The 144,179-nt window shown below is 43.9% G+C and overlaps 2 protein-coding genes across 6 annotated transcripts in view; one reads left to right on the plus strand and one right to left on the minus strand.

Annotated features, from left to right (window-relative positions):
* Window positions 1-8,412: 8,412 nt before the first annotated feature.
* On the plus strand, window positions 8,413-75,588 carry Tsc22d3 (TSC22 domain family member 3). Of its 5 annotated transcripts, none has more exons than XM_070039955.1 (4): window positions 8,413-8,430; window positions 9,390-9,809; window positions 72,920-72,971; window positions 74,063-75,588. In XM_070039955.1, exons 2-4 carry the CDS (start codon window positions 9,496-9,498, stop codon window positions 74,291-74,293), a joined length of 597 nt encoding a protein of 198 aa, XP_069896056.1. In that variant the 5' UTR covers window positions 8,413-8,430; window positions 9,390-9,495; the 3' UTR covers window positions 74,294-75,588. The 5 variants fall into 5 exon arrangements, with proteins under 5 accessions (XP_069896056.1, XP_069896055.1, XP_069896058.1 ...); XM_070039954.1 differs by lacking the exon at window positions 8,413-8,430 and adding an exon at window positions 8,896-9,095; XM_070039957.1 differs by lacking the exons at window positions 8,413-8,430; window positions 9,390-9,809 and adding an exon at window positions 67,124-67,221.
* Window positions 75,589-132,352: 56,764 nt separating this feature from the next.
* The window catches only part of Prps1 (phosphoribosyl pyrophosphate synthetase 1), a 21,488-nt gene continuing 9,661 nt past the window's right edge, over window positions 132,353-144,179 (minus strand). Inside the window, exons 3-7 of the mRNA XM_070039959.1 lie at window positions 142,066-142,164; window positions 140,291-140,415; window positions 136,414-136,587; window positions 133,993-134,152; window positions 132,353-133,432 (exon numbers count right to left, since the gene is read on the minus strand). Of these exons, the coding sequence (XP_069896060.1) occupies window positions 133,340-133,432; window positions 133,993-134,152; window positions 136,414-136,587; window positions 140,291-140,415; window positions 142,066-142,164 (651 nt within the window). The 3' untranslated portion in view covers window positions 132,353-133,339. The remainder of the gene's footprint in view (window positions 133,433-133,992; window positions 134,153-136,413; window positions 136,588-140,290; window positions 140,416-142,065; window positions 142,165-144,179) is intronic.

Consider the following 144,179-nt stretch of genomic DNA (forward strand, 5'->3'; position numbering starts at 1 on the left):
ACCCAGCCATGTGGTAACATAAATAGGGGGTTGAAATCCAGACTGGCACTATTACAAAAATAACCAGAAGAGAAAAGGCCAGAGGTATGGTTCAAATGGTAGAGTATCTGCCTAGCAAGAGCATGATCTTGTATTCAAATCCCAATAATTTCAAAAAACTCACAAGCTTGTGGCTGGGGACGTTATAGCTCACAGTCTGGTAATTTGGAAGCATCACCAGGGAGAATTTGTTTTTAAATACAATTCCTTGGTTCCCACCTGAAACACACAGACTGAATCCTGTGGCTGGGTCTTTTATGAACCAAATTTTGTGTCTCTTACCCCAAAATTCCTATTGGAAGTCTTAAGGGCCCAGACCTCAGAATGTGGTTGTGTAAGAGTCTTTTTATCTTCTGTGGGTCGCAGAGCTTGAACTTTGGACCTGGGCACTGTCCCTCAGCTCTTCAGCTCAAGGTGAGTGCTCTACTACTTAAGCCACAGCACCACTTCTGGTTTTCTGGTGGTTAATTGGAGATGAGTTTCACGACCTTTCCTGCCCAGACTGGCTTTGAACCAGAATCCTCAGATCTCAGTTATCTGAGTAGCTAGGATTACAGGTGTGAGGCACCCAACTTAAAGATAGTGTTTTTTTATTATTAATAAGTTTTTTATTGTGAAAATACCGTACAGAGGTGTTACAATTACATGTGCAAAGTAATGAGTACATTTCTTATCAAGCATTGTTGCTTCCTCCTTTGTTTCCCCTTACCATCCATGCCCTCCCATCCTCCCCCCCCCTCCAAAGTTTAAAGTTCATTTTTCGACATAACATCTTGTACATCTCATTGTTGCAATGGGTCCACCAGTATCTCTATTTAAACAATTTGTTTTTTCCCTTCCCCTCCAAAGTTAAACCAACATCAACACAGTGAAAACAGGGGTTATACCGTGGGGGAGGGACATACAAAGCAACAAAGAAATCATCTTATAAATATGTTAAAAACAATAGCAATAAAGAAAAACCATTTGAGTCCCTGAAAACATTACAGGATGGAACAGGAGGAACCCTAGGTCTCCTTGGCACAGGCCGAAATTTTCTTAATAGAGACCCAGAAACACAACAAATCAAAGAAAGGTTGGACAAATGGGATTGCATGAAATTGCAGAGCTTCTGCATGGCAAAGGACATGGCTAGCAAGATCAATAGAAAGCCCACAGATTGGGAGATCTTCACTAACCATACAACGGACAAGGGTCTCATATCTAAAATATACCTGGAACTCAAAAGATAGTCTTTGAAGAAGTAATTCAGTTAAAATAAGGGCATTCTGGTAAATCCCTAATGGCCAATGTACTTTTAAGAAGAGAAATGGACACAGACACATACAAAGGAAGACTATGTGAAAACTCAAAAAGACAACCAAGAGGTTAGGGAGGAAGCTGAATGACAGTAATTCCAGATACTCAGTATGCTGAGATCTGAGAATCATGGTTTGAAACTAGCCCAAACAAGAAAGTCTGTGACACATTTATCTCCAATTAACTACCAAAAAGCCAGAAGTGGAGCCATGGTACAAGTGGTAGAGTGCCAACTTTGAGTGAAAAAGCTGATGGACAGCATCTAGGCCCTGAGTTCAAGCCCCAGTATTGGTGCTCGCACGCGCGTGCACACTCGCACGTGCGGGTACACACACACACACACACACACACAAATGTTGGGGCAGAGAGTGATAGAAGGAATGATACTGATCAAGACAAATTGTATATATGTTAAATTGAAACTCTTGTGTATGACTATTTGAAGTTTTTTTTAAGTCTCCAATCCAAAGACAGACATATACTGTAGATACCTTGATTTTGGACTTTTAACCTCTAGAACTGTGAGAAAAGAAATTTCTCTTGCTTCATTCACTCTGTCTGTCGGAGTTTATTGTGGTAGCCCTAAGTAACACAGGCTCCCAAATTCCTGGGTTCTCAAATAAGCTTCTAATGTAGCTATCCTGCCAACCCAAAGGCATAGAGTTTGGTTGAGAGCAAGGGTGGGGCTTACAATCACATTGACTTAGGGGCAAGTCCCATCTCTTCCACTTGCCAGCTGTATAACTTGGAGAATATTCCCTATCTATCAGAGCTATAAAACAAGACTGCCTCCACTGCTTACTAGAAGATGTAAATGGAAAAAAGCTCTGAAAGCCTACAGCACAGTACTTAGCATAGCAAAGGTTTATTCATGTGAGCTGTTACTATTACTATTATAAAAGGTTGGTCTAGAACAGGGAGTGCTAAGAATTCAGTAAATAACGACTAAAATGGAAAAATATTCCATCTCATTTTCACCAGCTTGAAATTTAAAATTGTGTTTCCTTTCATTATGAATGAAGAAAACAGACTGCATTAGCGTTTGCTGTACCTGGAATCTGGTCATCAGTAGACATCACTAATAGTCTTATATCATGTTACCGTATTACAGGTGCCTTTAGATATATTTATGCACTATTTTGAAGTTACCATGGTTAAAAAAGCTGCATCTTGATCTTGTTATTTACTACATTAATAAGCACTTATGTAAGTACACCATATTTTTCTATTTTAAAAACTGTACTTCAGGGGCTGGGAAGGTGGCTCAGTGGTAGAGCGCTTGCCTTGCATGCCTGAGGCCCTGGGTTCAATTCCTCAGCACCACATAAGCAAAAAGAAAAAGCCAGAAGTGGCACTGTGGCTCAAGTGGTAGAGCGCTAGCCTTGAGCTGAAGAGCTGTGAGGGACAGCGCCCAGGCCCAGAGTTCAGGCCCCATGACTGGACCCCCTCCAAAAAAAACTGTACTTCACTATAAGGGTTTCTCACTATAATCCATAAGTGATGCATGTCCTCCTGTTCTCCAGTGCTGGCACTTAATCAACTAATCACTTTAAAAGGTACCTAGTGATAGCGTCAGTTCTAAATTTGGAAAGTTGTAAGTTCGAATCTAGACTCCACCATTGACAACTTACATGAGTCAAAAACTTCTTTTACTTTCCCAAGGCTGTAACATCACTAAAGTCAGACCTATTTTGTGTGGCTGTTCTCAGTAAAAAAAAAAATGAGATAATATGTATGTATGTATATGTGTGTGTGTGTGTGTGTGTGTGTGTGTGTGTGTGTGTGTGTGTGTGTGTGTGTGTGATTATGTTATATATAGTGAAGACTCAATGAATGGTTGGGGTTGGGTTTCTTTTTGTTGCAGTACTGAACCTAGGGCTTTGCATATGCTATACAAGTACCTTTACCACTTGAACCACATCCCCAGTGTCATAGACACTTTTGAGAGTATAGAACAACCTACAGAATTCCTACCTTCTCAGAATAATGTCCATAGATAACAAAATATTTTGTGTTTTGTATTTTTTTTTTGAGATTAAGATATCACAAGCATTGCCTATGCTGGCTTCCAACTCTAGACTCTCCTTCCTCTGCCTTCCAAGTAGCTTAGTGCATTACCAACCTTGGGGTCTATTTGTGTGTGTGTGTGTGTGTGTGTGTGTGTGTGTGTGTGTGTGTGTGTGTGTGTGTGTGTGTGTGTGTGTGTGTGTGTGTGTGTGTGTGTGTGTGTGTGTGTATACTGGGACTTAAACTGAGGGCCTGGGTGCTGTCCTTTAGTTTTTTTTGCTCAAGGCTGTGTGTCTACCACTTGAGCCACAGCTCCACTTCAGGTTATTGCTGGTTAATTGAAGGTATGAGTCTCAAGCACTTTCCTCTTGGGCTAGCTTTGAAACACGATCATCAGATCTAGTCTCCTGAATAGCTAAGATGAAAGGCATGAGGCACCAGTGCCTTCGAATTCTTTTCCTAAATAATTACCAAATGGAAGGGAGACTTGTTAAGCTGGGAGATTTCTTTTCTTTCCTTTTATTCTCTCCCTCACTTTTCTTTATTCTAAATAAGGTTTTACTATACAGCCCACAAGTGACCCTGACCTTGTGATTCTCCTACTTTCACTGCAAGAGCCCTCATCCACATTTTCACAGCATAGTCTGGCGTGCACCACCATTCCTGGCTCAGGAGAAATTTTCTTTCTTTTTACTTTTAATTCCTTCACAGAAATGGAAGATCAAAGGGTGAACAAATGCAGCAATGGTACTCACTAGACACTATGCTGAAAATGAACTATACAACTTTAGGTAGGGATGGGAGGGATAAACTGGGAGAGAGCCAGGGAAGGGGTGACAATATCCAAAAAGAAATGTACTCTTTACCTAACTTATGTAACTCTCACCCTGCTGTACATTACTTTTATAATAACAATTTAAAATTTTGCAAAAATCCTTTTTATTCGTGTATATTAATTATTCAAATGGGTTTCATTGTGATATTTCCCTACACACATATAATACACTTTGATCAAATTCACCTCCTCCATTACTCTTTCATATCCCCTTTCTTCTTTCTTTTAACAATTTAAATGGGTTTCATTATTATATTTTTATACATGCATGTAAAGTACTTCGATCATATTGAGAGTTTTTGAATGTTTTATGCTGGGTCCCCTGAGCCACGGTCCCCAAGTCCCTTTCCAGCCTCAACTGTGAATATTTTATCTCTCACATTTGAGTCTTCAAAAACACAAACATGAATCCACACTGGCCCCAAACACATACACTATTCTCACCCCAAGACTCCTGCCCACTAGTCTATCTACAAATAGCCCTTGACTTATGATGACTCACCTTCATGATAGTGCAAAAGCAATATGCATTCACTGAAAACTAATTCAAAATTGAATTAGAATCTTGTCTTAGGCTCTATACCCTCTTACAATACTGGGCAGCTCCAGTAAGCCATGAGTAGGAGGGTAAAAGATTGGTACTCTATGGGATAATACGTTGCTAAATGGTGGTGTTCAGTAGATTAGACATAGTGAATGCATTTTTGGGGTAGGTCAAGGGACTTGAACTCTGGGCCTAGCCACTGTCCCTGAGCTCTTCAGCAAGGCTAGTGCTCTACCATTTGAGCCACAGCACCACTTCTGGTTTTCTGGTGGTTAATTGGAGAAAAGAGTCTCACAGACATTCCTGCCCAGGCTGGCTTTGATCCACGATCATCAGATCTCAGCCTCCTGAGTAGCTAGGATTACAGGCGTGAGCCACTGGTACTCGGCTTGTGAATGCATTTCTGACATGGTATTTTCAACCTACAGTGGGCTCACTGGAATGATTGTACATCAATCAAGGAGTATCTACTATAGGTTGTTCTATCAATCTTTTAGAGTAATGCCACCAAACCTTTATCATCCCGTACCATGTATAGTCTATGTATTTGTTTTTCTAGTTAGGCCATGTGTTCTTTGGGGGCTTGAGCTGTGTCAGCCTTACCTCAAAATCTCACTAATACTACACCAGGCACTGCACCATAAGTGACCAGTGAATAAATTCATATGAGAAGGTGCTCTTTCTGTCCTACATATCTTGTACCTAAAAAGCCACCACCAGCTCTTTTTGGAAGTGAGCCCTCCCATCTGCTCTCTGCGTTTATGCAGGGACATTTTGCTGCATGGTGTCTCTACATCCAACACAATATATAGGAGCACAGCAAGGCTTCACAGTAGAGAGCCAAGGTGGCCCTGACCAGTCAGTCACAGATGTTATGCAGTATGTCAATACAAGTTGGACCTGTGTGTAAACATATGGCAGCTCTCTGAACTCTTTTTCTTAACTATCTAGATTTTTCTATATCTCAATTATATTTGCTCTTGATCAGCCTGGACATGGAATGCAAAGCAGTATTGAATTATTAACATTGCTTGAGAGCAAGGACTACAAGGAAAATGTCAAGGGGACAAAATCTTGAATTTAATGGTGCCAAATGCCAAGAAGAAAAGACTTCCACCAGGACCTCATCCCAAGGTTATGCACAAAGATAAGAGGACTTAAATAAATATTGGAGCAAAAGGCCTAGCAGTTCTCAAAACACCACTTAAGCAAACATTTATGGATCTAATACATTGCACTATAACATTTAACCTAAAATAATTATAAACGAGGGGGAAAACAATGTAATTAAAAAACAATTCAGCAGGCTATAAGTCTACACAACGCAGATGAATTTTCATATTCTACATTCTCAATGGCTTTTCCCCTGGAACATTTCTAAATAAGGAAGAAGAAAAGGGAAAAATAACACACATACAGAATTGACTCTTTTATCCCCTAGTACTGGAGATGAACTTAGGAACCCAAACTTTGTTAGGTAAGACCTCTATCGCGTGTGTTACACTACCAGATCCTCTTTTCTTGGGGGGTGGGGGAAGGGAAGGCAGAGAAAGTCTTGGACTTGGACTCAGGGTATGGCCCCTGTCTCTCAGCCTCCATGGGCTCAAAGCTAGTGCTCTACCACTTAAGCCACGGCACCACTTTGGTTTTTTCTTAGTAGTTTATTGGAGATAATGGTCTCACGGACTTTTCTGTCAGGGCCGGCTTTGAACCGTCTTCCTCACATCTCAGCCTCCTGAATAGCTAGGATTACAGGCGTGAGCCACCGGTGCCGGCTCTGTTTTCCCTTTTTTTAAGCTTCATTTCAAACAAGGCCTTACACTCCCTCCCCCTCCTACGTCCTCGAACCTCCTCTTTCTACCCAACTTCCATTTGGATATCAGGCCTTTCCCCTTCTGGCCTCAAGTCTCCTCCCTCTACTCTACTTCCAATAGGGTGTCAAGCTATTTCTGGTCTGGTCTATGAGCCCCCTACCCCACTTTCCTACTTCCGGAGGGGACTCTGCCTTGTTTCCGTCTGGCCTTGAGTTTCTTCCTCCACCCTACTTCCCGTGGGTTGTTGACCTTTTTCCGGTGTCGCTTTGAGCCCCCTATCCTACTCCCCTTCTTCCGGTATGCTGTCAGGCTTTTTCCGGAACCCCTCCCCCATCCTCTAGGGATTCTAGGATTGAGCCAATGAAGCCTGACTGGAAATGATTGGCTTTTGAGAAAAGAAACATAGTTTCAGCACTCTGTGAGAAAACGGGGCTCATTCTCTCACCTGTTCCCTCCCAATCGCCATGATAGCCATTTGTGACGCTTACGTTGGGACCTTGTCAGGAGCCAAGGATGCTGCTTGGTTTTCCTTTTTGGGTTTTTTTTCCTGGTTACTCTTAACAGAGAATGTACCGTTTTCCCCCATTTCCCTCACGACTTGGGGGTTCCATACAGCATTCACAAGGCTTTGGAAACAAGAATTTGTTAGTCCCCTCCCCCCTTTTCTCTAAGTCATCACTGGAGTCTGAAGGAAAATTAAATGAAAGTGCATTCTTCATGGACATAGACAAATGAAGCTGCATTAAAACATAGAGCAGCTTGAGGGCAGACCTCAGCAATGGGCCTCTGTTAGAGTTTTGCCTCCACTCCTCTGCTGTCCCCTCTTTTATGCTCAGAATCCATGCACTGTGGGCTCCACCAGGAGGCCTGTCTGGTGTCTTCCAAGCGCCTTGGCACGCTGTGAAACAGGCAGCGCATATGTCAAGTTAACACCAGTAGATGGCAGTATATACTGCTTTTTCAACTACTGTGGGCTTGTGACTAAAGTAAAGGAGCGGAGGGGGTGGGGAAAAGGAATGAATTGAAATCCCGAGTTTAATATGAAAACGGATTAATAGATATTTTGACTTTTTTTCCAGAAAGCAACAACGTTCAAATATCATGCGTTCCCATTCCAAATACCTAAGTTTTAAAACACTCTAGATATCTGTCATTTGTCCACTCTGCAACTCTTCCTCCCCCACCATAACCTCTCAGGTTGGGATATAACCTAGGGCACTAGACAGCTCCCCCAACATGTCTGCCACTTCACTTCCCTTTTAACCCCGCATTTTGTCACGCAAGTCCCTCCCCTACGCGGAGGGTCTCTCGAGCAGGTACTCGTTTTCTGCTGTTGCTTAGGCGGGAACAGACACTCCACAACTGTTTTCTCTAGAAGGGTAAGGAGGCCTGACATCACCTGAAGTTATCAGAAAAAAGGGAGCAGAGCAAGTTTAGAAAAACAGAAGATAAATCAAGTAGAAGAGTGGGAATACTGCCCGGTAGAAGTAAGAGGAAAATAAATGAGCAGAGTGAAGGGAGACGAACAAGGGAGGGGGGTTTAGGGGTGAAAAAGAATAATTAAGTCAAGGAAAGGTGAAGAAAAGAAATTAATAAAGGGGGAAGAGGATATGAGGGGGGAATTACAGGGGATGTGCAAAGTACGTTTTTTTATTTAAGGAAAACATGAGGGGGGGGAGGACCGAAAAATGACAGAAATTGTGGCCAAGCAAGAGAAAGGGGAGAGAAAGACGGAGCGGGTGAGACCGAGAAGGGGGTGAACTGAGGACGCGGAGGGACACTGTGGGTTCAGGAAAGTGAAGAGCGAACAAGTGGTGGTGGTGGTGAGAACAGCTTTGCTCTGGAAGGGAGGAGACGGGGGTAGACGTGGAGCGAGCTTCTAGGACTTTTGAGTAAGACGATTCTTGGGAACTTCTGATGTAAAACTCGATACCCTCTGACTGCTTTTTGTCGACACCCCCTGACAAACGAGGCGCGCCCCCCCCCGGCGGTGGGGCTGTACGTTCCTCCTGCAGGGGGCTGCTTGGCAGTGGGACTAGCACCATTTGCCCGGCAGCGGAGATTCAAACACACTGGGCCGGGCGCCCTAGGGAGGCGCGGTGCTGCCGCCAGACTATCCGCACATTTGTGGCGGAAGATGCGCTGTGGGCACTGGGGCGCCGACCGCAGGAGTCTCCGGCGGGACTTGGTAGGAGCTGGGCGGCGAGGGTGCACGAGACTGTGCGGGCGTTGGGTGCCAGCGGGCAGGAGGCGGGCGGGGCGGGGCGAAGACCTGGTCCGCGGCGGCCCGAGAAGCGGCGGAGGGCTGGCCTTCACCGGCCCCCGGGAGTCATTTACATGCTGTCATAGCGGAGAGCAGACTCCTGGGCAAGGCGGGCCACTCTCACGCCCCCTATTCGCTCCACTCTCTCAGATCCAGTCACCTCACTGCTGGCTGAGCCCTAGGGAGCCCTTAACGCCTGCCATCAGGGAGTGAGGGAGGAAGCCAAGGAGGGAGGGAGCAAAGGCTCGCCGGTTTCTCCGTCTGCCCTGCTGCCTGCCTTTCCTGCCGCCACAGGTCCGCCTGGAGCTTCCCCCACACTTGAGAAACTTGGGATTGAACTAGGGCTGCGGGTGGCGCCTCGTGTTGGGGGGCGAGAGGGAGAGAAGGCCTCAGTCACAAGAGAAGAGGGAGGAGGAGGAGGACGAGGACGAGGGCGAGGAGAGGAGGAGGAGGAAGTGAGCCCGAAGGATCCGCTCAGAGCTGTTTGTCCAGCTGTTTCTATTCGCACCCTGAGCTGTGCAACCAGAAGGGGGCCGAGCCGAGGGGTGGCTGGCTTTAGGCGCTAATTTCCAACTCTTCTTCGTCCAGCTTGTCTTTTCTAGGCACCCTGGAGTCCGCTGAGGACAACCCGGCAGGCGCGCACCTGCCAACCACCCCTGAACACGCAGACCAGGGGGCCCCCAAGACTGAAAAGATGGCTCAGTCTAAAGTCGACTGTCGCTCACCTGTCGGCCTCGACTGCTGCAACTGCTGCCTGGACCTGGCCCACCGCAGTGGGCTCCAGGGAGACAGCAGTGGGAACAACAACTCCAGCCCCACCGTGAGCAACTTTCGGCAGCTGCAGGAGAAGCTGGTCTTCGAGAATCTCAACACCGACAAGCTCAACAACATAATGCGGCAGGATTCGCTGGAGCCTGTGCTGCGGGACCCCTGCTACCTAATCAATGAGGGCATCTGCAACCGCAACATCGACCAGACCATGCTCTCCATCCTGCTCTTCTTCCACAGGTGGGTGGCTGCACACACGGGGTGGACGGGAGACTTCTCTGCTCCCACTGGCCTCGGCTGGATCCCCACCTCTGCTAAAAAGGGGCAGCCAGGAAGTTCACGAGGGGGCACTGGGAAGGTCTGGCTCACAAGCTGCCATGACTGGAACTTGAGGCCAGCTGGAGTGCTGCAGAGCTCAGGGGAGGCCTGGCAGGTGCAAACCTATTTTGAAGAGTGCCTGCAAAGTCTTCAAGGAAACACGAGGACGCAGAGGGTGGGCAGACTTAATTATGGGTTTGAAGGACATGGACAGTATCCCCTTCTCAAATGCATACATTTCCACAGCCTTTTAGGAGATTCTGTCATGAGGACTTCTATGAAGCCCAGCCCCTGCCCCCTCCCCCCCCCCCCACAAGCCTCTTTCTAAATGTGCAAATTCCAATTGAAAGTGCAAAGGCTTTGAAATTACGGAGTAGCTATAACTGCCTGTGAAGACAAACAAAATGTCAAGATAAAGTAGGCTGCTTGCAGGGGGAGGGGGAGGGTTGTGAAAAGGGGAAAAAGTCAGAGACTGGTGAGAATTTCAGACGCTACTTACTTTTTTTTTTTTTTTTGTCATGGGGCTTGAACTCTGGGCCTGGGCACTTCATTGAGCTCTTCAGCTCAAGGCTAGCACTCTACCACTTGAGCCACAGCACCACTTCTGGTTTTCAGGTGGTTAATTGGAGATAAGAGTCAAGGACTTTCTTGCTCGGGCTTTGAACAGTGATTCTCAGATCTCAGCCTCCTCAGTAGCTACGATTACAGGCGTGAGCCATCTGCGTCAGCTTATGATTTTTGTTTGTTTGTTTTGTTGATCATGAGGTTTGAATTCTGGGCCTGGCACTGTCCCTTATATCTTCAGCTCAAGGCAAGTTCTCTACCACATGAGCCACAGCACCACTTCCAGTTTTCTGGACAGATACCACATCCTTTATGGATGACAGTCTTTGAATCCATGTAGGTAAAAAGCAGCTCCAGAGAGCATCTTAGGACACATCTCCCAAGTGCCTAAAGAACATTGTGTGACAGGAGTATGGGGAGTAGATAAATCCCTGTTAATGCAAGCATGTGTTGGAGTGCAAGTCCAATTTTCTAAAAGGCCTGCTGGGGAGGTAAGAATGTGAGAGTGGAGGGGCTGGGAAGGTGGCTCAGTGGTAGAATGCTTGCCTTGCATGCCTGAGGCCCTAGGTTCGATTCCTAAGCACCATATAAGTAAAAAGAAAAAATCCGGAAGTGGCTCAAGTGGTAGAGCGCTAGCCTTGAGCTGAAGAGCTGAGGGACAGCACCCAGGCCCTGAGTTCAGGCCCCATGACCAGACCCCCCCAAAAATTAATTAATTTAAAAAAAAGTGAGAGTGAAGGGGGAAAAAAACACAATGGGAATGCCCACAGACGGTTGCTGTCCTCCAGGCTGAGCCACTCTAGTGTGAACAGTTTACAAGAATTGAGGCATAATAGGTTTGGTGTGTTTGTGTGTGTACATGTGTACACAAGGGTGGATTTACTCTTGCTCAATGGCATAGGTTATGTAAGTAAGACATCCCTGCTGTGCTTCTGGAGGCCTAGGTGGTAGCAAAAGTATGGCTTTACCTTTTTCTAAGTCACCTGATCTTTGTGGTCTTTCTAAGCCTTCTTCTAGCTCAAATTCTAGGTCATGGGCAAGTGGTTAGTCCAAAGTGATAAGATATTCTGAAGTACTTGTAAAATAGTTGTAAATTAGTTGGTGGCTGTGGGACTCTAATAGGAAGATTTTTAAACAATACAAAAATGAAGGAGCCTGCCCTCACTACCTGCTAAGATAAGGTCTGCCTCCCTTCGCTCTACATCATCACCTCCCCCTCACTCCAGTGGTTCCAGGCAGAGACAAGCAAGGTTGCAGACTTCATTAATGTCCTTATAACAAATTGTATTTCTTCAGTCATTTTCAGTACCATTGAAGTGCTTTCCCATCTATTACTCTACTTTAGTTGTCAAATTATTATCTAAAATAAACCAGGTTGTGGACAGAACAGGTTTCGAGAGATCTACATTTCGAGTAAAAGATTACTACAAGTGCATTCAGCCCACAGATGCTGAAACCCCGCAGAGCAAAATGTGTAACAGGTTCCTAACGATCTGGAAACTTGCTGGGCTCTGTTGGGAGCTGAGCAGAGAGAAGAAACCTGGAACTGTAGCGTTTGTGTCCAACTGGGAGAGAAACTACCCTACCATGGTTTTAGTGTAATTTTTCTTTTAGGTTTTCTTCCTACTTCTGAAACTAGGAAGATCAAGCCTTAGTGAGTTAGGAATAAGGCTATGAGCTGGTGATGGAAGTATTCACTTGTGCCACACCTCAGGAGCATCCTGCCTGTTTGAGTTTCTTGAATGGGAAGATTTCCTTTTTCATCCACTCCAGATAGAGGTTTGTTGATGCTCAGTTTGGGGCAAAGCCTAGAACTGCTGCATTGTATGTGTAGGGAAGATGTTGAGGCACTGGTAGAGGGAGGGGGTACACTGTTGGACATCATGCCTCCTGGGATGAGAGCAATCTCTTGTCCTAAACTGTTCCTGTGAAGCAAGCAGGTATGCTGCCAAGATTCCCTGGGGCTAAGGAGACAGTGGCAAGGTCCTACAAGGTAATAACCTTATAGTTCTAGTGGGATAAATAATTCCCTTACTTTCCTTGACAACTGGGATTGGAGATTCTGAATTCAGTTTTAGCTTTACACAGAATGACATGCTCCTTAGCAAACTAGGAAACCATTACTTCTGGTCAAGGGGCTTCTCCAGGGTCTGGGATGAATAGTCTTCTAAGTGAACTTTGTTTTCCCTTACTTCATTTAATTTCCTGGGTTTCTATCTTCATACTTCAGCCATCATTTTTATTCCTAGTTCATTTCATGAGTAGACGTTTCAGATTCCTGTTTGGGAGTCTTTTCCTTTGTTGACTTTCAAGGCTGCCTCGAGAATCTATCCTACCCATTCCTCCTCCTGTCCCCCATCCCCCCTACTGTGAGGGCTCCCGTATTTTTGGAAGAGGGCAGGGCACATTCTTGATTTTTATCGAGTTTGTCTACTTTGACCTCTCCCTGGCTTCCAGCTTAGCTCTCTGTTTCCTTGGAGCGCAAGAGTATAAGCAGTTTGAGGGTAGAACTGTGTGTTCACTTGCTTGGTTTCCCTTGGCTTTTTAGAAAATCACTATTCCATAAAGTTTTTTTCTTTTGCTATGATGTTGTAGTGGTCCCATGTAAAGATTGTTACAACTTTAATCTTATCCTGGAAAATCCTTATTAAAGTTTAAATGTGTTTTTCTTAATTTTTCAGTTTTAAGCACATGTAGTTCTGTTAGACAGTTCTCTGTACACACGGGAATCAGTGGAGATGGGTATGCAGCCTGCTTATATGTAAAGGGTGCCTCTAAACTATTATGGGGACAAGTGTATTTTATTTATTTTGTGCAGGTTCTGGGACTTGAACTCAGGGCCAGGGTGTTGTCCCTGAGCTTTTCTTCTCACTCTGCCACTTGAGCCACACCTCTAGTTCTGGCCTTTTGCTGATTAATTGGAGATAAGAGTCTCATGGATTTTTCCTGCCTGGGCTGGCTTGAAACGTCATCATCACAGTAGCTAGGCATGGGCACCTGGCTTTATTTATTTTTTTTTTTTGAGAAAGAGCTTTATTATCTTGGCACAATAGTAAAATTATGCAATTAGCATATTTCACACCACCATGACATATCATCTGCAAAAAGTAATTTTATCAAATTTTTTTAAAACCTAAAAGTGGTTTTATATCTTAAAAGAGATTTTTGGAGTGGAGACATATGTAATTCATCAATTAGTTATATTTTCTGAGAGATGGATTTTAAACACCCTCCCTTCAATTTTATGTTATATAACAGCTATAGGTTAATAGCTAATATTTATTGAACATTTATAATGATACTAAACATTATATTTGCATATTCTCATTTAGTATTTACACAAACCAATTAAATGGATACTATCATCACCATTTTCATTTTATAAAGAAGGAAATTGGGGCTTGGAAAAAATAAGTAACTTCTTAGTTCTCACAGTGAAAGATCAGAGATTATGGATTCTCGGGTATATTGAATATTTGTAAAGAAAAAATTGTTAACACTAAAGAACTATAACAATAAGGAAATTATTAGAAAATGAGAGAGGAAAATGTGAGCCAAAAACCTTTCTAAATGTCCTTATTAGGTAGGGAGACCAACCATCCTGGTCTTGTGACACAGGACTTTCAGTGATCAAATTGGGATTGTCCTAGGAAAACTAGGGTGGTCACCCTCTCATTAGTGGATCCTGCTTTGTACTTTCAATTTGCTTCTAATACTGGAATATTTAGATGGGAGATAGAATGTGCTGGACAAGCAGCTGAAGTTTCCAATTCAAGTGTAAAATGCTTAAACTTGTTAAACTGAAATCAGAAGCCATTTAATACTCTGTAGCAAGTGGAGGAGATAGCAGCTTTGGCAATATTCCAGTCTTGTGAGTGTGGCTGTCATAATCTAAAATTTATGTATTTCTAAGATTGTCCCCAAATATTTTTTCTTATTTTCTTCCTTTTTCTTTATTTTTTTTCCTTTTTTAAACCTTTTTTTTTTTTTTTTGCAGGGGGGAATGTTGGTAAGGGGCTTGAACAGAGTCTTGACCTTGTGAAGCAGTCATGCTTCCACTTAAGTCATACCCCCCTAAATCTTTTTGTTTTAGCTATTTTTAAAATTAGATATGGAGTTTATGCTGGCCTGGACCACAGTTCTCCTACTTATACTTTCTGCATAGCTGAGATGAGAGACATAAACCAGTATACCTATCTATTATTGGTTGAGATGGGGTTTTTGTGAACATTTTGCCCAGGCTGGCTTCAAACTTCAAGCCTTCCAAGCAGCTGAGATTACAGATTTGAGCCATTGCACCTGGTTTTATCTTTTAGGCTGGCACTCTATCATTTGAGCCATACCTCCACTTCTAGATTTTTTTCTGATTAATTAGAGATAATCCCATAGACTTTTCTGCCCACTCTAGCTTCAAAACACAATCCTTTGGTCTGAGCCACCTCCTGAGTAGCTAGAATTATAGGCATGAGATACAGGTGCCTAGTCCAAAAACATCTTCTTTGGTGCCGGTCCTGGGGCTTGAACTCAGGGCCTGGGTGCTATCCCTGACTCAAGGCTAATGCTGTACTATTTGAGCCACAAAAGCTCCACTTCTAGTTTTTGAGGAGTTTATTGGAAATAGGAGCCTCACAGATTTTCCTGCCTGGGCTGCATTTGAGTGGAGATCTTCAAATCAGCCTCCTGAGTAGTTAGGATTACAGGAATGAGCCACTGGTGCCTGACGAGCTCAAAAACTTTTAAATCAACTCTATTGTACCTTTGGCCTCAACACATACCTTCCCAGTGGTCTGAAATACTCTGAATCTGAATTCCTTTCAGCTCCAAATTTCTTAGGACTCTACTTTTGATTTATTTTATTTTATTATTGTAAAGATACTGTACAGAGGGGTTACAGTTACATGAGTAAGGTAATGAATATATATCCTATCAAGCACTGTTACCCTCTTCTTTGTTTTTCCCCTACTATCCCCTCCCTCCCTCCCTCCTTGACTCCTCCCTCCCACCCCCTCCAGGACTCTGCTGTTAAGCTTCTGATTGGCATCAACTAGTTCTCACATACAGGTGCTCAGTAAATAATAGCAAATAATTTTGATTGCTTTATGTGAGCTAATTCATTTAATATTGTATATCAAGCTGATATAAAGTAGCATAGGGAAAGAATATAAATTTTGAAATTGAGTCTTCAAAGAAAAAAATTATATGTTCTTCAACTGAGTTCTAACACAAGTGCTGTCATAAAATTTATATTTATAAATTTGTAATTTGTGTTCTTGGATATTGAACCTACCTCTTCAGAGAAGAGATTGCCACTGCATGGAGAAATGCATGGGTAGCCTGCTAAATTCATACTATTTAGAATCTTAAACTCCTCTCTCATAGCACCAGTGGGAAGTGGATTACACTGTGAGAAAACTTGAATTAGAGATTGCAACCCTTTGTCAACTAATTTACCATTTTATTTCGAGGATGAAATTCTTTGCTGTAGAAATATTTTGAGTTTCTATAGTAAGCTTGTTATTCTTTGCCTTTGTGTGTTTTGCTTTGGTATCCAGCTTCAAAAATCCTTCCTTAGCCCAACATAATTTAAAATAACTATAGCCTCAGTGTCTCGAAGTCTTGACAAAAAATAAGCACTCTTAAATTAAGGGGTCGTTTCTGTTGAAAGCACAAATGCATGTGCAAACAACATTCATGATTTGGATATCTCATGAGAACCTCAACATATAAGAAATGGTCATTTTGTTGAGGCACAGATGTAAATCACATATGCTAGGAGGCTAGCATATGGAAGCCAGTCCATTACCAGATGAGGTGAGCCTTGTGTCTTCCTAGTGCCTACTATGGGTATGTATATGTATGTTACATATTAAGATATGTATAAATATAAAATATGTATACAATATAGAAATAGTGGTCAAATGTATGTCATGTAAAGTTTAGCATTTTTTGTGCTGCTACTGGGACTTGCACTCTGGGCCTAGGTGTTGTCTCTGAGCTTTGTTGTTCAAGGCTAGCACTCTACCACTAGAACCACTTCTAGCTTTTTTGGTAATTAATTGGAGATGAGTCTCATGGACTTTCTTGCCTGGAATTGTTTTGAACCACAGTCCTCAGATTTCAACCTCTGAAGTAGCTAGGATTACAGGTGTGAGCCACCAGCCCCTGGCTAAGTTTATCGTTTTAGTGCAATTCAGTGTCATTAGGTACATTCACAATAGGTTGTACGAACACTATTATTTTCTTAATTCTGTCATCATCTCCCAAAGAAACTGTATAATGATTAAACAATAACATCTTGTCTTCCTCTCCCCAGTCCCTAAAACTTTGTTTTATGGATTTGTCCATTCTAGATGTTGCATATAAGTAGAATCATTTAGTAAATAGCTTCTGTCACTCAGAATAATGTTTTTCATCTGTGTTTTAAAGCATGAAACTGTGCTTTACTCTTTTATGACTGAATAATACTTCATTATGTGTAAACAATACAGTTTGGCTGTGTACTTGTGTCTCACAGCCTGCAATCCTAGCTATTCAGGAGGATGGGATCTGAGGATCTCAGTTCAAAGCCAGCCTAGGCAGGACTCTTATCTCCCAATTAACCACAAGAAAGACTGATGTGGATCTGTGTCTCAAATGGTAGAACGCCAACTTCGAACAAAAAAAGCTGAGATAGCATCCAGACCCTGAGTATAAGCCTCAGTATACATGCGCGCGCGCGCACACACACACACACACACACACACACACACACACACAGAGATTCACATTTTTTCTATCCATTCATCAGTATATATATGAATTGTTTCTACCTTTTATTCTTTTTTTGGCCCTTTGTAATGTCTTTTTAGAATTTTATTGTAAAGATACTGTACAGAGGGATTACAGTTACATAAGTAAGGTAATGAGTACATTTCTTGTTGAGCATCATTACCCACTCCTTTGTTTTTCTCCCACTATCCCTTCCCTTCCCCTCTACCTTCTATTCTGTGTGAAGGATGCTGATAAGAGAACTGATGTACAAATATCTGCTCCAGTCACTGTTTTCAAATCTTCTAGGTATATACTTGGGAGTGGCATTACCCAAACCTCTATTTTTCAAAATAATTTGTGGTAACACTCATGAAATGAAGACATATGTATTTCTTTAAGGAGAATGCTGCCCCCTTCAGCTGCTGGTGCTAATGTTTACAATGGCAAGAAATGTAAGAAATTTTACAAGTGATGGTGCCAGATGGGGATATATTATGCTTTTTTTCATGAGTTGAAGTCTAGCAAAAATTATAATGGGTATCTCACCAATGGCCAGAATCTAGTAAACATTTTTTAAAAAAAGTTATTAACATAAATTAACTGTATAAAAAGTTTCACGGGATGTTTACATATATGCATTCAATTTACTTTGCTGAAATTCACCCCTTCTTTAACCCCCTCTATACTCTCCTCCCTTTTAACCAGTTTTAATTGGTTCCAATATGCTGTTGTTGTACACAGATACAATATACTTTGGTCCTACTCATCCTCTCTTTTCTTTAATTCTATTTACCCCCGTTACCCTCTCCTTTCAATACTTTGCTTTGCTTTTACTGGGGATTGCACCTGCCAGGCTTGCTTGCTCAGCTACCACTCTATCACTTGAGTCATGTTACTGTTCAGACTTTTTGCTGGTTTATTGGACATGGAGTCTCTCCAACTTTTTGACCCTGGCTGACTTCACACTATAATCCTCCAGATCTCAGCCTCCTGAGAAGATAGATTAAAAATGTGAGCTACCCCTATATATTTTTTTGCGTGAGTAAAATGTGAACTATTGGTCATTCACTGCTTTGTGTGAATTTGTTTCTTAGACCTTCAGCCAAGGTAATACCTTAATAAGAGTAAGGTTCTATAGAAAAAGGATATGAGAAGGCTAAGTTTAGAGAAGAGGAGTGAGACAGGACCTACTCCCATAAAAGGCCCAGGTTGTGTGGGCTACTGCATGAACAGCACGAGAACTCAAAAGAGGTCTGCTTCCAAGCTTCAGCTCTTAAAGAAGGGAGATTAGAACAGAGCATAAATTTCATCTACTCCTTAGTTTAACCCTGAGTGGAACCATGTGAGCCCGTATCTTAGAATACAACTACTTTCAGGGTAACCTTATTTTCCCTCATTGCCTGAAGAGAAGGTTAACACTCTTACTTATATTTGTACTTCTAGATAAACTGACAAGCTCCATTCCAGGTAGCATGTTGGCTTCTTTCCATACCTGGTCCTGAAGGCCAGGAGTCTGGGTAAATGGGGTCTTTCAGCTCCCTGAATGATGGAGCCCATCATAGTACTTGCCCCTATCAACAGATTGGTTGGGAGGAATGAGGTCAGCCATGTCTGCACTGAGGGTCGCCATTGTACTGTTTGCTTGTCATGGTTCTGCTCCTACTTGACCTTTCTCCTCTTACGTAAGGCATCCCTCAGGATAACAGCAAAGCTCTAATCTGCCATGGCTAGCTGGGTTTACATAACAAATTGGTTGGTGTCGCGAAATAGCCTCTTGAGCCCTGGAGAAACTAAATATTGGGCTCATTTGGAGGGGCACTTGTTGTGCTCAGTGTACTCAAGGGAGAGCATCCCATGACCACAGGGGTCAGGAAGATGAATAGAATTTTCTCTTTTAGATGAAGAGAAAAATATGGCTTAGGACATATTGTACTGTCTTAATGCCTGCCATAATGGGACAAGGGTTAAGGACTAGCCTGTAATGCCCCAGCTTTGGCAGACAAGGTACTTCATGGAACTCTATTTGCTAATGGGAGCCCAGTGAGAACTAGAAGGCTAGATTCCAGTCTTGGCAACCTCAGTTTAATGAAGAGTCAACTCAGGAAAAATGGCTCCCAGAAGTTAGTGTCCTCCACACTGAAACGTAGCTCATATTGGAGATGAAGTGGGGATAAAATAGGAACCAAAAGCAAAAGTTTTCCACATGCTATCCAGAAAGAAGGGAATCTTACTTGCAGATAATGTGAGTTCAAACCTTCTAGATAGAAGTCACTACCCCAAAATAGCTGTAGCTTTCTGGAGATAGTCTAATCAGTGTAAGATCTCAGGACAGGAGACTGAATGAGAAGCTTCCCATTGTGTAGATATATACTAGCCCAAGGAAAAGTGAATTGGAAGCAGTCTTGGTCAGTGATGACCTAGGCACACTACTTGGGATCCATGCTGCTCAGATAGGTCCAGCCTGAAATTAGGCCCCTGCATATAGATAGAGCATCTTAATCCTTTCTCCAAGGAACAATTTACTCACAAAAATAACCTTGCATTTTCAACTTACTCCCTTTTGTCTTCTCTTCAAGGGAGATGGAGAACAGGTGTTCACAGCTTAAGGGTCTGGCCAGGTTTCTCACTGCCCAAGCTCTGTGGGCCGTTGATTAGCTCCAGATATTCTTGAGGAAAAGGGGAGTGAGAAGTAAGAGGAAAGAAAAGAAGTGGATCCAGTGACTCCTTTTTGGCTTACTCTTTCACCACACCTAGACACCCCTTCTTCAGCACTGACATTCAGCCTCACTTTGCAGACAAGGCTGGGCCTAGGCCACCCCGAGGGCCCTGACTCACCTCTCATGTAGTACCTTATGTAACAGTGCCAGGTTACTGAGGCATCAAGCTTCTGCTTGCTCAGTGGCGGGCTTCCCTGGGGCAAGGCATTTGGAAGCTTGCTGGGGGTCTAAGTGGAGCTCATTTTTTTAAGGAAAAGCCTACTCTACCCCGTGTAAGGCAGTCTTCACTCAGGGTTAAGTGCCAGGCTTTAAAGGAATCCCCCTTGATCCTCATATTTAGCAGCAAACAGGGAGTTGGAGTGGCATGAGTTTGGCTTTTTGAAGGGGACCCTGCTTTCACCTAACTATACTTGTAGGAGATGACCTAATATCTGAAGAGGCCCCCAGAGAAGGTCTCAGAAGTCACTCTTCCTTTTGTATCTATTGGCTTAAGAACTATTCTGGAGACCCCAGCATGTCTGACATTAGGTGGAATGATGTGCAAGAAGTTGTAGGTGCTGTTTGAAGGAGATCTTTCAAGAGCCCATTTCCAGTGCTTTCTCCACGAAGCCTCTATGTTCCAGGCTGCCTTGAATTCACAATGCTTCTTAGTTATCTTCCAAACCTATTCAGAAAATTACATAACCATGTTGGTACAACTGAGGCCAAGCAAAGTCAAGATTTTAGGTCTCTATGACATTCTTCTCTATTTAATCTATCTACAACATACTAATTCCCCATCAACCTAATATTTCATGGGCTCAGAGTTTGTGACTAAGCCAATAACTTTTCCTCTTCTCCTTTCTTGTCTTTGCCCCAGCCTGTCCCACTGTGCTGCCACCAGGCAAGTGGCTTACAGAATGAGGGGGAGGTAGGGATATGGCTCTCTAGTCCATGAAAAAGAGGGAAAAAACAGGAAAACAAAGTTTATTTTCCTTAAAAGTGGCTTAGGAATTACTATCAGGCAGAGTTCATATCTAGAATTCAGACTTCTGACAAATTCCCAGCAAAAGAGCTGGGCATCCCAAGGCCCCCAGCCCACAGCCAGAATAAATCAAAGTTGTAAGGCCTGAGAAGGTGCCGAATTTCTGTTTTAGGGGAACCCCTCCAAGGCTTCTAGCACCTCACTTCTGTCTGTTCCCTTTTCATACTTGGAACAAAAAGAAACACAGGAAAAGAAAAGAAGAAAAAAGGACAAAGAAAAAGCACTGCTCAGTGTTAAGGCAATTTAATCTGCCTGCCCAGGTGTATAGAGAAACGAGTGATGGTATTCAACCTTGTACTGAGTGAGCAAACACTTCAATTAATCAATCCATCATTTATTGACCAAGGGCCTGCTATTTATTGAACACACGACTGCAGATTTATTGAATTGCCTACCTCCCCTGCTAAGCATTGTAGAGGACACAGAGGACGTCAGAGGCTAGGTCTTGGTTATGGGGAACTGAGGGTATAGCTGGGTTGAAGGGCACAGATGCACCTGCAGCCTGTGGAAAACAAAGCACTGGGACACCGCAGGTTTCAAAGCTGAGATGGAGCTTCTGCTCTGAGCAGGAGCAAAGCAGAAGGCCTTAAGCTTAGTGGAGTTAGGGCTGTGCCAAAGCAAACGAGGAAAGGAGTTTCTTTATGGCGGCAGCTTCCAGCAGAGCCTTAAAGAATGGGTTGGCTTTGGCAGGTGGGAAGCGGCTGGCTGGTTTCAAGGCTTTCTGATGGGGAAAGGGGAGGAGAACTTGACCAGTCAGGCCAGCAGAGCTCCTGCTGAGAAGGATCTGGCCTGGGTGAGAACTCTTCATTCTTCCTCAGTTGGAACCAGACTCACCAAGCTTCAAGGGGGGGAAAAAAAAACAAAAAGGCTCATTGTGCCCCTCTCCTTTATCACTCCTCTATCTCCTCTCTGCCCCTTGGTGCCCTCTTCTCTAAAACATGGATGCTCCCTGGAGAGGTAGAGATCTCTAGGGCCTGGGAGCAGGGAAGTATCTGTCCCTTATGCCTGGTGCAAGCTCACTGGAACCAGGAGGGTTAGTCTTGGGGGAGCTGTGGATAGTGGGCACCAAAAGAGCTTGGTGATGTGGCTTCTTATCTGTGGCTCTCTGGCCTCCAAATCCAAGGCTGCTTTGGATATGAGTAGAAGAAGTAAGAGTAATGTCAAGGTGCTGCCATAAGAATGCAGGGCACTGGGAGCCCTGTAGTGTCACTTTACCCTTGTTGGCTACTTGGTCAAGCCCTTCTTTCCCAGATGATCTCTTTATAAAGCTCTCAGGGGAGGGCTGAACGAAGTGGGAGGAAAGGAGAGAGCTGGGCTAGCAAAAGCAAGCAGCCTAAGCTAAGCTGGGGAAAAGGAAGGTGTTTCCTCCCTTTTAGTACTTTTCTCTCAGTTAGTGGATTGGACACCTGTGCTTATGATCACTTCCTCCAAGTTGTCTGGAGAATTTAAACTCAAGTTCATGAGCAGAAATTAGTCAATGAGAAATATTCATTGCACATCTCCCATGTGCCATGCTGGGACATGGAGGAAGCATCAAAAAGGCATGGTCTCAGCTGTTATGGAATAGTCAATGGACTGGGGAGACAGACATTAACCAAATAAATCACACTAATTAGTGTATAAATTACGAAATAATTGACAAGAGGGTAAAAAGAATAGGCTCTGTCAGAGTATAACAAAGAAGCTTCCTGAGGAAGAGATATCTAACCTAAGGAATGAATCTAGTGCTGAAATTCTAACCATCAGATCCTGGCCAGTGGAGACATTAACTGGGATTTCCATGAGCAGACGTTAGTAATTCAAGGGGGTTTCTTCGTCATTTTTACATATGTATATGTTATAGTCCATTGACCTCAACCTCCTACATCTTTCTCCCCCCCCCCCAACAGATTTCATTGTTTTGGTTTCACACTAGAAAATAAAAGTAATTTGACCATATTTATCATCACTTATCCTCTGTTAGCCTTCTTCCCCTCTCTCTGCTCCCCAATAGCATGTTTCACTTTCCTGATATTCACTTTTTTCTTTGTATATTAAGTGTACAAAGGAGTTTCATCCTGGTAATTCACGAGCATATATTATAATTTAGTCAGACTAACCTCATCTAAGGCTCCCTCGTTCTCCCTTATTGTTCAGCAGCTTTGAGTAAAATTTCCTTACACCATCTTTATACATAGATTCCACGGATTTTGAGATTATTTGTCCTCTGCCATTGTCCCCCCAACAGACAACTTTCTAGGGAATCCTTCAAGTAGGTAGTTCTCACACCCCTAGAAATACTTCTAGGCCACAAGTACCCTACAGATCCAAAGAGAGAGGACTAATAACATTTTGACAAGTGAAAGAGATAAGTTTGAAGTCTGTGGGGCAACTAGTATTTAATGTCATTCAGTGTTAAAAATAGTCCATGACAATATGGAAATGTGCAAAGCCAGCGTTGAGGGACCAGTGATAAAGTGGGGATATAGCCTAAGGGGAGGAAAATTTATTTTTGTTTCTTTTTGTGAATTATTTACTGCGTAGAGAAAAAGAAGGTGTGGGCAGTCAAATGGAGACTTTTCGCCGTTGTTGACTTCCTACTGAGCTACGGATTTTCATTGTACTGAGCTTCAGGATGTAAGGCTTTCAGAGCCCAAGGTGGTAGGTAGTTCTCTGGGTTACAAAGGTCAGGCTGAAAACATCGTGAATGCAGAAAGGAAGGGGAGAGCGCAGCTCTAAAGAAGGGCAAATAAATTGAGTAAAGGACTCCAAGGAGCTTTCTGTTGAGAGAAGTGGCCCCACCAATGTGGCAAGGCATGTGACAGCTGAGCTCAACATGATCCAAAGCAATCAGATTGTGAAGGGTCAGGATTAGGGGAGCAGGCACCTGTTGGGTAAAGCTAAAAGATCCAAGATTATTGATCTAAAAGAAGTTTAAACACAGGCAGTGGAAGATAATAAAGTGAGAGAAGAGAGTTTGACTTTCAAATGTAACAGAAATCATAGGTTGTATATATTGGCACATACTTGCAATCTCAGCTACTTGAGAGGCAGGTATCAAGAGAATCATGATTAGAAATCATCCTGGGCAAAAATTTAGAACACAATCTCAATAAATAAGCTGAATGTGGGGGGTTAATGCTTGTAATCCTAACTACCTGGGTGAGATTGGGAGGAGGATCGAGGTCCAAATTGGTCTGGGCAAAGGCCTAAGATCCTAAGGCTGGACGTGTGGCTCAAGTAGAGTACAAGCCTAGCAAGTGCCACAACCAGAATTGAAACCCCAGTAAAACACACACACACACACACACACACACACACACACACACACACACACACACACACACACACACACACACACACACACACACACACACACACACACACACACACACACACACACACACACACACACACACACACACACACACACACAGTGACTAGTTGTTTCCCAGCCATACTAGGAACAGAACAAGAGGAAACACTGTAGCATGAAGAATTGAGATTAGATAACAGAAAGAACTTCCTGACTACAAGCTTTCAGAGAAACTAGATCCAATTACCAAGGGATATTATAAGTAATTTTAAAATGCAGCAAAGGCATGGTGGTAGTAACAACAAAGAACTGGATAAAAGAGTGAAGAGTGTTGGCTTTATAAAGACCAGGGACAGAAGGGGACAGGCAGTTAAGGAAAGCAAAGGAGGTCAGGGAAAAGTACTTACAAGGAAAAGGAAAGTACATGTATGAAAGATGAAAGTATTTCATAAAAATACTTTCATGTCAGTGAAATTTCCACTGGAAGCAAGTTATTAAGCTAGCATGCACCTTCATGTGACTCAGTTGTAAGGGGGAATGGACGGATTTGCCAGTTCCTAGAGGCATCTTTCTGTCTTCTCAACTCTTGGCTCAATTAGCCTCAATTGGGCACTCGAACCTACGTGCTGTCATAGTTTTGGGGAGCATACCTATGCTGGGGCCAGTGATAGAAAAGTGCCTGTCCATACCAGGTGCTTCTGGTGACAATGATTCTCCTTCACACATACACAACAAAGATTAGACAGGGGGTTGCAAACAAAAACTGTGTAAGATCTCTGCTAGAGGAAACTGAATTTAGCCGTGCAGGACTGATCTCAAATAATAATTACCAAATAATTACAAAAGTGCAAGAATCTAGGGGAACACAGGCTAAGGGAGCTTTACTCAGGATTTAAAACCCCCAAAAAGAAAATGCACCTTGTTAAGACTTTGGGCACTGCCTGTGGCCACTTGAGTAAAGCTTGCCCAAACTCAGTAGCAAGAAAAGGTAAAATGAGCCTAGCACTTGTGGCTCATGCCTGTAGTCCTAGCTACTCGGGACCGAGGTCTGAGGTCTGTGGTTTGAAGTTGGCCTAAGCAGAAAAGTCAGAGAGACTCCATCTCCTTAACCAGAAAAAACTGTGGCTCAAGTGGTAGAGTGCTAGCTGTAAGTAAGAAAGCCAAGCTGGAACTTGAGGCCCCTGACTTCAAGCCCTGATACTGGTATTAAAAATAAAAGGGCAGCTGGGTGCCCTTTTGTTGACTTCCTACTGAGCTATGGATTTTCATTGTGGCTCACACTTGTACTCCTATCTACTCAGGAGGCTGGGATCACAGTTCAAAGCCAGCCTGGGCAAGAATGTCCATGAGACTCTTGTCTCCAATTAACTACCAGAAAACAGAAGTGGTGCTGTGGCCCAAGTGGTAGAGTGCTAGCCTTGAGCTAAAGAGTTAAGGGACAGAGCCCAGGCCTAGAGTTCAAAACCCACGACTGACAAAAATAAATAAAAATAAAAAGTAAAAGTGCAAAAGGAACCGACTTGTCACTAATGTTACTGCCCTCAGATGTGAATGCTGAATCCACTGTTCACTGAAGCCCTGTCAGAATAGTATCAAATCTCCAATGCCAAGATCAGGCAGCCTTGAATTAAGCAATGGATTCTCTGTAGGTCCTAATGGTCTTTTATTTAAAAATCTGGATCTGGAAGGCTTTGAAGAGCTCATCACCTGCCAGAGGAATAGGATGGAGGTCAATGGAAAAAAAATAGAGAAATAATACTCTAAAATTTACACTAGAAAAATGCCACTCTCCCCAAAATGGCCGTATTTTCAGAGTGTTGTGTCTCCAGTCTCTTTAAATGTGGGAAATGTTGGTAAGATCTATTTTTATCTACAGGCTATGTGTTTCCAATGCTGTGGATCAGGGTGCTGATCCTAGGGATCTAGGACTCTAGAGAGGAAGGGTCTCACTTTGTTTTCCCCTATCCCTCTCTCAGAGAGGTAAAGGCTCTTAGCTATTGTGGGAAGCTGGGGTGAGGGCCATCAAACAATTCAAAGGCACTCACTACTGTGTGGCCATGAAGCTCAGGGGCTTCAAATCTGATGAACAGTCACTAATAGACTGTGACCTTGCCCAGTGACAAACTCTCTGGGCCTCAGTTTCCTCATCTAGAAATTGATGGCAATGTGGTTGGTGAAGTGAGAGCAGGCTCCTAGAAATCATGCAGTATATCTATGTTATCATTACATAGGTCATATGTGGTACTAGAACAAAATCTTAACCTGTCTTGCCTTTTTTCTCTTTGAGTCCTCTCAATGACCCTCCCATTCTGCTGTCAGTTTGCATATCCTCTTCCACCAAGAGCCAGCCCTTGAAACCCAATCTGGTAAGCTTTCTCCCAGACAAGACTTACTCATATTCATTCATATTCTCTCTCTGTCTCTCTCTGTCTCTCTGTCTCTGTCTCTCTGTCTCTCTCTGTGTTTCTGTCTGTCTGTCTGTCTGTCTGTCTGTCTGTCTGTCTGTCTGTCTGTCTGTCTGTCTGTCTGTCTCTCTCTCTCTCTCTCTCTCTCTCTCTCTCTCTCTCTCTCTCTCTCTCTCTCTTCTTTACTTCCCTCCCCTCCTCTCATCAGTACTGGGGCTTGAACTCAGAGCATCTCACACTCGCTTTTTAATTTGCGGTTGATGCTCTACCACCTGAGTCGTACTTCATTCAGTTCAGACTCTTTGCTGGTTAATTGGAGGTAAGAGCCTCTCTGATTCATCTGCCTAAGCTGGTTTCAAACCATGAATCTCACATTTCAGACTTCTGAGAAGCTAGGATTAGAGGTGTGAGCCACTATTACCAGATCATAATTTTTATTTTTATGGGTCATGCTAGGGTTTGAACTCAGAGCCTCCTACTTACTAGGTTGGTACAGTACCACGGAACCATGCCTCTAGCTCTAAGTTTTTCATTCACATGTAGGTATAAATGACAGGGGATACTTCTTTTTGCCCTCCTGCTAGGGTCAGGGAAGACCGCAAGAGCTTTGATTTTTTTTTTTTTTTTACTAGAGATCAAAACTGCCTACACACAAGGGTTCATTGCTGGCAAATGTGAAGGAGATCAGAGGGCAGTGGAGCTAGGGGTGGCCACTTTGAGACCTGAACTTCTCTCTTCCCAGGATTGGCCAATGTCACCTTTTCCTTCCATATGTGCACTTTGGGCAGAAACACAGAGGCTCAGAACTGGTAGTAGTTTTCTCAGTCATCTGATCTGCCTTCCCACTATACTGCAAGGAAACTGAGGCCCAAAGTGAGATGGAGATCTGCTCCAAACAGAACAGCCAATTAGTGAGTGGTTGGATAGAGGAACCATTATCTCCTGATTCTCTGATCCAATGGTCTTCTGATTTCAGGTCTCTAGCTGGCTATGTACATCCCATCCCAGTAGGTACACAAGATCTCCATGCCAGGAGACCAGCTTCAAGCCTATTTGATGCCAAAATGGTGTTTTTTTAAATTTGATTTTATTTAATGGAATTGACCAGTGGTTTGGGTGTTATGGAGCCCTGGCCTTGGAATCCCTGCTTCTGCTCAGGCTGGGGCTGCATGCCACAGCCACAGTCATGCAAAGGGGACAGAAAGGCCTGCTGTTCGGGTTGGAAAAGAAATCAGTTGCTGAAACATTGGTCTTTTTGAAAGTTCCAACCACAGGGGCTGGCTGGCAGAGCCACCGTCTGGGCTCCCTGGGAGGATCCGGCCCTCCCCTTCAGTCTGAGTTAGTTTAGGAAACTGGCCCTGGCCTCCCTTAGCCGGCAGCAGAAGATCTTGAGGGCAGTTCTTGCCCCCAGGAGCTTTATCCTTCCCTCGGAGGCTGGGACCCCCCAAGGCATTCAGGGCGGGGGAACTTCCTCCGCCTCCACAGCAGAGCCAGCCCAGGCTGGCCCCAAGGCCCCCTGAGCACTTTTTCTTTGGAGCCTGCTAAAAACTTTCCAAATGCTCCCGCCCTAACCCAGCAGTTACTGCGGGACAGCGACAGATACACAGAATCTCTTCCCAGTGTGAGTGAGGAAGGGAAGAAACCAACATCAGTCAAGCAGTCAAGGTTTCCCTGTGCAGTGGTGAGATGAATGTGCCCCAGTTTGTGAAGGAGCCCCAACTCGAGGAAGAACAAGAGCTGGTGGTGGTGGAGGAGGAGGAGGAGGAGGAGGTGGAGGAGGAGGAGGTGGTGGAGAAGGTGCAGTCCCTGGATGACTTCCATCTTGAGATGGTAGAGAGTGAGTCAGATTTGGATCCAGAAGATGTGGGTTCAAATACAGACTTTGCCACCAGTCTGATGCTTGAACTTGAGTAAGTAACTTCCTGCCCTTTTGTGGGCTGCTTTTCCCTTCTTACAAAATGGGGGTGGGGAGATGAGCTAGCCTCTTCCAATGTGAGATATGCCTCTAAAATCTCTGTGTGGAGGAGCCATACATGGAAAGTCAGAATGGCTGTATAGGGGCAGAGGTAGTTGGCATGAACAAGACAAGAGCAAAAGGTGCTAAATATGTAAGTCATGACCCCAAAAAGGGGTCTAGGCTGAAATGCATATTGACTTTGGTTATCAAAACTCAAGGATGATAATAAGCTTAGAGTGCGTTGGTTAGTAAGAAGATGTGGAGTGTTAAACCAGTATCCACTGGCTCATAGCTGTAATACTAGCTGCTCAGGTGGCTGAGATCTGAGAATCACGGTTCAAAGCCAGTCTGGGCAGGAAAGTCTGTGAGACTCTTATCTCTAACTAACTACCAAAAAACTGGAAGTGGAGCTGTCCTGCAAAGTGGAAGAGCACTACCAGTTAAGCAAAAAGCTCAGGGGCAGCACCCAGGCCCTTAGTTGAAGCCCCCTGACCAACAACAAAAAAGAAAGAAAAGAAAAAGGGAAGGAAGTTTGGTGTAGGGGAGAAAAGATCAGAGCAGAAATGTATTGGGGGCAATCAGGGCAAGGTAGTAAGAGGGTGGGGCATATGCTAATAACATTTTTTTAAAAGTAACTCTAAGGGAGGAAAGAAGGGAGAGCTTTGGAAGAACAGGAAAGAGGAGAAATAATACCACCACCCTCACCAAGCCACTCTGCAACTTCCATTTGTTTTGAGTAGTTAATGGAGATGAGTCCCATGGGGACTTTGCTGCCCTGACTTGACTTCAAACCAAGATCCTCAGATCTCAGCCTCCTGGGTAGCTAGGATTATAGGCATGAGCTACTGGCACAAGGCAACATGAATCTTTTTAAAGTTCATAGGCCATTTATTAACTGGCTTAGTTTTCTTTACCAGAGGGTTCCCAAGCTGTGCTCCACTAACCAGTGTCTCCCATGTGGGTGGTACATATTAGAAGGTTCAAAAAGCTAAGGGGCCAGAGCTCCCAGCTTTTCCCGGAGCATTTTCTCTCCTATAAGGACATTGCATTTGTATACCCAGGGAGGTTTGAGATTAGATTAGGGGCATAGTGAAGGAATAAAATGTGATCAGAGTTGAATGACATCAAAGAAAGTTGAAAGCACTGATGGACCTTAAACTCCCAACCAAACAACAGTCTTCTAGCTATATGCTAGGGGCTTATGCCTATATTCCAAGCTACTTTGGAAACTGGGATTGTTGAAATCACAGTTCTGGGCCAGCCTAGACAAAAATTCTTGAGGATCTCCCCGTACATAGAAGAACTAGATGTATGGCAAGAGCCTGTTATCCTAGTTACTGGGAAGTCAAACATAGGTGGATCATGCCAATGGGGCATCAAGTAAGACCCTATCTCAAAAATAATAAGCAAAGAAGAATGGCTCAACTGGTAAAAAAAACACCTGTCTAGAAAGCCTGAGAACCAGGGTTCAAACACTGTTAACACATATATACACACACCTCTTTTAAAGCAACCCCAGGGTGTGAACTTGAAGGTATCTGAAGGAGCCTGTTCTCTTGTCTAGATTGTTAAGATGTCCATCTATTTAATCCAGATTATTTTAGCATACTTTTTTCTTGCCTGCAGAATGGTTTGGCCCCTCCTCAGCTACTTGGTTGCTAGCCTTTTTTTTGTCTCTTGACCACCCTGGGAGAAGGCTCATGGTGAATCTGGAGAAGGAGGAGGCACTAGGAAAGGGGAAGGCAGTGTTCCCATGTGCTCCATGGGCCCTGTGTGAGCACCAAGCTACAGCAGGCAGACAGGCAGGCTACTGATGTGGGCTTGGGGCACTCCAGCTGATGTAGCCCCTGGGGCCAAGGTGGAGGAAGTCTATTCCACAGAAGACAATGGCTGAGTTAAGTGAAGTCTAGTGTGGAATTCTGGGTAATGGAAACAGCTCATAGCGAAGGAACACTTGATCAGGAATAAGGATCCTGTGTTCTGTTGCAAACTCCAGCCTTGGCTAGGGCTGTCACCTGAAAGGAGAAAAGTAATAACAGCTACAGCCTGGCTATGAGAGCATGGAGGGAGGGATCTGGGAACAGGAGGGTATCCTGGCCATTTGAGGCAGTCTAAAGCCCTACTGGCTTTACATTGGAGAAGGAAATAAAGCCGTACTTGTTGGTGGTGGAGACCATCTGTGCACACTATAGAGAGCACTGTTTCACCCAAGTGTGGTAAGCACACACTAGTGGTGTACAAGATGATTTTAGGCACTATGTGGACTTTGTTTTTCTATTTTTATGCCTATTTGTTTATTTAACATGTATTAGGGAGGAAATGTGGCCAACACATATACCCTATGATTTCAGAAGTATTATTCCTGATGATGAGGAAGCATTTTCAAAAGTTGAATCTGCTTAAAGTTAATTTAGGAAAAAATATCTTGACAGTAGTAGGTAAACTAATTGGAGTCAATGGCATGATACTATTATACTATAGGTGGAACATGAGGGGTTGGAATTAAATAATCCACAGGAGTCACACAGAATAGTTTGAAATAGGCTTTGCCATGCACGCCTAGCTTAAAGTCCCATTCTCACAGCTTTATTCCAAGTGTAAGAACAACTTACTATATTTATATCCCTAGTGTCCTGCTCTGCCCCATGACACTCAACACCCCAGATTAACAGCGGGCCTTTCCCTTCATCGAGGGCACTGTCTCTACCACACTCCTGTAACAGGGATATAGGTGCTGGAGAGTTAGCTGGGCTAGCCCCACTACCTCCCCCACCCATGCCAACAAGCCCAGCACTGGTCATGGGCATATTCAACTCAAATCTAAGGACATGTATCTGGGAAGCAAGGCAAGAGGTTACAACTTTTCTCTGAATGAACAAAGCCATAGGAAGAAAACAAGAAATATGTCATTGCTGCCATTTAAGTGGACTTGCACTGATTTCCAGACAGATTGGGAAAAGATTTTTTTTTTTTGGTGAGAAATGTGCTTAAAAATCTAACCTGTATAAGAGGCTTCCCAAGCTGGAAGTTTATGATAGGATCTATGTAAATAAGTTTGGGCCACTTCCTCCTTCTATTGCCCTGTGACAGAGAACATGATTCTTAGTCCTGCTTCTTCCCTGGAGCTTACCTTACAGATTATGAGGGTAAGCCCTGAAGGGAAGCTGCAAGGTGATGAAGGTCATGGGTCTAGTCTCCTGCCTGCCTTCTGACTGAGTATTACTCAAAAACATCCTGTGTTTTTCCTGTGTGGTCCAGCCCCTTGAACTGTTTTAGGCTGAAGCAAACAGCTGATCTTTAAACACCTCCAAAACTGAGACATCACAATGTCCTTTGGTTATACATTCCTATGGTTAACATCCTGTGCTCTCCAAGATTATTCTTCCTAATTCCACAGTCTTCCAGCTCCCATGTGTACTGCTTAATATGCTTAAATAGTAGTCATGTCTTTTATTAGCCTTCTTTTTCCAATTTGCTAAAACTGGTTTTAAAATGCAAACTTTGTATGAGCTTTATTTCTCCATCCTTTAAGACATTCTCCAACAGAGGTAATTCCATGTTCTATAAAAGCCATGATTATAGCACGAACACATTTATTTCCAGCTGGTCATCCCAATCCCACCTCTGATTAGTAACATACATTTTCTAGGAGCAAAAGGACTGCAGAAGACCGAGTTTTCTAGCCTAACACTCTTCAGCCAGCAGTCCTGTAGGAAACTAGAGCTGTGTAGGGTTTTATTAATGGCTGATGACCATGGAATATTTAGAGCATCCAGGATTCTCATTTCTTAATGATTCTAAACAGTATGATAACAACTCATTGTAGCCCCTGCCTTTAGCTACCTACCTGCATGATCTCATTCTTATATCTAGATTCAAGTTATCCTTATACACCTCCCCCAACCAGTTTTTATCTCCAACTAACCATCAGAAAGCCAGCAGTGGAGTTGTGACTCAAGTGGTAGAGCATTATCCTTGAGCAAAAGAAGTTCAGGGACAGGACCCCAGGCCATGAGTTCAGGCCTCTGTACTGGCAGAAAAACAAGCTTACAAAAATTAATTACCACTCACACATGGATTCCAAACCCAAGTGTGGTTAAATTTCAGGTGACTAGGCACCATTAATATAGGATATTTGGCATTGATACTCTTAAATATGAGATTAATAAGGAGGACAATCATATGCAGCTAACTTCAAAATTGTACTGAATTCATTGTTTTCTTCCTTTCCACTTATTTGGGCTGATAGGAAATGAGTTTGTATCACTAAAGTATACAGAAAGCAAGAGGAGAACCAGGACCATAGGAAGAAGCTAAACTGAGACTAAGCATTGGCACCAATATTCCATCAAGTAGAAAAGCCACCCAGAAACACTTGGGAGTTGATTTTTCCAGCACACATAAGTCATTTGTGTGGCTTTGGAATGTGGCATATGGTTGTTTACCCCATGAATTTTTCTAGGAAGGTCTAAGGTCTGCCTACTGGGACTTAGTTTGACTTGGGAAGACAGTTCCCAGGAAGTTGATAGCTCCCATCATTGGCTTTACCATAGTCCAAAGACTGCCTTACTATGCCTGCCCTAATCATCTGACCTGTGTGAGTCTGCAAAAGGTGGTACAATTCATTTGGGAAAATCACATTGGAGACAGGAAGGGGCATGGCAGCCTCTTCAGCCAGGGATTTATGTATCTGTCACTGGAAGGAAGTGTGAACTGAGAAATTACTCCCAGAAGTGCTAGAATTGGAGGAAACATCCCTGTTACCTTTAGCTGCAGTCAGTGGTGTATTCATTCCTCCCTTCCTTGAGTCCTTCTTGCTCTCTCTCTTCCCCTCTTCTCTGCTCGCTGGCTCAGATATACTTAAGAAAACAGAGCACATCTGGCCAGGTGCACCCTGCCAGCGGCCAAGCAGTAGAAGGAAGGATAGCAGCTGCGGGCTGCTTTCTGTCTAGCAATTAGAGGCTGCAGAAACAGACCTCAGGCCTTTGAGCCAGCCACAGCAGGCTTGCAGCCGATGCCATGTCACCATGGCTGGCACGAAGGGCAACCTAGGTGGATAAAGTCCCTCCGAATCAGTGAGACCATGCAGTTCACTCATTGGGGATCTCTAGTCATTTTTATTTTTTAGTGGTACTGGAGTTCTTTGAACTCAGGAACTTTTGCTCATTAGGCAGGTACTCTGTTACTTGAGATATACTTACCTAGTAATCTCTTATTAATTCTTCTTGTCCTTGTGAATTGCTCCTGCCCATTTACATACAATGCATTTTCATGGCTTTGGGACCAGTGCTGATCCTGGGACTGAGTGTGCTCCATATCCCTTCCCTTGCTGTTAGGCTGTCAGACTGGATCCCTTGGAAACCTAATTAAACCTTTAGGAGTGTCTATGAGAATTCTTAAGTTGGACAGCAGCATTCACCTTTAGGGTTTTCCCTCTTCCTGATTGTTAGCAACATCTCCAGTGCAGAAGAACCTTAAATAAAAAGCTGCATCTAAGCCAGACGCTGGTGGCTCACACCTGTAATCCTAGCTATTCAAGAGTCTGAGATCTGAGGATCGCGGTTCAAAGCCAGCCTGGGCAGGAAAGTCTGTGAGACTCTTATCTCCAATAAACCACTAGAAAACCGGAAGTGGCACTGTGGCTCAAGGAGTAGAGTGCTCGCCTTGAGCTGAAGAGCACAAGGACAGCACCCAAGCCCAGAGTTCAAGCCCCATGACCGACCAAAACAACAACAACAACAAAGCTGCATCCAATTGTCTTGGGGAAGATTCTCTCTTCTCAGAACTGTGCTTGGCAATGATGGAGCTCATATAGGGCTCTTGAATATAAGGTCATAGCTTCTGTTACAGAAATTCCCTGATCATCAGACCTCTTACCCATCCAATTCCTTCTAGGCCATAATTTACCAATGTGACACAGTGAAGCCAGATAAGGTCTAAACAGCTGGTAGTAGGTGAGTGTGCTATCCCTCCCAAGTCACAATTCTGTGTAAGCCAGGACCTTCAGAAGAAGTAAGGAAAGTTAAGTTGAAGCTTAGAAAAAAGGCAAGTAAACTGAGCTTTTGGGGGTATTGTCTCTGGGACATGTACCCTCTCAAATCATATCATTCCTGGAGACAGGCTTACACAGACATAGTAGTTGACTTGAGCTGAAGGAGCTGAGCTAAGTCTGGCTAGGTAACATTCCCAGGTTAGCTTGCAAAGTGAATAGCTGAGTTCTGCCTTGGTTTCTGGTGCCTCCCCCTGGCTAGCCAGGCAGGCATTTAAGAAAGATGCAAGGGAGAACCCTGGAAGTTCTCACTCCTTTGTACCTGACTCAGCTGACTTTTTAAACACCTGAGAATGCAAGAATGAGTTGATTACTTATAATAATAGTAAAACCAATCTTACTCAAAAGGAGGAACTCTGACCATGTACAGAGCAAACGTTAGTCCTTTGGAAGGGTCTGCTTCAAAAATACTTTTTAGCTTATTTGCTCTTCTTTTCTCTTGAGTTCTGTTCCCTTCTAGGCCCCCCAGGATCTTCTTTCTCCTCCTCCTTCCGAATGTCTGTGTTCACATAGCTTACACACAGGAAGTAACTCCAAGCCAAGTGATTCTCTCATCCAACACATTTTCTGAGACAGTCCCACTGCTCCTTCCAGAAGAGCAGGACAAAGACTGTCTGGGATGACATAAGACCTGTTCCCTTCCCTCTGCTCAAGCATATCAGAATTCCAAAATGCTCTCGTTTCCTTTGAGCACAAATGGGTTTTGCTGTAGATCCTCTGCTCTGAGTTACCCATTTCTTGCTCAGCCCTGGCACAGCAAATGTGTCTGTGTAGAAGCTACCTCAGGGTAATTTGAGAAACAGCTTTAGGCCACCACATGTGGAAAAGGAATCAGGGGAAGACACATGTGGAATAAGAATCTCTTAGAGAAAGATGCCGGGCTTTGTATATGGCTTAATAATATAGAAATACCAGCACCGGATGTTTCTAGGATACCAGCATAATTTACTCTAAGGTGATTTTTTGAATGATTATTATATCCTCCCAGATTCCATGACTAACAAAATCTCTTGACACTGCACCATCTAACTCAAGGAGTCAGCTACCACCCATCTAGCTGTGCAAAAGGCCGGGGCACACGTACCCTATCTGTCTTTCAGCCTCTTACTTTTCCCTGCAGTATCTGATCAGTTTCTACCTAGTCAGTCATATGTGCCCTGTTGCTGAGCCTGTTTGGGTGGGGAGGATGGGAAAATGAGGCAAGTGCTCCAGGAGAGAATTATTCCTAGTTTTCCCATCTCTACCGCTCCACATCTCTGTGTCTGTCTCTGTCTGTGTCTGTCTCTGTCTGTGTCTGTCTCTGTCTGTCTGTCTGTCTGTCTGTCTGTCTGTCTGTCTGTCTGTCTGTCTGTCTGTCTGTCTCTCTCTCTCTCTCTCTCTCTCTCTCTCTCTCTCTCTCTCTCTCTCTCTCTCTCTCTCTCTTTCTCTCTCTCTCTTTGTTCTGCTTCTGCTATTTTGGGAGACTCCATCCTGTTTAGGCTCAATTACACTTGCCTGTAACTCTGCCTCTGTAATCTTGCTTGCCATACTTACTCTGCCATCCTATCCATTGCTCCTTGTTGGCTCATCCCATAGGCTGGTGGCAGGTTTCTGCCTACCTGAACACTGAGTCCACTTAAGTATGTCTGGCCAATTCCTCTAGTCTTTTCCTCCTCCCCATGTCAGGGGTGATCATCTGTGGTGGGGCTATCCATGGGTTGGAAGATGCTTTATTGGCAGACTCACCATGTTTCATTTAGGTTATGGCTTTAAAAATATTTCAGGATCCATATTTCTTTTTGTTTCATTGGATTTTTGAAGCAAAGTCTCATTAAGACCATAAGATGGTCTTCAACTCACAGTCTTCCCACGTCAGCCTTCTTTTTCTGGGAATGCAAGTGCACACCATCATGCCCAGCCTGGGTCCATATTTCTGATAGACTTCCAATTCAGATTACCAAAGCTGCACTCCCATCCTAGAGGAACTGAGAATGCAGGCCTGGGACACTTAGACAAAGCTGCTGGGTGGACAGAATTCTACCCACCTCTGACATGTGTGTGTGTGCACGCATGTGTGTGTGCATGTGCGCACACACGGCACACATTATGGCTCAAACGTGGGGCCTGGACACTGTCCTTTAGCTATTTTGCTCAAGACTAGTGATTTATCACTTGAGCCACAGCTCCACTTCTGGCTGTTTGGTGGTTACTTGGAGATAAGAATCTCTCGAATTTTCTCACCCAGTCTGGCTTTAAATCCTGTTCCTCAGATCTCAGCACCAACCAGCTCTGACTTTCTATAGTATTCTGTTGCCTCTCTCTCTTCCCAATCTTCTTGCTCCTCTTATTTCCCAGGCTGCTCTCTGGACACCAAGGAACATCAAATGTCAGGCAAGGGTTCCTGTTCTACACGGATGATTGGTAGGTGTATGCTCCTTTGAAGCCTTAAGTTAAGCATAGGGACCCACTGGAGTGATCTCAAGGGCAAGTGGAAAGCCCTAGTGGGATCCTATGTCTCTTCCCCCAACTCCAATCAAAGTAGCCTTGCTTTCCTCTGTCTTATAAATTGGGGATTTTATGTGAGGTCCTGCTTGAAAGAAGGGGTCTACTTTTTTAAAAAATATTCTAGGCCTTTCTTTCTAAATATCAAAGTTAATGTGCACCTTGTCTTCCCTCCAGCTTTAACTCTGTCACCAGATAATGGGGATGTTGCTAGTCAAATAATGACTCCTACTGTGGTATTTGCTGCTTCTAGGATGGCTGGCAATGCTGATGCCTTTGGCCAGTTAAGATGTGAAGAGAGCAGGCAGGTCAGCCCTCTGCTTCTCACATCATGTGGTGGGCTCTGCCCATCATTAATAATAATCTCTCACATTTGCATAGCACTTGACAATCTCCAGAAAGCTTTCACAGACTGCATCTTATTTGATCCTCGGGAAAGCCTGCAAAGGCCACCAGAGCAGAGGCTGTTATTTACATTTTATGGACTGTGGGAGACTGTCTGAAGAACTTGCTAAAGGGAACTAGTCAGAGTGAGCTAAAAGGCTGGTTAAAAGGAACAAAAGTTGGAACAAGTGTTATAAAAAAAATGACAGCCAGGAGATGAGACAGAAGGGAAGAGCCTATAGCGCCCTAGATCCACCAGCCCAGTTTGGAAATAACTTCAGAAGTGCAATGGAACTTTGGGATCAGCCACCAGCGAGGCAGAGATTTCCCCTCATGGTGGTGGCTACTGTGGTGAATGGGCCACAGTTCCACCATGTCTCCTCCCAACTCCACAAAGCTAATATTCTTTTTTTCTTTTTTTCTTTTTTTTTTGGTTGGTTGTCGGGCTTGAGCTCTGGGCTTGGGCGCTGTCCTTGCACTCTACTGCTTGAGCCACAGCTCCACTTCCGGTTTTCTAGTGGTTTATTGGAGATAAGAGTCTCATGGATGTTCCTTCCCTGGGCTGGCTTTGAACCGCCATCCTCAGATCTCAGCCTCCTGAGTAGCTAGGATTACAGACGTGAGCCACCGGCATCTGGCTCACGAAGCTAATATTCTTCACAAAGCTCTCTAGCAGTTTCTGGACAAAAGTTTTCAGTTCCATAACTGAAAAGGCCTACAGAGATTTTTTTTTTTAGTTCAGAACCTCATTTTCCAAACAGAAACCTAGAGAGAAAAACTTGCCCAGGGTCACACATAGAAGCAAAGGCAGAGCTGAATTGAAATCACCCCTTTCCCAATTTGCAAGAGTTTTCTGTGGTAACACACTGCTATATGTGCATGCACATGTGTGTCCATGCATGTGCATGCATATAGATGCAAACACACCCTTGCATGTGGAAGGGTGTGAAGAAGGCCTGTATGCAGTGCCCAGAATGTCTGTCTAGTGAACTACTGAGGTCTGGACCTTGTACCTATACGCAATGGCTAGGGGTTAAAGCCATTTATAGGGCCTAGGGTATGATAGGGTGTGAGAAAGAAAGGGTTCAGGGATTCTCTCCCAAGGGGATTCACCCATATAAACCGCTCCAGGTAATTAAGATCCCAAAAGAATTGGCAGCTGCTTGCTGAACAAATTAGACTCTGCCTTTATGGGCATGTTCTGTGCTAGAGATCAGAGGGCCCTCCCTGATGTTTGGTTCATTAGTCATTGTTCCCTGTCAGAGCAAGCACTCAGAAAATTGGATGTCTGGCAACAGTCTGTATTCAGAAATTCAATAGCAGGAGCAGCAACGGCAACAGCCGAGTGTCTGGGACAGTGCTCCATGCACAGTAGGTGCTTGAAAAATGCTTGTTAGCTAACTAATGAGCTAAGTAAAGAAAGCCTTTAGTCCTCTGTGCTATTCAGAATGAAACAGTGTCAATAACAGATCTGATTGCTTTTCAGCTGAGGCACATTTGAACTTTTTAATGGGCAGGCTGGCTGGACTTGGAGAAAAACTCACTGGAGGCTAGATTTCCTATGCAGACTATGCTGTGTAGGTCACAGTGCCCACCACTTAGATGTCACATTACATTCTGTTTGGGTCGCATAAACTCACTGCTCCCTCTGAGCTTCTAGTCAAATCCAAAAGCCTTTTTCCCAGTTCTAGATTTCTTTTTGCCAGAACACAGTATGCTTGGCAGAGGACAAGACGCGGTCTCAGGGCATGTATGATGAAGGAGAAGTGAGCAAGCCCCAAGTTGACATACAGGGCCAACAAGCTTTAAAATCAACTCTTCCTTCTTTACCTTCTTCTTTATGCTAGGCCAAGCCTGCCAGGTTAATTTGGACAGGCACTTTCATATTGTTCTTAAATGTCAGGGAAAGATTTTTGTTTTTGTTGTGTTCTGTTTCTTATACTAAATGTTCCTAGTTCAAAATACCCAGGATTCCTTGCAAAGGTCAGCTGGCATAGCAAGACTAAGAGAATCTTAGACACTTTTGGCAGTCACTAAAGGTTACCGCTGGTGTCTTGTCTATAGGCCAAGGGAGTGAACTCTGAGGGATTTAAAATGTCCTTGATGGACTTTTCCACCATGCCATTAGGAAAAGGACTTCTTCAATTCACCAGCTATCCAGTCACTCATACAGATCTGATCTGCTATAGGCTCTTTTGTTAGGAAGGAGCAGGATATGTGTGAAGATGCCTGTAACTACTCATGTATGTGAGGACTTTGAAAGTAAAGTATATATATAAATTTTTAAAAATCTGTTTACATTCTATACAAGAAAGATCTAGGGGACTGGGAAGGTGGCTCAATGGTAAAGCACTTGCCTTGCATGCCTGAGGCCCTGGGTTCGATTCCTCAGCACCACATAAGCAAAAAGAAAAAAGCCGAAAGTGGTGCTGTGGCTCAAGTGGTAGAGTGCTAGCCTTGAGCTGAAGAGCTGAGGGACAGCGCCCAGGCCCAGAGTTCAGGCCCCACGACCAGACCCCCCCCCCAACCAAAAAAAAGAAAGATCTAGAAAATGTATGGTAAATGTATTTATGGAGGGTACATGTATTTGTGTGTATGTGAAGGGTCAGCTAGGAGAAAAGCATCTGGCAAGGGTGTGTTTGAGACATATGTTTCTAACTCTTATCTGTGTCTATTCCTGTATTTGGCACTTGAGAAGGTGGCAAAGGTGTGTGTGTGTGTGTGTGTGTGTGTGTGTGTGTGTGTGTGTGTGTGTGTGTGTGTGTGTGTGTGTGTGTGTGTGTGTGTGTGTGTGTGTGTGTGTGTCTGTCTGTCTGTCTGTCTGTCTGTCTCTCTGTCTGTCTGTCTTTCTGTCTTTGTCTGTCTAATGAAGGTATGTCTGAACTCTCCTCAAGCCATAGACCTGCCTGGGAGAACTATCTTGGCTCCTCTTCCCCTTTTTCCATTCCCACACCTCCTTAAGTTCTCTGGCTCTATTTCCTCCTTCTTAAGGAGATATTTTTTACCCAAGACTCCCCTTTCTGTGTTTCATGATCATTATCATTCCCCTGCTCCCCCCTCCCCGGCCACCTGCAGTCTTCCAACAAAGTAGAGGTGACTCCTCCAATGAGAAAGGCAGCACTCAATGATTGGGAAACATTCTCCAGGCCAGTGAAATGTCTGCTTAAAGATTGTTCTTGGATCAATGGAAATCCTGTGGGTCACCCTTGGACAGATTAACACTGTCGAGAAATGTAATATAGCTATTCAATCCTTGAATTTGGGGGAATTAGCTGAAACCTTGTTTTTAGTTCTATTGAAAAGGAAAATCATTTATTATCTTTAGTCTGACCCTGTGTCTTGAAGAGAACTCTTATTCTGTGAAAATACGGGCTGAGGTAGGCAATTTACACATGCTTGTGAAATCTAAGCAGATTATCTCGCCAGTGGCTATAACTGTAATAAACCAGAGTGACCTTGGTTTAAACAAACAGATGTTTGGAGCTGACAATTGAAGTGCAAACATGACCCTAATTAATGACTTGGTTAGTAGACAGTAGTTCATTCTTTTGAGATATTAGCTAAATTCTGCTTTAGCTATAACATCGGTCTCTAGGCTACTATTGAATTCATCCTGTTAGGAATTAGAAATTTTTAGCCATTCTGTCTGCGAGCAGCTTGGGAAGTAGGAGAGAAGTAAAACCCAGAGACAGCTCTGGTGTAAATAATATTAGGAAAAGTATCCCTAAATGCTCGGGGTTTCTATCCATACACAAGCAGTTTCTAATGAGGAGGTGAATATTATCAAAGAAGTTTGTAGTATATGAAAACAGAATAATGAAACTTGTTGAAATTGTTTTGAGAAGGGAAGATTAGGATAAAAGAGAGTGACAGACAAATGTAGCTGATAGGGATATATTAATGTGTGGAAATGTTACAATGGAACTTCCCTTGTGCAACTAATACTAAAAAATATTTTTAAAAAAATTCAAGTGAAGGGCTAGGAATGTGGCTTAGTGGTAGAGTGCTTGTCTAGCATGCATGAAGACCTGGGTTAATTTCTGCAGTACCACATAAACAGAAAAGCCAGAAGTGGTGCTGTAGCTCAAGTGGTAGAGTACTAGCCTTGAGCAAAAGAAACTTGGGGATAGTGTCCAGGCCTTTAGTTCAAGCCCCAGGCCTAGCCAAAAAAAAAAAAAAAAATCGAGTGCAGCGGGTGCCAGTGGCTCACACCTATACTCCTGGCTACTTAGGAAGCTGAGATATAAGGAACACAATTTAAAGCTAGCCCAGGTAGGAAAGTATATGAGACTTTCATCTCCAATAAACTACCAAAAAGCTAGAAATGAAAGTATTGTAGCTCAAGTGGTAGAACCCTAGCCTTGAGCAAAAGAAGCTCAGGGACAATACTGAAGCCCTGAATTCAAGCCCCAGGACTGGCACAAAAAAAATTCAAGTGCAAACTTAGTAATGGGGATAAACCAGTCTTATAAAGTCACTAACAAGGTATATGTTAATACACATTAGTGAATAATCATAATACCCAATTTCAAATGATTTCCTATCAAAAACTCACTCTGGATTGGATGTAGTCACATGGCTGAATTCAGAAGAGACTTACTTCTGGAAAGAAACCTAGAAAGCAACTTAAAATTCTGTTGCCCAAGAAATGAATGCAGAGTAGAGGATGCTGGGGAATAGAATCCTTCATCTAGCTCCTGCGACTTAATGTCTGCTTGCTGTGAGGTACTCCAGCTCTGTCCCAATTGCTTATTTGTTATTTCATAAAGATGGGATGGGGGGGGGAGGGAAGATGGTTAAGTCAACTGACAGGCTGGCTTTGGGTGGCTTCCTTTTAAGAATAGCTCTTTCTTTGCTGCAGCGGATACATCCAGCTGCAGATTTCTGTCGTCACTGGACACACTTACAGATGAATTCAGAAATTATGCTGGTGTCTCTGATTGTTGTCACTGAGTTGAACAAGCCTTAGTGAGATCATCTTTATATCCATACCACTGTATGTGGTGTCACAGGAGGAGGGAGGAGAGGAGAGAAATACTGTGGGCCACATATTTCAGAAGCTTTGAGTTAAGTTGGGAAATAGAGTACAGGCAGAAAAATCACCCAGGAAGAGTTTAGAAATAAATATCCACAAAAGCAGAACAGTACAAACCAAAATGATAGACTCTGGCATTAAGTAGCAGAGCTTCACAAGTCAAGAAGAACTCCTGTTCTAACTGTTGCACATGTACTATAGTCCCTAGCAAGAGCAAAGACAATGGAAATAGCTAGGGCAGGTTCTTCAGTATGTGTTTAAACATTGAAAGTAGTAGACACGATTGTCTTCCATGCTGACTTCTTTATTTTTTATTCTTTATTTATTTGTTTATTTGTTTATTTATTTTTGCCAGTCCTGGGGCTTTGGCTAATGGCCTGGGCTCTGTCCCAGAGCTTCTCTGTACTCGAGTAGCGCTCTATCACTAGAGCCATCTCTTTATGTGGTACTGAGGAATCGAACCTAGGGCTTCATGCATACTAGGCAAGCACTCTACCACTAAGCCACAGTCCCTGCCCATGAATTCTTTATTTTAATGGACATTTTCCCAGACATCCAGGTCACCATATCTCAGAACACAGTGTGCTTTTTTTTCTCCGCTGCTCAGAGTAAAGGTCTGGTAGTTTGCAATAGCAGAAGATTGGCATGTCAGAGAGGACAGGATAACAGTGCCAAGGACCTGGGCTTCAGCTGCATCCCATGGCTTGAGTGCAAACATGAGTGGTTTAATTTTGGCCTGGGCATACCAGGGTCAGCCTTGTGGACCTTGCCATCTGCCTATAATCTGTCCCTGGAGCTGGTTCAAAGTTTAGAAAGTTCTCTACAGCTCATTACCTTTTTCAAACTGCTAGGCATTCTGTCCACTTACTTTCTCTCCTATGCTCCTTGCAGGCTTCATACAAAAGCTTACCTCAACTGGGATATTATGTCTGGGTATGGAAGGAACAGGCGGTTTCTAATCCCAAAAGAGTGGTACACACCTGTGTTTGCCCCACATTATCTCTCCCCAGCCAGCACAGAAACTAGGACTATGTTTTACCTATCCCTATTCAAGACTGAGCCTTGAATAGGAATAATAGTTTAGAAAGGGTGAAGAAAAGAGCAAAGGTCCCTAATCGCACTCAGGCTTGATATTGAGCCTCAAGTATGTCACCCACCTGGCCCAACAGTGCCACCAGCCATAACTGTGGATAAGTAGTGGTCTAGAATGCCCCCAGTACCACATTGCCATCCTAGCCAGCCTCAGCTTGCCAGACTGCATGGTCCACCTCAACTTTGGAGCTTCTTGGTCTACTGCTTCCGGGTCCTGAAGTTCCTGCTTTTCTTCTTCCACTGTTCTGGTTCTGTGCCAGACAGCAGAAGTCTCTTCTCTACTGTGGGCCTCAGTTTTCATGTAGGATGAGAGGAGTGGGCTAGATTTTCTCTTCTGGCTCTGACATCTGTTCTGTGAGTCTACATGCCCTCCCTTTTCATGAGGTAAATATTTGGGTGGGGAGAGACAAGGGACATTTGAGGGCTTCCAGTTTGGAAGCTGGGGCAAAGTTCTCAGGCTGGGTTTGCTTTTGTGTCCTGTTTGCATCTTCCTAACAACTTCTCCCATCTCTAAGGGTCACAGGCTGTGCTAGTCTGGGTGACAGTTGGGCGTGGTAGGGCAGAAAGTCCACCAGGTCAGTGGCTCAGAGCCACCCTTGGCATCTAGACTGGCAGGGGATACTGTTGTTTCTGCTTGGCATGTCTCCAAGAACCCCTTACCATGAGGTGTCACCTGGAGCCTCTGGTGGGCAGTCAGGCAGGACTGCAGGGCTGGCTTTGTGTGGGAACGGTTTCTGTCTGGGGACTTCTTGAGAAGTGGGGATTTCTTGGGGATGATGAGAAGAGCCCATGCGGATCCCAGAGTGAGATCAGGTTCCCTGCAGCAATCTGGGAAACTCGCATGGAGGTCCTGTGGGGGCCACTCAGATTGTGGGTTGGGGGGTGCTATTAGACAGCAAACAAGAATGGGCAAAAGGCCCTGTGACATTTATATACTCTGTTCCTTCCAAGGGACCTTGGAGGTCTTTAAATCTGGTTCTTCATTTTCTGGAGGCTATAGGGAGAAGGGGATACAGGTCTCCATAGAACTAAGGGACCAGAGGTTAGAAGGAATGAGGACTTGTCTTATGTGATCATGTGACAATGAAACTCCACCTATTTCCTAGTCCTTCCCAGGGAAGCATTAGCAAATTGGAAAGATCCCAGGTGGGGAGAAGAGGGATGGTGTGTCACACAGAAGGCAGTGTCAACTACAGCAAACAAGTACAGCCTCCCAAACACACAATCATGAACAGTCTGCCCTTCTTTACACATCTACATGCATGTACCCACACTTATATACACAGACCCAACAGTAGATGCAGAAGCCTCACTGCACACCAGTTACAGACCCTGAAATGTGGTTCAATAGCACTGGCTTTCTGTGAAGATGCCAGTAGCCCAGTCCCTCTCACTTGCTGGGACAACGCTACTTGGGTTTAGGAAAGGGACAGGTCACTTGGAAGGGGGAGCGGGCATTATCTAAAGCCTGAAAAAGAAAAAAAAAGGAAGAAAAAAACAACAACAACAAAGCACGGCTGAAGTCCTCCCACAGGCAGGCTCGTGCTCCGGGTGTGCTTTCGCAGGCCAGAAACTACAGAACTGGGAGTACTGCCAAGTGCTTTATCAAAGGAAACAGCCCGCCCAACAGCTGGAGATGGGCCCTTGCCAGCTGTGTGTGCCTCTTGGTCTCTCCTTCTCCTTTTCTCTCCCCTTCTTCTATCTCCATCCATCCATCTCTACAGCCTTGCACTTTGCATTGGGAGAGCCCACAGACAGACTACCTTGGACCATAGAGAGTACCTTCATGCTGAGTAACTAAGCAGATCACAACTCCAGCTGGGTGGGAGTGTATTGCCCAGAAGCTGGTCTTCAGCTCTGAGCAAATGGTGCTTATTACAGGAGTTTTTGCTACAGCTGGAGATTTAGGGAAATACACTCGAGTAGTCCCTCCTGAGCCTCCTTGTCACCCATGGTGGGAGGTGGGTCTCTGGCCAGGCTGTCTGTATTGGCAGCAACAGAGTGTTTTGCGGCAACCTCAGCAACTTTACCATCCATATTCATTAATTAGTTAATTACTTGGATTCATTTCTCTAAACCTTGGGCTTCCCAGCAGGACAGGGAGACAATGTTGGGGCAGAGGAGAATTCTGAAGAAAGGTGTTGCACCCTTTCTGGGGGTGGTAGGTCCACTGTTAGACACTAAGGGGACTCCCAGTGACTTTACTCATATCCACCGTAGACTCCTAGTTTATCTACTAAACTAGCCAGGTCAACTTAGAAAGGCTGCTCACTGATCTGTGTTTGTAGAAGCAACACAGTGGACACGGATTAGTGGGGGCTGTAATTCAGTGAGTGACTGTGTGGCCTCAGAACCATCCTTGGGGAAGGATTCTGTTCTCTGACCACATGACCTGTATCCCTTGCCTCAGTTGATCTCTGGCAAACCTGACATCTCCAAAAGCCTGGCAACATGTCAAGAGGACAGAATCCCTGTTCTGTTCTGTTCTATACCCACCCCCCAATGACTGCCATGCATTGGTAGCTTAAGTAATATCTGATGAAGTAGACTCTGGAGAAACTCACTTTAAAGCTTGGATCTGACCCAGTGGGGATGCAATAGTTTGGTTTATATGTATCCCTAAGGTTGCTGGTTGAGCTAATTCATTCTTTAGCAGTTTTACTGATTACTGGTGAGATGGCAGGCACCACACCAGTCATTGTGGGGAGTTATCAAGAGGGATGAGGCTGAAAACAAGTAATCGTGGCTTCTGGCATCTGGTGGACATTCTGCTTTTCATCCCCTCTCTTTTTCATACCCAGTCTCCTGCCATTGTGACCTTCCTTCTCCAGCCACACTCTTAGATTTTTCCTCTTAGTTCTCTCTTCCTTCTTTCTTTGAGGCTTCTTATACAAATGGACACTCTTATATGCTTGGTTACAAATGACTCTGAAGTACAGGCTTTGGAGACCAACAGACTTCAGTTTGAGTCCATAATCAGTCACTTCCTATTTCTGATGTGACTTTGAGTCACATAAGGGGCCTCAGATTTCCCTCTGTAAAAACTAGGAGTAGCACAGACTATTCTAACCCCTTGAGTTTGAGAAGTGCTAATTGTAATCACACATATATTGCATATAAAGTGTTTTAAACACTGCCTGGCACAAAGTAGATACTTGGGAACTGTCTACTGCTGATGTTCATTACTATTGCCTGGTATATGCGTGATGATTGAATGTGTTTATCACACACAGCTGTGCTGCTAAGACTGACTTCATGATAAATCATAGGCCAGGGACCCTGACCAGGACACTGAGAAGACCTTGTGGCAGTTCTGTTTATTCAACCATAGCAACTACCATCCTTGGTGGAACAAGGTACAAAAGGCAAGAGCCTGAGGTACAGCTTAACCTCTTGTTCCTGATTATTTCCCTCCAGGTAGAGTTTCCCTTCAGGCCATAGCATAGCTCCTGGACACAGGCCAGATGTCTTCTGGGATGTTCTATCTCCCCCACAACTTATCTGCACTCTGTTTTTTTGACTTTCTGACTTTACTCACTGGGGTCTTTGTCTCACGTCTCCATCTCACCCTATGGTCTAAAACATACTGTTGCCACATTTTCTCCAGCACGTAACCAACCTTGAGCATATCTAAAAGGACTGGGTCAGGACTTCAAAGGACTGTTTCTGTCACGATTTGTTTATGACTATCTCCTGTGAGGTGGGAGGAGAGGTATGTTAAACCTTTTGTCACTAAAATGTCCAAAATATGGATTGCTCAATGTGCTATCAGCATCAGCCTCTGAGCACTGAGCAGTCAGGAGGCTGACGTGAGTACTGACATGATTTGTGATCTAGGTCCTCACGAATGAAGGTTTGTGGGGCTTGCTCCCTCCGGTTCCTTCCCGGGTACTTCCGATGGTTGGCACCAGCAGCATGTCAGCTGCAGGGAGCAAATGGCAAGAGGGAAGAGATTTCAGGTTTTCTTTGGCTACGACTGATTCCTTATTTCCTCTCCTTTCCCAGTTTGGGAGCATTTGTTGCTGTCTGAAGGACTGGGCAGTGCCAACACCACAATAAACAGCTTGTCCAGTACACACAAGCTCTTTGGACCCTGAAATGTCAGCTGGCCAACTGGCTCACAGCTAGACCCTGCTGCGTGCTGTTTGCATCCGGCCCCGACAATGCCGCTCAGCACTTGTAGAGCCATGTGTCATAGCAACAAGGCTGGGGGTGGGAGCCCCACTGTAACCTGAACATAACTCTGGGAAGCCAAGCCCAGGGGTCTCACTTAGGGCCCCTGATATCACTGTCTGCCTTAGGGATCCAGATATACCGGTCTGAGACCACCAAAGTGGCCTGCCTTCCCCCTCCAGCCTCAAGCATGGCCCCACAGACAGCAGCCAGACAGACTCCCTATGCTCCATATGGCTGGCCTGCTGACTGGTGTTGGAGAAAAACATCTCTCCCAATGAAAGCCAGTGGGGTGTGGGACAGACGTCTCCAGGGGGTGCGGACTGAGCACAAAGGGTAAGAGAAGGGAGGGAGCTGCAGCAGGGTCTGGTGGCAGGAGTTTCAGGCCAGGATCCAGGAAACCTGGGCTCTGCTCCCAGCCCCTGCTACCAACTCCCTTGGCATCCTTGAGCAAGATCACCCAGAGGGCAGGGTTGGGGGAGCAGGCACGGGGCCAAAACCTTGCCTAGGAGAAGATGAGCTGCAAAATCTTGTTCATACATTTAGGAGGGGGTGGATTGTTTAACCCGGAAAAGTTTCCACTGAACAGCTACTTCTTTGCCTTTGGATGTCTTGGGTGTATTTTGCCCAACCATTTATCCAAGTTCAAGTGCTCAGAGGATAGATCAGAAAAGAGAGGGTGGTTTATGAGAGAAAATGAGGGAGAGGGTAACATTGTTTAAAAAGAAATGTACTCGTTACCTTACTTATGTAACATCACCCTTACAATAAAAAAAAAAAAGACAAAAAAAGAAGGTGGTTTCTTCTAAAATGCCTGTCCTTTCACTTGTCTGGGGAGGCTACTAAGCTGGAATTGTCCCTACTTCTACCTCTTGTAGTCACCCAAGGCAACTTCTATGGGATGTTAGGTTTGTCCTTGGTCCTGGAATCTTACATAGAGAAGGGACATCTGTCAACACTCGTGTCTAAGGATCCACACCATGGCACATTCCTACTCTTGGGACCCACTTCATGTCTCATCCCTGGGCTTCCTCTGCCCGGTAGTAACAAATCTGCTGTTTATCTGGTCCTGTGTGCTCAGTGGGAGTAGTATTCTATTGCACAAAACAAAGTTGATAGGCACTACTGGTGTCTGACATTCAGTAGGTACTCAGCATGCATTTTATATTTATTAAATGAATCCAGGCTGGAATATACTCATAATGCTCATATAAAGGACTACATGTGAATAGTACAAATTCCTGACAGGACTTCTATGGGAGGAATAGTTAGGGAGGGGGCAGGAAGAAGTAGCTCATTTGAGACCATAGATAAACAGCATGGAGGGAGCCCACCCTCTCTGTATGGATGAAGGGAAGGTAGGATAAACCCACACCCATGGTTTGGTGGGGTGTGTGTCTGGGCAAATGGCCAAGATCCACTGCAGTCTGAGAGCCTCAGACACTTCCCAGCACAGGAAGGCCCCATGGTGGTGCCTAATTGACTTTTGGGTTGTTCTCTTACTGAGTGAAGGAAGGCCCGGTAACAAAGCTCCAGAATCTCTATTGGAACCTCCTGTTTTTTCCTAACCTGGTATCAGTTGTCAGGGAATGTCTTAGACATAACTAACATTGCCATAGACATAAATAACATTGCCGGAGAGAACCAGAAGGACTTCGATAGGGTCCTCACAAGTTACTCACACCTCAACATACCTCCTGATCACTATTGATCCAGGGATTGAGAGCATGGTCTGGCCTTCGTAGCTTTCCTTGCTGGATCCCTGTCTTGTCTATGTCTTCTCAGCAGGATGGGTGAGAAAGAGCAATCCAGGAGGAAAAAACAAACAGAGGAAAGGTCCTGAGTCTGTTGACGTTATAAGTGCTATTGATTTTACAAGATTTTTCCATTGGGAGGACACTGAACTGACCTCGTTTGCAGCTGGCTTGGGCTTTGACGCCAATGTCTAGGCCATGAACTGAAAATCTGAGAGGCCATGGCTTTATCTCAACATATTTCATAGTCACTACTCTGCAAGGTCAATATGGGCCTCCCAGAGCGAGAAATGGGAGGATGTGGGTGGTTCCAGAGCTCTCAGCTCCTTCTACCTTTCCCTGAGGATGTTGTATGACCCGGATCCAACCACTTGCCGATCTTCCAGGACCCAGTTGTCTGTGGAAGGTGAATTTTTCAAGCATGAATAAAGCTCAGGCAAGAAATGAATGGTTGAAAAGGCACTGAACTATGACTTGGTAATGGGTTTGGTTGTCCATTGTGCCACAAAATGAGCTGTCTGAGTTCGGACTATCAGTTTTCCCTCCTGGTCTCCATTTTTAAAATCTGTTAAATGATAGGCAAAAGGTTCCTTCCAGCTGTAAAATACAACAGTCTTGTGAAAATAGCAGACATGAGAAAAGGGAATACTATAAAGAAAAGTGGAGGGGACAAGGATGAAACATTTCCAGGGGAGTATAGGAAGGGGGAATTGGGAGAGGTGTGTGGCATCTTGATGGAATAGGACCCAGTGACCTTGATCCTGTTTCCTATTCTATTACCAATGAGCTATATAAAAGTAAGAAGGTCACTTCCCACCTTTGTATTTCATTCAAATAGGCAGAATGAGTTATAAGCCCCTGCCTCCCAGGTTACTTTGTTGGCAAATAATTAGGTAATACTTAGAGCCCAGTGCTGTGACATGGACAAAATGGGGAGGTGATAGTGGCTGGCAGGGCAAGGGCACTGAGGAAAAGAACAGATGGTTTGCAGTTATACTTAAAGGAAGAAGAGCTTCTATACTTATCTAGCTGTACAACCTTGAGCCAGTCATTGTCTGTACTCAAATTTCAATTTCCTCAGCCATAAAAGGAAGGAATTGAAGAAGTTGGCCATCAAGTTTCCTTTCATCTTTCTGAATATGTGAGAAAACAAAACATAATAAAAAGAAGCTAGAAGAGGCCAAGTAAGCCAAAGGGGAAAATTGTATGTTCAGGGAAAGAAACAGCCAACACAGATCAGACATTTATGATAGGAGTAAAGAAGGTTGGTATTCTCAGAGCAGCAGTAGTCAGGGTGCATGTTGGAAAAGAAGGAGAAGGAAAAGGCAAGGAAGATCATCTTAAAGGAATGACTGGAAAAGACACTACTGAGTGTTTGCTGAGAGTTGGCTTGGCTGAAGGGCATGCTGGTAAGATGTCATAAGCTGTCATGGAATACTGAAATGGGTCCCAGAGTCAGTTGTAGGGGAGGGTGGTAAATACTACAATACACTCACCTGACAAACCCCAAATGAGGAGCTGGAATACTTTTCCATTGGGGCATGTGTGGTCAAGGGCTCATCATTAAGTGTTTGGCACCCTTGGATTTTATACTTTGCTGATTCTAGCCCAGGACCATAGATAGAGTCAGTGCAGATGTCAATTCAACCTGAGGTCATAGTATACAAAAGTTGTCTATCTCTTGCTTTAGAGCTGAGTACACTTGTATTTCCCTAGGCTTCATCCTCTGAATACTCTTAAATCCTTAATTGGAGTACCGTATTACACTTTTTAGGGGAAAATAAGAGCAAGGAAAAAGAAACAATCACAGGTAACTGGTCTATAATAAGCCCTTGGCTGAACAGTGCAGGCTGGTGCCTGAAAGGCCCTTTGGCTTAAGATACAGTGAGGACTGGGTAAAGTGGAAGTGTATGAGTATAGAGCCTACTGGATCTTCAGATCTCAGCTCCAGCCTTGTGACCTTTGGCAAGTTCACAACCTCCTTGAGTTTCTGTTTCCTTATCTGTGATTTTTTCCCCCATTGGATTATTGCGAAGAATAAATGAAACTCTCTCTCTCTCTCTCTCTGTATGTGTGTGTGTATATATATATATATATATATATATATATATATATATATATAGGGAACGATGCCTGCTAAATAACAAATTTTGAATGAAAATATCTATTGGTATTTTTGTTATATTCCTGTTACTATTGCTGGTAACAAATGTGACAATTTACCATATTAACTTGCCAACCTCCCACCCTCTGTTACCTCACTCCCTTCAGAGTCCTTGGTCACAGTTCAGCTGCTGAGTCCTTTATCCCCAGGACAACCTTCCTTAGTTCCATTATGAGACCAGCCTCCCCAGATGGCCTACCAGAGCATCTTAACCTGCCCACCCACCTGGGGCTCAGCAGCAGACAGAAGAGGGGAGACAGACAGAGGTAGGGGCCAACAAAATGAGGGCATGAATTGCCACCCTGTCACTAGTTTCTTGGCAAGGCCTAGCAAGGTCACCTTTTGCTTCTAATTCCCTCCTTTGAAGAGAGGAAGGTTGAAATGCAGCCCAGAGAGAGCACTTAGATGAAAGCAAGGGCTTTGCCCCCCAAAAGTGGGAAAGTGTCTTTCTTTAGTATTTTCTAAACCATATAAGAAAAATGCTGGAAGCTGGGTGCTGTTGGTGCATGCCCATAATCCTAACTATTCAGGAGGCTGAGATCTGAGAATCACAGTTTGAAGCCATCCTAGGCAGAAAATTCCCCAGAGACTCTTATCTCCAACAAACTACTCAAAAAAGCTGGAAGTGGTGCTGGGCTCAAGCGGTAGTACACTAGGCTTGAACACAAAGAGGCTCAGGGACAGTGCCCAGGCCCTAAGCTCAAACACCAGGACCAGTTTTAAAAAAGATGCTGTCACCTTGGATAGTGGCAGAAGTGTCTGATCCATGCTGTCCTAAGGTGGACCTTATTCCCTACACCCTAACCCAGCTCTGAGTGCTGAAGCCAAGCTGCTTTAAATGAGAAAGATTCCTGGGTGTGCCCCTGCAGAGACTGCTGATTGCCTGTGCTGGGAAATTCAGAGGGTGCCCCAAACAGCTCCCCAGCCTCTCCCTGGGGGCAGGGTGGGGATACCAAAGAAACTCTGTGGCATTAGTCCAGGGAGCACTGAAATCACATTGTACAGTGTAGGACCTAAAGGTGAAATGGCCCAGCCCATTCTCTGGCTTGAGAGGTGAAGGGAAAGGTGGGGGGGAAGCACAGATAAGCAGAGCCTGCTGAACCTATAGGTGGAGCAGGCAGTCGTCGATCTAGCTAAATGACAGGGTCTCCAATGCAGTCTCCACCCCAAAGATTTCCCCCAGCACCTGTAACTAAACAATGGTTTGTTTCTTGAGCACATGCTGATTGTTTTGTACTGTACTCAGCATTTGTAGCCAAGTGCCATTGCCTACCCAACCCTTCTTTTTTGATACATTGATGAGGAAAGCCTGAGATTAGAGCTGGGAAAATGGGGTCTTAGTCAAGCTGGAAGAAGGGAGAGAACAGGGCAGGAGAACCTTGAATGATGGAGGAAGGCCTGAGGATAGCAGAATGGGCAGTTAGAGGTATAGTATGGGGAAGGAGATTTTCTTAAAGCAGGGTGGAGGTACACAGAAGACAAGTGGCTAAGGGCCAAGCGATTGAGGACAAAGAATAAGAGAGAGGAAAGGGGGCAGTTCTAGGGCATTTGGGCAGTTTTTTCCAAGGCCTCTACCATGGACCTTTGAGCACAGCAGAACAAGTGGAGAGAGAGAGCCATCTCTGATCCTAGTCAAGAGCTTTGACATTTAGAAAGCATGTTGGCTATGTCTATACATGCACACAAGTGCATACACACAAATGCATGCACATTTGTATTGAGAATCTCTTATTTTCATTATAGCTCTGCCAGGGTGAGTAGGACAAAGGTATTACCTCCATTTGACAAAGAGAAAACATATAAAGATTTAGGTGGTTTACCCAATGTCACACAGACTGTTAATGGCAAGAGGTGGAAAGAATTCTAGTCAGTGAAGGCTAGAATCGGCTTAATTAAGAGTACAGACTAGGTTACCTCCTCCATAGTGTTATTTCAAGAATTAAGGGAAACATCCCATAAATCTCAATACTCCACCACCCCCTGCAACCCATCACTAATATCTGAAATTTCACTTTTAGAGATTATGGTGTTTTTTAAATATGGCCAATTATAATGCACAAGGGTACTACCAAACGCCAAAAATGAGGAATGCAGGGGAGACTGCCTCAGTGCCTCACAATGCCATCTAGGTATCTCCCTAGGAGTTGGTCTGAGTGATGGATGTGGTAGAATAGGAAAGGAGAGACACGTCTGTTCATGCTAGATGGCAGCCTTCCCTTCCATAAGGAGGGAAGTACTCATATGAATGTGGCCAACACTGTGAGGAGACAAGCCTGCCCCAGGAGCAGGGCTGTCCTTGGATAGCCCTAGAGGGTGAGAGCACCAGCCAGTCTTTGAAGGGTGGTTGGGGGAGGATGACTTCCAGATAGTGAGGTAGGGGTGGTGACAGGGGCTGGAGAAAGAAGCAGGTTGGCCTAAGAAGCTGGGATTGTGGAGGGACAGGTGGGGGTGGGGGGAGCTATTCAGGGAGCTGGCCTGGAGCCAGGGGCCAGTCTCAAGGGGGTAAGCGGAGACTTCCAAGCTCTGGGCCCCATTCCAGCTCCTAACCTTGAGTCATCATGTAACTTGGCACTTTTCCTACCTCAACTCAAATACCCACCAGGTCTATGTTATCTTGGCTTTACAGAAACAGTGTAAAAGTTACTCTCCAGCTCCTTCTGATGAACCCTACCCTTCCTATAGCTCCCAAGTCATGCTCTGCCCCAACCCAGCATCCTGCAACCACCTGGGTCCCACTGAAGCTCTTGCTTGCTGCCTTTGGTCCTAGATCTGCCCTTCCTTAGTGCAGGCTGTCTATGCCTGATGGTGCAGGCACATCCTAGTTTCTGTGGCCAAGGGCCTGAATGTCCCACCAGCCCCTTCCCCAAGCCTATTGATTTAGAAGGTTAGCTATAAATAGCTGCATGTGAAGAGATCATGGTGCAGGGTATCTAAGCTGATATCAATCTTGAAAGTCACTTGCTAATCATTGATTCAGCTACTCCTTTGGTGCACACTACTATGTGGCAGATAAGTACTGGAGATACAGCTAGCACCTAGCTTCATGGAGCTCTCTGTCTAAACAGAAGTATCACTCTTGAAAGAAGCACCCAAATGAATGGAAATTTGCAGTCCCAGCCCTCTCATCGTAAGCTGCTGGTGGAACTGTGGCTCAAAATGATTTGGGGTCTTTCAGAGTTGCCCTGGTTGATCAGAACTTAACCTTTCCTGATTACTATTCCAGTGTTCTTTCTACTATTTTCTGGAAAGAATACAGAACAAGTATAAGAGTGAGGCATTTCTCTCAACTCATAGAGTTAGTCTTACCTATAGTCAGAGCAAAGATTCAAAAATTGTTGATACACTATCCTCCCATTGCCACCTCTCAACCTATGACTACAACTACCATTGGCTGAAGTCTTTGGATTAAAGAACTGTGACTTGACTGAGGAAAACCTCATTCCATTTCTTTTCTTCTTCTTCTTTTTTTTTTTTTTTTTTTTTTTTTTGGTCAGTTGTGGGGCTTGAACTCTGGGCTTGAGCACTGTCCCTGGCCTCTTCAGCTCAAGGAGAGTGCTCTACCACTTGAGCTACAGTGCCACTTCCTCATTTCATTTCTTTGATTGGTCCTTAAGTTTGTGGGGGGGAGACTGAGAAGCCCTGAAAGAAGGCATTGCTAGAATGCCAACTCCGCTCCCCCCCCACCACACCAACCCTCCTGAAACTTCCAGGCAGCAGGAGGGTACAGGTTTCCTGAGGGGGATAGGGAAGAGGAAGACGCGCAGAAAGGAAGCAGGAAGTTTCTGAAGATGGGCTCCTACTTCACAGTTTAGCCTGGAGACCAGCCCTCCACAGACACCAGGATGGGTAACACTTTGTTTCAGAGTACATGTTTACATTTGGTTTTTCCTTAAACTGGATTATGCTGAGCCTGTTTGTCCTTTCTCTAGCCTGGCATCTGGATAAATGCCATTACTGAGGGACCATCTCTAAAAATGGCCAAGCATCTGTAATTAAGCAGTCTGCCAGTACTTGTATTGAAATCCAACTCCATCCCATCCTAGCATTTCAGTGAGGCTCACTCATCCAGGGAATTCATTGACTTGGGATTCATTTTAGTTAGTGGAAAGGGCCAGACTCCCCCAAGGTCTTCCCCACCTTAGCCATGATAAAGGCTTTTCCCATTCACCTATAGCTGTGGTGAAGGAGGTTCAATGCAAAGACATGTAGGTTCAAGTTTCCTTCATAACTGACAACTCTCTTCAAAGCAAGGCGCAAGGGGTTAACATGTAGCTCTGCGGTAGAACAGGAGGTCCTTGCTTCCATTCCCAGCACCCAAACAAACAACAACAACAATCAAACTGCAATGCCCAGATGGAAACAGCCCGGTGCTTTAAAATCACCAACCAAGGAGTCTTATCTGGCCTTTGCCACTTGCTAGCTGTACAATCCCAGACAAGTCATTTAATGATTGAATATCCCAGAGCCTCATGCATACAAGGGACTTAGTGATAATATAATCCCCAACTTCCAAGACAGCTGACAAGTTTCAAAAGACTAAGGTATATATTGTTCTTAGCACAGTGGCCTCTGGGCAGTCAGGACCTAAGAGCTACTGCAGTTATTTGGACCAGATGAGGCTTTGAGATCTCTCAGCAGTAGGCCAAGACCTCACAGCTCTTTACCCTGCCTTCTTGCTAAATGGAGATTTCCTATATCCCTTTTGCTTAAAGCAAGGCCCACCTGCAAGGCATTTCCTACACTGGTGATTCAGGGGTACAAGCATTCTACCCACCTATTTTAAGCTCTTCTACATTTTCTCCCCCTGATGTGGATGTGTTTACACAGAGGAGGACAGTCCCAGTCAAAACAAGATGAAAATACATTGCTGGCTGGGAGCACCAGGCTAACTGGTTTCAGGTCCTCTCTCAGCTGTCAGCACCTCACAACAGGGCCACAGGATTGGGGGAATGCCTAATACCACTCCCCTGCCTTCCTCCTTGTCCAGACCTAGCTTGACTTGGTGTTAGGCATTTAGCCATCACCTGGTCAAGTTAAAGGGAGTCCCAAGACCGAGGTTTTTCCAGAGTTTTACCAAGGACAAGAAGGATGAATGGTGAGGAACAAGAGCTAACCTGGCCAGCTCTTGTGTGAATATTGTGTCTGCCACCAGGGCTTCAGTGCACAGGCAGAAGAGGCAATTGACAACAAAGTGACAGAAAATGGACAAAGAAAGCTCCCCCCAGAGACTTGCCCTTCTGCTTGGAATTTCCCTCACCAGACTCATTCCTTTGGGCTAACAGGAGGCTCTTAGTGAAAAAAAATCACCACAGGGAAGAATTCAGCAACCTCTCTTTCGGCCATAGGCTCTTCCTGGGGTCAATTTTTCAGTTGTGTTACCTTACAAATGAGGCATAGAGCTTGAGGAAGAGACCTTATCCAGGGAGAAGGTTGCGGTGAGCAAGCAGATTTGATCTTTGAGACAGGCAGCACTGAAGATAAATGACCCCAGTACGGCCAAGGCAGCCTTTCTGTGCCACAACAGATTGCTTTTATTTATCAAGGAGAGAAGGAGAAAACAGTTCTTTTGCATGGTTTGTATATTATACGACAAGGGCGGGGCATGATGCACATTTTAGGGATGAGAATCTAACAGTGTATGGTGTTTAGAAACAGAAGGATGAGGTGATATAACTGTGGCCTCTTGACATCATTTTCTTCCAGCATGATCAAGTTCATTTAGAATGGATGCTAGAGTGATTCCAATTCCCAGGGTCTACCCCTCTCTACATATGCAAGAAGGACTTCTCTTTTCAATTCTCCCTATTATTACTATCTGTCCAAGGGATCAGTACCACTCATTGGGCCTAAAGCACCATTGAAGTGACCTATTATAGAGAAATCCCAGTGACCTGACTAGTGCCTTCTGGATTATCTCCCAATTTTGCCCAGAAGAGACTTGTCAGGACACTGAGATTTTACTTTCTTACTCTCAGAGCAACCCATCATGAGCAACCCATCATATGTCTGGCTTATTGATACCCAGTCTTGAATACTTAGGCACATTGGTATATCCCCTGAAAGCCCAAGGCTACCAAAAACCAGTATCTCTTATGGATGCCCGCTAAGTCCTCATCTATTTAGGACAAGCTGGGTAGATCACTGTGTTTCTGCCATGAGAAAACCTAAATAGCTCCCTCCTCTGAGAAAGACATTTCATTTTAGTGAGGTAACTCAAAATTTGAAGCCCATTGGTGACATTAATGGTGAAAAGTTCCTTTATCTAGGTGAGTGTTAGGATATTTTTATCTGGATGATTTTGTCTCCTGCACACGCACCCCTACTCCATCATTCCAGTAGTATGGAATGTCACTCAGAGAATCCAGCCTGCTAGCCCTAAATCCCTCTTTGATATTGATGCCAGCTGAGACTTGGCTATCTTGCTCCTTGGCTTTATTACCCTCTACTGCTCCCTGTGGGTGACCTTTTCCCAACTGACCCAGCCTCTTTAGCTAAAGATGGAAACTTACCAAAGTCTCAGAGAGAACCATGAACACACACCCAGGTGAATTATCCCTCTTATTTAAGGGTTGGGCATTGCTTCCAGGTCATTAGTGGCCACTAACTCCATTAAACTGTGTTTGGGTTTCCCAAGTATGTATGATTTTCAAAGATCTTTTTTGTTTTAACTGCAGAATTTCTCTCAGAGACAATGATCATTCCCAAATGCAAATGTTAACAAAAGGTTAATATGAATTTGCCTTAAGTTCTTGCTCACTGGCCATTAGCAAAGTTCTGACACTTAACTAGTCCTTCCTTCTTTCCTTCCTTCCTTCCTTTCTTTTTTCCTTCCTTCCTTCCTTCCTTCCTTCCTTCCTTCCTTCCTTTCTTCCTTCCCTTCCTTCTTTCCTTCCCCCCTTTCTCCCTCCCTCCCCCATTCCTTTCTTTGCACAAATTTACTAAACTCACCTTGTCTGTCTGATACTGGTCCAGGCCCTGGGTGTTCAGTGGCAAATAAGACTAGCTTCTACTCTCAAAGAACGTACATTCTAGTCTAGGAGAACAACTCATGCCCATTTGAGACCTTGCATTGCACATTTTCAGTTACAGTCCTCTCTGGCCATGCCTTCTGTCCTTCTTGAAATAAGAGTTCCTGCTGATGACTTGTTACACTATTGAAGAGGATGTCAGGGTCTAAAGTTTCTGCAAGTTAGAAGTCCTACATGCAAGAAAAGATTGCGGGGAACTTCAGAAGTGTAGTACGAATTCCATTTTCATATCAATCCTCTAAACTACCCCCTCACTATAAACAGTGTGAATAATTTAGGAACTCATGAGATAAAAATTGAAACTGGATGCAAGGTTAGAAATGGCAGACTGGAACAACATTGAAAGGACTGCACATTTTGCTGGGAGGTAATTTTGTCAGCAGTGTTTTTTGGGGGACATGGGCCCTTACTCATCAGGGAGTATCACATATTTTATGGCCTTTTTCACTGCCCAAAGACTTCCAGAATATCCCTTACAGGGCATACATAAAATCTAGAAAAGAAAAGCAAATATATATGGTGTCATAAAGAACATCTTTAGCCAGGCGCTGGTGGCTCATGCCTATAATCCTTGCCACTAAGAGGCTGAGATCTGAGGATCATGGTTCAAAGCCAGCCTGGGCAAGAAAGTCTGTGAGACTCTTACCTCTAATAAACCACTCAGAAAACCGGAAGTGGTGCTGTGGCTCAAAGTGGTAGAGTGCTAGCCTTGAGCAAAAGAGCTCAGGGACAGCACCCAGGTCCTGAGTTCAAGCCCCATGACCAACAAAAAAAGAACATCATTAAATCTGTAATAAAATGGCATTATCTATGTTTTCAGATCTTAGAACACCCATAAACATGTATACATTGTAGAATTATACATTATATGGGGGAGGGATGAAGATCTAGCAGTATAAGGCATTCAAGAAGCCTATGTGACCTCCACCTAGCTAGTTGTCAAGAAGAACTCTGGCCTCCTGACATCATTTTATTCAGAATGACCAAGGCCATTTAAGATGGGTTCTAGAATCTTCCCAGTGGACTATATCAGAGGAGTCTCTTTTAGGCCTCTTTATCATTACTGTCCATCTTGAGTGTACAGTACCAATTCACAGGCCAAACACATCATTCCTGTAGCCTATTGTTGGAAAGGAATGCCTGGAGACATGACAGATACATCCTGGGTTATCTCCCCATGGTACTTGGGCTATAGTTCTCCAGCATTTCCAAGACATTTTTATGAAATCCCTCCTTTCCCCTGCAGAGCTAGAAACAGTCTATACTTGGCTGTTCCTCAGTTTCCATATTTACCTTAGCTCTTCTGCAACTCTGTCAACAAACTCCACAGTATTATTAGTTTTAGTAAATAACAGGATGTCAGAACTTTTGACCAGGATTCATTAGTCGCTGTTAGAGCTCTATTCCAGGACAAAGGGGCTAGAGTTTCTCTTATTTTTAAGTATTGGTGAGAAGTATTTCCTGGTCATGCCTACCATGCTGTGTTGTCCATATGTCTTAATGGCTTCTTGAACTCATAAAGCCACCACCTACAATGATCTGGAGGCTTCTGTCTTTGCTTGGTGGCACAAAGACAGCTGTAAGTAGATTTTTAATCAATGGTGATGTTTTGAATTTTCCATTTTTGTGCTTTATCCTAACAGTCTTGCTATGGTCTTTCAAATAAATCTGTACTTGGTAAAGGTGGCTGTGACTTCAGTGCTTCACATTCACTTTTTCAAGAAAGGCTGGGAACTGATTGTGTCAGATTTTTCGTCACTAACAAAATGCTCCAGATCTTGCCCATGTAATTGTAATCCCTCTGTACAGTATTTTCACAATAAAAAAAAAGCTCCAGAGAATAACTGAAAAGGAGAAAGGATGTATTTTGGTTCACAGTTTCAGAAGTTTTGGTTGATGTTCTTTAGCTCTTAGCTTCATTGATTCCTGGCTGGCGGTGAGGGAGGACATCATGATGGGAAGATGCTTTTGCTGTAAAGCACTAACTTTTTACTTGGGACCACAAATTAACTAAAAGCAGGAGAAAAGTTTAGTATCTCTGCCTCCAATTTGTATTTGTCTTTGCTCTAAAACGTATTCTTTCCAGCCTATTTACAATCTCCCTGGAATCCAGGAAGGACAGGAATTATCAATAACATCCGGGTTTTTTGTTTGTTTGTTTGCTTTTGGTTGGTCATGAGGCTTGAACTCTGGGTCTGGGAGCTGTCCCTTAGCTCTTCAGCTCAATGCAAGCGCTCTACCACTTGAGCCACAGCACCACTTCTGGTTTTCTGAGTGTTTTATTGGAGATAAGAGTCTCCTTTGTGCCTGGTCTGGCTTTGAACTGCTATCCTCAGATCTCAGCCTTCTGAGTAGCTAGGATTATAGGCTTGAGCCTCCTGTGCCCAGCTTTATCAATAACATCTTTACAAGGAGGAATGGAAGGCACTGCTTCCAAAGAAAGGAACAGCAGAATTCCTCTTCAGGACAGACCACCAATGACTTTTATTTATCTTGCTCCCCTGAAGTGATGACATTGACAATGTCTCTGGAATCAGAATTCCTCCATAATGATCAACTAGGCCATACTTTGACCTGTACTGTTTAATAATTATGCATAGCTCTCTCCCTTTGCCCCCAGTTCTTTGTCTATTTAAACCTAAACTTCATGTCTTTACCTCAAAGGTAGCTGAAGATGAGCTGAAGTACTCATTTTGACTCTTCCCATGACTGCCTGTGTCACATAATAAATTTCCTTTTTCTGCCCTTCACCATTATAGTCTCTATTCAGGGTATAGTGGCCAGACCTGATATGTGGAGCCCCACAATCTGAGGCCTGGGACCTAAAATTCTGGTTCCATGGAGAGTATGTGGCAAAGATTTCTCTCCTCATGGTAGACAGGAAACTTCAAGAAAGTATAAAGAAAGGTCCAGGTGTAGCCTTCAAAGTCACATCTGTAGTGACCTAGTTCCTGCAACTAAGACTCCATTTCAAAGTTTCTAAAACCTCCCCAAACTACTGCTGCCAGCTAGGGCCAAGAGTTCAACCCATGAACTTGGAGGGGGACTTTGCATATTCAAACCATTACACTGGCATTTTAGGCTGGCACTAAGAATTTCCAGGCTTTTGGCCCAAAATATCTCTCTTTTCCAACTGCACCCCCAACACTGTCTCAGGGAGCAAGAGAAAAGGTTAAAGGAGTCACTCTGTTGCAGGCAGTCAGCCAGGAAGTCCAGGCCCTGGAGAGAGGGGGAAAGCCTAGCCTTTGTTTATATATAAGCCTAAAACCTAGCTGGCAGTGTAAATTAAACATAAACATAAAAAAGAGGGGGAGAACAGTGGCAGCAGCCTTGTGGCCAGGGATAGACTTACAGTCATAAGATGGGCTGACAGTGGTAGAGGTAGGTGAGTTCCAGCCTTGGATCAGGGTGGGGATGGGCATGTTTGTGTGATCCTGACAAGTCTTTGTAGTCAGTCCCAGCAGGTTCCTGAGGGGGAGTGAGTCACACTCCTCCAGCTAACCTGGGAATCAACCCAAGTTGATAGGGTGGTGACAGCCATAGGGCTATAAGGACAGCTGGCTTCTATAGAAGGGAGTATGGGTTGATTCACTGATCAAACTGTGTTTTGCTAGCCCTTTCCTGTTCTCTAGTTCATCTTTCTTCCCCACTGTAATGCCCACCTCCATGAAGATCACTTCTCAGGATGAGAGTTCCCACAAATAGTTGTGAACAGCTGAGAAGGAGGCTGTTCCTTGTAACAGGACAACAAAATTTTCCAGTGATCTAGATGTAAATCAGAGTAGGTTACTGTTTATTCCTCTAATAGTAGGTCACCATGCTTCTGGTCTGACCAAGCTTCCAGGAATGAAAAAAAAAGAGATGGCAGAATGGATAATCAGCCTAAAATATGTAAAACCACAGCAGAGTATGTCACACAAAGTAGGTCTTAGTGCCCATGGTACCATGGTTGCTTCTTGGGTAGAACCTATCTTGACTCTCACACTTAAGCCATGGCTTTTGACACTCTGACTTGAACTACAGTATTTTGCCTTACCATCTTGCAGGAATAAAGGAATGAGGTCCTCTCCTGCCTGCCTGTTTCTGGGAATCAGACTGTGTGAAAGTCTGGAAATGGTGTTGGCATAAACATGTATGTGCTTTGTGCTTCTCTTTCTTCCTGATAATGTGTGTGTATTCTTTGTCAGTAGTTCGTGTGTGTGTGTGTGTGTGTGTGTGTGTGTGTGTGTGTGTGTGTGTGTGTGTGTGTGTGTGTGTGTGTATGCCAGTTCTGGGGCTTGAACTCTAGGCCCAGGTGCTGTCCCTAAGCCTTTTTGGTCATGGTTGGTACTCTACCACTTGAGCCACAGTTACAGTTTTGGCTTTTTGGTAGATAATTTGAGATAAGAGTCCCACGGACTTTCCTGCCAAGCTGGCTTCAAACTGCAGTCCTCGGATCTCAGTCTTCTGGGTAGCTAGGATTGCAGGTGTGAGCAACTAGCACCCAGCTACCTTGTCAGTAATTCTTTTTTTTTAGATTTTTTTATTGTAAAGATACTGTACAGAGGGGTTACAATTACATGAATTAGGTAATAAATTTCCTATTGAGCATTGTTACCCCCTACTTTGTTCCTTGGTAGTAATTCTTAACAGCAGTTCCATGGAATGTTATAAAAGAGCTATATCTGAATCATCTAAAAAATACCCTTGCATACCTCTAGACCCATGCCACTATAATTGTTGGGGCTGGAGGCCAGGGCAGCTTTTCTGGTTAGCCTGATATTAGATATCTTGTCCAGACTCATTGTTTTCCTTTCGAGTCACTGACTACCCTATTCTTATGGAAGCACCTGAACTGTTAGTTGACACATATGGCACCTTCTCCAGGCTTTTTACATCAAAAAAGGAACTTATCTGATTCCTCAAAGTATAAAGAGTTTATTGGAACTCAGAGATATAACTGTGATCTTTACAGTTACACAGTCAAGGTCTGGAAAAGATAGAAATTTTCATCTCTGCCCTTCAGATCACATTCTGAAAGAACCAGTCACAGAGGTTGCCTGCATCGGGATAGCTCAGGAAGAGCCTATGGGAGTCATGTCTTGGGCAGCCATATGATTGATTGTGCCCAAATGCTGCTCATCTTTCTTTCTTCATTAGATTCTATTATCATATATGATTAATGTCTTTGAAAACTGTAGTCCTGGCAGTATTGGGACTTCCTATTCCAAATGTGCAGTATGATGCTTCAAGCTGGTTCCTCCTGTGCTCACTTAAATGCTACTCCAAGCTTCCGCTATGACTCTGTCACCTATGTTCTTTGCAAGCAGCTCTGGATGTCAGAGGAGGTAGAGGCTGTGGCTTTTGACACTGGCTTGAACTAGAGTGTTCAACCTTGCCATCTTGCTGTGTCTTGAATCTTGATTCTTACTATCCCTTTGGGGCCATGAGAATGTGTGTGTGTGTGTGTGTGTGTGTGTGTGTGTGTGTGAGAGAGAGAGAGAGAGAGAGAGAGAGAGAGAGAGAGAGAGACAGACAGACAGACAGACAGACAGACAGACAGACAGACAGACAGACAGACAGACAGACAGACAGACAGACAGAGAAATACAGGAGGAAGAGACAGAATAAAACTGAGAAAGGCCAGAGAAAACATTGGCATGAATATTTGTGTGCTTTGTGCTTCTTTCTTCCTGATAAGGTGTATGTATTCCTTATTAGCAATTCTTAAATGGGTAGAATCTACTCCTTAGCCTCTCCCAGCTCTTTTGAGTTTCCCAACATTGTTCCCATAGTTCGGTGGGAGGGGGAGGTTTTACTGTCTAGGGAATAACTTGCCATGTTTGTTTCCTTTCTTTCTTCTTTCTCTTCCAGGAGTAGTGTTCCCCTTGTACCCCTACCACTGCTCCCCACCCCAGGAAGCTGGGATGGGGCAGTGGGGTGACTACAGAGCTGAGTCCCTTTGCAATCAGAAATGCCTCTCTTCAAAAGTCATAGAGCCTCACAAAAGAGGAGGATCAGGGAGCCCCCTCAAATGAGCCTGTGTTGGATAGCTCCACTGTGAGGTATAGGAGGCCTCAGAAACACAATACAAGGGCCAAAGGAGGCTAATAATACTTACCCATCATGACTGAGGAGCCGGAGGCCCTGAAGAGGCTAACATTATTAACTGATCCTTTGTTCCTGAGGGAACCTGTACCACTTTAAAGCCCCCCATTCTATAGTGGGGCCTGCAGTGGAGCCAGGTACTTCATCTCAGAGCCTCTACCCACTTCACAGCCCCTTGTCTGCTGGCTCTGCATCCCTGACAAGGTGCCCTGCTTCTCATCTTCCAGGAGCCAGGAGCTCCAAGTCCTTAACATGCCACTCAAAGTAATACTGGCAACTGCCAGGAAAACTGACTTGGATCTTGGGTTCTTGGTATAGCTCTATAGAGCACAGGAGATGTGGAGACGCCCTATATCAGTGTCTCCTTACCCCCCCCCCCCCCCCGTATGCTGGTAAAGGGCTTGTGCAGAAAAACAGGGCTGGCACTGGCCATGTTCTTGTTATTTATCCCAGCCCCTGGAAAGCTTCAGTGTACCACAATTTCCAGAGTGTAGGCTGTGCGGAGGAGGGTCCTGTTCACCTCCTGAAGATGTTTGTGGGTCTGCAGGGGGAGGGCAAGGAACTTTCGCACCTGCTTCTAAGGCAGCTAGAACAAGAGTGAGGCTGATAGCTGGTCAGAGGAAAGTGAAGAGGTTAGCGGGGGAGGTAAGTCCCTGGCTAAAAAGATTCCACTTTGAGAAGGAAAGGACTAGCCTTGTCTTGAAGCTTTATAAACTTCTAGTGTTAGGACTGGGGGTGTGGCTTCAGCAGCAGAGTACTCGCCTAGCAAGCACAGGGAATCATTGGTTGAGGAACCCTCCCTGTCCTTGGTACTGTTGGTCACAGTGTGAGAGGAGCCATGGGGCTTACAGAAACCACAGCTTTGGGTAGCCATCAGTCAAATGGCATGCTGGGATGAAGAAAAGCCCAGCCTTTCCTATGGAGTGAAGTAATGTCCAGGGATAGGAATAGTATGGTTCCTCTGAACTCCAAAATACCCTTCTGTGCACCCCTAAGCCCTAGGCTTTTCCTGTAACAAAGCTTTCACTAAAGTCTAACCAGTAGAGGGATCTTCTGAACATGTCATAAGCCAGGATATTTTGGATAGATGCACAGTTTTTTACTTCTATTACCAATATGCTTAAATTTCCATGACTTGGACTGTAGGCTTTGAATAAGCATTTAATCACTTTGAATTAATTGATTTGAATTGAATTGAATGTTAATGGCAAGAAGTGTGGGAAAGTGGAAGGAAGATGGTGATTCCGTTTACCAAGGTTAATTTTACCAATGTCTTCTTCAGAAATATCCATGTTATCCTTTTAAATGGATGTTGAAGGGGATAGAAAATGAGAAGAGAGATTGGAACAATTAGGAAAGTAAATTTTCCCAGCTGTGAGGCACAAGGGAAAGAGAGACTGGCATAAATATTGACACAAGGTTCATGAAATTTCAGATCTTCTTAGTTTAAACTGTATTCCTGAATAAATCACCAGTACTTCCAGTCCTTCTTAGATACCAAGACAACACTTCCCCCCATAATAAGCCACTGGAGTGGACTCACTCCTATAATTCTAGCTACTCTGGAGGCTGAGATCTGAAGATTGTGGTTCAAAGCCAGTCTCGGCAGGAAAGTCTGTGAGACTTATCTCCTGTTAACCACCAAAAAGCTGGAAGGGGAGCTATAGCTCAAGAGGTAGAGCTCTAGCCTTGAGAAAAAATTCTCCACTACAATGTCCAGGCCCTGAGTGCAAGCCCCAAGACTGGCACAAAAAAAGTTGGGATGAAGGTGATTCGACAAGAGCAGGTTTTATTCTCTAAATAAGGGCAGTTGGGGGAGAATGCCTCATTAAAATGAGGTTCGGTCCTGCTTGTCATCCCTAGTGTCACTCAGAGATTGTTTGTGAAGCTCACATGGGACCCTGTCCAGGAGGAAGCTGAAAGGCACAATTCATTGCTTTTGCCATCATCCAGTGTCAGGGGTGCTGGGCTGCTTCTCCAAGACAGTATCTGTCTGTCCACCAGGATTTTCCTTGGGCTCTCTCCTATCCTTTTCCATCATTTTCTGCATCTTCATCCTCCTCCCCATTTTCCTGCCTCCCCCCACCAAAGTCAGGGTTCTCTGGGCCTTGGCCATACAGGGCAGTTCACATGATCCACAGAGAACAAGGCACTTTCTCTGTCATGTCTTTCTTCTTGATTCCCTCCTTCTGGACTTTGGGGATTTTCCATGAAGCCAAAGTAACTATGTAAGTGGCGCTGGCCTTCCTGTCTTTAGCCTTCCACATTGGAGTGGAACCAGAGGGGAAGAGAGAAGATAAGAGAGGAGCAAAGACAAATTAAGCCATGGCATTTCAGCCTCCTTATTCTCCCAGCCTCTTCAGAAAAAGGGACAAGTAAGTAATTAGAACTGGACAGAGCCTCTGATGGAGATGGATGGGGGCTTCAATAAAGTAGTAGGTGGGGAGGGATGTTTTTCAAAAGTTCCCATTAATGCCATACTAATGCTGTAACCCTCAATATCCTTTTTGTATTTCATTTTCCAGCTCCTAACCCAGTGTTTGCTTTGTGGCTGATCTCGCACCTCTCCAATCCTGTCCTTTTCCGCTTCTCCTTACACAGGACCCTGTGTTTTGCTGGCAACATTGCTGAATCCTTGGGTGGAACATTCCCTGTAGAAAATAAGGAAGACTTTCCTATAAATAGTTTCCTTCTGGCTGTGTGGTACATATACAATGCTTCAAGTGTGGCAAAAAGGGAAGTGAGATGTTCCCCCTCAGCACCTCCCCCAACCCACTGCATCCACCCCAGCCTGTTACCCACCCATCAGCAGCATGCAGAGATCCTGCCTGAAGCCTCTGACACTCACTCATCTACTGTCCTGTGGGAACCTGAAGTGACAAGGGCTCCTTTCCTGGAGGGGTCTGCCTTTTTGAAGTAGAATAGATCTGTAGGAATGTTGAGACATCCTCTTCCAGCTCAAAGGAAATAAACTGGTTTCCTGGGTCCTCCTGAAATGGGGACAGTGGCCCCTATTCTCATTATGCCATTCCCACTAGAAGGTCACCCTTGGAAGTTGTAGGGTCAGCTAGATCTATTTTGTTAAAAAGTCTCATGGCATTAGGGCTAGACATGAAAGGTACTGAAGGTCTTTTGCTTATCAGACTGTGTGGTTTAGATTTTAAGTTGTGGGAGAGTTTAGAGACATTAAATATTGGAGTTAATTGGGTGATTGACTCTCTTGGCTCCACTGTTGTCTGTGTGGGGTCTACCTTCCCTAGACACAAGGACACTCTTAGCCTCAGATCAGCATATTACTCTGAAATATTAGATCAGGTAATGGGTCTCATGTACAATACAGACTCCCACCTGCAAGTTTTGGCACAACTGTTCTGGGGAGAGGAATTTTCTAGTTACCAATGATTAAGCAGAAAACTCCTTTGAATTTCTCTTCCTCCTCCTCCTCTTCTGCCCCCTTCTACCCACCTGTCTGCCTTGTCCTCCTTAGAAAAACTTTTGTAGACATTAAGTCCATTGTCTATCTCCTTTTATCAGACCCTGAGACCCGGTTATGCTTTGGCAATAGACGACAATCCTTTCTCCCACACCAGAATGAGAGGTATACTGGGGATGAACGATTTAGTCTAAGTGTTGGCTAAACCAGGAACATATTTGAATAATTATTTATTTTAAAATTAAACCCCTGATATGAGTTTATTTTCTTATTGCCTTCATTCTAAAAAAAAGCCAAGCACATCAAGCCTATGAAAAGGGTGAGGGGGGCCTAATTAAGGGTGGCAATGAGTGGGCCATCTGGAATTGGAGGTTTGACTGGACTGTGATTGCTATTCTGAGACTGCATACCTTGTTTGGAACATTGTGTACCAAAGGACTTATATAGTTCATTCTGGAAGCCATTAGGCTAGATTCATAGTTCCCATTTTCTTGACAGATGAAACTGTCTTTAGGACTTCTTGGCTGCATTTTGAACTCACTCATTTAAAACTCACCAGGATAGTTCAGATAATCTTCCCAAACCCCAAAGTCAAAAAAGCTGGCTGTGCTTGCAGAGCTCAAAGTTGGCCTCCAGACCTCTCCAGCAGTGCTGTAGGCATCGCTGGAAGACTTTCCTGTGCCCTTCACCTTTATTGCCTCCTGGACCTTCTGTGACCTCCAACCCATTCTCCCAACTGCCTCCACTCATTCACACGAACCTCCCTCCACTCAGCTCTTTTAACAAACCTACTCCCCACTTGAGTAAGTAAAGTAGAACAAATTTTTTTTGGTGGGAAGGATATAGGCTGGAGTGCCAGCTCTGCATTTCTTTAGGTCTAACACTTTGGGTTAGGGAGATTCTCAGACCTTCAAGTTTTTCCTCTGTGGAACAATAGTGACAGTGCCTACACAGCAGGGTCTACAGCACAACCAGTAGTGTCTGCCCATAGCTGGTACTCCTGTCATGGTAGCTATTATGGTCAGTGAATCTCAAACTCAGCTTGGTTCTTTAATTGAATTATAATAAGCACACCATTCTAGTGCCACTTACACAGCAAACCTAATCTCTTTTCCCTTCCCAAACTGCCGGGATTTCTCTGCCTCTGTCATCACATAGAAAGTCCACAGCAAAGAGCTGTTTTACTTTCTGTCCTGTACCTTTTTTACCTGGTGGTGTTGTCCCTGCCAACCCAGATTATTGCTGTCTCCTCTTTCATCTTCTTTGTATTTTGGAGTGGGTAGCAATAGTTTAGAAAAAAATTAACAAGGCAATTCAGTGATCCTTCCTGGACTAAGAACGTTCTGGATGGCATAGAAGGAAGATTAATAAGCCAAGAAATTCCAACAGTCTTTAAGCTCTTGATTTAAGGGAGTTTTTCTCAGATAACATACTTGATGGCCTATAAATATTATCTGCACTTTGTTCTATTTACTACACACAGCCTAGTGTAAATACAGGGTTTAGGGAGCCTGAAGTTAATAATGTTCTGAGATTGACATTATCTCCCACTTAAAATGGGACAAAATGGGCTAGTGAGCAGGTTTGTTTGGGTAGTTTACTGAGTCAGCCCTTGACAAATACAGTGATCACTATTTGTGTGTTTCTCACTGACATGGTGGCTTTTTAATGATAAAACTACACTGGAAGCCCAAAGGAAGTTAAGGCCTTCAGACTGGGTTTAGCTGCAGCCTTCTCCAGGGTGTCAGTGCTAGGTACCTGTTAAAAGAAATATCCTCAAGCAAATAATAATTACCTTCTTTGCTGATAAGAGGTCTCAGTACTTTTCCAATAGCACCATTGCATTAGAATATTTGTTTGGACCACATCCTATGCTGCACTGATTCATGGGTGCTGGCTTTAACTTCCTCCAAACTATTGTATATGTGTGGAACCCAGTGTTCCTCTGTTCTGGGTTGGTGTAAATAATGTTGATTGTTGCATCATCACCTGTCCCTTTCTAAGCCTAGGTTACTCCTCCTAGTTGCATCTTTTTCTTTTGTCCACTAGGTGGCCTCACTTAAGGAGGACAAGAAAAAAAATCTCAAGGTTCTTTATATATAGATATAGATATATAGATATAGATATATTGAGGCTGAAAAAGAATGAAATTATGTTTTGATGAAAACGTGTGTAACTTGTCTTTGAGGCAGAATCTTCCCATGTCAAGCATGCTGGCCTCAAACTCAAAAGTCTCCTGCCTCCACCTCCCATGTGCTGGGATTACAAATATATACCACTATCCTGGCCCATATGTAGCTATTAGGCAATAACCAACTCATTTTCCTTGTATCCTGGAGTTTAGTTTTTCATAAAACCCCCAAACTTCTTTGTCGGTTGTAGGGCCTGAACTCTGGGCCTGGGCGCTGTCCCTCAGCTCTTCAGCTCAAGGAGCACTCTACCAATTGAACCACAGCGTCACTTCCAGCTTTTTCTGCTTATGTGGTGCTGAGGAATCAAACCCAGGGCCTCGTGTATGCAAGGCAAGCACTCTACTACTGAGCCACCTTCCCAAATTTCTAATTGTGTATATATTACTGAACTCACCACAGAGCAGATGTTTTTCTGAGGGTAGTGTATGTGTGTGTTCTTGGTTTGTAGTTTTCCTATTGTATGCTGTTTATAGGAAATAATTTTAAAAAATTTAAAAATTAGAGCTAGCCATGTGTGGTGGCATGCACCTATAATACGCATGACTAAGGAAGCAGAGGAAGCAGGCGGTACCTTGGGCTACACAGCAACACTCTGTCTCATAAAGGGGGGGAGGCATGAGATCTGTTTAATGTTGAATGTATTCTTTGCAGTGTAGGGTGTAGAGACTAATGCCCACTCTCTCACAGTGTCTATCTACCTACTCTATTTACCCACCTAGCTCCTAGCTGCTATTTATGGATCCTCTCACCCTAGTCCTTAACACCCTCTCTTCACATGTGCATATGCAGATAGTAAAGACCTGAACATGCATACCTTTGATCACATCTCCAAGGAAGAGAGGAGTGGAAGGTTCTGGAGTTTGGGGCAGGCTGGAGAGCTACCAGCTGAGCCAGAGGAGAAGTGCATTCTGAGAGTCTGAATTTGCTGGTGATAAAGTATGTGTGCAGGGGAGAGATTGAGAAGGCAGGAGACAGCGAGGCTCCTGATTTTTTTGCGGGGGGGGGGGGGCGGGGGAGTTGAATGCAGAGAGTGTGGTCTAAGAGCATTGAGGAGCCTTGGGAGTGTACTGGCTTACACCTGAAGAGCAGCTTTTCAAAGCAGCACCGCCCTCTACTGAATGCTTTCCACTGCCGTTAGAGCCTTTCTTCCAATTTCTCTAGAAATCAGCTCCAGTTTGCTTTTTTTTTTTTTTAACCAATCTCCAGAGCCCTCTTTGGCGATGCCAGTTGGCACAGGAAAATGCTGAACTGTTTACAGTCCCAGCCTAAGGTTCAGGGAGGGGATGTGGTTTAACTGGGCCACAAAGCTCAGTACAAGACTCATTTGCATGGCCCCTGACGCCATGTGACGCAGCCGGCTCCTCCTATATAAAGAAGCAGAAGCTGAAATATCTCCGAGTCTGGGTTGGACTGGCGGCTGTGGACTTTGTGACATACCAAGTGACACCCCTCGAGTCACTTCCCTTCAACTACTGCTGAGTGCCTGCCTGGCATTGAGTCCATTCGGCAATCCTCGTGCCCACCTAGCTCAGGCCAGATCCCCGGTCGTTGCAGAGCGCCAGCAGCCAGCAGCCGCCCAGCCTGCCCAGCCCAGCCACAGCCCTCGGCCACCTAAACCATGAACACCGAAATGTATCAGACCCCCATGGAGGTGGCGGTCTACCAGCTGCACAATTTCTCCATTTCTTTCTTCTCTTCCCTGCTTGGAGGGGATGTGGTTTCCGTTAAGCTGGATAACAGGTAACCATGGCCCCAGCTCCATAGCTGAGCGGGGGTGATGGGGGATGCCGGCTGGGGCTGGGCTGCTAGTGCTATCTCTGAGCCGAGCCTTGTGCCCTCGGTCCCGGTTCCCTGCGGTGCAGCATCCTGGGAAGGGGCGGGGGTAAGGGACGCGAGCGGGGTGGGGGGGTCACCGCTGCGCTGGGATCGGCTGTTGGAGCGTCCCTGCGGCTGCTGCGCCGTGAGAACAGCTGCTGCAGCCGCAGAGGCAGCCGGAGACCGAGGTGTAGCTGGCTGGGCAGAGCCGAGCAGGAGTCTGGCTGCACACTGCCAAGGAGGCCAGAAGCGCCTGACTTGGGAAAGGCATTCTTAGCTAGGTTCAGCTACTGGTAGGTTTGCCGGGGACCTTCTGGGCTGGAAGGAGGGAAGCCTCTGTGGGCTGTATGCCCCATTGTTTGCAAGTCACCCAAGAGCAGGCCACGTTGGCTTGTGCGCCTCGGGACTGTGTATGGCTTTACTCACTTGGAACTCTGGGCGGTGGCTGGACAGAGCTAGCCTGGGTAGGGATGTGCAGTTTCCCCTCAGGAACCAGAGAAGGATCTGAGGACAAACCGCCAAGGAGACAAGAGAAAGGAAGAGCCTGGCACATGGAGGACTGGGGCTGCAGCTGTGTTGTATTCAGAACAGAACCGAATGAGTAACGGGTCATTTTTCTTTTTGTCTTTGCAGTGCCTCTGGAGCCAGTGTGGTGGCAATTGACAACAAGATTGAACAGGCCATGGTGAGTGAGTGACATTAGCATCACTGCATTATTTCCATCTGCACACTTAGCTGCTGATTATGTAACTGGGGGCAGTGGGGGGGGGCAGGAAACGGGCAGGGAAAGCCTTAGCCAAAAGCTCCAGGAGGCCAACTCCCTGCTTCCTGTTCTCCCTACAGCCTGCTTAGAGTGACACTCCTCACAGCATTTCCAGTCTGCCCTGCCAGATGACCTCCTTGCTGACCCTTCCTGCTTCCTAGGGCTTTGCCGCAGCCTCTGGCTTCCTCCCCAACCCACAGAGCAGGGATCTAAGACTTGCAATGGTCCGTCTCCTGCACTTGGCAGAGGCTTGAGCTCATTGGATGCAACTGCTCTGCAGTGCCTCTGCAGAGCCTGGGCTGGGGGCAGGAGCTGGGAGGAAACACAGAGCAAAACACCCCACCCTCTGCTTGCTCCTTATCAGGTATAAAAGGTCATACACCACCAAGCAGCCAAACTGGCTGAAGAAGCCCAGGGCTTTCTGCAGGTAGACGTCCCTTAACTGTACCCTGGAGTCTGATGTCACAGTTCCCTGCCTCTAGTGAAGTCATCAACTTCAGCCAGTATGCAGCCATATCTGCATCTGCCCCCCCTCCCAAAGCAAGTGTCCCTGTGTCCCATCTCCCCAGGCTGCAAGACACCTACAACTTCATATACTGTCATGTAGATGGGAGAAAAGGCAAAAACAATCCATTTTATATTCGTGGTGAAGGTTTAGAAAGCAGATGACAGGATAGGGCACATTGCAAGTTCCCTCTCTGCCCCCCACCAGGATTTAGGCCAGCAGCAGGGCCAAAGATCAGCCAGGAACCCAAAGGTTACTAAAAAGCCAGACTTGAAAGTCATTAGCAACTTAAAGGGGAACCTCTGTCGTTCAAAGCTGAGCCCCTAACCTTAGCATAGCCCCAAATCCTGCAGCTGTATGAGGGTTTTAAGTGCTTTAAAGGGGAACACAAGGAATAGAACTATAGGACCAGTGACATGAAGGCTCGGACACCTAGTAGATTGACAGCAATGTGAAGCTGCCCCCAGATGGCTAACAAATGGCTTCTTTCTGATTTGCTCCATGACAGGATCTGGTGAAGAACCATCTGATGTATGCTGTGAGAGAGGAGGTGGAGATCCTGAAGGAGCAGATTCGTGAGCTGGTAGAAAAGAACTCACAGCTGGAACGTGAGAACACCCTCCTGAAGACCCTGGCGAGTCCTGAGCAGCTGGAGAAGTTCAAATCCAGTCTGAGCCCTGAGGAGCCAGCTCCTGAATCCCCACAAGCACCGGAAGCCTCTGGTGGCTCTGCAGTGTAAGTGGCTCTGTCCTCAGGGTGGGCAGAGCCACTAAACTTGTTCTACCTAGTTCTTTCCAGTTTGTTTTTGGCTCCCCAAGCATCATCTCACGTGGAGAACTTTACACCTAATATAGCTGGTGCCAAGAGATGTCCCAAGGACATGGCCACCTGGGTCCACTCCAGTGACAGACCCCTGACAAAGAGCAGGTCTCTGGAAGCTGAGTTGCATGGGGCTTAGTAACCCCAAACCAGTGAGCCTCTAATGTCACCGTGCCCTGGGGGCTCCCAGGGCCTGAGCAACTTAGCTGCAGCTGGCACAGGAGAAAAGTAGTTTGTGATGTGAAACCAGTTTTGCTCTAGAAAACATAAGGGGTCTGTTTCTCATTTCCATGGACATCTTCAACAGCTTCACCTGGCAACGACTGTTCCTATGAAGAAGCCACTTGTGTTTTAAGCAGAGGCAACCTCTCTTTTCTCCCCTGCCTTGCTAAGGAAGGGGTACAGATGGGAGTGATTGAGCCAAGTCCGCCTTCTGTTGGTTAATATGGTATAATGCATGGCTTTGTGCACAGCCCAGTGTGGGATTACAGCTTTGGGATGAGCGCTTACAAAGTTCTGTTTGGTTCATATTGGCATAGTTTTTCTATATAGCCATAAATGTGTATATATACCTATAGGGCTAGATCTGTATCTTAGTGTAGAGATGTATACATAGCCACATACACCTACATGTTGAAGGCCTAACCAGCTTTGGGAGTCTTGAATGGTCCCTCACCTCTTAAAGCTAATTCTTCGACTGTTCATTTACAAGTTTGATGGAGTTTGTGCTTTAGGTTACGTAAGATTCAAGAGGAAAGGCAGAGAGAGGGGACCAGCCTCAGAATGCGGCCAGAGATGCCTTGCTGCTGTAGCCCTTTCCCCATTTGTCCTATAAAGACCTGTGAAATCCTCCTTCAAAAGCCAAACCCACCATTCACTGGTGCTGACTACATAGAATGGGGTTGAGAGAAGATCGGTTTGGATTTCACATTGTCAGTTGAGAACTTTTTTTTAATGGAAAACTTGAGGGCAAATAGAAGGATAGCATCCTGCTGTGGACAAGGGATAGATTAGGGAATAAATGGCTTTGATCCCGTGGGGCATGGGGACTGTGCCCAGGAGCTTGTCTCTAAGGGGTTCTGTAACTGAACACTTTTCCACTTTCTGACACCTTATCCTGTTGAATGTCTCCAGGATTTGGACTTTGATGTTTTTTTTTGTTCAAATGTAAGCTTGAAATTTCAATAAACTTTGTTCTTTTTTTCTAAGAATGAATTTAGTGTGTGACTTAGTGTAACTGGACTGGTGTGGGAAGAGGCCCCTTAGCCAGTGGAGGAGGCTGTTTTGCCAACCCACCAGGTATTTCTTGAGTGCCCTATGAGTGCTAAACCTGTGTCCCCTGTGTAATTGTGGGCCATCCATGCCATCCCTGCACAAACAATATGCCCTGGACCCTCACTAGCCAAAGTCACACAGCTCTTAGGCTGCCGGTCTTCCCTTTCTGTTCTGCTCTAGCTTTTGTACAACAGCTGCAGAATGACCAGTGAGGTAAGACTGTTAACACCAAAATTCTGCTTTTGGGGTGATTTGAGAATGCCTAGGGACACTCCCAAGAGAGCCTCCTAAAAGGTATACATGTGGAGGAAGAGAGGAGCCCCATCAACACAAGTGAGTCTTATCAAATCATATCATGATTTCTCCTCAGTGCCCATCTACTCGCAACCCTTAACCTTGGCAAAGAAGCTTAGAGTGCAAAGGAGGGAGGGTGTATGAGGTGACAGTGCTACTTCAATTATTCTCCCCTCACCCCACTCAAAAAAGGATGCCTTCGGTCCTGGTTTCTCTACTGTCACGGTTGCTAGCTGTCTATCACCAATCCTGCCAGCCTGCGGGCAGGCCTATTAGACATAGGCTACGGCTTCCTGCTCCCCTCTTCTGGCTCCCTTGGGGTTATTGTCACCTACCTCTATAGCCCCGTTTTTCTGCCATTTCCTACTGCTTCTATGATCCAGTATTGGTCAGCATTTAGAGTCTCCTATTATGCCCTCACCTGGACCTACCCTGGCCTGAACCATGTTCTACGCTTTCTGTTTGGTTCCCAAGGAAGACAATCACCAGTATTGTGGTGACTTCACTCAAGCTCTGCATCTTGTAGCATATATACCTATCCTTTGGCCATTTGAACAGAATTCTTTGGCCAAGATGATCCCTTCTCTTGGTCCCCTCCTTTGTACCAATATCTGTTCCAAGTAACAAACATGATATATGGGCTTGGAATGGGGCTTAGTGCAAGAGTGCTTGTCTAGGTTCAATTCCTCAGTACCTCATAACAGGAAAAGCCAGAAGTGATGCTGTGGCTCAAGCGATAGAGTGCCAGCCTTAAACAAAAAGAAACTCGGAGAAAGTGCTCAGGCCCTGAGTTCAAGCCCCAGGACTGGCAAACACATAAACATGGTATATGGCCTTTTCTGTGAAGGCCATACATACTGGCTTGTCCTCCAGTCACCAAGACCATTTTTCAGAATGTTGCAAAACTCCTGCTTGCTGACTTCCAAAGCCTCAATATCTCCACCCATCCCTAACCTTGTTATTCATGGAGCCATGTTTATTGTCTACCTGCACATGTACTTGAATACATGGCCCAATGTACTCATGGCCCAAAGATTGCACAGCCACTGGCACAAATACAAAGTGGGTTAGTGTGTTGTTAGTCTCCAGGCAGCTGAGCCCCCACTGGACCAGGCTCTCAATCCCCACTTACTCTCAATACTGCCCCCCCTTCCAAAACAAGCCCAAGGGTTTCTAGACTAAGTCTACTCATTTGCACATCTCACACCCTCTATTGCCAGCTGAACAAAAACAAATAGATGAAAATAAATGAGGGTTCAATTCTCACTACCACAATAAGAAAAATAAGAGAAGACCTAAAGAATAGCTCAGCAACACCCAAACCTCTCTGGTCATCAAGTCCTTTCTGTAAGAGGAGGGGAAAATCTTGTCCCACAGCCACAGTGGTAAACAGAGAACAACTTTGTTTCCTAGGCAACCCCACCTAAACAGAGACAAACACTGCAACTTCTGAGGCCACAGTGGTTACTAGCCCAGATAAGAGGAACTGGGGAGGTTCATTATTCACATAGAAGAGCAGTTCTTTGTTGTTATTGTCCCACAGAAAACCAACAAGGGTGGGGAAAAGCTGAGAAACATATTGTTCCTAGACTTCTGTGGCCTCTGAGGTTCTGGGCTCAGCTGAGCCCAGAACTACAGAAAGGAGATCTGTAGCAGTGATTTTTCTCAGCCTAGGCATGCCACCTTACTGTGTGACCTCTTATATAGCATCTCCTCTCTCCTCCAGGCAGCTTTCCTGTCATAGGCACAAGGATCACAAGAGCCCTGTTTCGCAGGCCTTCTCCTGAAGGGAAAACATTCTGTTTCCTGCCCTGAAGAGGTAGTGATGACTTACCTCCATTTGACAGACAAGAAAACTGAGAGCCAGAGAGCTCAGTATTGCTCCCATGGACAGTGATCACCTTTGCAATGTCAAAAACATATCTTAGACCCTCCCCCACAAACACTTTGGTATTTGAAAGTTCAGGAAAGAGAGGGCAGAGGAGGGAGAAAAAGAGAACACAATAATGGTGAGTAAAATGCAGTGAGGGTTTAAAAAGAATTGATTATATTTGCCACAAAAACCATAAATGTGGATTTGAAAACTAGAATGATAATACATATACTAATTTGTGAGAAGCAGTGATTCCACTATATATAAATATATATTTCCAAACATATTGTACAGAAGAAATACACACAACTTTAGATGAACAGCCTGCTGCTCCTTATGGTTATTTTGAAGTTATCCTAACATCATCCTACTTATTCAGAAAAATCTCGTTTTCAAATATCACTTCTTCTAGTTGGTTAGGGATTGATGGACTAGTTAGAGATTTGTAAACAGCCCAGTTTCCTTCATTTGTTTCATGTAGAGAAGCTCATTGGAACCCAAATACTGAATACTTAACTTGCTCCACTACATCAGGCAAGGCTTAGTAGAGAACTCTGCCAGTCAGCAAAATCCAAGCAGAAAATTTCCAATAATCACAGCACTTAATAAAAAAAAAAACAGCTATCATTTACATGACTCTTGCTTTAGGCCACACATCATTTTAATCCTTTGTACATTTATTAAGTCTTAATTCCCCCACAAACACATGAACTATGTCCTAGTAAGATGTACCTTTATAGCAGCTGCGAGTGTAACTCAATGGTAGAACACCTGTCTGGCAGGCTCAAGGCCCTGATTTTCATCCCCAGTACTGCAAACCAGATGGATGAAAAAACCCTCCCAGTTTACGATGAGAAAGTGAAACACTAAGGCACAGAGAGGTTTAAGCAATCAGTGAGTCACAGGACCTGGATGAGGTGGAAGCAAGATGGGTGTATTGAGAAACAGGATGGAGAATTCAAACAGGATATAGATATGTAGATATATATGTATATATATACACATATATATATATATATATACATAATTTCTCCTGTACAAACAAGTGTTCCCTGTGTGGTGTAGGCCAACTGAGAGACTAACAGAAGGGAAAAAGTAGACAAATAAGAGCAAGAGAGGGGCTGGGAAGGTGTCTCAGTGGTAGAGCACTTGCCTTGCATGCCTGAGGCCCTGGGTTCGATTCCTCAGCACCACATAAGCAGAAAAAAATTTTTTAAAAAGCCGGAAGTGGCGCTGTGGCTCAAGTGGTAGAGTGCTAGCCTTGAGCTGAAGAGCTGAGGGACAGCGCCCAGGCCCAGAGTTCAGGCCCCAGGACTGGACCCAAGAAGAGCAAGAGAGGTGGGAGTGTAATGGAGGAAGAAAAGATAAGATGGAAGCCTGCGTGGTTGGCCTCCAGCCAAATGACTTAAGATAGTATCTGATAGGTCTCAGAGAGCCATGATAGGCTTCTGAGTGGGGAAATTATGTGATGCAAAAGGATTTTACAGGATGGGTTGCAGCAGCTGGAGAGGCTGGACCAAGGAAAGGCTAGCAATGGCCAGCTGTGGCTGTAATCTAGGTGTGAGCTGATGAGGGCCAGCCGGGATAAGAATAGGGGTTATGGAAAAGAGGAAAGGAAAAGACACAGTCCAAAGACACAGTAAGGCAATATTTCTTCAAGGGTGGTCTAAAGTCCACCCACAGCAGGTTCCTTGGGAATTTTAAAATGTAGATACCAGCCCCACCCCTAGACTGTGGAGGGAGCAATGTCAGAGCTTAAGAAGCAGCGATTCTCACAAGTCACAGGTGCTGCTTGAGTGTGGGAAAGTGAGGAGCCTCCACTAGGCAAAGAATCAGCCAGACCAGTGGCAAATGAGTCAGACATGGAAGAAAGAATGAACGAGCCTTAAGTTAAGAATGGCACAACTTTTTTTAGTTTGTGGTTTTCACATAAATAATAGAATTTACAATTTTGTTTATTTAATGATTTCTTTTATTAGCACATATTACTTGTGAAAAGAGGTTTCTTTGTGCTATATCTATACATGTCATGTGCTTTGATCTAATTCACCATTCCTCTCTCTTACTCCCTCTTGTCAGGGTGTGTGTGTGTGTGTGTGTGTGTGTGTGTGTGTGTGTGTGTGTGTGTGTGTGTGTGTGTGTGTGTGTGTGTGTGTGTGTGTGTGTGTATGAGTGTGTGTACTAGGGCTTGGGCTTGATCTCAGGGCCTGGGCACTGTTCCCTAGATTTTCCACTCAAGGCTGGTGCTTTAACACTTGAGCCACCACTTCTAGCCTGCCTTTTTTTATGGTGAAGTAGAGACAAGAGTCTTATGTACTTTTATGCTCTTGCTGGCTTCAAACAGGGATCCTCAGATCTCAACCTCCTGAGTGGCTAGGATTACAGGCATGAGTCACTGGCATCTGGCTCCATTCTCTCTTCTTAAAATAATTTAATAAGGGCTGGGAAGTTGGCTCAGTGGTAGAGCGCTTGCCTTGCATGCCTGAGGCCCTGGGTTCGATTCCTCAGCACCACATAAGCAAAAAGAAAAAAGCCGGAAGTGGTGCTATGGCTCAAGTGGTAGAGCGCTAGCCTTGAGCTGAAGAGCTGAGGGACAGCGTCCAGGCCCAGAGTTCAGGCCCCATGACTGGACCCCCCCCCAAAAAAATAATAATTTAATGAGCTTCATTCTGTTTTCATATATGCAGATAATGTAATTCAATCATATACAACCCATCACTCTCTCCTTTAACTTTCCACCTCTTGCTATACCTCCCAAGGAACCCTTCTTTTACAATAATGTTCTTTAGATCTAGATTCCGTATATAAAGGAAAACAAGATATTTGCAAGTCTGGCTTATTTTGCTTAATACAATGATTTCAGTTCCATCCATTTTCCTGAAAATGACATAATTTATTTTTGCTTATCATAAAATAATACTCTATAGCCTACATATACCATATTTTCATCATCTGTTCATCAGTTGATGGATACCTAAACTGATTCCATAGCTTCACAAGCTTAAATACTGCTGTTATAAACATGGATATGTAGGTGTCTCTCATATGATGAGGTACATACTTTTGGTCATATGTCCTGGAGTGGTATTGCTGAACCATATTTTTAGCTTTTTGAGGAACCTCCGTAATGATTTTCAAGATGGCTATACTAATTTGCAGTATATGATTTTTTTCCCCTGAATCCTTGCTTGTTATTGATTTCTTGATGATAGCTATTCTGACTGGAATGGGATGAAGTATCAGTGGTTTTGATTTGCATTTTAACTATTCTTTCTTCCTTCCTTTCTTTCTTCCTTTCTTTCTTCCTTCCTTTCTTCCTTCCTTTCTTCCTTCCTTTCTTTCTTTCTTTCTTCCTTCCTTCCTTCCTTCCTTCCTTTCTTTCTTTCTTTCTTTCTTTCTTTCTTTCTTTCTTTCTTTCTTTCTTTCTTTCTTTCTTTCTTTCTTTCTTTCTTTCTTTCTTGTCAGTTCTGGGGCTTGAACTGAGCGCTTGGGAACTGTCCCTAAGCTTTTGTGCTCAAAGCTAGCACTCTATAACTTAAGCCACAGCTCGACTTCCAGCCTTTTTTGGTGTTTAATTGGAGATAAGAGTCTCATGGACTTTCTTACCTTTTTTTATCTTTCTTGCCTTCAAACCAAAATCCTCAGATCCTCCAGCTTCCTGAGTGGCTAGAACTATGGTTGTGAGCCACTAGTGCAGAGCCTAAATTTTTCTGAGTTAGGGTCTCCCTATGTTGCCCAGACCAGTCTCAAATTCCTGCACTCAAGCTTCCATGTCAGTCTTCCAAGTAGTTGGGGTTATAAGTAAGCAGCACCAGTCCTACCTCATTTTAACCAATTTTGACTGTACAGTCCAGTGTCATTAAGAATATTCACCTTTAAGTATTTGCACAGAGAGAGACCGAAGAAGGACACTCTTAGGGGAGGAACACAATCATACAATGCTTCTGTGCATCTCATCATATAAAATAAAATTTATCAAAATGAATTCCAGGAAATAGAAACAAGACGTTTTTTTATTTTCTTTTTTTGTCTTGTTTCTTTATCCATCTTGGGGGGGGTGGTAAGGGAGAGAATGACAAAAACATAAGCAAAGACATGACAAAGAGTAAACAAATGTAACAGTGGTTCTCATATGTTGAATATGAACTATGCAATTTGTGGGCAGGGACAGGAGTGGGAAACTGGGAGAGAACAAAGGAAAGGGTGACAGTATCCAAAAGAAATGTACTCATTACCTGACTTATGAAATGCTAACCCCTCTATATATCACCCTTATGACAATTTTATATATATTTTGGGGGAGGGAGTCCAGTCGTGGGGCCTGAACTCTGGGCCTGGGCACTGTCCCTCAGCTCTTCAGCTCAAGGCTAGCGCTCTACCACTTGAGCCACAGCGCCACTTCCGGCTTTTTTTCTGCTTATGTGGTGCTGAGGAATTGAACCCAGGGCCTCATGGATGCAAGGCAAGCGCTCTACCACTGAGCCACCTTCCCAGCCCCTTTATGACAAATTTAAAAATTACAAAAAGAATATTCACCTTTAGCCAGTCATTGGTAGCTCATGCCTGTAATCCTAGTAACTCAAGAGGCTGAAATTATGGTTCAAAGCCAGCCTGAGCAGGAAAGTTTGTAAGGATCTTATCTCCAATTAACTTACTAAAAAGCCAGAAATGATGCTGTGGCTCAAAGTGGTAGAGCAGTAGCCTTGAGCACATATGCACACACACACACACACACACACACACACACACACACACACACACACACACACACAAAACCAATATTCACCAATATTCATTTTGTTATGCAACTATCACTGCCTATCTCAAGAATTTTGTCATTATCCCAAACTGGATACCCAGGAAACACCAACCTGTTCCCATCCCATTTTGGTTCCTTGGGAGTATTGAATTTGGTAGATTGGGAGAGCTTTTCAGAAGAAAATTATCACAATTTTCTGGCTGAGCTAAGCATATTTACATATGGAGTTATCTACATATTTACATATGTGGAAAGAGAAATGAAGTAGAGGGTTGGCATGGGAGATATGCACATGTCTGATCATCACAGGAGCTGAAATGATGTCATTAGACCTAAGTCCCCAGACATGTGGTAGCAGAAGACCAAGAACCAAGGAGGACAGGTAGGCTGTGAAGAAAGAACAATTACTGAGGTTTGCTGATCCTCTTCTGATTTTTATCTTTTGACCTATTCTTTCAGATGTTTCTTCTTCCAAGGATTTACCTCACGCCCTGCAATCCTATAACATTAAACTGGTCCCTAAAGGTCATTTTGGATGGCTGGATTGATAGAAAAAGATGGTGAGGAGTCCTGGGTTGTTAGCTAGAAGACTATATGACCTTGGGTAAGTCAGTGGCATCTCAAAACCTCATTTTTTCCCAAGAGCAAGTGGCTATATGGGACCATTTCTAAGTCAGACAGTGTCACAGCCACAAAGAGCTTTCTGGTTGTGAGACTAGCACACATTACCTCTTTGTTGTAACCTTTAATTTCCCTTCTGGTGCTCAAACTCTATTCATCATCATATCTAGTTCTTAGTAAATTGCCCTGGGAAGGAACAGCTGGGGAAAACAGAAAGGATGGTTTCTAAAGCAGCCCTCATGGTGCATCAGTGGATTTTTTGCTCCTGTCTGACAACTCATCAGGCCACGGCTTGTGCTCATTGCTGATGTCTCTGCATGGTAGTTATGTTAATGACTAGGTCCTGGGTTGCAATGAACTGGAAAAAAAAGGTATGTTTTGGAGCTGTCAGGATCCATAGGTGCTTGTAAAGGCCAATTCACAGCTTAGCCTCCACAGACTCCATATAAGTTTGTAGAGGAAGGAATTACCCATGGCTTTATTTTTTCAGATTTTTCATTTCATGTGCCACTCCTAGTAGCTGTATTGTGACAACACCCTTTGGAGCTCTGGTTTGCAAAACCAGAATGAAAGAGTAGAATACTCTACAGAGGCTGTCCAACATAGGCTGGGGGAATGAATGGCTTGCCCTGAGAGACTTGTGATTGTTGCAAAGGCAGAAAGAAGATGGGAAAAGATGAGAAAAGACACGAGGAAGAGAAAAGAGAAAAAAGAGAAGGGAGAAAAGAAAAGAAAAAGCAAGGTGATGGTGGTTCATGCTTGTAGTAATCCTAGCTACTCAGGAAAGTGAGATCTGAGGATCTTGATTCTAAGTCAGCCCCTTCAGGGAAAAGTCTGTGAGACTCTTATCTCCAACTAACCAGCAAAAAGCCAGAAGTGAAGGGTGATTTTGTCAAAAAAAAAAAAAAAAAAAAAGAAGAAGAAGAAGAAATGTACTCATTACCCGACAAGAAATGGTAACCCCTCTCTACAACACAATAATAATAATAATTTTAAGGGAAAAAGCTAGAAGTGGAGTGACTCAGTGATAGGACGCTAGTCTTGAACAAAAACCCTCAGACACAGCACCTAGGCCCCAACTTCAAGTCCCAGGACTGGTACAAAAAAAGAAGAAAAGAACTGTGTATCTCCAGGACTTGGCAGTTTCTTGAGCTCAAAATTCAAGTACACAACCCTCTCCTTCCGGGCTGGGAAGGTGGCTCAGTGGTAAAGCGCTTGCCTTGCATGCTGGGAGCCCTGGGTTCGATTCCTCAGCACCATGTAAGCAAAAAAAAAAGCCAGAAGTGGTGCTGTGGCTCAAGTGGTAGAGCGCTAGCCTTGAGCTGAAGAGCTGAGGTACAGCGCCCAGGGCCAGAGTTCAGGCCCCACAACCGGACCCCCCAAAAAAACAAAAACAAACAAACAAAAAAAACTCTCTCCTTCCTTCACAAATATTCGGACATTAAACCAATTCAAAGTCCTGACTCCCAGCTCCCTATTGGATGCCACCTTTTCATGTGGCACCTTAGCTACACAGCTGCTCAAGCCAGAATCCAGGGTTTGGCTGGGAATGTGGCTCAGTGGTAGAGTGCTTGCTTAGCATGCATGAAGACATGCATTCAGTTCCTCACTACCACATAAACAGAAAATGCTAGAAATGGCACTGGGGCTCAAATGGTAGAGTGCTAGCTTTGAGCAAAAGAAGTTCAGGGACAGTGCCTAGGCCCGGAGTTCAACTGGCAGAAAAGAAAGGAAGAAAGGAAGAAAGGAAGAAAGGAAGAAAGGAAGGAAGAAAGGAAGGGAGAAAGAAAGAAAGAAAGAAAGAAAGAAAGAAAGAAAGAAAGAAAGAAAGAAAGAAAGAAAGAAAGAAAGAAAGAAAGAAAGAAAGGAACAGGGGATCCTCCCTCCCTTCTGTTCTCATAGCCAGGCTGCCCATTCTGGCTCACTCAACTTGGAGCTCATACCCCGGGTTCCCGGTCACCTCCATGAACTGTTAAGCCATTCTGTCTCCCACGAAGACCACAACTCACACACTAGTCTCTCCCTGCTTTCCCCACTGGACCCTGTCCAATCCTGCACCACAGTCAGAGTGACCTTAATGCAAAATCTGATCATGCCGTTCCCTTGATTTAAGCTTATCAATGGCTTATCACTGTGCTTAGACTAAAGTCCAAACTCCTTCTCACGGCCCACAAATGCTTCTGTGATCTGGCACCAGCCGATACTCTAGATTTTATGCAGGTCACCATCCCCACCCCCAGTTCTGACCAAACTTCAGCCTGCTCAGCACCCTTGTTCCTCAGAGCACATGTGCTCCTTGGCCAGTAGCTGCCAGCACAATCGGCCCTGTTCTTTTCCAGTCTGTTTATTCCTCTCCTTCACTCTCCCTTGACCTTAGTGAACTTTGTCCACCACTCCCTCCAAAGAAATGTCTCCTTTACAATTTTTTCGTTGCACTTATCACCGATCATAATTATTCGCTTGGGTGTGTGTGTGTGTGTGTGTGTGTGTGTGTGTGTGTGTGTGTTGTTTTTTTATTTTACTGGTCCTAGGGCTCAAACTGTAGGCCTGAACACTGTCTCTGAACTCCTTTTTCCTCAATGCTAACACTCTACCACCTATGCCTCAGCTCCATTTCTGGCTTTCATAGTGTTTAATTGGAGGTAAGAGTTACAGGGACTTTCCTGCCTGGGTTGGCTTTGAACCATGATCCTCAGTTCTCAGCCTCCTAAATAACTATGATTCCAGGTCTGAGCCACCAGCCACCAGCTGCTGGGGGGGGGGGTTGTTGTTTCTACCTGCCTGCCTGCTCTGGAAGATTCCCCAGGTCAGGACCACCAATTCTCAGAACTTTACACAGTTACCTATTAGTAAATAAATGTCTGAGACATAGATGCTTTAGCGGGTGGTGGTGAGTTGAGATGATTTGGTCAGTCTCAAAGCCTTTCAAATCATGCAAGCAAACTGACCTGTCATCATCTCAGTCATGAATGCAATGTACTGCTTTTTCTGCCAATGATTTTTTGTTTTGTGAGACAGGGTTTTGCTATGTCTACCAGACTGGCCTCCAACTGGCACTTCTTTTGTTTTAGCCTCCTAAGTGTGGAAATATAGACATGTGCCACAATACACAGCAACAAACCTTTTCGTATTCTCATTTGCAAACATTATTTGTTACAGGAGGAATTTTCTTATGCCATTTCCATACATGCATAGAGTGTACCCTGAATCAAACTCACCTCCTCCATCTCTCTGAATCAAACTCACCTTCTCTCTTCAAACAATGTCAACAGGTTTTATTGCTCTATTTCTGCACATGGATATAAAGTATTATGACCACATTTGTCCTCTCCATTAGCCCTCCTTCCTCCTGATACTGGCAACATTTTTTAAATTAAATTTTATTATAAAGGTGATGTACATAGGAGTTATAGTTACATAAGTCAGGTAAGGAGTACATTTCTTTTTGAAAACTGTTACCCCCTCCCTCTTCTCAGACTTTTCCCCTTATGACCCGCCCTCCCCAATTTCATTTCCAACATAGTGCCTAGTTAATATCATTGTTGAATTGGCTTACCCTTTGTCCCACCATTTCTGTGATTTTCCCTTCCCTTTCCCAAATCAGATAAATTTATATACAAGACAAAGGGTACAGAAATCAAAAACAGTAACAACAGGGAATAAACCAAAGGAAAAAGGAAGAAAGAAAGAAAATAACTGAAAACAGTACAATAAAAATTCTCTTGTTGCCAAGCGCTGGTATTTCACACCTGTAAGTCTAGTTACTCAAGAAGCTGGGATCTAAGGATCATGGTTTGAAGCCAGCCAGGGCAGTAAAGTCCATGAGAATCTTATTTCCAAGAAACTACCCAGAAAAACCCAGGCCCTCAGTTCAAGCCCCAGCACTGGCAAAAAAAAACAAAAACCAAAAACAAAAACACCCCAAAAAAGCAAAACAATAAAAGATCTTATTTCCATTTCTTGGAGCTCATTTCGATAAGAATCATTTTATATGGTCATACGCACATAGCTATTGAGCCACTGTGACCCGTTCCTAAGAATATTCTCCTTTCTTCTCAATGTGAGAATGCTTAGAGTGTAGTTTATCATGTCCAAGTGTAATTATTTATCTTATACTACCCATTGAATTAACTTGTAGATTTATAGACATATTCTAGTTATTACAAATGAGGGAAACCATGCAGTCTATGTTTCTTTGGGTCTGGCTTACTTTGCTTAACATAATAATTTTTTTCCATGTCTTTCCATTTCCTTATGAATGGGCAATGCCATTCTTTCTGATGGAAGCATAGAATTCCATTGTGTATATATCCCATATTTTCTTGCTCACTAAGAGGCATCTGGGTTGATTCCATATCTTAGCTCTGGTAAATAATGCTTCAGTGAACATGGTTGTGCTCGTGGCTTTAGTGTAGGCTGGTTTGTGGTCGTTTGTAAAAATGTCCAGGAGTGGGATTGCTGGGTCATAGGGAAGCTGTATGTTTAATCTTTTTTTTGGGGGGGGGGTCTGGTCGTGGAGCCTGAACTCTGGGCCTGGGTGCTGTCCCTCAGCTCTTCAGCTCAAGGCTAGCACTCTACCACTTGAGCCACAGTGCCACTTCCGGCTTTTTTCTTTTTTTTTATGTGGTGCTGAGGAATCAAACCCAGGGCCTCAGGCATGCAAGGCAAGCGCTCTACCACTGAACCATCTTCCCAGCCCCATGTTTAATCTTTTGAGAAACTTCCATACTGCTTTTTAGAGCGGTTGAACAAGTTTACATTCCCACCAACAGTATAGTAGCATTCCCTTTTGGCCACATCCCTGGTTGGCAACAGTTTTTAATCAGATTGGTTTATATGTCCATGTCAACACTAAGCTTCACACTAGGGATCATGTGATATATCTCAGGGACAAAATTTGGACTTAATGAAAGAAATGCCTAAAGCCTACTAGTATTTCTAAGACTCTGTTCTAGGGAAGCCCCTGCTGTCATCCCTTAGTCCAAGTGCCACCATGTTTTAAAACTGTTTTAAGGAGGAGGATGGCAAAAGGGAGAGTGAAAAAGGGGGTGAGGTTAATAGGTTACATTATATACATGCATAGAATGTCAAATGAACCCCTCTTGTAAATTAATGTATGCTAATAAAAAGTCCAGACAAAAAGATATTCTAAATTTCTGGGCTGGGAAGGTGGCTCAGTGGTAGAGCGCTTGCCTTGCAAGCCTGAGGCCCTGGGTTCGATTCCTCAGCACCATATAAGCAAAAAGAAAAAAGCCGGAAGTGGCGCTGTGGCTCAAGTGGTAGAGCGCTAGCCTTGAGCTGAAGAGCTGAGGGACAGCGCCCAGGCCCAGAGTTCAGGCCCCACGACTGGACCTAAAAAAAAAAAAAAAAAAAAAAGATATTCTAAATGTCTAACTTTCCCCCCATAGGCATATTTTTACCCATAAAACCCCAGCCCATTTTCTGATGCTACACATTAAGCCAGTCTCATTTTAGGGTAAGGATATAGTATTGGTTATAATTAACTCTGGCTGTAATAACAGAAAAAAAATAGTAGTTGCTTTTAAAAGATAGTTTATATTCTCTTTCATAAAAGAAGCCAGAAGGTCGGAAGCCCAGAGTTACATAAATTGATTAGATTCAATCTTCCTTCATATTGCTGCTACCATATTTAAACTAATGCCTAACTGTTCAAAATGGCTGTTTAACCTCTAGCCACTGTATCCAGAATTTCGGCAGGAGAAAGGAGGAAGGGGAAGGAGGAGAGTTCCTTGGTTTTGAGAAAGCTTCCTAGAAATAGTGCACAGCATGCTTGTTTACATCTCATTGGCCAAAACTAATGAAGAGAGGCTTCCTTAGTTTAACTGAGTACATTCTTACTGTCAAACAAATTCAAGTTTCTGTTAGTGAAAGAGAAAGGAACAGACAGTGGAGCAACTGATTAGATTATAGGCTGATTTATACTGAGAGATGGGACAGGGTGTATGAGAATAGTTATCGAAAAGAGCTTCATAAAAAGGCCTGTGACCACCAACTTCCATAAAGTAGATATGCCTGCCCCAGTGGGCAGAACTGTTTGGAGGCATGGTCAGATGCCTTAGGAACAGAGAGAGCAAAGCAGATTCTTGGGGGGAGGGGTGTTTCTGCTACTGCACAATGGGGGTCCCCTAGACAAGGGGGCCATGGGAGGCAATTCATAAAGACTCTTATGAGAGAAATTCCAGAAACAAGAAGCTCAAACTATACTCTTACTTGTCTTTATGGAGGCAAAAGAGCTAGTGATCCTTTAAACAGAGGTTAAAAAATCTGTGTGAAAGTTCCAGAACAAATCCTCTTTAATTTTAGTGGTGGGAAAAAGATGATCAGCATAGAACTTTCAAATTACTCTGCAACTTCTTATTCAGAAAAGATGGGCTGTGTGGGGATATTTATTCCTGAACATTTTTTTTCTGGTAATATAGCTTTGGTTTGTTGTTTTTGAGACAGTCTCACTCTGTAGCCCAGGCTGACCTTAAACTTGCAGTCCTCTTGCCCTAGCCTCCTGAATGTTGGAAGCATAGGAGTACAGCACCACACCCCTCAGGAATATAGCTTTTTGTAAGGCTAAAGGAATTCTTGGCAGTAAAATTACCCAATAATATTCAGTTCCCCAAAGCTAGTACAGGATCAGTTTCAGCAGTCATCATTCATGCTGAAGAGCAGTCACTAACCTTACAAGAATGACAAAGACATCTGATGTCACCAAGGGCCAAATGGCTCCTTGCAATTCTCTTTTCCTTCTCCCTCCAAAGGATGTCAACATTATCTTACCAGCTTCTAGCCAGCAGAGAGACAAGGCATGTTCTTGTTTTAGGGATTTCTTCCCCTTTGAAAAATGCAAGTGAATCGGGTACAATGGCATATGCTTAAAATCTCAGCTAATCAGAGGGTAGAGGCAGTAAGATAATGAGGATAGCCTGAGCAATGGTAGCAGTATTGTGTTTCCAAAAATATAATGTCAAAAGGACTTGGGGCAAAGCCCAAGTAATAAAGTTACTTGGTTAGCATGCATGGGGCTCTAGGTTCAGTTCCCAGCTACTACAGAGAGAGAGAGAGAGAGAGAGAGAGAGAGAGAGAGAGAGAGAGAGAGAGAGAGAGAGAGAGAGAGAGAGAGAGAGAGAGAGAGAGAGAGAGAGAGAGCGAGCACCACAACAAAGGACACTTTAGAATTTTTATTTTAAAGATTCACAATTGAACTCTTTTATCTGTAGTTCCCCTTGAAGATCCTACAGCATTATCCCCAACTGCCCTCACAAAGCCTGGGAAATGAGACAACAGAGCATTGTCACAAAGCACTGGAAGAACAAGGAATTGAAGAGAATATTTTTCCTGTCTCTGGGAAGGGCCAGCTATGGAAGATCTGGTGCCAGGCCAAGTTATAGAAGTTTGTCACCTGACCCTGCCCTAGCAATGAGCAAGACTTACTCAGGCAGAACACAACTCCCGCCCCTCCCACGAATGCTGAACATTCTGTTTTTTGCCCTTAGGAAAAAACTGGTAAATAACCACATTCTCTTCTCCCAGCCACACACCCCTTCTTTGCAAAACCAAGGAACTGGGTTGTGTTACATAAGTCCATGTGGTTTTGAAGGGCTGAACACCAAGCTTCCAAATTGTCCCACACACATGTTGGAGCTTAGCTGCTGAGCTCCAAAGTTTGCTAAGTTGTTTTTCCATACACTTCTGAACAATTTAACCCCTTTGACCCACTTGGGTTCTTCTTGAAGGGCATTACACTCTCCTAGGAGTACTTCAAATGAGCCTAGACAGGCACCTTATTGTGGTATGGAAAGAGGAAATTTACCAGAAGTCTCTGCCATGAAATTACCAAGATCAAATCCCTTCTTTTGTAGATTCAGACATTTTGTTCACCAACACTTCTCGGGAACCTCTTTTAGTCAAGCACTGGAGGCTTACAGCTGTAATCCTAATTCCTTAGGAGGCTGAGATCAGATCAGGGCTCAAAGTCAACCCTGCACAAGTTAATGAGACTCTTATCTCCAGTTAACCACCAAAAATCCAAAAGTGGAGCTGTGGCTCAAATGTAGAACACCAACCTTGAGCAATAAACTCAGGGACAGAACTCAGCCCCTGAGTTCAAGCTCCAGGATAGACAGGCAGTTAGACAGAATCTTTTGTATATTTGATAGTAACAGATTAGGTTTCTGATCTTATCAGCTTCCATTGTAGTGGAGGGAGGGAGAAAGACAGACAAGAGAGAAATAAGAACAACATTAAGAGTCAAGGGCGGGGCTGGGAAGGTGGCTCAGTGGTAGAGCGCTTGCCTTGCATGCCTGAGGTCCTGGGTTCGATTCCTCAGCACCACATAAGCAAAAACAAAATAGCCGGAAGTGGTGCTGTGGCTCAATTGGTAGAGCGCTAGCCTTGAGCTGAAGAGCTGAGGGACAGCACCCAGGCCCAGAGTTCAGGCCCCATGATTGGACCCCCCCAGCAAAAAAAGAGTCAAGGGCATTGAGGCTGAAAGAGAACACATGTCCAACACCCCTCAGTCCAGCTGTCATGTGCCAGGTTCAGCACTAGGCCTTGAGTAGAGAAGATGACTCTGACACAGAAACCTTCTATTCTTGCCAAGCTTCTCACTCAGCCAAGGAGACAGACAGAAAAGCCATAGAGACTTCAGGTTTCTGAGCTGATTATAAGGAAGTGAGAAGTTGCCACACTGTCTTAATGACAAACACAAAGGTGGAAAAAATGGGGGAAAAAGCGAATAACTTTCCTAAGACCATCAGAGAACTGGGGCTGCAAGGCAAACTACTATTTCTCCAAAATGGAGGGAGGGGCCATGCAGAAATTCACCACAACTTTCCAGAAACAAACAAAAACCAAACTAACTTCTGCAAGTACCAGTGCCAGGGAAGCAAGACCCGAACTGTAGTTGACCAGTTGCTGAAGACTCAATATGGCCAAGGCTTAGAGCTCCAAATTCCAGGGGCAACTGGACATGGGGGAAAGCACTTCTGTGAGTTTTACCTCCAGGAGCTCAACCAGGCCCTCACAGTGATTATTAAAAAATCCACTCCTGTTTCTGGCATAGGAAGGGGAAAAGAAAACACTTTGACACAGTCCAGAGCATTCTGTTCTTATTCAAAAGGCCTCAGAAAAAATCATTTTACTATAATGCAATAAGTGTCTTAGGGGATGGACACAGGACTCCTGTCCCCAATATGGGAAAGCCCCCTCCAGACACTACCCCCACCTAAGGGGGGATGGAGGACTAACAAACACTGGAGGTAGTCACACACCTAATCAGAAGACCATAAAATACTTCTCTTCCCCCACATTTACTGGCCCTGGCCCAGCAGTTTCTTGTATCCAGTATATCATTGACATGAAGGTTAAAAATTATATTTTTCTTATTCTTAATTATTATCTAGCAGATAAAATAATTGGTTCAAAATAATAATCATGCCAGGCACCAGTGGCTCATGCCAGTAAGCCTACCTACTCAAGAGCCTCAGATCTGAGGACTGAGGTTCAAAGCCACCTTAAATTGGAGACTCTGATCTCCAATTAACAGCAAAAGGGAGGAAGGGGAACTGTGGCTCCAGTAGTAGAGCACTAGCTGTGAAACACACCACACTGACAATCCTACAGTGTTTGCTCTCAGACCACAATGAAATTAAGCTAGACATCAACAGAAGAACGTAGTAGGGAACCTCTAAATACTTATACATTAAATATGGTCAAAAAAGAAACTTTGTAAGTAATTAAAAGATTTCAAACTAAGTATAAATGGCAATACAGGTTATCAAAATTTGTGCACCCTGAGAAAAGGATTGTTTAGAGGGAAGTATATAGCATCAAGCATATCTATTAGAAAAGAAAAAAATCTAAAATTCAGCAATGTGATGCTCCTTCTCAGGAAACAGGAAGGAGGAAATTATGTCCAAACTGAGCAGGAAAGAAGAATGAAAAAGCATGTTAATGAAGTTGCAAACAAAAAATCAATTTCAAAAGTCAACAAAACCAAAAAGCTGTTTGTTTTTTTTTGAGATGATCAATAAACTCAATAAGATTCCTACTAGAAAAAGAAAATAGAGAAGAAAACTACTTACATCAAAAGCAAAAGAAAGAGCTAAGGACCAGTGGCTCAAGCCTGTAATCCTAGCTACTCAGGAGGCTGAGATCTGGGGATCAAGGCTCAATGCCAGCCCAGGCAGGCAAATCCATGAGTCTTTTTAGCCAATAAACCTGCAAAACACCAGAGTAGAGGCTTACTTGGTAGAGAACCAGGCTTGAGGGAAAACCGATTGATAGCTCAAGGCTCTTAAGTTAACATAGGAGAACATTTAGGTGATCTCAGATACGGTGACTTTTCACATGATCTACAAAATAAATAATTGAGAAAGTAAACTTTAAGTTAATAACTTCTAGGTGTGTAGATCTGTAATCACAGAAATTGGGAAGCTGATGCTGAAGAATCTTAAATTGGAGATTGGCTTTGACTACTTAGTGAAACTCTTTCAAACAAACAAAACCAGAAAAAAACTAGAGCAGGAGGTATAGCTCAGCAGAACTGTACCTGCCTAGTAAGCACAAGGCCTTGAATTCAATCCTCAGTATAGCAAATAATTAAATAAACCTACAAAAGATATATAAAATAATCATATGAAAAATGCTGAATATCAGGTTATTAGAAAATTACAAAATTAAAATTAAACAAACCAACCCAAGACACCTATTTAAATGACCTAAATTCAGAATACTTGCAACACACCCAAATCTGGCAAGGACATGGAACAACAGGAACTCTCATTCATTGCGGGCGGGAATGGAAAACCCTGCAGCCACTTTGGAAGACAGTTTGGCAGTTTCCTAGACAACTAAAACATACCCTTACCATCAGATCCAGCACTTGCACTATTTTGGATTTACCCAATGATCTGAAAACATGTCAGCACAAAAATCCACTCATGGATGTTTAAAGCAACTTTTTTTCCTAATTTCAAAACCTAGAAACGACGAAGATGTCTCTCAGTAGGTGAATGGATAAGCGCACTGTGACACTTCCAGATAATGGAGTAGTAGTCAGTGCTTAACAAGAAATGAGTTGCCAAGCCATGAAAAGACATGGAGGAGATGCCAATGCAAATTACTAAGTGAAAGGAGCCAATGTGAAAAAGCTACATAACTGTATGGTTCCAACTCTATGACATTCTGGAAAAGAAAAAACTTCAGAGCCAGTGAAAAAGGCAGGGCTTGTGGGGAGCAAGAGAGGAGGGAGGGTAAACAGGCAAAGCACAGATGGACTTTTAGGGCAGTGAAATGATGCTCTATAATATGGCAGTGGGGGACACATATTGTTATACATTCATCCCAAACCACAGAATGTGCACACTGAGTGAACCCTAAGGTAAGCAGGACACTTTGCATTAGAATGCTGTAGGATCATCAGCTGTCACCCATGCACCATCATACTTCCTGACCAAGGTACTGATGGGGAAGGAGCCTGAACATGTGTAGGGACAGAGGGCATATGACAACTTTATAGTTTCTGCTCATCTTGGCTGGGAACAAAAATAGAGGGTTTTTTTTGTTTTGTTTTGTGCCAGTCCTGGGGCTTATAATCAGGGCCTGGGCAGGGTCCCTGAGAATTTTGTTCAAGGGTTGTGCTCTACCACTTGAGCTGCAACTCCACTTTTGGTTTTCTGGGAGTTAATTAGAAATAAGAGTCCTTCACACTTTCCTGCCCAGGCTGGCTTCAAACTGTGATCCTCAGATCTCAGCCTCCTGAGTAGCTAGGATTGCAAGCATGAGCCATTGGTACTTATCTGAGTTCATTATTTTTTTTAAATGTAGAAAAATGTTGGGGTCGTGGGTCCCTAAGAGATCAGCTGTCCAGTCCACTCATTTGGCACATGCAACAGTGAAAGTTCAGCAAGTGGAAGACATTTGCTTGAAGTCACAAAGCAAGTGCAGATAGAGCAGCCAATGAAAGCAGGCACCTGGCTTCTGGTTTCAGTACACCTATGCTGCCATATAAGGTGTCAGGTGTCAACCCCTTAGTTTCATTCAGTATCAAGTGGCTCACAGGCTGTATTATTTGTAAAGGGACGGAATGTTTTTTAGCTCAAAGCCAGAATTCTCATTAGGTGTTAGATGTAAAAAACCAGAAAAAAGCACCTGAGGCATTTCTCATCATTCTGTTCTCAGCTCTTTTGCTCCTGGCCCAAATCCAGAGCAGGAGAGAACAGTCTGCAAATGTGTTCATTAGATACTATTTGTTTGTTGTAAAGAACCTACATGTCCATAGACAAGGCCCATGAATCTATTAGAAGGAAACCATGAAGATGGCCATCAGACTGTCTGCATAATCCAAGTTGGCTAGGAGTCCCAATTCATGATTGACAATTTGATGTCCACTGTTTCATTTTCATTGAAAACAATTGGAAGCTGGGCTAGGGGTAGAGCTAGGTGGTAGAGCACTAGTCTAGCATGCATGAAGCCTTTTTGGGTTCAATACTCAGTACTGCTCCCCCCAAAGTAAACACCAGACCCAATTGCCACTTCTCAACATGTCCCCCTGTATGGCTGAGGCAGCACCGAACATGTGCCCTTGAAACTCTTACCCCTAAGCCTTAAATGGGCTTCTTAATTCTCCCCCAACATCACAACTACCTTGAGAGATCACCCACTCCCTCATCTTACAATGTGTGGTCCTCAGGACTCTGTCATTAGACTTTCTGTCTCCCTCGGTTCACACACTCCCAATTTTGGCCTCACTCAGTGTTATATTTTCTTATTGATTGACTGTGCCCTTCCTAGCACTGCAATTCAAGTGCCTGGACATTGTCCTTAGCTTTTTCACTCAAAGCTAGCACTCCCACTTGAGCCATACCACCAATCCAGTGTTTTGTTTTAACTAGTACATCTCCACATGTATAGTTCAAGTCATGACCCCAGACTCCCTTCCTTTGAGCTCCCTATTAGCCATTCCCACTGCTACTAGGTCTCCTACTCAAGTGTCACACTTATTATATACTAGAATACATTAATCACCTCTCCAAGCAAACTTGGCTCTTTTCTGTTGCTTATCACTCTATTAGCCATTCAAACATTTAAGGCACAAACCTGGGAATTATCCCACGTTTCGTTTCTCCTTCACCCTCCATCATACCCAACGCTAAGGACTGTACTTTCAGACTATATCTACATATCCAGAACATGGAAAGTGACACACACACACACACACACACACACACACACACACACACACACACACACACAGCTTGGGTTTTACTTGTGGGAGGAGAGGGAATGGGAGGTATTGTTTTGTTTTGATTTTTTTTTGAGATAGAGTCATACTATGTAGTTCAAGCTGACTCTGAACTCACAGTCCTCCTGCCTCAGCTTCCTGAGTGCTAGCTTTACAGGTATTAATCATCATGCCCAGACTTATATATTAGTTTTTCTGAGACATGGCTTCATTATATTACACAAGCTATAGTAAATTCATGATCCTCCTATCTCCACTTCCCAAGCACCAGGATTATATCATGCCTAACTTAAAAAATATATTTAGAAGCTGGGAATGTGGCTTAGTGGTAGAATGCTTGCCTAGCATGCATAAAGCCCTGGGTTCAATTCCTCAGTACCACATAAACAGAAAAGGGCAGAAGTGGTCCAAGTGGTAGAGTGCTAGAGAAAAAGAACCTCAGGGACAGTACCCAGGCCCTGAGTTCAAGCCACAGGACTGGCAAAAAAGAAAAAATATATATTTAATTGCAAATAATTATATATATATACATATATATATATATGATAAAGTATGACATTTTTTAAGAAGGGGAAAGTCAGCCAGAAGTCAGTTCTGAAGTTGTGAAAGGATTTATTTAGTCACATCTCTAGAAGGAAATAAAGTAACAGCATTCTTTTAAAGCCACCATTAAGGTAGATGGCTTTCATAAGTACCATGGTAGAGTTCTGTTTATGTATGTATGTGTGTATGTATGTATGTATGTATTGAAAAGGATATGAACTTTACAACTTGGGGGGAAGGGAGGGGTAAATGGGAGATAAAAAGGGATGGAGTAACAATGATTAAAAACAAATATACTTATTTCCTTACCTATGTAAGTATGGCATTTTACTGCATGCACATAGCATGTAAATGTCAGATCACACATTTTTCAATGCATGCAAATTCTCTTTACTAGATATTTTGAAATACACAGTTAATCTAAACACCTGCACTTATATTCAAGGTTCAAGCTACAATCCTGTCTCACCTGGGAGGTAGCAGTAGCCTTCAAAGGAAATTTCCTTTCTCTCCCCCCTCCAATCCATACCCCACACTTCACCCTGAGGAATACCTACAAACATAAACTTGCTGGTATCTTTCCTCTGTTCATAATGTCAATGTGGCTTCTGAGCTCACGTACAATAAAATTCAAACTCCATCCCATTGCAGAAAAGCAAGCCCACATTCTGGTTCCTGCCTGACCTCTCCAGCCTCCTTACCATAGCTGCCCATGACTCCATATGCAGGCTCTTCTCCATGCTGGGCAAGCATTTGCTCATAGCTTGCCTCTGCCCCAAATCACCTCCTGACCTGCTGACCACATACTCTCAAGTAGAATCAACTGTTCTCTCCATGCCTTCTAATTCCTCACTGAGAAATGCCTCTAAACACCTGATATGGCTTTTTTCTCCTGCTCCCATAGATAACCAACTCTATTCATTTCTTTCTTTCTATACAACTAAGGTCTATCTAGACAGGTGCTGGTGGCTTATGCCCATAATTCCAGCTACTCAAGAGGCTGAGATAGGAGGATTATAGCTCAAAGCCAGCCCAGACAGGAAAGTCTGTGAAACCCTTATCTCCAATTAACCACCAGAAAGTCAGAACTGGAGGAGTGTGGCTCTGGGGTAGAGTGCCAGCCTTGACCAGAAAAGCTAAGCAAGTGTATGAGGCTATGTGTTCAATCCCCAATACTGGCAGGTACACACACACACACACACACACACACACACACACACACACACACACACACACACACACACACATACACACCAAAAGTCGATCCAGATCAACTTTTTGAGGCCAAGTACAAGCCTCAGAACTGGTGTATACACACACACACACACACACATACACACACACACACACACACAGAGCTCCTCAGGTGCTTACGCAAAATGATGGCATTTGGACACTTATTGCTCTTGAGAGCAATGGAGAAAAAACAAGCCTTACAGTTCTAGAAATTCGTTTATACCTTTTATGAGAAACAAACAAGATACATGCAGTCAGAAGGTACTGGAACCCAAATCAATTAGCTTCAGACACACAAAATGTGCAAGAAAAGTTTAAGACTTTTTCTAGCTCAACAAGTACCAATTTGGTGTGTCATCCATCTTATAAATAAATAAGCTGTCCTATTGACAAAAGTAATAATAAAAATAATTTATTGTGCAGAAGGGCCACCCCACATGGTCACCATTTATATTATCTTATTTGATCCTTGGCCGAGCTGTGATGTGCATGAATGGTTCATGGATTTCAGCTGCCATCTCTCTGCCCATACTTCAAAGGGTTAAATAGAGCTGAACTTGAAACAACCTGGGCTTATTAGAGGCACAGGGTTGGAGAAAGGCTGAGAGCAGGAAGTGGTCAGGAAGCCAAGTCGGCCCCAGGCTCAAATTTCCCTGACCAAGAGCCTAGGATGAATTATGGTGGAAAACCCCCAAAGTGTACAGTATCCTCTCCCTTTAATTTAGGCCTTAAAAACAGATTGCATCGTTGTCCAGAAATGAGGAAGGTTAATGATTTCCTTGGACAGAGAGTTCCAAGCAACCCTTGTGGCTTTGTGTGGACCTTCAAAAGATCTTGGGCAGACGGAGTCTGTGAAACTTTTTATACTTGTCTATTAAATGTTCACTAGACTCCTCTGCCCTCATTAGTATCATTAGAGAACAGAAAACCCATCCTGAATTCAGCAGAGATTTCAGAACCTACTAGGGGTATTGCTCACTCCAGCTGGTGACCATTTTATTAGTTTCTACTTTCTCCTTCTGTTTTTATTTCTGCACAAATGAGTAGTTGTACATATGTATATATATATATATATATTTTTTTTTTTCTTCTCCTTCTTTCTTACACAAAAACCCCTTCCCTGCTACCTGGTTGCCAAGCACCCAAGCACTACCAGGGGACCTCTTTAACAATTCAGCTCATAGCACCAAAGTGTCCGTCCCCCCCTCCCCCACCCACCCCCCACCCCCCACCCCCTCCCCCGCGCCCGCTTCCACGAACATGTCAGGTTAATACTCAAAGTGTAAAACAGGAAGCAGAGACATTAGTCTGACCCACCCTGTGGGGACTCTAAGAACAATTTGGACCGCATACAGCCTGAAAAGTTGCTGCTTAGGAAAGCAGTTATAAACTAGGGTGTGAGATTAGTAGCAGGATGAATAGAATATAGACTCAAGCTCTGCCCTTGGCAAGCTGTGTGTCCTTGAGTAAGTCACTTAACTTCTCTGAATCCTGGTTCCTCATAAGGAACACAATTGTATGTAGCTCAAAGGAGCTGTTGTTGGGATTGAAGGAGATTTAAAAATGTAAACAGCTTCGCCTGGTATCTGGTGTATGAGAAGTAGTTGGGTCAGTGACTCACAGCTAGAGGCTCACTGCTAGAAGCTCAGAGAATATGTACTCTGACCCTCATTGTCTAGATGGGGATTAGTGAAAGGTTTCTTAAGCCTCTGCAATCTACCACAGAGAGTGCAAAGAACTGCATTCACAAAGCAGCTGTGGTCTTATGAGATGAGTACTTTTCCTGTCTAGGATTCTTTTCCTGGTTATGTACACACAAGTCAGTCTCAGCAAGGCCTTGCTTGAAAATCTTTCCTCCCTAATCTGCATTCAACCTAGTTCTTTCCAAAGAACAAAGGCTTCTCCCAAGCTCTGAGCGGCTTTCCTCCTTTGGCTGTGAGCAGGCACTTTACAAGGCCTTTCACACCGGGTGTGGCTGGAAGAGGGAAGGAACTTCTCTTCCCAGCTCACTTTGTGGTGGGAACCTCTGTGGCTTTTGCAAGGACAAGTAAAGAGAGGAGAAGTGGGAGGAGGAGGAGGAGGAGGAGGAGAAGTGGGAGGAGGAGGAGGAGGAGAAGTGGGAGGAGGAGGAGGAGGAGAAGTGGGAGGAGGAGGAGGAGGAGGAGGAGGAAGAAGAAGAAGACAGCCCAAGGCAACTGTGGCTCTTGTGATTGGTCCTCCATCAAAGTGGTGTGTCAAGGAGTAGCCAATCTCATCCCAGCTCAGGCATTTCAGCTCCGCCCTCCTGACCTCACGTGGCCCTTCATGAGGTTTCTGTTTGCTTGCTGGGAGACCCAGTGAGCACTGGGAGTTCTGCCCAGCTCAGCACTTCGTTATATTCTTCAGGCAGGAAGGAACTGGCTCGCCTGTAAGTACTTAGCTCCTGTCTGAGCAATGGCCAGACTAAACAGAGCTAGGATGTGGAACTGAGGGCTGATACTGGCCTTACTGTACCCTCAGGCAGTGGAAAGCCCGAGTACTTCAAATAACAGATACTAGACTCACTTTTTCTTCTGTTGTGAGAACTCTAACTTTGCCCTAATGGTCAATTAATTTATCCTGCCAGAATCTGCTTAGCCTTCTCTTCTCATTTCTCTGCAACTTTTTTTTTCTCTTAATGGGAGAAAATTAAGGGGAGTATGATTTCTCATCTCTGGGCCTCAGTTTCCTCATCTGGGAACTAAGTGGGCTAAACTGTCATGAGGTCCCCACAACCACCAGCTTAGTTAGGCCAGGTCATCATCATAACATCTTTACTGATATGTCTACTTCTGTGCTTGTCACAGCAGCCAAAGACTCTCTAAAACACATATTAGCCAAGTGTTCGTGGTTAACACATGTAATCCTACTCAGGAGGTTCGAAGCCAACTCTGGGCAGCAAAGAACATGAGACTCTTTTCTCCAATTAACTATCAAAAGCCAGAAGCTGTGCTTCAAGTGGTAGAGTGCAAAAAAGCTTTTATAAGCAAAAAAGCTCAGGGACAGAACCTAGGCTCTGAGTTCAAACCTCACAACTGGTGCCAACGAGGGGGGGAAAGAGAGAGAGGAGGAGAGGAGAGAGAAAGGAGAGAGTCAGACAGAGACAGAGACAGATGGAGAGAGAGAGGGAAAGAGAGAGATTATACAGCCTTACCCACAGTAAAACTCTCACATCCCATATCTGGAAAAATCCAAGTTCTTTGGCACCATGTACCAGGCCCTATGAGGTCTGACCCAAAGTCTGACCCCTAGGCTGCCTTGTCTCACCCCGTTTCTCCCTCCTTTGTTTGGCTATACCACCCTTCTCACATGTTCCACACATGTGTCAAGCTTGCAAGTGTCTTGGGTCCTCACATCTCTGTCTGGGATCCTCTCTGCCCATGTTTTGTTGTTGTTGTTTTGGGGGTTTTTAGCCTGTTTCACTCTTCAACTTCAAGGTTACGACTGTGGTCACTTCCTTGAGCTCCACACTACCACCACCACCACCTCACCCCCTGCTAGGCTATATCCCTCTGTTTACAATGGCCTTTCCCTTCCCTTCACGGAACACATCACAACCACCGTCCTTTCTGCCATTCCTTTCACCAGTCTCCGTGGCTAGACTCTGGAACTTCTGTTAGGGCAGGAACTTCATTGGTCTTGCGTATTTGTGCATCTTTGGTACTCTGTGTAATGTGAAGCACAGAGGAGGTATTCACTAAAATGGGTGGAATGAATGAATGATGCTCAGGAAGCCCCCAGGGCCAGCCCCACAGTTTCTGTTATGGTTGTGGAGGCCACTGCATTGCCACCTCCTTGAAGCTATAAAGCAATAGTGTTCCCCACCTGATCTCTCTGTCAAACAAACTAGACAGGCAGATCTGTCCTTGGAAGAAACTCAGGCTTCAGTCACTCCTAAAGCCAAGTGCATGCAAAACACTTTGTTTATGGCACTCAGGCCCCATGCCCGTCTTCATGAGTGATTCAGTTCCTCAAATAGCCGCTGCACAGCCATGGTATGCCTGGCCTTGTCATCCAAGCTAAAGGCTTTAGACTCCCAGACATAGTCTGAACATCTCAAGTGCTCACATGTAAACAAGCAATTCCCATCTGAGGAAAGAGCAATTGAGGACTGATTGTCCTGTGGAAATGTAATGGGGGAAGGAGGCCGGGTGGTAGATTGTGCAAGAGGGTAATCTGATTAGTGGTGGAGCAGGGGTGCATTTCCTGGTGGAAAGATGAGCTTCAGGGAGAGACACCCGTGATGGGAAGAGGGCATTCCAGGATGGGCTTCCTGTCTACCCAGTGGCCAGCAGGGATTGTGTGCTGGGGTAGGAGAACCACAATGCCCATAATACATATTTATGCTCCACCAGATGAGTACTGGCATCACTGGGTATTAGTGCCACCAAGGGAACCTTTGAAACAGACAGTAGCCATGCCTTCCACCTCCACAGCCCTGTGAATTCTCATTTAGAGGGTCAGGTATGAGATCCACCTTCTTCGTGTTTAATAAATCTTTCCTCTACATGATTCAGAGGCAAGTAGTCTAAAGAGTGGCTTTATTGAGAGTTTTACCAAGAGCCTGCCTAACCAAACAAGCCAGGTGTTGTGGATCATGACTTTAATCCCAGCTACATGAGAGACATAGATAGGAGCATTGAGGTTTGAGACTGGCCCTAGGCAAAAATATGAGCTATCTTCCATGAAAACTAAAGCAAAAAAGGGACAGTGGGTGTGAGTCAGTTGTGGAGTGCCTGCCTAGTAAGCATGAAGCCCTGACTTCAAGCCATACCACAAAACTTATAATAGTAAATAAAGAGAGCACTTGGTTTCTATGGTAACAGGTGACTGATGTAAACAAGAACTTCATTGGTTCAGTCCCCCAGCACTGCAAATAAAATCATTTTGTAAAGGTTCTCACAGCACTAGAAGTCCCCCCACATTCCCTCACAGACTTAGGTAACCACTAAGCTGCCTTTGAATGGCTGCCATTATTCACCATCCATACACTTTACATAACTATTCAAGGTCACTACTGATTCTAACCTTGAACTTCCCTGAGATTCTTCCTTGCTTCCATGTCTTTGGCCTGGGGTTTCCTTTCCTAGATTGCTTATCCCCTTCTCCCAGTCAGACATCACTTTGTGCTGTCTTCTAAATCCAACATCCCAAATTCTGTTCACCACCTTGATCTCTGCAAGCTTCTTGCCCTTGTGTATGCTCTACCTATCGCACACCTAAGTGTGTTTAAAGCTTCCACTTGTATTGCTTTCCTAGCTAGTTAATGAGTTCCTCAAGGAAACACTTTCCATTTCTAGAATCTGCCCCTGGAACAGACCCTAACTCAGGAACTGTTTATTTTTTAAATTTATTTATTTATTTTTGTCAGACATGAGGCTTGAACTCAGGGTCTGAGTATTGTCCCTGAGCTCTTTTTGTTCAAGACAAATTCTCTATCAATTTGAGCTGCAATGCCCTTCCAGTTTTCTGGTGGTTAATTGGAGATTAGAGTCTCACAGACTTTCTTGCCTGTGCTTGGTTTGAACCGAGATCCTCAAATCTCAGCATCTTGAGTAGCTAGGATTACAGGCACAAGTCACTAGTGCCTGGCCCCAGGAGCTATTAAACCCAACAGAGCTACATATGACTTAATCCCAAAAGTGCCCTGGAGGAGCTCACAGCCTGTGAGGGGGGAAATAGAAGACCTGTTGTGTGGTGGGGGCAGCAGGGAAAGGCTTGACACCTGCCCTCTTGGAGCTTATACTGTAGTCAAGTACATGGAGACAGTAGTCTGCCGTGCAAAAAGTTACACAATCAGATATCAGGCGTTCTGCCTGGGGGAAAGTATCTGGAGAAGGGTGGGAAGCACAGGGAGGATCTGGACTGGAGTGAAAATGGCCTGAGCTACATCTTGGGGCAGTGAATTGGATGGTTTAGAAGGCAGAATTGTAAAGGGCAAGAAGTGAGTTTGGAAGTTGATGACTTCAGCCAAGACCAAAATATTAAGGGTCTGAGCATACAGTTCTCAGTAGAAAATGATGGGAGGTGTAGCAAATAATGTTTCTACATTTAGCATCTATCCACACAGGACCCAGTGCAAGGGATATAGTGAAACTCCAGGAACACACATGGACCCAAGGACTTGCATCGTGCCTGGCATCCCCACCCTGGTAGAGAACAACCTTAGTCTGAACTATGAAAGTTTTTTTTTTTTTTTGAGTCCGGTCGTGGGGCCTGAGCTCTGGGCCTGGGCGCTGTCCCTCAGCTCTTCAGCTCAAGGCTAGCGCTCTACCACTTGAGCCACAGCGCCACTTCCGGCTTTTTTTCTTTTTGCTGATGTGGTGCTGAGGAATCGAACCCAGGGCCTCATGCATGCAAGGCAAGCATTCTACCACTGAGCCACCTTCCCAGCCCTGAACTGTGAAAGTTTTAAAGCCACCCTGGGACTTGGGGATAGGTGATAAGCCACTGAATTTTTCATTGTAGACAGATGGCTCTGGTAATAGCAGGGAGAATAGAGAGCTATGGAGAGTAAGGCTGGAGGCTGTGAGCCCAGTTCTGGGACAAAGGCAGTGAGTAAAGGATTGAGGGGTATTGGGGGTAATGTGGCTCAAATCAGATGAGCCTACCTTATTGTGCAGCTCATGCTGGAGGCCAGAGGCTTGGAGGAGGCCTGCGGGAGGAAGACCCTCCAAAGACAGTTCCCCCTACAACTCTGCTGCCAGAGAGGAGGAGGCGAGGCTTAGGTGAAAGTGTAGGAGCCATCTGCCACAGCTGAAGCCCTCACAGACTTCTCCCCTGCCCTGCCCAGCCTTGTGTTCCCTGGCCTAGCAGTCCTGCACACTTCCCTTTTCCCTCGGGCTGCGGCACCAGTCCAGAGCACACAGTGTTCTCCTGAGCAGATGTGAGCACTCTGGGCAGGCTGAATCACTGTCTCTGGCCAGAAGGACCAAGGCAGAGACTAGACAATCCCAAAGAACATTGCCATGGGGCCTCCTGTACTAACCCAAACAGAAAGGTTCACAACAGGGGAAAACAACAGGTGTCAAAACAGTGCTGGCCTTTTCTGGAGCAGCTTTTAGCACAGCTGATGAAAGCGACATCCCATCCCAGTCATGCTGGTGGGGAGTATCTAGAACATTCTCCTAGCTCAAGCCTTGGCACTGTTTGCAAGTCAAGGCAGAGTCTGCTTCTGGGAATTGATTAGCTTCACTCTAACCCACTCCAGCCTGTGACCCCTTGGGCTACTGATGGATCTGAATTTGAGTAGGGACAGAGGATGACAGCGGGAAAAGGCTTTCTTCCCTTGGGCTGCAGAGGTCAGGAAAAGACTCCTCCTAAGATCCCCACTGTCTTTGTTAAAGGATCTGTGGGAGGCAGAATCCATCAGCTCTTGGCCTATAATTGAAGTTGTCTGCACCTTCCTTGATAACCTCTGAAGCCATGACATAGTCAATGGGGAGACTGTACTGACCAGTGGTTAAAGACTGCGGCTCTGAACACAGATGGATCCAAGTTCTAGGCCTTGCTTTCCTTTTCCTAGGTTTAGACTTTACATGTGTTACTTAATCTCTGAATCTGAATTTCTACTACTGAAGTTGAAAATGATGATAAATCATGGTACTTGAAAGGATTAAATAAGATCATCTATGCAAAAAATTTGGCCTTGTCTCTGGTACTTAGTGAGCATTCCATAAATGGTAGCTATTATCTCCCCTTAGTGTTGGGTGTGGTGGTGTGTGAGTATAATCCCAGCACTCAGGAATCCAAAGCAGGAAGGTTATGAATTTGAGACCAGTCTGGACTACATACTGCGGCCCTGTCTTACAAAAAATAATCCACTTTTGAGTGTCTTTTACTGGATTCTTTTTCTGCAGGTCCCAGCTCAGGGCCATATCCTACCCAAGAATTCTCGCAAGCTCTCAGTGTTTGCTCCATAGATGGTGACTTGCCAGAGGCTTCTCATTCCAATTGAGCTGAGCGCCCTTTATACCTCTGCCTTCTGCCTTGTCTGGTGCAGCTGTTGAAGGAGCCAAACTTGAGGACAAAGGACAGGGGTAGGGAGCTTGCTGGTAAGGATATGTAGGGCGAGAGAGATGGCCAGTCTATTCTGTCAGTGGTTTGTCTGTGCAGGGAGGCTCTGAGGAGGGACTAGAAATTTCTGAAAATATTCAACCTCATTTTGTTCAAAGGTGGGTTTTTCCAGGTGCAGAATCCCCCTCCTCTGGTATTCTGGGTGGAATGAAGGAACAAGAAGCTTAAAAGAAGCTAGGTGCTGGTGGCTCATATCTCTAATCCTAGCTATTCAGGAGGCTGAGATCTGAGGATCACCCTTCAAAGCCAGCCCAGGCAGGAAAGACCATGAGACTCATCTCTAGTTAACTACTCAGAAAAAGCCAGAAGTGACGCTGTAGCTCAAGTAGTAGAACACTAGCCTTGAGCAAAAGGAACTAAGCAACAGCACCCAGACCCTAAGTTCAAGACCCACAATCCACAAAAAAAAAAGAAAAAGAAGGTTAAAAAACTCAAAAGATTACCTACCACTTAGATTTCTAAGCAGCTCCCTCAGTTTTGCCCAAAGCATGCACCCATCCACTGCTGCCTTTCAGACTGCCATGTACCCCCACTCACATCATACTGAAAACCTCCAGGCCAAAAGGAATCTTGAGAAGAGAAGGGATTTTGGGGTGGAGGCACTGGTTTGCTCTGCAGACTTTATAGCAGCTCTCCTATTTACAGCTGCACTTGACTGGAGTTACTGAGAGCAAGTGTGATGAAGTCTCAGGTGCAAAATCAATTAGCAAGGTCTTAGCCAGCAAGCCTTTCATTTCACACTAGCTTCTTTTTCCAGCTTTTCCTGCACCTTCTAGGTGGGATGTCATTAACTCCAATCACTAGGAAAAGCAATGAGACACAATTGCTGTCAAGCCCACTTCACAGAGAAAACAGGTATGTGGTGGCAGCAGAAAAACAGAGGTTAGATTTTAAACATCTGGGAAGGAATCCTAGCTACTCAGGAGGCTGAGATCTGAGGATCGCGATTCAAAGCTAGATTGGCCAGGGAAGTCCACTTTTCTCCAATTAACCACAAGAAGATGTTAAGTGGCACTGTGGCTCAAGTGGTAGAGCACTAGCCTTAAGTGAAAAAGCCCCACACCCACCACCTGAATTCAAGTCCCACGACTGGCCAAACAAAAACAAAAACAAACAAAAAAAAAGCATGGCTGGCTGGGGGATCCTTTCCAAGAGCCTAACCCAGGCTTTGTCCCTCCCACTTGGTTAGAACGAAATGTTCTTTTGTGGTTTATAACCTTTGCTTTGGAAGGACATGCCCAGGTCTGGGCCACTATCAGGGCTGCTGCTATAAGTCACTGTCACGCAATAAGAAATTGCCCAGGCAGCCTGGGGCTGGCTCCCCACCCCCTTTTTTGCTCCTCCCCAGGCCCGCCCAGGCCCTGCCTCCTTTCTTTCCCCTCAATCCTCGGCCCACGGGAAAATTCCCTGTGATGGGTGCTCAGCAGCTTTCCCAGCCTGTGTGCAGCAGCATCGCTAGCCTCTGGCTCCCCCTCCCTGGTGACTGGACCGGCAGCACATGGTTCCCCACGCGGTGTTGCGGCCAGTCGGCAGGCGGAAGGCATGTGGGTGTCCATGCGGTCTCCAGACAGGGCGGGGCGGCTAGGGCGGGGCACTGCACCCCGCTTGCGGCTCCTGGCCAGTTCTGGGTGACTGGAGTGGGAACAAGAGGCACCAGGGAGCATGGGAGTGCTTCAAATTTTTCTAAACGCCTGTACACATGTCCTCACTTAAATGCTGCCCAACAAAACAAACAAACTCCACTAACAAGGGACTTGGGGAGAAGAAGGGGGAGGAAGTATTTGGCCTCAGAATGCCAGAACTAGAGTGGGATGAGGCCAGCAGAGCCTGGGAGCCAAGCTGAGCCAGTTACAACAGGGCTAAAGTCAGATCCCTTGGGCTCCCAGGCAGGCAAGGGGAAAGGAGAAATCATGCTGGGGGCTTCTCCAGTCCCAGTGCCCAGACCTCACCGAACACCAATGTTCAGTATTGACAGCATGGCTGGAGATGAAGAATCAATCCCGAGGGATGGGACCTAACCTAGGCAAGAGAAGTTTTTCAAACTTCCGGCAAACCCGCTGTATAAAAAACAACTTGCTACATGGAGCATGGCAGCTCATGACTGTAATTCCAGGTACATACAGTCAGGATCATTATGAGTTTGAAACCAGTCCAGCAAACTTAGATCCTGGAGGTGTGGCACAAGTTGTAGAGCACCTCCCTAGCAAGCTAGAGGTCCTGAATTCAAACCTAAGTACCAAAGACAAAGAAAACAGAAAGAACTTGGTGCCAAAACCTGGAGCTTATTCATACTTGTGAGCTTGTGAAAAATGTAGGATGTTAGCCAGGCCTCAGTGGCTCACACCTATAATCCCAGCTACAAAAGAGGCTGAGATCTGAGGACCTTTGGTTCAAAGCCAGCCTGGAAAGGAAACTCTTTGAGATTCTTATCTCCAACTAACTACCAAACATCCAGAAGTAGAGCTGTGGCTCAAGTAGTAGAGCACTAGCCTTGAGCAAAAATCCTCAGGGACAGTACCTAGGACCTGAGTTCAAGTCCTAGGATTGGCACATTCCTCTCTGCATTCCCGTTCTCCCCAAATGCAGGATCTTGGGAGCCTCAGCTTCTGGACTTGATCCCTGGCATGAAAGGAAGGAAGAAGCATCTGCTGAACCAGCACTTGCATTTTGGGGGGGGGGGAGTCCGGTCGTGGGGCCTGAACTCTGGGCCTGGGCGCTGTCCCTCAGCTCTTCAGCTCAAGGATAGCGCTCTACCACTTGAGCCACAGCACCACTCCGGCTTTTTTTTCTGCTTATGTGGTGCTGAGGAATGGAACCCAGGGCCTCAGGCATGCAAAACAAGCGTTCTACCACTGAGCCACCTTCCCAGCCCAGCACTTGAATTTTTTAAATAACACCTCTATTAACATATTCACATACTGTAACATTTGCCCCCTCAGGTGTACTTGCATCTGTGCATTACAATTTAACAAGGCCAATGGGAGATGCCATCTCCTCCCTCTTACAATCACTGTCAGGTAGACACAATGGTCCAGAATTGCTAAATGTTCTGACTTTTTGAAGAAAAACCAAAAGTCTGGACTTTTCTGATAAATCTTTTTTTTTTCCTGTGCCAGTCCTGAGCTTAAACTCATGATCTGGGTTTTTTTTTTTTTCTCAAGCCTAGAACTCTACCACATGAGAACTCTACCACCCACTTCCAGTGGGGTTTTTTTGGTGGTTAATTGGAAGTAAGAGTCTCACAGACTTTCCTGCCCACGCTGGCTCTGAGCCAAGATCTTCAGATGTCAGCCTCCTGAATAGCTAGGATTGCAGATGTGAGCCACCACACCCAGCTCAGAAATATACTTATTTAAAGATGGGCAATTAGCTCAAATTTTGGGAAAACATTTTTGGAGCCAACAACCTGCTTGAAGGGGCTAGATTCAGCCTGTTAGCTGTTAGCTGCAGATTCTTGCCCCTCTCCTTCCCCCATTCCTCCTGTTCCAGCTACTGTCTGCAAAGAAACTGCTGAGCAACTTCTTCCTGACAGTCCTCTTGCATCTTTTTCCTTCCTTTTCCAAATAGGCAGCATACATTCATTGAGAATCTACTATGTGCTTGGTATTTTTTATATAAATCATTTAAATCTTGACAATCATTTTATTACAGATGATATTAGCATCCCAGTTTCAAAGATAAGTAGAGCTCAAAAAGGTTGAGTAATTTCCTAATGTTGCACAGCAAGTTCTTTCTCTCACCACACTGCTTCTACTTTATGAGTTTTTGCCCAGATGCTCTATCTCTTATCTTTCTTCTCATTCTGAACTTTGTTTTTCTCCAGATTCTGGACATAGCTTTGAGATGAGGTCTAAACTGTCAGAGCATGGTCTCAGAGAGCCTAAGACCTACAATTGTTGGGAAGAGTCATAATTTCCAACACCCAGAATTGTTTCCCTATAAGTACACTCATCCTTGTCAGTCTGTGTCCTGATGGTTGGTTTGGAAAATGTGGTCCACATCACTGAGCTGTGCTCTATTTTGAGGTTGATTCACATTTAGTTGTGGTCAGCTCCCTTCTTTACTTGGTATTTTTCTTGTTTATTCGTGTTCAGCCAAATCATGTTGTTAGGCTTTGTCACTAATGAACCCTTTGCACTTGTCCTCGCTCAATTTCATCTTTCACAGGATCTTTCTGTGACCCATCCAACTAGAAGTCCCTCTCATCTCCCAACCGTCTCTCTTTTCCAAGTCACTTCAAGCTTGGGGACACTGTCCTCACTGTCTCTAAATGTCCCTTTCCTTCACTGCCCTGGAAAGCTCACTTAAGCCTTGTGGAAGATGGAGGACACAAGTAGGGGAAGGCAGAATCTGTTCCCTCGGGATGGCCCAGCCTGGAAGCTGTGCCAGACCAGCTCCAGAGATGATCTTCTCCCAGGAGAGTTGGAGGCCTGTGGATCTCTTCAAATCACAGGGATCTTTGGTCTTGGAAAACCCTTTGGTAGGAGGTCCTTGAAGTCAGGTCCGCCCCCATGGGATATCCCATTGTCTGAGTACTATGGAATCCCAGGCTGGTTGCTAAGCACAGGGCTCTCAAACAATGTAGTGTGACAGTTCCCCAGCCTGTCCCAGGGGCCTCCCCAAGCCACAAGGGTGTGGTTTGCAGTCTGGGTACATTCTGTACCCTCACTCTGGAGGCGGGCTTGTGGTTCCTGGGGCTGTGCAGCAGAGCCCCGCCCATGCCTTTCCTCTCCAGCCACAAAAACAAGCTTAGACACTGAGAGGGAAGGAATTGAAACAACCTACTACTGTACAGCTGGCCCCAGGAGATGCCAAGGTGGAGTAGTACCTCCCTTCCCCCTCCCCAAAAGCTCCCATGTGTGAAGGACAAAAGTGGCAATGGCTTTCCACAGCAGGGCTAAAACCTGGTCTTCAGCCACAAAGCCATGGCTTAAGGGAGATGGTAGGCTATCGTGGTTTTTCCTAAAGGCCCCAAACTTGACTTTGCTTTCTCTCTCTCTCTTCAGATGTCCTCACTTTCCTCTAGCTACTACTCTGCAACTGGCTGGTCATTTATGCCCTTGTTAGTAGCTCTCCCCACTCATAGAGTCACTTGCTGTCCATCTTTAATTATCACAGGAACGTTGTCACTTTGTGAGCAATTCCTAGATAATAACTAGGCTCACAATCACTGCAGGCTGCATATTACATATCTCATTTAATGCTAGTCTTAATTAATCAATTATTTAGTTTTTGGACAAGGGTCCCTCTACATAGCACAGGCTGGCTTTGAACTCATGATCCTCTTGTCTCTGCTTCGTAAGTGCTGAGATCACAGGTGAGCACCACCATACCTGCCTCTTTCCACGGTTTGAGATAAGCCCCTGTATTCTTATTCACTCCATTTTATAGACAAGGTACATGAGGCAGAAAAATGCTCAATACCATGTCAAAGGTTATGCACTACTAAATGAGAGAAGCAGAGCTTGAGCCTGTCTGCTATACTCAGGTTCATGGCCTTTTCACTACACTGGATCACCTCTTTCTCCTTCTAAGACCATGCTGCAGACTAGTTGGTACCTTTAATCAGTCTTCACTGGATAAGGGACAGCTTCAGGTCTCAGAGGGGAGAACATCTCCCTGGAGATATTAGGAAAGGTAGGAGCAGAGCAAACTTTGCTCAGTCACAGGGATTCCCCAGGACTCCCTGAGAGCCAGGCCACACCCAACTGCTTTCTTTGGGTTTCTCTCCTGCCCTGCAGACTGGCAGCGAAGCGCTCAGGCATGCGCACAAGAAGAACTTGAGAGGGAGGAGCAGAGGTGATGAGAAAACTCATTGTCCCAGAGCTCTCTTGCGCCCTCTTCAGACAGCTCTCACTTACTGCCATTTCTGACCAAGTGGGCAATTTCTGCCATCTAAGGCTAGATACCTAGACCTGAAAAATCACCATTCCCAAGGACTGCAAGTATGGTGGACCAGAATGTGGCTGGGCTGTTTTGCTTGTTTTTGAAAAAAAAATTTAAGTATATAATTCAGTGGCACGGAGTAGTCAGTCCTCTACATCTGTGTATTCAACCAGTATCATTGCAATTTTTTTTTGGGGGGGGGGGGGTCCGGTGGTGGGGCCTGAACTCTGGGCCTGGGCGCTGTCCCTCAGCTCTTCAGCTCAAGGCTATCACTCTACCACTTGAGCCACAGCGCCACTTCTGGCTTTTTTCTTTTTGCTTATGTGGTGCTGAGGAATCAAACCCAGGGCCTCTGGCTTGCAAGGCAAGCACTCTACCACTGAGCCACCTTCCCAGCCCTCATTGCAATTATTTTTATCTTGCAAAACTAACATTCTGTGCATACTGTTTAATAATCCCTGTACCCCCTCTCCCTCAGACACCACTTTCTGTCTGTGCATTTTACTACTCTGTGTATCATATATAAGCGGAATCATACAACATTTGTTCTTTGTGGCTGGCTTACTTCCTTTGGTATAGTCTTCATGGTTCATTCTCGTTGATCATGTCAGTGTTCCCTCCTTTTAAAAACTGAGTAGTATTCCAGTGTGTAGACATACTCCATTTTGTCTGTCCTTCCATCTACAGATGGACATTTGGGTTTTTTTTTTCCACCTTTGGGCTACTCTGAAGAATGCCCATGTATACGTTTATGTCTGAGCACATGGTCTCAATTCTTTTTTTGGGGGGGTCTATCCCTAGGAATGTACATGGTTCCTGATGACTTAGCCCTCCTCAGAACAAACTGGCCTTTTTCTGTTCACACTGTGCTTTGTCTCCATGCACATGACATCCAGATAATGCATGTCACTTTACCCCAACCTACCCCCATCCTATTCCACCAATTCCCTAACATCAGCTGACTGGTGAGCTTCTCTGGCATCTTTATACATATTTCTGCCGGTATGCTTCTAGACATATTTTCTTCCCTTGAAGAATATGACAGGTCTTCTTAGTCATTCTCCAAGGTCCAGGTCTATAGCCTTTGTACAAATGAGAGGCAGGGTAGTATAGTCATTGAAGATGGGCTTGGGTTTGAATCTTAACTGGCTCCTTGTGTAACCCTAGGCAAGCTACTTGACCCTATCATTCCTCCATTTGTTCATCTGTAAAATGGGGATAATAGTAATATCTATGTCAAGTGGCTATGAAGAACTAAACATCTCCACAAATCCATCAGCACAATGCCTGATGCATGGTAAATTCTAAAGAAATGGGAGATGCTATTTGTGATTATCCTACCTCCTCTTTTTTTTATGTGGTCAAAAACCACATAAGGGGGTGATGTGAGCGATCTCAGTATGTTTTCCAGGGAGGATGTATGGCCATACACCTCCACTGTCCCTCCTTCTTGTGTTGATGGTCTTTTCAGCCTAACAAACAGCCCTACACTTTGGTAAAATGCTTTTATTAAGCTGGAGCAAACAATACCAAGAATATATGCAGGACTCCAGGAAATGGAAACAATACATTTTTTTCTTTTATTTTTTTAATTTTTTTTTGGGGGGGGTCCGGTCATGGGGCCTGAACTCTGGGCCTGGGCACTGCCCCTCAGCTCTTCAGCTCAAGGCTAGTGCTTTACCACTTGAGCTACAGTGCCACTTCTGGCTTTTTTCTTTTTTTGCTTATGTGGTGCTGAGGAATCGAACCCAGGGCCTCATGCATGCAAGGCAAGCGCTCTACCACTGAGCCACCTTCCCAGCCCCATTTTTTCTTTTAAAACAAACAAAAAAGGGCATCAGTGATTCACACCTGTACTCCTAGCTACTCAGAAGGCTGACATCTGAGGATTGAAGTTCAAACTAACCTGGGCAGGAAAGTCTGTGACACTCTTATCTCCAACTAACCACCAAAAAAAGCTGGAAATGGAGCTGTGACTCAAGTGGTATAGTACTAGCCTTGAGCAAAAGTGCTTATGGACATGATACTGGCCATGAGTTCAAGCCACAGGACTGGCACAAAAATATATAGCATTTAGTCTCTTCTCTCCTGTAGCCCTCAGCATTACAAGCCATTGTGTGCTTCATAGCCAGGTAGAGCCATTGGGCTCCCACTCAGGCCAAATATGGTCCAGGTAATCTGACAACAGCAGCTAGCTTTGAGAAACTTCTTTTTCTCCCAGGAACCTGCCAGGCAGGTTGATGTCTTCCAGACTGGGAAAGAAGAAGCCAAGCTCAGGGTATTTTATGCTTATCAGTAAAGATAGCCCTATCTAGTATGTCCTGTTGGTTAAAGCATTGTATTAATACAGTCTATTAATAGGGTCAAGATCATCACTTCCGTTAACTGGGCTATTCTCCAAGCATTGATTGGACACCTGTTACAAACCAGGCCCTGTGCTATCTACAGATAAGCAAAGGAAGATGGCTGCTCTGGAGGTATCCAGGCCCAGCATAGTGCAAAGTTCTGCAGGCTCTGAGAGTTTGAAACTCCTATTCCCACCTTCATACCTAAATCCCTCTAGACGAAGGAGTCAATAAAGACTCCCTGGAGTTGGGCTGATTTTCTGTTGTGTGTTGAAAGGGCAATTAGTAGAATTAAGAGAGGACAGAAGAGAGGACAGAGCAGTTGCCCAGGGAACAGGAAGTTTGTGTGCTGAAGGTTGAAACTATTTAGAGCACCGAGGGAGATACCCATGGGCATCTGCAGCTGAAGCTGAGGTATGGGGCAGGCAGGGAAGCACCTTTTTCTTCTTTCTGTTTTCTTTGTTTTGTAAGACTTTGCTGTTTGTTTTGTAGCATTTCCAACTGAGTTTTCCAGAACACTAATGATTCTCAGAGCTGACTCTGTGTAGCTGTTGCAGTAGCTGCTGGCCAGGACAGTGAAAGAAGGAGCAAGGGAGACACTAAGCAGAAGATGGGACTGAAGGACCTGCTTCCCTTCCCAAACAGAATAGCCTCATTTTTACCTTTGCTCAAAAGTTGTTTATTATTGTTTTAATTGGTTACAGTTTTATTGTTCAACAAATGTACACTATTCTCCCACATACAAGTTTGAAACCTGCTCAATAATATAATGGGTGTATATATAAAAGGTTAAGAATAAGAGCTCTGACATATTTTTAATTAATTAATTATTTTATGGCTTCATTCACACAGTGAGCTGCCAAATCATAAGATGTTAACAGTTAGGCCTATCCACATTTGCCTTCACCACAGAGAACCAATTCCTTCACAGTCTCAGGAGGTTTTCCTACTTGCCATTCATAGGCCAGCTTTATGTCTTTGGGAATAGAACTAAGCCCCAGGACTCACACTGTCTCTGAATTTATTTGTTCAAGGATAGTGCTCTACTACTTAAGTCACAGCTACACTTCTGATGTTTTCATGGTTAATTGGGAATATGCATCTCATAGACTTTCTTGCTTAGGCTGGCTTTGAACAGTGGTTCACTAATCTCAGCCTCCTGAGGAGCAAGGGATGAGCCACTGGCTTCTGGCTAATTTATTTATTATTATTTTTATGTAATTGTACAGAAGGGTTTCAATTCAATGAATCAGCTTATAACTACAATACATCTCGATACATTATTCCTTTCTTCATTCTCCCCCAACTTTCCCCTTCCTACCCATTGACACAGTTTACAAACATGACTACTACACGGATTACAGGAGGGCAAGAGTGGAGGCAAAGAAGCTGATCAGGATCCAGGATGGAGAATATAGTGTAGTCTCGGGTTCAGGGCAGAGGGAGAGCTGTTGCAGTTGAGAAGCAGTGGAATAACGCTTTTTTTTAATGAAGCAGAATTGGCAGGACCTTAGAATGAATTGGGTATATGGGGTGGGTTTGAAGATGTCAAGGATGACTTCTGGATTTCTGCTTAGAGACATTTGTTAAGTGTCATTTCCTGAGAGGGGAGGTCTGACTTGAAGAAAATTTTGAATTCAGTTTTGTCCACACGTGGTGAGACATCTAAGGGGAAAAGCCATGTAAGCAGTCAGCTATCTGAATCTGCAGTTGAGGCCAGAGTTGTGGTGTGGATTCAGCACCATGAGAGATTGGGATTGTGGTCCAGGACTAAATGCAGAGAATTGTTCTCCAGTGTTTACAGATCAGTCTCCTGGTTGCCTTACATTTGTAAGGCATTCTTTCAATAAATAAATACTGAAGCTTTAGATGTTCATGACTTGGCAGTAAGATGGTTGAGGTGATAAATGAAGATACCAATATTGTCTAGGTGTGGTAGTTCACACCTGTATTCCCAATACAGGAGGATCATGAGTTTGAAGCTAGCTTAGCTTATATAGTGGGTTCAAGGCCAACCTGGGCTACATCCCTAGATTGTTTGAGAAAAAAAGCAAAAAGATAGAAAATTAATAGTAATAGGAACGTAAATCACATGGGGTAGAGGTAGATACCAGTGGGAAGGGGAGGGCTAACAAAGATTACTGAGGAAAAATATGGTCCATATACTTTATTTGCGTATATGACAACATAACAATAAAAACTTTTGAAATTGTTTTAGAAGAGGTAACAGTGTAAGAGAGCATGAGGAAGGGGGTAAGTTTGATCAAGATATACCATATGTATATATGGAAAGGTTATAAGGAAAACCCCTTTTACAATTAATGTATGTTAATTTTTTAAAAGGAGAGAATTTGCTGTGTGTTGGGTGTGATTTGAAGTTGAGAAAATTCCTGGCTGATGGTCTAAAAGAAGCTAGTTAGTTTGGTTCTATTCCCAAGCACATAAGGCTGGCCTATGAAAGACAAGATGTAAGGCCTTCTTGGCATCTCTACAGTAAAGGTGAATGTGTATAGACCTAACTGTTGATATCTTATGATCTGGAAGCTCACTGTGTGAATGAAGCCACAAAAATAATTGCTCACATTTGAAATTAAAAAATACATTATGAGACCATTCATGTAAAAATAAAATAAAACCCAGAAATGCTGCTAAGTGTGGTTTCTCATGCCTGCAATCCCAGCATTCAAGAGGCTGAGGCAGGAAGATGTCAAGTCTGAAGAAAAAAAGGAAGGAAGGAAGGAAAGAAAAGAAAAGAAAAAAGGAAGGAGAAAAAAGAAAAGGAAAGAAAAAAGATAGAATCAGAAACAAAGACTATATAATATTTATGGATTCACACTGTATCGTAAAGGTATTACTATATAAGTAGGAAGGACTCCCCACATAGCGGCAAACTTCAAAATGTTTTTCAACAAGAAGAGAAGGGAATACGGATATTAATTGTTCCTATAATGCTTTCATTTCTAACAAGAAAGAATCTAAAGTAAACATGGCAAGAAATGGAGCTGTGGGTAAAGTGGTAGAGTGCCACTCTTAAGTGAAATAGCTAAGTGAGAGTGCAAGGCCCTGAGACCCTGAGTTTTAAGTCCCTTTGGAAAAATAATGTGAGAAGCCAGGCTCCAATGGCTCATGCCTGTAATCCTAGCTACTCAGAAGGCTGGGATTTGAGGATTATGATTCAAAGGGAGCCCAAGCAGGAAGTTCCATGAGACTATTATCTCCAATTAATCACTGAAAAACAGAAATGAAATTGTGGCTCAATAAGCTTGAGCAAAATAGCTTAGGGACAGTGCCCAGGTCTTGAGTTCAAACCCTTCATACACAAAATTATAATGGAGATGAGAGAAAGAAATGGAGGAGATGAATTTGATTGGGATAGACTGAAACATATATAAACACATATGTATAAATACCACAACAACCCCCCTTTGTATAACTAATAAATGCTAATTAAAAAGTCTTTTTTCAAAAAATTAGCCTTTTCAAAAGGCCACTATTAACTTCTGAGGACTATCAGCTTCAGTGGGACTGATGACTGTTATCAGGACAAGAGTGAAGTGACCCCATTTAGAGTCATTCTGTCTGATCTACACTGATAACAATGGAAACCTAAAGTGCTACAATCAGCTAAGCAGTGGGCCTGTTGGAACTTCTTGCAATGTTAAACTTGAATTTCGGTCAAGGAGCAGCTTTGTTGGTTGGATTGAGAGTTGCAGGATCCACACTATGAGGGTAAAGGAGTAGCAGCCAGCTTGTAGAGCGCATCCTTGGGAGAAGTGGCCCATCCCCGCTGCCGGAGCCTGAGCTTGCTGGTGGAGGAGGCTGGAAATATGGCTCTCCACCTCCTCCCATGGATGGCTAGAGGCCATGAAAGAATAGTAGGGAGCAACTAAGTATGAGCTGTCAAAGCTAGGATGACCCTTAGAGATCATCTACCTTTTTTTGTCAGTTAAGGGCTTGAACTCAGGGCTTGGGTGCTGTCCCTGAGCCTCTTGGTGCTCATGACTTGTACTCTACCACTTCATCCACAGCACCATTTCAGGCTTTTGAGGAGCTAATTGGGGACTTTTCTGCCCAGGATGAGTTTAAACTACAATCCTCAGATCTCAGCCTCTTGAGTAGCTAGGATTACAGGCATGAGCCACCAGCTCCCAGTTAATCATCTACCATTCTGTCTTTCTGAATTAGAAAGCCAGGGCCCAAGAATGAGCAAGACTTGTCTGACATTGCTTAGTGACTCAGTGGCAGGGTCTAGGAATAGAATTTAGAAGTGAATTTTTCGATGGGGTCTTCATGCTCTTTTTCAGACACTACTCTGCCTGTGTAGTCCTTCCAATTCCTTCACCTGGAAAAAAGAGATGGATATTCTGGGGTGTAGCTCCTTCAAATAATTTCCTCCCCTTTCTTGAATATGTCCTTGTCTCATCTGTCTTCCGTTGAGGCTTTGGCCAGCTTGGCAAATAAACAGCTTATATTCAGTAGCATATGCTGCCAACACAAGCCAGTGTGGGCATGTCAGCAAGCTTGAGTGGTTGAAAATGGTCTTAATGTGTAGCCAAGCTCCTGAGTCCCCCAACTTTGATCATTGTAAATGATCATCTACAATGATCAAAGCAAGCATGCAAATGGTGTACACAATGCATGCGGAGGTGAGGACAGGTCCGGGACAGTGACAAGCACAACATTCCCCTAAGTCCAAAAGCAGTGCTATCTGGCTGAGATGAAAGGTTTGTGGGGGCAGTAATTGCCAAGCAGGCCAAAGAGAAGCATGGGGAAGTTGCTGGAAGGATATGATGGCAGTTCTGGGAGGGGTGCAGGGAGACTGAAGGTCAAGAGTAAACCATCAGCGAGGGAACTAAAGAGAGACTTCTCAGAAGAAGAGATAAAAATGGCAAAGAAACACAAGAGGAAATGTTCATCCCTGGCTGTAAAGGAAATGCAAATAAAAACAATCCTGAGATACCACCTTACCCCAGTCAGAATGGCCCAAATTCTAAATTCAGCCAATGACAAATGCTGGTGGAGATGAGGAGAAAGAGGAAACCTACTGCATTGCTGGTGGGAATGTACACTAATACAACCACTTTGGAAAGCAGCCTGGAGGTACCCAGAAAGCTAAATATAGACCTCTCCCATGATCCAGCCATACCACTCCTAGGCATCTACCCTGAGCAACAGGAATGAGGATACAAGTACACATGCATCTCCATGTTCATTGCTGCACTGTTCACAAGAGCTAAGATGTGGAAACAACCCAGATGCCCCACTACAGATGGATGGATCAAAAAATTGTGGTATGGTATATTATGCAGCCATTAGAAAGGACAAAATAATTACATTTTACAGGGAAATGGATAGAACTAGAACAAATCATTTTGAACGAGGTGAGCCAAGAGCAGAGAGACAAATAGCACATGGTCTCCCTGATATGTGGATGTTAAATTCAAAATGCAAGGAGATATGACAAATTTAACAGGACTCAAGAAACAAAGGACCTCTACTTAATTTGTCATATCATTTCTAAATAACTCCATGTTCTTGATCACATATATGGTGTATGTATGTATATATATATATGTACATCTGAGGGAAGCTAGGAGGAGGACACAGAATCAGAGGGAAACAGTAGAAAATATACAACAGAGGGGCCCATCAGCTGCACTGCACATTGATGAAAATGAACTAAGCAACTCAAGGGAGGGAAAGAGGGAACAGCTTACACTAAAAAAAGGAAAGAAATGTACATCTCACCCGATGTGGAAGAAATAGTTGTACTGGCAAAGCTGATAGAATTCACAAACTTTATAGAACATGATAATGACAATTTGCCTTGTGAAGGTTAAAATGTGTTTGTGACTTTACGTATCACTAGCCCACAGTACTGTGAAATTTGTGTAATCACTTACTCTCAATAAAAAATATTTTAAAAAGAGTAAACCATCAGGCTATTACTTCATTATTTCAATGTCACCTTCTCTCAGAAGAGTTTAAGTACAGTATCACTGTGTGCAAAATATGTTGAGACAGTAACAATGAGCGATCAAAATGCAGGAGGGGAATGCAAAGCTCAGCCAAGCACAAGCCTGCGGATACATGACATGAAATCCTTGTTGGCTACCAAGGGTGGGGCCAACAGTTGACCCTTCAGCTTTCTAATGGCCAACAGGAAAGGGGAAACTTGGCTGTTACACAACTCACAATGTCCAGGAGATAAAAACAAATTCTTTACTCAGAAGAACAACTGTTTTCAGCACTTAAGATCAGACAGGAAGTCCTCCCAGGGTCCTCAGAGAGGATGCTGTGGGATACAATGAATAACATCCTTCACAACATCCTCTCCATACCAGTAGCAACAGGTTTCAAAGCAGCGCTGTTTTTCCTGCAGACCTTCAGGACTAACTGCCTTCAGCAAGGCAATTCGAAGCTAAAATTAGCATGTGAAGTTATAGAATAGCAAATCTAGAATAGTCACATGGAAGGGTATGTATAGGCATGTATATGCATATATCTCCTCTAGAAGAAGAAATATATAACAGTGGTCTATGGAAAGGAAGGGGAATTGTGGCTCAGGTTAGGAGAGACTTCCTTTGCACCAAATACTATTTTATATTGCCTGGGTTTTTGTTAAATCTGGCATTTTTTTTCAACAAAAGCACTGGTTACTGAGACAATATTATCTTTGAGTGTTCATCGGGTTAGCGGAAGATGTCCAAAGGTTATCCTCAATATTGAAAAAAGGAAGGAAGTGAGATGAGCAGGGTGGCAAGTGTCTATAATCCCAGTACAGTACTTGTGAGGCAGAATTAGGAAGATCACAACCTAAAGGTTACCATGTGCTAGACTGGGAGATTTCTCAAAGAAAAAGAGAAAATTAACATTTCTCCAGTGATTCCTAGATGCTAAGGGGCTTCATTTGCATTTAATCCACGTAACAATACTGCCAGATACATCTGCCTCATAGACAAGCAACTCAGCTTTCTTAGAGAAGTCTTATGACTTAAACTGCTTATTTTCTTCCTATACATTGTAATTTATTTATTTATTTTTTTTGCCGTGGGGCTTGAACTCTGGGCTTGGGCGCTGTCCCTCAGCTCTTCAGCCCAAGGCAAGTGCTCTACCACTTTGAGCCACAGAGCCACTTCGGGTTTCCTGGTGGTTTATTGGAGATTAGAGTCTCATGGACTTTCCTGCCCTGGCTGGCTTTGAACCAAGATCCTCAGATCTCAGCCTCCTGAGTAGCTAGGATTACAGGCGTGAACCATCTGCTCCTGGCCGTAATTGATTTTTTAAAAGGAGAAACAAACAGCTATGTGGAATTTAAGATGAAAACAAGCAGCTATGGGGACTTCTTTTTTTTTGGGGGGGGAGGTTGGTGTGGGGCTTGGACTCGGCTGGGTGCAGTTCCTAAGCTCTACCACTTTGTCCCTGAGCTCTACCACTTTGAGCCACAGCTCCACTTCTGGTTTTTTTAGTGGTTAGTTGGAGATAAGAGTCTCCCAGGGACTTTTCTTCCCTGGGCTAGCTTCGAACCACCATCCTCAGATCTCAGCTTTTTGAGTAGCTAGGATTACAGGTGTGAGCCACTGGCAACCATGGGAAATTTAAGAAAGCAGTTATGTTAAGAAGGTGGAGCCTACCCACTCAGCTCAGCTTCTAGAATTTCCTCTGATCTCCTTGCCTGGACTTTGAGTGGTGGCCACTGGTGTTCAGCCAGACAGCCTTGATAGCTCGCCAGATTTCAGTCCAATAAACACCAGGAGGCCTGGTTAAATTTGTGTGTGTGTGTGCCTGTGTGTGTTGCACAAGCATGCACGTGTGTGTATGTTTATGTGTCTATATGTGAGAGACAGAGAGGAGTGTGTGTATGTACTGGAGTAGTATTGAGGCTCAAACTCAATCAAGGCCTCATGCTCTTGTTTAGTTTTTTGATTCCTCTACTTTCTACTTCTTGTTGGTTAATTGGAAATAGGAGTTTCTCTAGTTGTTTGCTTGGCCAGACTTTCAATCACTATTCTCAAACCTCAGCCTCCTACATAGTTCAGATTGCAGGCATGAATCACTGGCACCTGGTTGCACAGTTAAATTTGAATGTCAGGAAAACAACAAAGAATGTTTTAGTAAACAAAGGTTACTTGACTTCATCATTACCTGGTGACAAGGAAAATCTCACCTTCATAGTGAGATTTTGTGAAGCCTGGGGTAAGGCACAATGTGAAGACATCTCCTTCCAGCCTGGCTACAGATGAAATCTTTCTTGCTGGGTCCTTTCTTAAAAAGAGTGGGGAGACAATTTTCTTCAGGCTATTTGACTGTAGTCGTACAGTGCTGTCTCAAAGTTTTCTGGCTGTCCCCGCTTCCTATTTCTTCATCTACATTGAGTTGGGTTGGTAGCACATTTTTTTTTTGGTCGGTCACGGGGCTTGAACTCTGAGCCTGAGCGCTGTCCCTCAGCTCTTCAGCTCATTGCTAGTGCTCTACCACTTGAGCCACAGCACCACTTCTGGTTTTCTAGTGGTTTATTGGAGATAGGAGTCTCATGGTCTTTCCTGCCCGGGCTGGCTTTGAACAGTGATCCTCAGATCTCAGCCTCCTGAGTAGCTAGGATTACAGGCAAGAGCCACCAGCGCCCAGCTTAGGTAGTACATTTTTTATACTTCAAAAATATCATCTTATCTTGACATTTATTATTATTATCATTTTCATCATCATCATCAATATTGGTGCCAGTCTTCGGATTTGAAACTCAGGGTCTGGCCCCACCTCCTGAGCTTCTTTTTGCTCAAGGCCAATGCTCTATCACTTGAGCCATAGCTCCACTTCCAGGTTTTATTTTTTGGTGGTTAATAGGTGAGAAGAATCTCATGGACTTTCCTGCCTGGGCTGGCTTCACACCATGTTCCTCAAATCTCAGCTTCCTGAGCAGCTAGGATTACAGGCATGAGCCACTGGTGGCTATTTTTTGTTGTTGTTGTTGGTCATGGGCCTGAACTCTGGGCCTGGGCACAGCCCCTCAGCTCTTCAGCTGAAGGCTAGCACTCTACCACTTGAGCCACAGCGCCACTTCCAGCTTTTTCTGCTTATGTGGTGCTGAGGAATCAAACCCAGGGCCTCATGCATGCAAGGCAAACACTCTACCACTGAGCCACCTTCCCAGCCCCTGGTGGCTATTTTCTTTATTCTTCTCTTCTCTTTTCTTCTTCTTCTTTTTTTTTTTTTTTTGTTGGCCATGGGTCTTGAACTCTGGGTCTGAGAGCTGTCCCTGAGCTCTTTAGCTCAAGGCACGCATTCTACCACTTGAGCCACAGCGCCACTTCCTGTTTTCTGGTGGTTAGTTGGAGATAAGAGTCTCACAGACTTTCCTGCCTGGGCTGGCTTTGAACCATGATCCTCAGATATCAGCCTCCTGAGTAGCTGGGATTACAGGCATGAGCCACCAGCACCTGGCGTGGATATTTTCTTTTTTATTAACATATATTAGTTGTACAAAGCAAGGATGGCAGTTCATTGCGTCATTTCTATACATACAATGTACCCATGCTTCTTACCCACATGGAAGCAAACAAAATGGTGTTCCCAAGAGTTAAATCCTCTGGGAACCGAACTTACTTTCACTGACTCAGTCCACAAATGTGTTTCTAGGAACCCCTGATGTAAATTATTTTCATCAGGGGTCTACATCAGCCTTTGCAGACACAACCATGTCTCAGGACAATGTCACCAGGCATCAGAAAATGCTCCCAATATGTCATCCAGTTGGCAACAGGAAAGATGCATTTTGTTCCCTTACTTTCAGACATGGATGACAAATAGCTAAGTTCTTCTATGTGGCCACAAATACACTCAAATGTTAGTGTCTCTCCAAATCATGAACATCATTTTTATTATTTATTTATTTATAATAGTAAATAGTTGTCCAAAGGGGTTACAATTCCATGGTCAGGTGATGAGCAAAATGCTTCTGAGTCAATGTCATCCCTTCATTCTCTCCATTTCTCCCTCCCATTCTTACTCTCAAGTTACATAGTTCATTTTTTACATAATGTACAATTGTATATAATGACTACATTTGTTCACCCTTTCTCCCTCAATTCCCCCCCCCCTCCTTTGCATACCTCCAAACATGTGTTTCCACTGTGCCAGTCACAGCCTGGGTGCTGTCCATGAGCATCCTCGCTCAAGGATAGTGCTGTTACCAACTAAGCCATAGCTCCACTTCTGGCTTTTTGCTAGTTCATTGGAGCTAAGAGCCTCATGGACTTTCCTGTCTGGGCTGGCTTCAAACCACAATCTTCAGATCTTAGCCTCCTGAGTAACTAGGATTCCAGCACCTAACTTTGGTAGTAATTCTTTGGTCTGTGTCCACTGGCAGCCTCTCTAATACCTAATATAAGATATTTGAGACAACAAAAAAACCTTGGGATCCCAACACCATGTTATTTCTTAGACCTATATCAAAGGTTGTTATCTGACGCTCTGGTTGTTATTTGCTTATTTGGTTTTGTTTGTTTATTGGTGTGGGTATTGGAGAGTGATCCTAGGACCTCATACTTGACTCTACCACTTGAGCCTTGCCTCCCAGCCCTTTTGCTGGTATTTTGTTTCCTAGTTAGGGTCTCACTTGCTACCTTTGCCTGGGTTGTCCTCAAACTCATAATCTTCTTATCCTTGCCTCCTGAATAGCTGTGATTCAGGCCTGAAACACCATGCCAACTTGACTTTCTGTATGTTTATTTTTCATATCTAGCAACTCTGACCAGAATCCACAGTACCAGCTTAGGCAGTGAAGATGACTTGTGGATTTTAGATGAATTTTCATCTACAAAAATAAGAACAATAAGGTTGTAGTCAACCCTTAATATCTTATAAAATCCAATGTTTTTGGAAGGAATTTAGCTGAGCAGCCAGTTTTCTTGCCCATTTCTGTTAAAGTTTTACTGTGCTTCTAGAACCTTGGCTAACTTCCCTTCCCTTATAGTTGCCAATGATTTTGAGTTTGGGCTAATGAGGCCCTCTGCTGACGGCAGAGAGAAGGGCAAGACCATAAATCTAAAAGCTGGAACAAATTTCTCTGCAGTAAAACAATGCAGATCAGGAATTTATAAATTATATCCAAAAATTAGAGAGCTCATCCACAAACTCCGTAGATCTATAATGTCTTAGCCCTGTTAAATGTTAAAATACTTTTTCCTTATCTCTCACAGAAATGTGCAGTGACATAGCTCAACAGGAAAGGTTATCTCAAATTATATTTTGGACATTTCATGACAAAAATCCTCACTTAACCATCAAATTGGGGTATGGATTGCCACCTAGAGCCTCACCAAGACAGTTCTAAACAAAGTAGCCAATACCACTTGTTAAAGAGAAGGAACTCACAGAGGCCAAGCTATGGAGTTGGGACATGGAGTTGGGCTAGCCTTTGGACCTTTATTCCACATTACCAAGGAGGAAGTAGAGTTGTAAGCTCATGAGGCCATTCAGAACTCAACCTACAGAGGGGTGCTGGTTTTCCAATTTGCATTTCTCTCTGTTCTATCCAAGCTTTCACTGAGTTCTGAGTAGGAGTGTAGAGGAAGGCAGTGGACTCTGTTCATGGATAAGCTGCAGGCTACCTGGAGGCGTTGAAAAGAACACGGCCAAATAGCCACTCTTCCATCAAAGCCTCTTCCTCCTCCGCCACCCACAGAACAAAGCCACAACTAGTACTGATTCCTTATTCTTCCCTGGGGGTCAGAGGGGAACTGACATTTCCTGGCACTGATGGTATACCAGAACCCTATCAGGTAGTCTATAAAATTTATATCAGTCTGTAGTCACAGCAGCCTTGATAGATAGTACTGTGACTCAAGCCCATAATCCTAATTTTTTTTTTTGGGGGGGGGGTCCAGTCATGGGGCCTGAACTTTGGGCCTGGGCGCTGTCTTTCAGCTCTTCAGCTCAAGGCTAGCGCTCTACCACTCGAGCCACAGCACCACTTCTGGCTTTTTTTTGTTTATGTGGTGTTGGGGAATTGAACCCAGGGCCTCATGCATGCAAGGCAAATGCTCTGCCACTGAGCCACCTTCCCAGCGCCCATGATCCTAATTTTTTGGGAAACAGAGAAGGGAGATTGCAGTCTGAGGCCAGGCTAGGCATAAAACTTTGTACAACTCCACCTCAACCAATGGCTGACGGCAAGGGGGACACCCCTGTCAGCCCCAGTAGTATGGGGAAGCATAAGTAGGAGGATCAGAGTCCAGGCTAGCCTAGGCTTAAAGTAAGAGACCCTACCTCAACAATAACCAAACCAAGGAAGGGGTGACATTGTCCAAAAAGAAATGTATTCTTTAGCTGACACATGCAATTGTAACCCCTCTGTGTATCACCTTTATAATAACAATTAAAAATTAAAAAAAATAACCAACCAGGCACTGGTGGCTCATGCCTGTAACCATAGTGATACAGAAGGCTGAGATCTGAGGATCAAAGTTTCAAGCCAGCCTGGCCAGGAAAGTCTGTGAAATTCTTTTTTAATAATTTTTATTAAGTGATTACATAAATTTTACAAATTTCACAGTATCATAGGATAGTGATACGTAAAGTTACAAACACATTTGTCTATAAAGTTTGTGAATTCTACAAGCTTTGACAGTACAACTATTTCTTCCACATCAGGTGATATGTACATTTCTTTCCTTTTGCTTAGTGTCAGCTGTTTGAGACTCAACTCCAATGAATCACTAGGCTGTGGCGCAAGTGGTAGAGGGTTAGCCTTGAGCAAAAGAGCTCAAGGCACAACACCCAGGCCCTGAGTTCAAGCCCCAAGGCCACCAAAAAATAAAATAAAAAATAAGTAACCAAGCCAAGCGCCAGTGACTCACACCTGTAATTCTAGCTACTCAGGAGGCTAAGATCTGAGAGTTGTAGTTTGAATCCAGCCCAACCAGGTAACTCTGTGAGATTATCACCAACTAACCACCAAAAAAGCTAGAAATGGACCTGTGGTTCAAGCCATAGAGCACTAGCCTTGAGAGGGAAAAAAAAGCTCAGGGATAGCACCCAGGCCCTGAGTTCAAGCCCCAGAACTGGCACTCTCTTCCCCTCCAAAAAAAACAATGGCAAAAGAGGCTGTTGGCATTTGTCAAGTGATAAAAGGGTTCATCTAGTAAATAGGAGCTCCTGGGTTCAATATCCAGTATGGCAATTATGATAATATCTACCTTTAATGGTACACACACACACACACACACACACACAAATAGATGTTAAATAGCAATCGTTTACAAGGAAAGAAGTGTCTGATATTGACCTGTAGGAGAGGTACTTCAGAAGCTCCTAAAGTGGTGGGTGTTTTGCATAACACATGTAAGGCTGAAGGATCAATCTTATACACTGCAAATTACAAAACACATTTAGGGCTGGGAAGGTGGCTCAGTGACAAAGTGCTTGTCTTGTATGCATGAGGCCCTGGGTTTGATTCCTCAGCACCACATAAATAGAAAAAGTCAGAAGTGGCGCTGTAGCTCAAGTGGTAGAGCACTAGCCTTGAGATGAAGAGCTGAGGGACAGCGCCCAGGCCCAAAATTCAGGCCCCACGACTGACAAAAAATAAATAAATAAATAAAAACACATATAAAGGATTATAAGCCTAACTTTTCAGATCACATACACGTTTTCTTGTCTTTGCCTTGTTTTTTGGTGAGTTCCTGTTTGCTATTTCCTGTTCAGGTCTCTGATGGTACCTTCTAAGTCTGGGCCTTGACTAGATTATTATTAGTTAACCTGCTGCTGCTCTGGTTTCAATTGAGTGTGGTTCCCAAGCACACTAAAATCATCATGATTGTCATATGAGATGAGAGATTATGGGGAAGGTTTCTTATTTGGTGCCATAACCTTCTCCAGTTTCTTTTTGTTTTTCTTAAGCATATTTTATTATCTTTAAGTAGTTGTACAAAGGAGGTACCATTCAATACATTGTGAATACAATGCATCTTAATGCATCATGCATCTTAATGCATCCCTTCTAATCCTTCCCCTCAATCCTACTTCCATAGAATATGTATTGAATATTATGACTGCATTCTCCCCTCTTCCTCTTTTTTCACCTACCCCCCTCACCTGGTCCGACACTTTTCAAATACTAGTTTCTTGGTATTCATTTTATTTACAGTTTGAATTCTCCCCTTCAAACACTATACTTTGGTTAATACACTTGTCTACACTTGCATATGACCCTGCATTTACTTGTACATCTATAAATTTGTTCTAACTTAAACATCTGAGAGAAAACATGCATCTTTTCTCTCTCTGGGCCTGACTCATTTCACTTAACCTATTTTTCCCAATTCTATCCATTTCTTTGCAAAATAATGTAATATTCTTCCTAATGGATAAGTAAAATTCCATTGTGTTCATATACATTTTCTTGATCTAATTGTCTATTGAGGAGCATCTGGCCTGTTTCCTTACCTTGGCTATGGTGAATAGTGCAGCAATGAACAATAGGGTTGTATAAGTGGCTTTACTGTATTCTGGTTTGTAATCTTTAGGATAAATGCCTTAGAATTTTTTTTCTGGAGTCTCCAAACTGCTTACCAGAGTGGTTGAACTACTTTATATTTCCACCAACAGTGTATTACAGTTCCTTTTCCCCCACATCCATGCCTGTATTCCTGATGATGACCATTCTAATACTTTTAGTTACTTTGCTCTGTCTTTTTTGTGTGCTGGTCCTGAGATGTGCCTGGGTGGTGTCTCTTAGCTTTTTTTAATCCAAGCTGGCACTTTACCAACTGAGCTACAGCTCTAATTCCAGTTTCTTATTCATTAATTGGAGATAAGTCTCATGAACTTTCCTGCCCAGGCTGGCTGGCTTTGAACTGCAATCCTCAGATCTCCAGAGTAGCTAGGATTATAGGTGTGAGCCACTAGAGCCCGATGACCAACTTCGACTTCAAGAGTTAAAGTAATTATCTCCAGGGACTCTTTCCTGACCAATTCTGGGTTTGGTGCTCTCTCCAGTGCTCTGGTAGCACCTGGTTCTTCCTTATCAAGATACTTACCAGAGCTGGGAAGGTGGCTCAGTGGTAGAGTGCTTGCCTTGCATGCATGAGGCCCTGGGTTCGATTCCTCGGCACCACATAAGCAAAAAGAAAAAAGCCGGAAGTGGCGCTGTGGCTCAAGTGGTAGAGTGCTAGCCTTGAGCTGAAGAGCTGAGGGACAGTGCCCAGACCCAGAGTTCAGGCCCCACGACCAGACCCCCCCCCCAAAAAAGATACTTACCATACCAAATCGTAGTCATCCATCCCAATGGTACAGGACTTTGTCATACTCATATTTTCCCAGTATCCAGCACAAAATTTGGTTTGTGAAAATGTACTGAGGGGTACATTGAAGGTGTGTGCACTTGCCTGTCTGCTGAATGTGAACTGGATAATGTTGTCACCCTGGCTACTGGGGACACACAGAGGGGCCTGGAAGGTTGACAGGCGCTCATGTTACTTACAGGTAGAGCCTCCAGCCATTTTTCTCTAGGTGCCCCTTCATTCTTTTGGGTCCTGCTCAGCTCCCCCTGGTGGCAGCTTGTCATAACTGCAGGCCACATGAGCCAGGAGGTGGCTGCCCAGGCATTGTTCCCCAGGTGTCCCTTCCTTCCTTTGGCCCCTGCTTAGCTCCACCTGGTGGTAGTTAACTAGCATTGCAGGCCTCTTCCCAGGAGGGGGGCTGCAGGGACTTGCGTACTGCGGAGATGGGGAAAGCAAGGGAAGCTTCGGGTACAGGATAGCCCTACCCAGCTCTGCTCTGCTGCTGCACAAAAGTCCTCATTTTTTGTATTCTTCCAGACTCAAGATCCACAGAAGTTGAGACTAAAACTTGGCAAGCTTTGGGGTTGTATATATGAGAGGCAGAAAACCTCTGCTTAATGTACTTGTGTGTCCATGTGTGCACACATGTGTCAGTTCTAGGGTTTGAACTAGGGCCTTGGCACTGTTCCTAAGTTTTTGTGCTCAAGGCTAGTGCTTTAGCACTTGAACCACAGCTCTACTTCTGGCTTTATGTTGCTTTAATTGGAGTTAAGTTTCATGGACTTTCCTGCCCAGGCTGGCTTCAAACTTCTAAGATCTTGGCCTCCTGAGTAGCTAGGATTACAGTGTGAGCCACCAGGTTAAAAAAAATAAAACTTTGCCGGGCGCTGGTGGCTCACGCCTGTAATCCTAGCTACTCAGGAGGCTGAGATCTGAGGATCGCGGTTCAAAGCCAGCCCGGGCAGGAGAGACCGTGAGACTCCTATCTCCAATAAACCACCAGAAAACCGGAAGTGGCGCTGTAGCTCAAGTGGTAGAGCGTTCGCCTTGAGCTGAAGAGCTGAGGGACAGCGCCCAGGCCCAGAGTTCAAGCCCCACGGCCGACAAAAAAATAAATAAATAAAATAAAAATAAAATAAAATAAAACTTTAATTTGTACTAGAGACTAAGCTCGAAGGGCACAAGGTTGTTCCACAAGTGCTTGACCACTTGAGTCACATCCCTAGTCCAAAAATAATGTGCAAAACAAATGAAATAAACCAGGTACCACTCGCATACATACTACTACTCAGGAGGCTAGATTTAAGAATTGTGATCTTCTGTAATGATAGAGCATAAAACCAGGCTCTGGGCTTCTAGAAGCTAATCAGGTGAAGGTTGTGTCTAATGACCAGAGCTACAAGGGAAGGGAGCCGATTTTACTTCCCAACCTAGGATAATGGCGGGTTATTTTTTACACATGGAACATTTAGCATGAATAAATAGTCTCTAATCTGGATAGTGGGCTCTAGGCCAATAGTACAAAGATATTTTCCCTCAGCTTTGTAATTCTGGGGTTAGTGAGGAGCCACCCATTACCAAATTACCGTCTAGGTTTCTTTCCTCTTGTGATACAAGGAGCTAGTAAGAGATGACAGGATGGTAAGCCAATAGCAAAGACAATGATCTTTTTCTTTAGAATTCCAGGCTAATTCTAATAACCCTCAGGTTATTAAGGGCTCTTCGCCATCAATGCACAAACAAGTCAACATTTCTAGTAGAAACCATTTGAAATTCAACCTGGAAAGAAAACTGAGTAGCAGCCCCCAACTGAGGGCTGTGGGGACTGACAGCCTAGGTCCAGGCAATCTATGGTTCTAGGCATGAGGAGAATCTGGTGATGGCTTTTGTCCAATTACAGGTAATTTTCATAACTGAAATTAAATGCCAAACACTGAGGAGTGGATATAAACTACCACATTCGGAAAGAATATTGGCTCAAAATGAATAAAACACAGAAACTATTTCTCCTTGTATACGTAAATATCTAATTTGGTCCCCAGAAATAAGCAGTAGAGAGCCAACAGACATTATATTTCCTATGATTCCGGTATGGGGCAGAGAATTAATTTTATCTAATCCTCAGCAAACCCCAGAATCTTTGTCTTGCAGGTGAATAAAATCACTGCATTATTTTCTGTTGTCTTAAGATAGTTAAGAATTTGGAGGGGCTGGGAAGGTGGCTCAGTGGTAGACTGCTTGCCTTGCATGCCTGAGGCCCTAGGTTTGATTCCCCAGCACCACATAAGCAAAAAGAAAAAAGCCGGAAGTGGCGCTATGGCTCAAGTGGTAGAGCGCTAGCTTTGAGCTGAAGAGCTGAGGGACAGCTCCCAGGCCCAGAGTTCAGGCCCCATGACCGGACCCAAAAAAAAAAAATAGTTAAGAATTTGGAAACAAAGAAAATCACTGGGAAGCAAGAATTACTTCTAAGCCAAACCTTTGGGAGAGAAATCCGTGTAAATATAATACAGACCCAAATCACACACAAACACTTTTATTAGTTTTCTCTACAACAGACATTAACATCAGTTATTGGCCTCAGTTCACTTGAGGCCAAATGGATCCAAGGAAAACAAATGAAAATTAAATATTTAAATTAGTTAAAAGGCACTATATAAGATATCAACTAAAACCTACAACCACAGTGGTAGCAGGCTGAAAGATTAAACTACAGCAAATTATCTAGTGTGAACATTAACAATTACACAGCAGGAAGCAAGATTGTATTGCAAAAGACTACAGTACAATGACTAGTTGGGCCCAAGATGATATTTGGCCAGGAAAAGGTCAAGATAGCTGAATGTAAATCCAAATAGAAAGGAATAGGTACAAAGGAGTATCCAAGCTATACACAGTCAAGCAGATGATGATGATGGATCAGGCTTCTTCCTCCCAAGACATATTTACTAGACTGAGCTACCCTCCATCCTCACTTCAAGATCCTGCCTAACAAATGCTTAAGCTGAACTGCTTGCTTCTGCCTTACAGGGGACTCAGCTACCAGGACTAGGTTTGAGGTTGCTCAGACCTGCTTTAAGGTATTAGGCCTTGGAGAATCTATCTCACATAGGCTGGCTTTGTTGCTAGTTACTTGGAACAAAGAAAAAAAACCAATAGTATTCACATGCAAAGGGGTCCAAACTTTGTCAATCACATTTAAACCACTTTGCAGAACAAGCTCAAAAAGTCTGCAAATGTTACAGCAGCTAGGTAATGCTGCAGGGGTTATAAATTATGACCAAGGAAGCCAGGATAGGATAATTCAGGTAGAAAATCTCAGCATTTCATCTCAATTTGCCTTTCCCCAAATTAGAATCCACTAACTCTAATATACCATGTGGGATGTAGAAAGCTACACTGGAGCAAGCTAGATCTTCTGCTAAATTTTTCAAATACTAAGAGAAACCAAGGGAGAACAAGGGGTGGGGTTAACTTCAGTTTTAAAAAGCCTCAGAAGTTATTCTATTATAAAGGGACATGGCTGAACAGGTAAGAAACAGATTCTCCATTGTGAGTTCTCCTGATGGCTTCTGCAAGGATCATAGAGATGTCGATCACCTATAAAAATAAGAAAGGTAGTACTTAGGGGCAGAGCTAAATAGTCCATCTGTAGCCTGGGCTGGTGAACAGGCAAGTAAGTGCTCTCCCTCAAGAGCCTATACTCAGCTATATTTTCTTTTTTAATTTTTTGGGAGGGTGAGTGGCTTGAACTCTGGGCCTGGGCACTGTCCCTCAGCTCTTCAGCTCAAAGCGAGCACTCTACCACCTGAGCCACAGCCACAGCACCACTTAGGATTTCTGGTGGTTAATTGGAGATAAGAGTCTCACAGACTTTCCTTGCCCAGGCTAGCTTTGAACCATGATTCTCAGATCTCAGCCTCCCGAGTAGCTAGGATTACAGGCATGAGCCACCAGTGCCCGGCTCTACATTTTCTAATATGTTTTACTATAACCACTTAGGAAAGTGGTCAAATTACCAATGATGGAGGAAAAAATCTTGATTCAGGCACATCAAAATGGTGATTCCCCTTCTCAAGGGAATCTTCAGAATCCAGCTATCTAATTCAATGTTATGTAATAACCTCCTAAATTCTTGGCCTTGCTATTCGTATCCTCACCTGTATTTTGGAGCAATGCTTCATCTTGTCCTCCTGAGGTATAGTGTTGGTGACTACAACTGCTTCAAAGCAGGCATTGTTGATGCGAGAAATGGCTGGGCCAGAAAAGATTCCATGAGTCAAGATTGCATAAACTCTGGTGGCTCCAGCTGACAGAAGTCTAGAGGAAAAACAGTTGATTTGGATTAATCTTACATGTCATATTGAATAAAGCAAAAGAGGAACATATTAGTCTATCATAACAAAATACAATAGACTGGGTAGATTAAGCAGACTTATGTCTTACAATTCTGGAGGCTGGCAAATCCAAGGTCAAGGTCCATTTCAGTTTTTTTAACCTCAAGGTGGAGCCTCCTTGCTGTGTGCTTTTACAACCTCTTGAACACACACCAGGACAGTGCCAGCAAGCTCTCTAGCAGTTTCTTCTCATAAGGGCACTAAGTTCGTCAAGAGGCCTCTGCCATTGCAGACATCACCTACATCAAAATAGCTCTCACAGGCAATCTCCAAATCCCATCAGATTTGGGGCTATGGCTCCACAGGAAAATTCGAAGGATTCTGTAAGAACACATTCTGTCCTTACTAAGGAGAGAAATCTACACTAAGCTACCTCTTGGCAGAAGTTACAACCATTTTCCTTAGTAAGCCTCTGTTCTTTTCCCTTTCTAGAGAAAAAGTCTGAGCCCCTGAAAGTGAGTGCAAGCAACAATATTTGCAGTGGGTTGTGCCATGAAGTGATAGAAACTATCATGGTAAGCTGCTGTCATTGTAAGCAATTGATCTGTTACAATTAGTACATCAATTACCTAACTAATAAAGGATAAATCAACTTTAAAAATGTAAGTAAACTCAAGGATCTAAGCCAGGAATCACAACACCTAAATACATTTTTCAAACTTTTCTTTGCCAGTACAAGGGGGCTTGAACTCATGGCCTCATGTTTGCTCAGCCTGCTCACTCACAGTTGGCACCTCCATTCTGGCTTTTCGCTGATTAATTGGAAATGGAGTTTTACGGACATTTTTTGCTGCCCAGGTTGGCTTTGAACCACAATTCCTCGTGTGTGACTTCTCAGTAGTGAGAATTATAGGCTTGAGCCACTAGTACTTGGCTAGTTTTGGCACTTTTTATATACTAGTCACAGATATTCAGGAGTTTACAAAACCACACAGAAGCTAGGCACTGGTGGCTCATGCTTGTAATTGTGGCTACTCAGGAGGCTGATATCTGACGATTATGGTTCAAAACCAGCCCAGGCAGGAAAGTCCATGAAACTCTTATCTCCAATAAACCACCAGAAACCAGATGTGGTGCTGTGGCTCAAGCGGTAGAGCATTCACCTTGAGCTGAAGAGTTCAGGGACAGCGCCCAAGCCCAGAGTTCAAGCTCTACGACCAACCAAAAAAAAAAAAAAAAAGAACAAGTTTGAGCAATCTCATTTCAAACAATAGCTGGGTGTGGTAGGGATCCATCTGTCATTCTAGCTACTTACTACTAGCTACTTGCAAAGCTGATATTGGGATAGTCTAGATTCCAGGCTAGCCTGGGCAAATGTTATCAAGACCTTATATCAGTCTTGGTAGAGTATGCCTGTGATCCCAATTATATAGGAGAGAATTGGGTGCATGGTTCAAATTGTAGAGTGCCTGTTCAGCAAGAGCAAGGTAGTGTTCAAACTCTAGTACCTAAAAGAAAAAAAATAGCTATATAGGATGGTCATTCATAAGTAGGAGGATCACAGTCCAAGGCTGTCCTGGGCAAAACCTAAGACTATCTGAAAAATAAAATACTGGGGGATTGACTCAGATAGTAGGGTGCCACCTAGTAAGCACAAAACCCCAGAATTCAAAACCTTAGCACTGCAAAAAAAAGGTACCAAAACCATAGAACATTTTAACAAACAATGCAGCCCATAGTGGGCTGAATTGTAGGCAATAGGTCGAGTGAAGCCTAGCTAGTTTTAGGAAGATTAGTAAGTACAAAGCTAATGAATATGATAAACTAGGGAAGCAAGAGACTGGTGACTGGCATGAAGTAAGTATTATTTTTTAAAGTGCCAGGTAAAGCAGTCACGAGGTTAAGATGAAGGATGGCACCAGCAGAGCTCTTATGCCTGTAATACAAACTACTCAAGAAGCTGAGATATAAGACCTTGAGACTCTTATCTCCAGTTAACAACCAAAAAGCTGGAATGGAAGCTGTGGCTCAAGTGGTACAGTGCCAGCTGAGAGTGGAAAAGGAAAGGTAAATGACAGCATGAGGTCCTGAGTTCAAGTCCCATTACTGACAGTTATCCCTTCAAATTCTGTTTTAAAAAACTACCTATCTCCCTTTAATTCTATTCCAAAAAGAAATCAGCCAGCTGTAATCATTCAGAGAGCAGTTAGGGTTTTGCTCCTAATCACCAGCCCCACAACATACTTGTCAGCTGCATGGCAGATTGTGCCACAAGTGTCAGCCATGTCATCAACAAGGATAGCCACTCGATCCTTCACATCTCCTACTAGTACCATGCGGTCTACTTCATTGGCCTTCTTCCGCTCTTTGTGAATCAAGGCAAAGTCCACATTCAACCTGTCTGCAATAGAGGTCACTCTGTAAAACAGGAGATGATATAAGTTAATTTAAATACACATGTATGAGGCTTTGAACACAGAAGAATTGGCCGGTAGAGCTAGGATAGCATGGTAGAGTGCTTGCCTAGCATGCATGAGGCCCTGGGTTCAAGTCCCCAGTACCACACACACAAAAGAATGGGCTGCTTCCTGGGAGAAGAATACTCCTTGAAACCAAACCATTCCCAGGGCTGGAAGAAAGCATCTCAAAGACAAACACACAAACTGGGTTTTATTTATTAAATCATGCCTTTTATAGGAATGTGTTACTCAATTTGGATAATCATTCATTTTGGCCAGAAAGTAGACAGATACCCTCACCAGTCTTGGTAAACAATATATGATAAAGCACATTACTTTAATGGACTGGCAGCAGAAAATCTCACTAAACTAAATAGGGAGTGCAAAAATTATCCCAATTTCAATTGTGGAAGAAAACTCATGACTGTGGATGGATGCAGTGAGACGTGAACCTGAAGCTGGTAGGAGAGGAGCAGTGCCCAGCCTGTTCCAATGCTCATGCCCTCATTTCTTCCCTCTGTGATGGTGGCCAAACATCCACCCAGTCATTGTCAACTGTACCTGAACACCAAGCTGGGGAATTCCTTTTATGAATGCTAGAAAGAAAGTGATACCAGTTAACCAGACAAACTGGGCTTATCTCTATACAGCCAAGGCTATCTCTGAATAAAACACTTCTGATTTGTTTCCTGATTACAAACCACATATTGAACCACAATTAGAAGGTGGGATAGAAGACAAATCTGTCTGGTGACAAAGTACCACACAGTTCACTCAACCAGAGAGGGAATTAGGGGTAAGTAGCAGCAGGCTATCCCAAGTGATGTGTATCAGTGCTGCACTGGGCCATCTTTGTTATGCTTGAAAAAGAAGCTCTGCTTTGGTTCGTCATGTCCTATTCCTTTGCTTATGCTATATTAGAGATGGTTTGAACCACTACTCTACACAAATTTACTCTTTGATGTAAACAAATTGTATCTTGTATTGTCCTTTATTCCTACTTAGGTACCTAATATCAATAGTAAGCAGTTTGCCTAGAATGATTATCCAAAGTAAATGAGTATCAAGTTATCTCAAGTATCCCTGACTGTGCTCAGTAGCCAATGGTCACCATCAAAGCAGAAAAGACAGTCAATGAAGTATGGCTGTGCAGCTTACAATCATGCAAGAATCCTTACCTACTCCCGACAACCTGCCAAGACACAAGTAACAGCCACAAGGGCCACTTGAAAAATCCTCAACACTATAAGGCAATCACAATGAAAAACTTATCAAAATCACTAAAGCCATCTGCTAAAGGGCACTTTCTTAGACCAAACTTGAAAGAAATCCTGCTCTATTACTTGAGAAGTGACTATTTCCCAAATCTTCTGGCATGATGTGAAAAAAATGCCTAAAAGTTAAGAAACAACTACCAGGGTAGGGATTTTTTTTAAAATATTGTCTCTAGTATCGCAGATGGTAACTAGTGATTACACAGGGTTCATCAAGCCATACATCTGGCTAGATAACAGAACTCAAGTTCTCAGCTTATAAATTACTGAAATTAAAGAAGCTGTTGAGAAAGTCATTGAGGATTTGAATGACTTAGAAAGTCCTGAATTAGCTTTTCCTAATCATCTGTGCTTCGTAGCTTCTTCATTCTATTTTTCCAACAAGAAAAATACATGTAAAATCTGGAACCTGGAATCCTGGCTACTCAAGATTCTGAGATCTGGAGGACTGGGGTTCAAAGTCAGCTTAGGCAGCAAAAAGTCCAGATTTCATCTCCAAAGTAATGACCACCAAAAAGCCAGGATGGAGGCATGGCTCAAATGGCAGAGTACCATCTGAGCAAGTAAGCAAGAGCAATCATTGCCTCAAATTGAAGCCTCCATAGAAACAAAAATCAACAAACACTCTGTGTAATACATTTGTATGCATTATTGAGGACTCCCCCACTAAGAAAATCAAAAGCTGTCAAGCTGGGTCTTAGTGGCTTATATCTATAATCTTAGCTACTCAGGCAGAGATATGAGGATCAAGGTCCAACCAGAGTACACAAATTCAAAAGATTATTATCTCTAATCAGTAAGAAGATGAGAAGTAGAAGTGTGGATAAAGGAAAAAAGCATCAGTCTTGAACAGAAAAAGGTAAGCAAGAGCATGATGCCCTGAGTTTTGAGTTTAAGCCTCAGTACAAGCAAAAAAGAAGGAAGACCACTTAGGGAGGCTGAGGCTCAGATCTGAAGATCATGGTTCAGGTTGACCCATTGTAACAGTGAGACAAAGAAGGGGGTAACAATGCTCGATAGGAAATGTTCTCATTACCTTATGTAACTGTAACCTCTCTGTACAGTATGTTCAGTATTTAAATTTTTTTTAATATTTTTTTTAAAAAGCCAGCCCAGGCAGGAAAGGGCAGGAAAGTCGCTAAGACTCTCATCTCCAATTAACCACCAGAAAATCGGAAGAGGTGCTGTGACTCAAGGGCTAGAGCACTAGCCTTGAACTGAGAAGCTAAGGAACAGCACCCAAGTCCAGAGTTCAAGCCCCATGACTGACCAAAAAATTTATAAAAGGAAGAAAAAAATCAAGGGTTTTTATTTATATCTTGTGAACTATAAAGTACTATACCAGCAATATCTGACAATGAATTTGCTTAGAAGTTTAAGGTAGTGGCTTTTAAATTAAAAAAAAAAAATCACATGGTTAATAATAAGATACAGCAAGCATGAGGCCCTGAGTTTAATCACAAGTAACATCAAAAAATGCCATACTTTCAGGGCACTGGTGGCTCATGCCTTTAATCCTAGCTACTTGGGAGGCTGAGATCTGAGGATCTGGTCTGAAGCTAGCTGGAAAAGGAAACACTGTGAGGCTCTTATCTCCAATAAACTACTCAAAAAAGCCAGGAGTGGTGTTGTGGTTCAAGTGTTAGAGCATTCCCCTTGAGCAAAAAGATCAGGGACAGCTTCCAGGCCCAGAGGTCAAGCCCTAGGATCACACAACAAAAAAAGCCATACTTGTACTATCCTCCATGGTTAATTTTTTTTGGTCAGTCATGGGGCTTGAACTCTAGTCCTGGGCGCTGTCCCTGAGCTCTTCAGCACAAGGCGAGCACTCTACCACTTGAAAAACAGCGCTACATCCGATATTCTAGTGGTTAATTGGAGATGAGTCTCACAGACTGTCCTGCCCTTCCCTGCCTAGGCTGAATTTGAACTGTGATACTCAGATCTCAGCCTCCTGTGTAGCTATGATTACAGGCGTAAGCTACTGGTGCCCGGCTGTTTAATGTTTTAATCCCCAGGATCAAATGGTCTAACCAACAGCCTTATAAAAGGTATGTAAAAGCTTGTTTATCTACTAATATGAGGTTCAATAACAGCTACCATTCATTTCCCTATCAAATTATCTACCTTTTCATATAGATTTATAGTAGTAATGTTAGGTCTATAGTGACATGACAGTCAAGCTCACAAGACCATGACTGTTTAGGGCTCCCTTTTTTTTTTTTTTCAAATAGTAACACAGGTCAGTAAAAGAGTAAATCTGTATGTCCCTACTGGGAATCAGAAGTTCATACAAACTACATCACTTTGTGATACAATCATCTGAACGACTTCTTAGCACCCTAGACTTCTTAGCACCCTGGAAATCACAATAGTTTGCAGCCATACCTCTTGGCTCCGCCTGCATCAGGTGAAACAATAGTGCAGTTCCTCCATTCAGAGATGTTCTCTCTAATCCACTTCAGGACAGCAGGCTCTGCATACAAATTGTCCACTGGGATATCAAAAAAGCCCTGGAGCAAAAAAATCTGGATCAGTCTGGCTTCCTTTGTTCCTTCTCACAGCTAACAGTTAGAAAGTAGTGACTTACGTGGAAACTACCATACTGCAACTTTCAAAGATCTACTCAGGGATGGTCAGCCAAGATCAGCAAAACCATCCTTTAGCCATCCCATGCCTGACCACAGCAACATGAATGAGCCCCTCTGAAGAACAGCCAAGTTCAGCAAAGGCTGTAAAAACTGCCCAGCCAGCATGCACACTCAGGAGTTACTAGTAAATCACTTCTAAATCCTATAGTATATACATTTGGTGGAAGGTATTTATTACAAATGGCAAAACAGAAGTCAGGAAATGGGTTTTGAGTTTATACAAATTAACTTGTATTAAATTATCCTTATTCTATAAAATAAGTACAATCCTCTGTACTATATATCTTACTGCATTGTCTTAAGACTTTTAAACAATAAGGCTTTGAACTCTATTAAATAGTGTAAAATAAATGGAGTATTCTACTCCCCTTAGTCTGGGTTTCTAAGAAAAAGCACATTCTATAACTTTAAAAAGGCCTCCTGTTCAGAATCCAAGGAAAAAGTGTGGAAAAATACAGCAGTGGAACACACTGGACATTGATGTACTGATTACCTGCTGCATGTAAACTTATAACCCCTCTGTATATCACTTCTATAATAATAATAATAAATTCTAAAACACAAGCCTCCTGTTCAACCTCAGACTGTGCCTTAACTATAGAATCATGTAAATTGTGATGCTCATTTGAAAATTTTCTATCAGTTGGAACCTCTAATATAAATGGAACATCTGACAAAGTTTCATGATCTTTGTTAACAGTTGACCTGGTTAGTCTCTGTACATATGTCAAAGTAACTGTCTTAATCCTTGGAAAAGTACTGCAATGGAGTTTGAGTCTTATTCCATAACTGTAACCCATCTCTATATCACCTTGTTAGTAACAATAAAAAAAATAAGAAAGCTGAGTGCTGGTGGCTCACACATGTAATCCTAGCTACTCAGGAGCCTGAGATCTGAGGATCGCAATTCAAAGCTAGCCTGGGCAGTGAGAATCTTTATCTCCAATAAACCACCAGAAAACCTGAAGTGGTACTGTGGCTCAAGTGGTAGAGCACTAGCCTTGCCTTGAGTTGAAGAGTTGAGTGACAGCACCCAGGCCCATAGTTCAAGCCCCATGACCAACAAAAAATAAATAAAAATAAAAAAGTCTTATTACAGCATGTAAGGTCTTTGTAAAAGGCTAATGTCTAGTCAACACATATACTATACTTTCAATCTATACTTTCAATCTACACTTCATGTATACTTAAAATGTAGGAAGAAACACTTTAAGTATATATGAATGAAAATGTAAGTTATTGCCCTCAAGCAATTTGATTATATTTTCAACATTATAATGTTGCAACAACCCTTATGCTATGGGTGCTAACAGCACACCTTGCATTCTTTTCTAGGTTTATATTAAATAAGGTTAACATTTTTGTTCGTATCTAGCTTACTTGAGCTATATATTTGGGCAGTTTTTGGTTCCTCTGATATTTTCAGCCCTCAAGCTCCTCAAAGAACTGGGACCACCATGTCTGGCTCTCCTCCCATCTTCCTAATCCCCTATATTTAGCTTCTACTGATACCTGAATCTGAGAAGCATGTAGATCCATGGTGATGATGTGATCTGCACCAGCTACAGACAGCATATTTGCAACCAGCTTGGCTGAGATTGGAGCCCGGCTCTAAATGGAAAGAAAAAAATTGAGGAACACTTCATTTGCTTGAGAAATATTTATTAAGTACCTACTCTATTTAAGGAACTGTGCTACAAGGAAATTCATAGAAAGCAATGTGGCACTCTGAGTAAATCATAATCTAGAACAAATATTAAGTGCTACATCTTTACTCCAACTGGACCCATTGCAACAATGAGATGTACAAGTCGTATGTCGAAAACCAACTTTGGTGGGGGGGAGGAGGAGGGCTGGATGGGGGGGCAGAGAAGAGGGGGAGATGGGATGGGAAGGGGAAACAAAGGAGGAGGCTACAATGCTTGATAAGAAATGTACTCATTATCTTGCCCATGTAATTGTAACCCCTCTGTACAGTATTTTCACAATAAAAAAAAATTATCTTCCTAACTTCACATACCTAGTTTCAGCCTTTGGGGCCTCCAGTGTTCAATTATTCAAACTCAGTATTTAATAGATAAGCCATTGATCAAGAGGGTGTTTAGGGGGCAGGGAAAGAGCAACATGCTTTTGGAGGTGGCTACTAGGTATGAGGGAGGTGGGATAACAAAGAGAATGAGGATTCATATGATCAAAGTAGATGTTTACAGTATGAAAATAGAACAATGAAGCCTGTTGAAATTATTCTAGGAAAGGGATAAAAGAAAGTATGACATTGTGAGATTGAATGGAATACATTGTAAATACATGGAAACCAAACAATGAAATCCCCTCCTGTTAACTGATTTTTGCTAATGAAAAATTTTAATAAAACCTTTTAATGCACTCATACTCATACTTGTATAACAAACATCTCACCTGCCAAAGTTCAAAAATGCATCACATGGTAAAAGCTGTTTACCTTGTATATTATACTACTGACTCATCTGGAGGTCAACTTTCCAATAACCTCAACTCCCTTCAATAAAGGTAGATTTAAGTACTGCACCCTGTACAACAGCAAAGTCCACTCTCTTTACACTCTCAGAATAAAATTATCTGTCCTTTTCCCTATGTATTCTATGTAAAAATTGGACAAGAATCAGTCATTAGATATGTGTTTTATGTACATGCTGCATCCTCTAATATACCAGACATGAAACTTTATGAAGGTCACAATGACGGTCCTGATCTCAAAATATTTTTTTTCTTTTTGTTGGTCATGGGGCTTGAAATCTGGGCCTGGGCAATGTCTCTGAGCTCTTCAGCTAAAGGAGAATGCTCTACCACTTAGGCCACAGTGCGACTTCTGGTTTTCTGATAGTTAATTGGAAATAAGAGTCTCACGAAAGCCCAGGCTGGCTTTGAACTGTGATCCTTGGATCTCAGCATCCTGAGTAGCTACGATTACAGGCCTGAGCCACTGGTGCCCCGCTCATAATACTTTTTTTTTGGTGGGGGGGGGGCAGTCATGGGCCTGAACTCTGGGCCTGGACACTGTCCCTCAGCTCTTCAGCTCAAGGTTAGTGCTCTACCACTTGAGCCACAGTGCCACTTCCTGCTTTTTTTTCTGCTTATGTAGTGCTGAGGAATCGAACCCAGGGCCTCATGCACGCAAGGCAAGCGCTCTACCACTGAGCCACCTTCCCAGCCCCCCCTTTTTTTTCTTGTTGGTCATGGGGCTTGAACTCTGGACCTGGGTGCTACCTCTGAGCTCTTCAGTTCAAGCTAGCACTCTACACTTCCGGTTTTCTGGTGGTTAACTGGAGTTAAGATTCTCATGGACTTTCCTGCCTGGCTGGCTCTGAACCATAATCCTCAGAACTCAGACTGAATAGGTCGGATTACAGGTGTGAGTCACTGGCAACTGGCTTGTAATGCTTTTGAGAGATCTATTATACTTGTATTTTGTTCCTTGAGATCTGTTCTCACTGTTGGCCGGGCTGTCCTTGAATTCCTGGGCTCAAAGAATCCTCTGGTCTCAGCTACCAGAGTAACTGGGAATATGTATATAAAGGTACTCTCAGTGGTAAAGTGCTTGTTTGCATGCATAAAGCCTGGGTTCGATTCCTCAGCACCACATAAGC

Source organism: Dipodomys merriami, unplaced genomic scaffold, assembly GCF_024711535.1.
Source record: "Dipodomys merriami isolate MVZ:Mamm:240054 unplaced genomic scaffold, mDipMer1.0.p SCAF_3, whole genome shotgun sequence".
NCBI lineage: Eukaryota > Metazoa > Chordata > Mammalia > Rodentia > Heteromyidae > Dipodomys > Dipodomys merriami.

What these genes read in the sequence shown, in the direction of transcription:
- Tsc22d3 (XM_070039955.1), top strand. Translation starts at nt 9,496, where the DNA reads ATGGCTCAGTCTAAAGTCGACTGTCGCTCACCTGTCGGCCTCGACTGC. An exon ending in ATCCTGCTCTTCTTCCACAG is followed by an intron (nt 9,810 to 72,919) that starts GTGGGTGGCTGC and finishes TTGTCTTTGCAG; the next exon opens with TGCCTCTGGAGCCAGTGTGG. An exon ending in ACAAGATTGAACAGGCCATG is followed by an intron (nt 72,972 to 74,062) that starts GTGAGTGAGTGA and finishes GCTCCATGACAG; the next exon opens with GATCTGGTGAAGAACCATCT.